Source organism: Melospiza georgiana, chromosome 5 (genome assembly GCF_028018845.1).
Source record: "Melospiza georgiana isolate bMelGeo1 chromosome 5, bMelGeo1.pri, whole genome shotgun sequence".
Lineage (NCBI taxonomy): Eukaryota > Metazoa > Chordata > Aves > Passeriformes > Passerellidae > Melospiza > Melospiza georgiana.
In genome coordinates, this window is record NC_080434.1 from 47,170,389 (window position 1) to 47,314,567 (window position 144,179).

General features: G+C 41.7%; 1 protein-coding gene across 1 annotated transcript; it reads right to left on the minus strand.

Annotated features, from left to right (window-relative positions):
* Positions 1–41,142: 41,142 nt before the first annotated feature.
* Positions 41,143–96,182, minus strand: KIT (KIT proto-oncogene, receptor tyrosine kinase). Its single transcript, XM_058024135.1, has 21 exons — positions 96,069–96,182; positions 77,784–78,023; positions 73,939–74,217; positions 71,372–71,508; positions 68,539–68,698; positions 65,527–65,716; positions 64,758–64,873; positions 59,437–59,551; positions 58,068–58,261; positions 56,876–56,982; positions 56,652–56,778; positions 56,289–56,393; positions 56,085–56,195; positions 54,280–54,430; positions 52,397–52,485; positions 51,918–52,045; positions 49,095–49,217; positions 45,443–45,554; positions 45,250–45,349; positions 44,510–44,615; positions 41,143–43,397 (listed from the first exon to the last, which is right to left on the minus strand). Exons 1-21 carry the CDS (start codon positions 96,142–96,144, stop codon positions 43,272–43,274), a joined length of 2,892 nt encoding a protein of 963 aa, XP_057880118.1. The 5' UTR covers positions 96,145–96,182; the 3' UTR covers positions 41,143–43,271.
* Positions 96,183–144,179: the final 47,997 nt, after the last annotated feature.

Here is a 144,179-nt window from a genome sequence, read left to right on the forward strand (position 1 = left end):
TGTATCAACTGGGCAGGGTAACATTGATAGGCTTTATGGTTCACAAATGTCACCCTTGTCCTAGGTGAAAAGCTGCTGCTGCTAGAAAGCTCGTGCACTGTGTGCATCCAGTGTACGTGGGATACATGTTCTGAGACTGAGAGCAGCCAGGATATCTACTGATCTGCAATGAGATTATCCATGTTATTATTTTTAGTTCTTATTGAATTGGAAGCAAAGTGAGCTCAAAAAGAAACCATCAAATGGCTCCAACTGAGATCAGTGATAAACAATGTTTTTTTCACACAGCAAAAAGCAGAGTAAACACAGCCAAGGTTTGCTCTGGTGGTGAATCTTGGAACAGCAAGAACATCCTTTTCAAATTCTTGTGCAGCAGCAGGCAGAGAGTCAGGTGTGTTGGAGAGACTTTTTTCTCTGTGGCATCTGCAGCACAGTCTGGAGGTGCCAGGGGAGCAAAGAGAAGTATGTATACACATAGCTGCATGTACAGCAGGTACTCACATGGATGGTCAGACAACATGTGGGAAAATCCAGTGATGGAGCAGATTGTCTATGCTGGATTGTGAATATCTATGAGAAAATCACATTTCTTGTTTTAATTTGACAAGAACTTCTGTAAAGCCAGTCAAGATGCTGGTGTCAGGATGCAGCTTGACAGTTCTCTGATTTTGCTTTGCAAGGTACCTTTTTCAGTGAGAGGATCCTACAACTTCCTGAAGGTTGTTAACTGCTTTTGCTGAAAAATGCCCAAACTTAGCTCAAACCACTTTTAAAAACAGGCATGTTTGGGTTTCTCCATGTGTTACACTACTCCAGTTCTTTACTGCAAATTCAGAAGCTGTAATGATGTCCAAATGGATGTTTGAGTTTACCTCTTCACTGAGGAATATGTCTGGTTTTTAGCTCTAGTCAGAATCCCCCAGTCTATAGAAAATTGTTCAAGTTTTGTCTTGTGACTAAACTGTTTGCTAATCTTATGCAATGTGTACTCAATATTGAAAAGCCTACAATTGTTATTTATGCACCCAGACTTAACCATAAAACTGATTTTCATACACTCATATGCTTCTCAGTGTCCACTTCAGAGTGATCTGTATTTGTGTTGCTCCATCCTCTTCTGTCTGACCCTTTCATTAGTTTTGAAGCAGAATTGTTGCCACTACAAACTGAGTTAAATTGTTTTCTGGTGCTTCATGCTTTGTCATGAGTCACAGCAGAACTGCTGACTTTCAGCAAGACACAGAGCTGGAGTCCTTAGGCTCATAATGACCTGCAGCCATCTTCCTTGCTAGCACCTGCTTCCTTTTCTGAGGCACTACAACAAAAAATCTAAGTAATATGGCAAATTCCAGAGCCATTCACAGTCATCTGGCATCCCTCCACTGACCTTGGTCCACAAACTGAAGACCAGCTGAAAGACCTGTGAGTTGGTTCATTGCCAGTTTATCCTGGAAATCCTTGGTAGCTTTCTTATCCGCTTTGAATACGTGACTTTGGTGGTCCTCCAGCAGCTCAGGTGGGGTCATCCAATTCCCTCCCGGCCCTAAGCCCCCATGCCTTTGTCTCCACTCAGCTGTTTCCCTGGGCTGTTCATGCTGCTGGCTGTCTCCAGGCCGTCGCTGATGGTCTGTCCACAATGCAATGCAGGTGGCTCAGACTGTTCTGTGACACAGTGAGGGAAGCATCATTCATGCAAGGGCATGGACAGGCACTCCTGCTTCTGCAAATCTCCCAGAAACAGAAATGAATAGAGAAGAGCAGGTTAACAACTTCAGTAATGACCTAGATCATGGACAGAGTGCACACTCAGAGAGTTTGAAGGCAGTACTCATCAGGAGAAGTGGTTGATACACCAGGTCATTGTGGGGCCATGCAGTGGGACCTGGACGGGCCAGAAGAATGGACTGGCAGGACCTTCATAAAGTTCAACAAGGGGAAATGCAGAGTCCTTCACTTTGGGAAGAGTAACCCCAGACACCAGTACAGGCTGGGGACTTAAGGTCTGGAAATCAGGCAGAGGTGGCCTTGAGGGTCCTGGTGGACACCAAGTTGAACATAAGATAGGCATAAGTTCCTGCAGTCTAAAAGTTCAACAGCCTCCTGGGCTGTACTAGGAAGACTATCTCCAGCAGCCTTAAGAGGGAATCTTACCTCTCTACTCATCGTTGGTGAGACAGATCTTGATGCTGGGTCCAGTTCTGGGCTCACCAGTTGAAAAAGCACATGGACATACTGAAGTGAGTCTGCCAAAGGGCTACAAAGACAATTAAGGATCTGGAGCATCTCTCAAGTGAGGAAAAGCTGAGAGAGCTGAGACTCTTCATTCAGCCCAGAGAAGAGAATTCTTGGTGGAGTCTTAGCTGTGTGTGTACATAGCTGAGGGGAGGGAGTAAACAAGAGGGAGTCAGGCATTTCTCAGTGGTACCCAGTGGGGAGAGAACACAAACTGAAATACTGGAAACACTTTTTATTGCAAGGGTGACTGCACACTTGCACAGGCTGCCCACAGAAGCTGTGGACTCTATCTTTGGAGATATTCAAAACCTGTGAACAAAATAGCCCGAGCAGAAGAGTTAGACTGGGTGATCTCCAGAGGCTCCTGCCAGCCTTGCCCATCCTGTGATTCTCTGATCTTTGCAGTATCTGGAGCTGCATGATTCAGCCTCTCCCCTTTCCATGGTTAGAAACAGATTAAAAACCAGTCATAATGATAAAAACCTGATCTGACCCTTTATTGTTGTGGATGACTTTTACAATATCCTGCAAAGTGTCTGGTGCATTTGGGAAATATCTGTGTTTGTTTTTTGAGTCCTTGTGGGAGCTCCTTTCTGCTAGCAAGAGCCAAATTGGGCTGAGGCTTCCTGGTGCCTCTAAATTTCTACTCCATGTCAGATGGGCTGCTGTTCTTGTTTTTCCAAGCTGTGAGTGATGCAAGGTTCCCATTTCTCTAGGAGTTGATTGATTTTATTCATACTTTTAAAAAAAAATGCATCTCAGGCAAAATACCTTTCATATGCTATTTTTGTGAAGCCTTAAAATTCTGTTTGAAACAGATTTTTTAAATTCATACATCATGGACCAACTTTAAGGTATGTGAGAACCTCTACTATCTGTTTATTCACATTTCAGGAGTTCTCTTTCCACATTAAACCAGTCACAGTCCTTGACACTAGCTCATGCTATTTGAAGATCAAGTCTTCCCAAGAAGATAAAATCAAGGGATAGAATTCGGAAGGGATATAATCTTGGATTCTCTCAGAGATGCACTGCCTCTTTTTCCTGGATTTTCCTGAATTCAAATAGAAAAGAGATCAGATTTTGTACCCAAAAGTCCTTCCACATGTATATCACTCTTCCAGTCAACTTAACTCCTCCTGAGGGCAGTGACACTTCACTGTCTACTGCCAATGTATCTTTATTAATTAGTCCTAATTAATAGTGTAGTGTATCAGTATTAATTAATAATCTTTTGCCTTTCTGTTCCTTTTCTCCCAGTGGCCCTTGACATTGCTAGGTCACTTCCTAGGACAAACATAGAACATAAGATGTGAGCCATACAAATACATGAATGCTTTGGTTAAAGCCTTCTGTGGAGTCCTGCTCTGCCAGCAGCTGCTTTGACCTGACTGACAAGAGGAGCTCAATGTATTCTTTATGTTTTTCTTCAGTAAAAATAGACCACATTTAGGGAGGTAATCCAACATATAATGGGTTTACTTCATTATCATGGACCTGGTTTTGGCACACTCTGGACTTGGTGATCCAAGAAAGATGCCAGAAGTGAAGCTCTATTCCTCAGACCTCACCTATTGGAATAATACCTGGCAATCTCTAGAGAGACTGCACCTTCAAAGAAAAATGATTGATGAGATACTAGAGATACTAAAATGGACTTTTTTTTTTTTTTTTTTTTACCACTCAGGGACTTACACTTACACTGGAGAAGTAACCCAAGGCTCTAGCAGATTTCAAACGGCTGACTCTCTAACTGCAAGCATGTAGGCACTTACCACAGCTGTTTAATACAAAATACTGCTCTGCACTGGCATTTGGAAACAAGTTTCTGTGGCTGACATTCTCTACTGTGTGTCTTAATTTCTTAATTTTAAATTCCTTCACTTTCATAACCTGCAAGTAGAGATTTTTCCATTATATTTGTAAAGATGCACCCAGCAAAAAAAAAAAAAAAAAAAAGAAACCCAAACAAAAAACAAACAAAAAAACCAACCAAACAAACAAACAAAAAAAAAAAAAACCACCAAAAAAAGCAGCATAAAATGACAAACGGCCACTGGGTAGGAAATGAATCACTCTGACTTGAGTGTGTTAACTACAGATACTGCAAATATACAGAACTACTTTGAAAACTTTCCAAGGACAATGCTCTGTTAAAACTATAACATGTTTTCTGAGGATATGAATGTATTATTACACAACTCTTTGAAAACAATAAACCAAATTAAGCACTCAGTAAAAAATCACAGAGATGTGTTTGGATGGGAACATTTGTTTCAAATGGCCTGACATCTACTACTCTCAAAATGTTCTCTATAGCCAGGTCTCTGTTCTCCTGTCTAGGAAGGATTCAGGAGACTACTGACTGAGTTACATTAATTTGTCTTTTTTTCCTGCACATCAGTATCAACGCCAAAGGATATTGCCGTAACCTGTTGACATGTTTTGTTACAGGATAGATGATTTATCTTTTTTTCAAAAGGAGAAGCAGGAGCTTTTTCTATGCCGTGATGTGACACTTGGAATTTTTCAGAAGATGACCTTGGCCATTTGCCCATATATTGACATTTTACATCATATTTCCAGTTTGATTTGCTTCATTGGATCCCATTTGCTCAAGAGAGCTGAAGATATACAGTTAAGATCTAAGGTTTCTCAGAAACTTTTCAATCTCCTCTACTCCCATGTTGTAATTAGAGGAGAAAATTTAAAGAAAAGCTGTAAGCTAAAGACAAAATTTAATCCTAACTCATCCTTGTTGATTCAATTTAAGTGATGGGAAACACCAGCAGTTTGAATAAGATTTATTGTTCCCAATATTTCACACCATGTCATTAGTAGAAATTATGTTTATTTCATTATGTTTTTAGGTATGTGCAGAGGATTATCTAAAAGTCAAATAAAGTATTGACTTTCTTTCTGAGGCTTCTTCGTTGAGACTCCTGTTTGAGCTGCCCAGATGTGGCCTGGATAATAGGTGACTCAACCAGGGATAAAAAAACTAGCAAAGTAAAACATCTGTGGTTCATTTTGGAAAACATCATAACAAATAGCATAAAGTGTGAAAGCTCATGCAGCTTTATTTGGACAGTCTGGCTTGGAACAAACCTGCTGCGTTTCTTTTCCCTCAGCTCTCAGCACAGAATGAGGTCTGTCCTGGCCAGTTCAGCTGGGCCTGCAGCTGGCTCAGCTCTCAAATGCAGAGTTGCTGGAGAGTTTTTATTCAAAAAAAAAGCCCAAGAAGAGAAAAAACCCGGTTAGTAACAGCTTCTACATACTCAGAAGAAAATTTTGAACTCCCTAGTGCAGGCTGTGGGAGAGGCTCCCTTTCCTGTTAGGCCGCAGGCTCCTTCAGCACACAGACCAAGTGTGCTGTGCTCTGTGCCAGCAGCGGGGAGAGGGCCAGCCCAGCACCACTGACACCAGCCCAGGCTCTGGTCACACATGGCACCTCCATCCAGCTGGCTCTCCTGCCTGCTCTGCGGGAGGCAGGGGCTGGGATGCCTCAAGGACCTTCCACACCTCCTCTGTAAACAGCCTGGCTTTCCTGTTCCTCCAGAGAGGGTCATTATTTCACTGCAATGGTTTGATACATGTATGAGAACCTCAGGTTTCACTGAGTGGTGTTTGGATGGAGTCAGGGGATGGTCAATGTGAGGACTTGTGCACCCATGGAGGTGGGATATGATGTGCCATCTGCCTCTGGGCACTGCTGGGGTTCTCCCTCTCACCCACAGCATCCCTTGGCACAGCCCACACAAACAAGGATCTGTCATGAAGCATGTTCACCTCCATTCTTTCTGCATCACCATTTATTCTCCTGACAGTGCTCCTGCCTCAGCAGTTTCTGGAAGAGGTCCAGCACTAATATGGAGTCAACAAGAGGCGGAGAATTCACCAGAGAATTGCCCTTGATCAAGCACTGACATCAGACACGTATGGCTTTGGCTTCCAGCTGCCAGCTCTTGCTCTTTCTGGACTTTAAATTTGTTTCATTGTCAAGGTAAATTCAGTGTAATCAAACCACCTTTCATTTTTCTATTCTCCCTCTTTTGCTGCTTCCCTCTTCTGCACTTTTCTCATGAATTACAATATAAAATAAAATAAACATAAAATGTGAACACAGACCTGTACATTGCCCTTATCTCTGCCTTGCACAGGAAGAAATGGTCTCTGCTGCTTCTCCCTCTCATATGACTTCAGACTTTGCACTGAACCTCTGGGGTTGCTACAGATCAGGATTATTTTTCATGCACAATAATTACTATGGTAGTCCAGGGTACTGAACCATCTGAGCTCAAGGCAGTAAAGCAGGGCCTTTCCTTCATCCTGTCTGTTGGGTTGTGTTCAGACCATGGAAGAAAAACCAAAACACTGGCCTTTGAGTCTGTACACTCAAATGTACATCTTCAGATGTGTGAAGGAACTCTGGAGAAGTCGTAACAGTCTCATACCAACACAAACACTCATCTCCTGCCTCACCTCCAGTGCCTTCTGCCCTCTCAGAAACACCTTCTTCACAGAGATTCCTCCTGGACTTTAATTCACATTTCTTCACTCTGATACACAGCATCAAAAGTCTTTTTAACTTGAGTCATTACTAACAAATATTTCAGAATGCAACAGGTAATAAGAGTAAAACTAAGATAAACTCCACTTGGATATGGTTATCATAGAGATTTCAAACCTCACAGTCTGAAGAAATGTCTCTCTCTCAACCAGATGCCAAAGGAGTGCAATGAAACAACTTTGTAAATCACAATATAAAAAACCCCCACGGTTAGGTGCCACTCATGCATGTAATTCACATTATTAGCAAATATTTTCATTAAGAGCTTTAATAAGTTTCTAAAAATAAGCCTTTTATGTAAGGTTATGTAATTTCTCTTCATAACTTGGATGCATAGAGAAAACAGTAGATAAGCCCCTAAAAATTAGAAAATGAAGATATATGTATGATGCACCAATTGACAGGAAGCCAGTGAGAGTTTCAGAGTGAAGTTATAAAGGGACAATAGAAGAAAAGGAAGGTGACCTTCCCCAGAAACAGTGGTTTAGATGGATTGATAAAGGTGTAGTTCCCTACTAGGAGACCAACAAAAATACAGAAAGATAATCTCAAAGTGACAAAATGCTAAGGAGTTTTTAGTAGCTTAATATAGCATGCTAAAATAAGGCCAGACTCTGTGCCAAGTGAAACCAAATCCTTATAAACTAAATTACCTTCCTGCCAATGCTTTTTGTGAGTACTGATGCTTTACAACATATTATAGAAAACTCTGATTTCAGTGGATCTTCTTCTACAGCTTTGATATAATAAAAAGATTACTAAGAAAAAGAATAAAAATATTTTGTAATTAACATATTTATTTTGTAATTGACATGTTTATTTTGCACTGTTTGTTGTTTAAAAATTTTGTATCAAAGACAGGTTTCTAACTTCCCTAAACCCAAACTGCTTTCAGATCTGATGGTCTTGTACTACTCACTGCTTGCTCACTGTCCTTCTGTAAATTTGGCCATACCTGATATTAAATTACTGATTCTTACTAAAATGTTTCAATGTGCCAGTACTATAATGAACCATGCTGTAAGACCCACATGGTCATAAAATCACAGAATCACAGAATGTAGTTAAACCAAGTAGTTAAACCCTATTTTCTCACATACTTGAAGTAATCCAGCTTTATGTTGCTTATGTAGCAATGCAATGTGTACTTTTACATACTGCATCCAAAAACATCAAATAAAGTATTTTAAAGGCTGTTATGAAGCACAAAGCATATACAATCAAAGAGTGGCATAACTGAACGCCTTAATCTAGAAAATCTGCCGTTGCTGTGTTGCTCCTTTTTACTGTAAAGACAAACTGGAAGCATTCTCACTACCATTGCTTCCCTTTGCTGCTTTTATTTCCCCGAGTTAAAGGAGTGATATCCAGCAAGGCAAGCGTTCCTCGGGGCTGCAGAGCCATCTAGTGTCGGATGAACAAGGTTCTCACATAAATAATTTCTTTCCATTTACTCTTTAATTCCTTGAATGTGTTGTCATTCAATATCTTAAAATATTTTATTGCTGTTTCTCAGGCCTCTTTTAGTTCTCTGCTATTTCTCAGGCCTCTTTCAGTTCTCTAGCTGGACAGGATACTCAAGTCCAGCTAGAGCAGATTTCAGTGATCTACTTTGGAAATGATGAAGAAATAAATGACTGATAAGCTGCTATCCAAGAACAGAGGCAAATGTAAATGACAGCCTGAAAGGGACTGATGATAGGAGGAATATTGCTATCTAAACATGTGAATATTCATGTTTGATAAAGAAAGGCATGCTTCTGTAAGGATCTGAAAATAACAAGGCCAACAGAATTTCAAAAACACTCAACAGGATGTGGGCAACCTTGGATTTCCATTTAAATGGTTTATTTTTAGGCTAAGATAGTGTGTGTGATCACACTGTCTCCCACTAGTAATTTCTGAACCTGCTAGGCAGGTTGGATAGAAGACCAACAGTCTCAAGGATATGAAATTCCTGGATGTCCCATGAAAATCAGTCATTGGGAGATGGAAAGAGTCATGAGTGAATATCTCTGTAGAGAGACAACTCATTTAATGAAGTCAGCTGTTCTTGGTACACTTTGGTCTACCAAAGTAGATACTGAGTAGACTGTAAATAAACACATGCACACACTGCAGAACCAGGCACAGCAGAGCACTGCCTGCTGTCTTTTGGGACTCTATTGTGTCCAGCTGGTAGGACATAATGGGGTGTCCCAGGGGAAAAGTGGAAATATGAAACAGATGGTGACACTGCAAAGGGGAGCTCTTACTCATAGAGTATGAGCTACACTTATTATTGATGGTGAATGGAAGATACTAGCTCCTCTCCAGTACATAAAACATCTGTTTCTTTCTCTGCTATTCTACAAAAAGATATAATTTGTTTAAATAAAACATTTGTCTAGCTTTTATTTGTGTTAGCTACCCAGCAATCAACAACTATATTAACTAGAGATTACTTTAAGAAGAAAAAACCTACTCATTTGCCTCACAACCAATGCGGATTTTTTCCTTCTTATTCTTTCCTATCCTTAGTGCTGTGACATACATGAGGGTAAAATACAATTTATCAATGTAAAACCTCCATTTCTGCACATTGTGTATAGAGTATTCTGCACATTGAGCAAACACACATTTAAACCCCGTGGGACTTCTTTGGTTCTCTGTATTTATGATGTGACCATGTAATGCCCTATGTGATCACCTGAGCATTCCCAGCTTTCAAAGAAGACAGTAGGTCCTTCTCCATCTTCCAAGACACAGCTGTTGGGCAAGCCAGGGGCTGGGAGATCTCTGCAGCCAGCAGCACTGTCAGCTCTAGGCTCACTGGTATCTTCCCATGCTGATGAAGCTGGAAGCTTTTGCGGTATCCAAAGTGGAAAAGGTGTTTGGATCAACACACACCATATCAGCAGTGGTCTGACAGCACAGTTATGTTCACTGAGTGCTCTGCCCAGCACAGGTGGTGCAGGAGCTGGTGGCACAGCAGATGCCTCTGTGGACACACTGTTGGTCAGTTCCAAATCCTTGCCTACCTCCCATCTTAACAAAGCTCAGTCTGGAGTTCTCGATGGCACTGGCAGTGGCCTTCCCACACCAGTGGAATGTGCAACCACTAATTAAAGACCAATCCTTGATGAGACTTTCTAGTGACTGCTCTGTGATCTTGTGCTTCCCCATCTCAGCAGCCTGTGTCTCATTGCCCTTTAGCTCTGGCAGGTCACAGCTCTGATACAGCTCCTCTCTTAATTGATGCTTCTTGTTTGGCACCATGGTAGATGATTTATTGAAACCATAACAGAGCAAATCTGCTGGGAATATCATCTGTCTTGTCAAAGGAAGACACTGGATGAGTGTGGCACTGTCTGTCTTTCAATGAACCCACACTGCCTTTTCCCTGTTTGTAGCTTACCTTCATGTCTTGAACTACAGCTTCCTCCTACCAAGTGGCAGATCTTAGCAGGGTAAAATGCCTGAACTCAGGCCAGTACCAGTCATCAGCCCTCTTATAAACAATAGTGGTTTTCATCTGGGATATTCCTCGGTAATTCCTGGCACCTTTGGTCACAAACAGGAACTGATTCATCCCAAGAAATCTCCACTAGTATCATAGCCTGACATGAGGACAGGATTGGATTTGCCAATAAAATAGAGGCAGGCAGCACTAAAGTAACACTCTTATTGCCATTGTTGGCTAGACTAACCCATCAATTCATGTGCAGCAAAGAGGTGTGTGGAACATTTTTCTTTTCAGCAACAGTGGTTAGATGAACAGATGAATGAAATTTATTCATGAATTAATAGGGAAGATACCTGTCAAAACAAAGGCAATATCTGGAAGACGCTGAGATTATAGTGGTAATATAACCACCATTCACTCTATCTGGGGCCAAGTTCCTACCTCTGCTAAAGGTCAGGCTGTGTTTGATCTGTGCTGTTCCCACCAGGCACTAAGAGCCTGGTCCCATCACAGTGGGTGCCAGAGTTTCCTGGGAATCACATTTGGTTTGCAAGCAAAAACTGTTTGTCCACTTGATGTCCTTAGCGAACCACCAGTGGCAGTGAGTGATCTCTCCATCGCTTCTCACTGAGACACATTTTCATTCCAGAGCTGTTAATCTCTGCAGAGACACCTGAGCTGGTGTAACCAGGATGGCAATTTGCTCCTCTGGATGTGTTCCCAAGGTACAGATTGCTCTCTTTTCTCTTTACCTGAAGGCTGGGTCACAACCACATGATGCAAGGAAATCTCAGTAGGTCGTGTGAGATGTTCAAATGCTGTTTAACTGATGGAAAAGTCCCGTTTCCCATGAAAAGGAAACAATGCACTATAGTTTTCTGCCCTTGTTCTCTGTGGGGTTCGGGGTTGTTAGGAAGAGAGAGGACATGGTGGCAGATCATTGCTCATTTTTGGTAAAAAGCCCAGCACATGGGAAACACCGTCTTTTGTCTTTCAAGCAATGCCAACAGCCCCACAGAGTGGGAGTTCCCTTCTTCCAAGACACTGAATTGATTGTTTCTGAATAAGCATGGGTAGCCAGAGCCCTGAGTCCCTCTGAACTAATAGAGAATTATTGGAAGTGTGTTTCACTGCCATTCTTCTGGAGCTTTTCAGCTGCCACTCTGCAGCAAGGTGATAAACACAAGCCCTAGGAGAGCTTCACAGCCTTCCTCCATGCTGTAGCATATTTTGGAGCTCTAAAATAGAGCTGTTGAAACTGGCAGTGAGGCATTCTGCTTCTACTCTGCACACCACTGCCTCTCCTGCATTGCCAGCTTGAGCTGTCTGGTGAATTTTGTGCTGTCCTTGAGCATTTTTTAAGCAAACAAACAATCCTCAAGCATTCAAATGAACTTCAGTAAATACAGCAGACCAGAGGCTCAGATTTTAAAATGCTTGGGTCAGCAATCAGGTGGTTGTTGTATACAAGGGTGTAACGAGAGAGAGATGACTCTTATCCTGACTTTATGTGCCTCTGAGGCACATCTACATTCCAGCTTGGCAGCTAAGCACCCTGTGGAGTCATCAGAGTTAATGACACGTAGAAAGCAATTACTCTTGCCTAAAGCAGTTGGCTAGATGTGCCCAGGTGGATTACAACGCCTCAGCTGACAAACTCTCTGGCAGGATGGGCACCTCGACATGAGGTGCAGATGCAGGCAGCTGCCTGCTGCTGTGGTGGTGGATGGCTAATGTTGGGCAAGAGGAATGTGGTCCAGATATCTAATTCAACTTCCTCAAGATGACCAGGTACAACTGCTGCAAGAGTAATTAAGAAGATGCTATTAGAAATAACCAAAACAGTGCCAAAACAAAAGATTTTCAGAAAGAGATTATTTCTCCACTGCTGACTGACAGGATTAGGAATCTTAGTTCCTTAGTGATTGAAGCTCACCCTTCTTTGCACCTTCCTTTTACAGGGTTTTTAGAGGTAAGCAGATATTTTTGCTGCCTTTTCTCAAGAGTCCTTTTTCTTTCTGCTGCTATTGATTGCAGGACCTGCACAAGACCTGAAGCAGAGATACTCCATGGTCACAGGCTAATAACAAAGCTTCTTTTTGGCATTTTTTCTTACATATAGGGATTTTCTGCCCGGCTTTAAAACAAACAAACATACAAAAAAAATCATACCATGAGAAGTATACCTAAACCAATATTCAGTTCTGGATGAATCCTGTTATAAAAATCAAGTGGAATTAGATAGACAACATTAACATATTTAGGCTGTTGTTCTAAAGGGTTGCAAGAGATTTAATTAAGGAAGATCACACCATATTGTGAGCAACATTGAGTGCCTGTAGCACGGACAAACCTAAGCAAGTCTTTGATGAATACTGCCTCGTAGGTTACTAATGTCAGATGTATAAATAATGCCATCCCATGCTCCTGAAGCCTTGTTTCTCAGCAAGGAGCCTCCCCAAGGGAAATGCTAAAGAGAGCAGTTCAAAGATTTACATAGGTCAGGATGTAAATCTTGAGGGAAGTAACAGATTTCCCCAAGCAAAGAAACAGGAAAAGGAAAAACAGCAGCTTTCCTTCTTCTGAAAGGGGAAAACAGATAAAGGGCTCTGGTGGCTCCTGCCAAGTCCTTGAGCCTGCTGTGCTGCAGATAGCCTGCTTTTTATGGGCCACAGAGCAGTGACCACTCATTATTAGAAGAGAATCAACTTAATTCCAATTTATTTTTTCCTTTTGAAATTAAAAAATCTGGCTTGTGGGAGAAGCTAACGCTTTGGGTTGCTGTATTGTGCCAATAATGGTCAACCAGCAGCATTAAAAAGCAGCAGCAGAAATACAATTTTCTTGTCTGAGTCTTCTCCCTCACCTACCCCACTCCCCAACCCAAGAGCTATCAGTGTCTATAACTATCAGCAGTTTGATAATTAGTGTTCTAGAGAGAAAGGGCATGGCCTGGCCAGGAGCCATGGGTCATGGTACCCTGCTCTCCCCAGAAGCCCCTGAGGCCAGTGGTCAAGAAGTGGTGTAGCACTGGGAGAGTTAGATGTCAGAACACGTGCCTTTTCTCAGAAGCCCTTTCATCTTGATGTCTGGGCACTTTCCCATGCAAGACCCTTCAGTGGAAAGTTGATTCATATCTGTTTATAGCCAAATTCAGTCCTGTAAGGCCAAATGTTAACTGTTTTTATGTTAAAAGCAAAAAATGGTTTGGTTCAAGGAGAGGTTTTTTATTGCAATAACAAAATGCCGACCCTTGGATTGTCTATTTCTTCTGAAATTTTCTGCTAGTGAAATGAACAGTGGTGGGTGAAGAAACCCACATCTGAAGAAACCCCATCCCTCCTCAGAGCACAAATGTGTTTTGTGATCTCAGGCTGCCGAAAAACCTTTTCACCAGTTTTATATTCCCTATGGTATGGGGGTTGGAACTAAGGGATCTTTAAGGTCCCTTGCAAGCCAATACTTTCTCTGATTTCTCTGATTTCTCTGATTTCTATGACACTGCAGGGCACTCCAGTTAATAACCAGGTAACCTGCAAGCCCTCAGCTCCTCAAAGCACAACGAGGAGTTTCCCAGGTGCTTTTCAGTGTTTTGCTGGGAGCTCATGAAAACTGTCCCAAGAGTGCACCGATGTTCTTGCACATTTCACAAGCTACAGCCAGGGGGATTGTGCAGAACCACCTTCCATGAAGGCTCTTGCCACAGAGAGGCAGCCTCCACCAGTAAGACAGAAAGAGGAAAAAAACCGCTAAAAAACAAAGCAGTGAATGTGAAAGAGGAGCCTCGCAGGAAGCATCAGTAAATGGAAAATGCGGGCTGTACAGGCGGGATGTGGGGCTGTGCCTGACCTCCCGAGGCACCCCTGCGCTTTATGCTGTGGATGGAGGCAGTGTCTGAGCGAGGTGTTTCACACACAGTAACAAGGCAAAAAGTTTGATCTGGTGTGAAATGACAGCGTTGTCTTTGCAGCTGCTGTCTCTCAGGACCGGGGCAGCAGTGATACCTGTGCTGATGGTTTCTGTGCCCTCTCTGGACAGCCCTGGGGATTCCCGAGCCCACCTTCTGCTACCAAGGGACCTTGCTGATGGAGACCACTCTATCAGAGTAGGAATAATTTACAGCAAATAGGGATTTACTAAAACCATGAAAACCATACAAAATTTTGTCCATTATGTTAAAAGATCAGATGAGGACTTCCTAGGTTTTTCTAACAGAATATATAGACCTTTGTATCTTTTTTTTTTTTTTTTTTTTTTACTGGGAACTCTGTGATATCAACATTTCTGAAGACAAAGTCCTTAGCTTTCCACCTGCATTTCAAGGATGTTTTTCTATTAAATTCCTAATTGTATCAATGAGGTTTGCTCATTGTTTCAAAGCTACTAGTAACAATTAGTGTGCTGATGATCACTGATTAAGAAAAGAAGGGGGGGAAAAGGCTAAGGTAAATAAATCAACTTAAAAATTATCCCTTTCTGCAAACAACAGCTGCACAGGAAAAGGAAGACTGTTAGCCATCTTTCACTGATGCACTAGGCTGATCCAGTAGATGCGTTTCAAGTACTCTGCGGCTGCAAGTTAATATATCCTACACTCCACAGGAAACAACCATGCAGGAAAACAAAAAAAAAAAGGCAGAACAATTGTGTGAACCAAGTGCCCCATCTTATTCTGAAAACATCTGTGCCTCTGAACCTTTCGTTCATTCATTTAGTTTATTTGATGCAAAAGCAAGGAGGCGAGCATTAGTAGCGTGTCTCAGATAATATAGAAAAAGTAAATATTGGTGTGGAGAGCCTTTGCCTTTTATTTGGTAGGAAATGGACTTGGAAAACCACTCAGTGGCTAAAGCTATATATGTATGATGAGGTTTGGTACAGGGGAGGAGGGCTGGGTGTGTAATGCTAGGACTGTGGAATAGATAAGGAATGCCAGGAGTTTCACAAATACTGATTTGTGGAGAGCCTCAGTTCAGTAAAAAGTACAGCAATGTTGGAGAAAAAGACTGGAGGGGTGGAAGAAATGAATAAAATGCAGACTCTCACAGTTTGGGATGATTATTGTACAAAGCTTCCAAAAAAATTGTGATTTTACCAGTCTACATACCACCGTTTCCAAATTCTGATATGCCCAGCACAGGACTCTGTTTTGGTGCAGGGGACTAATTCTGTAAAGAGTTAATGGTGAAAGAGCAACTGCTTCATTTTACGTAGATAACACAACAAAGCCTGGAAATGCAAATGCATTCAGAAGAAGTCTTTGAACAGGTCTTCTTTTTCCTCTGAAAGTTGTTATGTTATGGAGATTTACGAAAAGTCCTCACTGTTTATTGTCGAGTGTTTATTACAGAAGACGTCAGGAATGGCTGACGAGTTTATATAAAAAATTCCGGATCTTAACATTTTCCCAGTTGTTACTTTTCCTTTCCTACTGCTTCGTCTTAGAAGAAGAAAGGGATTAAAGTGATGTATTTTGTCGCACTTTTTCCTGCAGTGAATTAACCGTTGGTCAACAATGACAACGAAGACAGTTCAGCTCTATGGAAATTAACTTGACAGCCCATAAATATGAGAGGCTGTTGTTCACTGGATTTCATTTTAATAGGCATTAACAAGGCTTTTGGGTTAAGTAAGCAAATAGAACTAGCCCTGAAACTATAATTTCATTTCACAGCCCTTTTCACAGGGATTAGCTATCAGTCTGAAAGGCCTATGAGGCTTCATCTACCTTTTAAATTCAAATTGTACTGAATCCATCACAATTCCCTGTTGCTCCTAAAATGCTAAAAACAAGTAAACAATATCCATTGTGAATGCTTAAATTTCTTGGTATGTGTCCATTTTTTAATGAGAAATCTGATGTTGGAATAGTGCAGATTTGCACTGCTCTGCCAAGGGTAGATGCTGCCTTTTCACAGATCTTAAGTTATAGAGAGCCTATTCTGTGATGGAAATTTTACTTTAGAAACTGTCAAAGGTACACACACAAGTTTAAGGAACAGCTACACTTGTTTCCCCTTCTCTCAAATTTTAAGCATGGTTTGTGTCTGGGCTGAACTTACGTTGGTCACAAGCTCTTTGGGTCAGGACACCAAGCTTGTGTCACTCTGCAAGTTAATCAAAACCAAAGTGACACCTCACTGCTGACCTCGATGCTATCGTTCAGCTCATCCTCCTTCTGAGCTATCTTACCATCCCAGGAGTCACACAACAGCCAACAGCTGGGTATGAACACAGGCACACTGTGCATGCTTCATTTGAGGGTCAAAAAGTGCAAAGTAACCACAGTGACAAAGAATCGAGATGAGTGGTTTTAATAATCACTTCTGGCTGAGACCACTGTATGGGAATTTAAAATCATGGAGTTTACATGTGCTCAGACTGAACAAGGCTTCCAGTCTAGAGAAAACACAGAGCTTCCTAACAGGACAGTCAGGACCTCCCTGCAGGAGTTCACATTGGTCCCACAGCTGGTGGTACTGGCACCATGCTGAACGGATGGCTCCAGTTCTGCACAGAGGCATCAAACATTGAGCACTTGGGTGACCCTGAGCAGCTAAATGGAGCTGTACCTCAGGGAGTCTGGCATTCCAGAGAGAAGCCCCTATTTCAAACCAGCCCTGTAAAGCTGAGGAGCACACTGTAAGTGACATATTGAGTGCATCCTCCTGTGACCATGAAACAAACGAGCCTGGATGGTCCTGGACAGAGGACAGTTGGTGCTCATACCTGGGGTAGGATTGTACTGGAGCTTGCTCATAGCCTGCTGCATGGACACTGCTAAATGAGGCTAGGGAATGGTGGTCAGAGGGTGCTGATAGTGCAGCATGTGACAGGAGGGCAAGTTGTGTAGCACCACCATGTCCACTGATAAATGCTTTCAAAGTATTGAGTGCATAGAATTGGGTGATGGATGGAAAATTGTTTTCCCAGGGATTCACAATTCAGTCAACCATGCTTACATTCTTTTCATCTACTTTAATGCAATTGTTTGTATAGATATTTGTGAACAGTCCTTTACTTATGAATAGGTATTGTTAAGAGAGAAGTGAATGTATGGACGCCTGAACAAATGGGTTCTCAGAAACCCAAGCATGCTCCCCTTGGAAGTCACTGGATGTCGGATCTCAGCAGCTCAGGATGGAGGTGCAGAGTGGCCGAGAACACCCTTGGGGGGCTCGGGAGTCCTGGAATGTTGCCAGAAGTGTCTGGTGGCTGGACTTTGATCCTACACAGCCGACGACACCTGTATGAGGATGGGGGGATTTCACTGGGGTAAATGGTGAAGGGATAAGTTAATTAGAGTGTAAAACACAGGGTTTAGGATTTCTGTACAGGGGGGTCTAAAGAAGTAAGATGGAGGAATTGGGGCGTGTCCTGTCCTTCTTCTTCTTCTTCTTGGCCTCCATCTTCTGTGGTGATGGTGGCACTTTGGGATTGGTCTTTACTAGAAGTGCACCGGTTAATAACGGTAGAAGGTATTGGGGAAAAATTATAAATATTGTATACGTAACTTCGGGTATAAAGATAAGTGACCGCCCTGGGGCTCGCAGTGTGCTCATGGCTGGCTTGCTGTGCAGACCTCTGTCGGGCTGAAAGAAAATCTTTTAGATAAACAATTAATAAACACCGAGACCGAGAAAAGATCAGAAGTCTCTCCTCGTCCTTTGAAGCGCCGGGCTGCCCAAGGCCACTCTGGGCCTTTCCAGGCCACCTAAACAGCCGAGAAACCGACAACTGCCCTGCCACCCTGCACATCCACATCTACTTGATGATAATGTGACTAGAGAAACAAAATGTAAAGCATACAGCATTGCCAATAAATGTCATTTATGTGTCCTGGTCAGGAAGGAAACCAGCAATTTTTAAAACAGGGTTTTATAAAAATAGCCAAATGTAAAGCATGGTCTGAAGAGGAAAAGCAGGAATTAAAAATGATCAGTAGCTTTCCTGTAGTACATAGCTTATTCCCATCTCTGCTACAGGCCCAGACCCAAGTAGAAGAGAGTTTTTCTAACTCCTATTAATGTGCCTTCTCCTCTTTCAGCTAATAGCGTCAGCACATTAAAAAAATCTGTGAAAATATGCAGGACAGGGCTTAGGACTTCTGTGTGGCTTTGATTCAGATTTCTTACTCATGATCAGAAGGGTTGAGAGCAGAGTTTTCTGTGTTTCTACCTCATGGTGTCATTAATAGATCTTCACCCTGCCTGAAGGTGGTTCTTCAGACGATGGGCCAAGACGGCAACTCTTCACGTTTTCTTTCCTTTCTTTCAGGAATTCAGAAAAGACCCGAAGGAGTTAAATTGTCCTTGCAAAATCCCAGTGCAGGCACCTGTGCCTGATGGCTCATTCAGCATTCTCAAGTCTCCAGCAAAAACTCTCCTGGAAGACCCTGCCCTGCAGTCCCTGGTAAGAAGGACGTCCTCTGGAAAGGTACATGAACAGGATCCTCGGATGGGCATGCTGTCTGAGACTCAGGAAGCTGAGGAACTCAGTGCCTGGAAAGGTCTATGTCTCTGTGTTAAAGCACAGGAATGTAAATAGTGTATTACGATCTTGTATTTGGCATCTGTGATCTCAGCAGAGGGGAGGAGGAGGAGGAGGAGGAGGAGGAGGAGGTTGTCACGAAGAAAACATCAATGCATACAACCTGAAGGTTTCTGTTTCAAAGATTTTTCAAAAATGTTTTATGTGTTATTTGCAAAGTTGTATACTATGTAAACATGAACTGAAATATTTATGAAGACACTGCATATCCCTCTTGGCTCCCTCTCTCAAGCTTGGAACCATTATATCAGCTTTGGGAGGCTTGTGTACAACAAACAGCCCAGAGGCTTAATTTTGTGCAGCACTTCCCAAACAGCTACAACTGCAAGCTCTGCTTCAGCAGAGTGTGAGGCTGGAATATAACAAGATATTGCAGTTTTAATGCTCCTGTCACATGAGTATATGAGGATTGGGGGTAAACAGGAGATGGTTATTAAAAATCAATTTACTCCAGTGTGTAGTGGAATCTAGAGTGCAGATATCCACCATCATAAGTAATGTAAAAACCTACCAATTTTATTGTGAATCTCCTAGTACATGAGTTACTTTTCTATATCTTGGAGTTTTAGCTCCTAGGAAAAAGGAACTCATTAGTGAATTCACTTACTAGTGCATTTTTAGGTTTTCCTGTTCCACCTGCATTGACTTTATGCCATAATTACCAATTAACATGATACTCATGTTTCAAGGTGATTTCTTTTCCACTCTTCCAAAATTTGAAATTTTGATTTTAGTCTCTAAATTTATTCTAGCCCATAGCGTAAGTTATTACTGGGGCTATTCAAGAACTGTATTTTTAATGTCTGTTTTCAGTAGTTTTAAGGACTGTTGAATTTCAGTGAGCTTAGGGATGCTATTTTCCAATGTGGGAGTCACTTTCCCTGAACAGTCTGGCGGAAGAGAGGAATTGCTTGCTTGCCTTACTGCAGAAAGATGATGTCCCTCAATAAAACCTATTGCCCTCATGCTTTGAAATGACAGCTTACACATGCAACCCTGCCATATTTAAATGGCATTATGAAGATGGCAATCTCCTGCCTCATGCTACTCATGTGAAAGGCCAGAAATGCCAGAATTATATCAACATATATTCTGGGGAGGTTCTTTGCGTGTTATGATGTTGACCCTGTGTACAGGGTCATGTGCTATTTCTTTGTAGATGCTACATCTTGCCCAGCAAGTTGCTTTCACATGACTCAAACACATCTGATTTAGTGATAAATACTGAAATAGAGGAAGAGAAGCTTCTATCTTTTCTTCTGCAATGCACTGGACATCCCTTTTCATTATTCTTATGAATATCCAGTAGTATTAGACCTTCATGTGTCTCCATTTATTGTGAAATCACAAGATGTCCATTTAACAGTAAGGACTTTCAGTATTATAAAACCTGGATCATAGCAAAGTAAAATTTATTTCAAGTCATTCTAGATTCACACTGGTGATAGTCTGAGGAGAGTCAGGCCTTGGTTACAGGCTCCTTCAAGGCATCCTGAAAACCCACAGCTTCAGAGTCCTTTGGCTCCTGTGCTCTCCATAATTTTCTTCTTCAGACAAGGAGCAGGCACTGCACCCAGTGGTGAGACATTCTCCCCCTTCCTCTGCACTCCCAGCTCACCACCAGCCTGTCAGCTGGGCAGGAATTGCTGCTGCACAGGAGGGGGTCAGTGGTCACATGCCTGGTTTCTCCTCCAAAAGCAGTCTCAGACTGATCACCAGTCTGAATAGCAAACCCAAAGCAGACAAGTTAATGCAGAAATGGCAGGAACTTCCCTCTGAGACAGAGCTCAGATTCTGAAAAGCAGCAAGTCCCCTGCCTCCAGGACTGTACGGCTGCATGTGCACATTGGTTTTATCTGTACTCCTCCACAGAGGACTTTTTGCTGATCATAGTTAAATGGCAAACAAAAGCCAAATAAGTGATCATTTCAAAAGGTACCCAAAACCTACTATTTTCCAGATGCCTTGTGATTAGAACAAGAAGCGGTAGCAAAGGAAACGGGAAATTTTTTCTTCACTTTCTGCCCATGAGTCAAGTACTGTTGTATTAATGTGGGAGGCTGGGGAAATGCCATCCTGGAGCATTTAAGGACAGGTTAGAAAACATCTCCCAGAAACAGGTTAGGAATTGCAGATCCCACATGAGGGTAGAAGAGCCTTCCTGACCACCTGGGCAATGCTGGTTCATGTTCAGCCATTGTGGACCAGCACTCACAGGTACTTTTCTGACAGGCAGCTTTCCAGCCACTCTGCCCCGAGACTGACCCAACACTTGGCCTTGTTGAAACTCATAACATTAGCCTCAGTCCATCAATCCAGCCTGCCCAGATCCCTCTGCAAATCATTCCTGCCCTCCAGCAGAACAACACTCTCACCCAACACTTCTGCCTTTCCCTGATTAACTTCCTGCTTTGTAACCTGTGCAACTGTGGCTGCTATGTGGCACACCCAAAGCGTTTGGAGACAATTCCACCACACTCAGTTGTGTTCAAGGGCATTGGGCATCCACTGCTCCGCATGACATGACTGACTCATCACTGGAAAGGCACTTTGGAAGAGTGAGGTAAATCCATCTCACTTTGCCTGCAAACTGGACTGATTTTCTTCCCATAACAACAACCAAAACTTTCTTTCAGGAATTAAATTTCAGCACTTCTTCCATCACTCTCCATCATCCCCATAACCACTGAGATAGCTGGTAGTGTAAGGAAGCACAGAAACCTTAGTGTAACTACTGTGCCATGCTAGAAGTAGACACAAGTGAAAAAGAATAGCTAACAGATTTTTTAACTCTATTAAGATCTCATTTTAAGATTTCACATCTCAACAGAAAAAAACAGTGAGAGTGTGGCTCACACCGTCTTGAGGGGACAAATGAGCTCAGGCAACGCGGCAGCCAAGGAGCAGAATATGGGGAGCTACTGAGCAGGACAGCTCGATGCCAAGAGCAAGCAGGGAGCTGATGTGCCACCAGCTTCATCTGAATATTCAGGAAAGTAAGTTAAATGGTGACACCTTGTCCTGGCACGCATCCTATCCTCTCCTGTAAAACAAACCCTGGCACACAGCACATGTTGTGTCACTTTCTTTTTTCCTTTTGGAGGAAGAGTGAAAAAATTCTGCACATTTGTGAGACATCTGCACTTAAAGCCACAATAGCAGGGTATGTAGATGACTCTGCCCTTCAAAAAAAAAAAAATCCTAGGGCATATTTTCATGTAGTGCTTTGTGCCCTGCCCTTGCTAGATAATGAAGGCTTGAAACTTTGGTCACAAGGATTAAGGCAGAAGCATTGCACAGACTGAAGGTATCTACCACACTAGACAAAGATTTCTAAATTAAGATGAGTAAAACCAGTGGTACCTGAAATGTCAGAATGCTCCTAAAATTGGCTCTGTGAGTTTTCTGGCTGTTCATGGCATGGAGGAAATGCTTTTGAGGACCAGGGCGGTGTGTGTGAATCAGCAGTTCTTCCTGCCAGAGAATTTGGGGACAGGGGCTCTGTAAAAGTGGGATGCATTTGGCAATCTGTGGGGCAAGGTGGGAGGCAGCAAGAGCTGATGGAGGAATGGTTGGGCAGCACACGGGGAGGCTGGCAGGGGAGACAGGCTCCTCTTCAGAAATAGCTCTGAGTTGCAGGTCTTGGTGGGGCAAGGCAACCGCTTTGTTCATGCAAAGTGAGGGCTATAGGGAGGGTGGTAGCTTTGGGGAGCTCACCCAGACCTCAGTCCCCTTTTGCCTCATCCTCCCTTTTCTCTTGCAAATCTAGAAAGTGCTTGGCAGTGCCCTGTTGCCCCACCTCCAATTCCCCTGGAAGAAGCCCAGTCAGCAGAAATGCCTCCCATTCCGCCTCCCTGTCACTCTGAGTGCCCATGCATGTCCCCCAGTGCAGCTCAGCCTGCCCAGCTGCCTCTGTGGGGCTGCACCCTGTGCAGGATGCTCAGTCCTGGAGCCTGTCAGCCCCACAGCAGCAGCTGCCCAGTCAGTGTGGCACCACTAGCAAAGCAGACTGAGCTCAGGAACAAAGAGCCTGCTTTCCAAGGTTGTACTGGGCACTCAGTGGTTTGCCTCTCAGGTGACAATGTTGGTTAAGGTGTCAGGAACTGTGAATTAGCTAGCTTCAAACACAACATTCATCTTGCAAGTTAAAAATGAAACCAGAAAAGGTGATCAGAATGACTCCTCAAAACTTTAAGGTCATGTCTCTGTCTTGAAGGAGAAGTGGGTGTTTCTCTGGTTGTAGGAAATAATTCTTCTATAGAGTATATATTTTGTGAAACATCATGAAACACTTGGGTTCAAGCTTCCCCTAGAAATTTATACCTCTGGCTGTTTATCCAGGCCAAATCCAGGCTGAAGAAGTGCCCATGTCAATCCATTTAAGAGGAAGGATCACAGCAAACATCTCATGACAGCAGCTGACCTTAGAAGAATGCCCCTTCACTGTGGCAGAGACTTGATATACATCCTTGAACTTGCAAAACATTTGTCATTTTGAACGACTGCAGTGGGACACTGCATTCCCAAGCCTTGTTCTCTATTTGCTCTTCAACCTGAAATCCAGTCTGTTCAGAAGAATTCAAGTGCTTGTTTTGCACTATTTATTTTCAAATATTTGAGCTGGCTTGAGGGAAGCAGGATCTTTTCATCTTCACAGTAGCCATTTCTCAATGGAAATACAAGGGAGTTATTTTAAGGTGAAGGAATTGAATGTTTTCATCTGGTTAATAACGAAAAGAAATTACATCAAAGAGTTTGCATTATCAAATCCCTCTATTAAGCACAGAGGAAGAGTAACAGAGTACAACTCCAGGCTGAGATGGTAATACAGCATTATTCTTATTTCCCCCTCTTAAAATGATCTGCAGACTGCACCTCAGGAGAGCTTAAGACAAAGGGCCTCACAGAGCCAGAGACAAGCACCATGTTTGATCACTGCACACTCCTTTGGTCCCCTTGACTTAAATAGGTGTAATCTAGACTGGGAGCCTAATGTTCATGTGCCTTTTGGTATCTTTCTGACTGTATAAAGGGAAACCACAAATGCAGCATAATTTATATTATATAGCCTATATAGCCTCAATTTCATTGCCTCAGTGGAGACTTGCTAACCATGAGACTGAGGACCAGAAAGCTCACATTATTTCATGCATTTGCTGTTTCTTCAAAGTGTAAAATGGCAGTTGTGTAGCTGAAAATACCAGTGGCTGCACTGCAGCTTCATAATGGGAGACAAAGAAAGCATTCAGTGTTCAGAAAATATTACAAGGGCCTGTCTTGGTGAATCTGCTGATCACCACAGCATTCATCAAGCAAAGTCTTCTCAGATAAAAAGCATCTGTGTTTGAGACTTCTCATACATCTGACAGCTCAGGAGGTGACTCACACACCGTGGGATGGGGGGCTGGTGTAGAGTTAAGCTGGCCAGCTTTGGTCAAAATCATCTCTGAGAGCAGACACATGAGTGGGAAGAAAGAAGAATGGCCCCTTGTCAGAGTCGTGCCCATGCTGGGGCTAAGGCAGCAGGAAGGCTACAGCCACTGTTTTTGCCTCCCCCAAGGAACCCTGGGCTCCAAATGTTTTGGTTTCCTCCACTGAGGAGCAGTGAGGGCCGTTGGGCTGTGTGAGCCCCGAGTCTACACTTCCAGGGATCAATGGCTGGCAAAGGCAGGCACTGACTGCTGACACCTCACAAGGGCTCTGCGAGGTGGTGTGAGGGATTGTGGCTCTTGGTGATTTGGTGTCAGTAGAGTTACGATGTATTTGCAGTCACTGTGCCCAACCTGTGCTACCTGAGCAGGGACAAGGAGGTCCATGACAAAAGGAAACCCAAGTGACAGACTGAGGGAGCCTTCTGAGGTTTGATACTGCTCCCCTTAGAGCATCCATCTCACCCTCCATAGTCCTCTGTACCAGAAATGTTCTCAATTAGTGGTTCTTAAAGGCATGCAGGCTAACTCTGCTGTTTAACAATAGTTAGTTCTCTTTATCTTCTTAATCTCACATTAATCCAGGAACGTGTGTTTACATTTAGGATTTCTAAGTATCATGCTTCTCATGTGTGCCTCATTGTTAATGACCTTCTGAATAATTCATTCTAAAAGCCTCTTTTTTCTTTTTTTTTTTTTCTTTTTTCTTTCCAGTTTAATTAACCTCTTGGTGCAGTTAGTGGGATTTTGCCATAAAAGCATAATGCATTTTGCATTAGTGTGTAACTCATGCTGCAAGAATCTAAGTCTAACTAAAGAGTTAATTGCAGATTCTGACTTAATACCATTTTATTATGGATGATGAATAATAACAGATAATTTTCTTTATAAGCCTGAGCACTGCCTTAGGATAGCAAGGAAGGAATGGTCATCCTGCCCAGCACCCTGGCACACATCTGCCACCTTGCACTGAGGCAAAGGCAGTATCCTGCACACGTTTTTGATAGAGTCATCCCTGCCCTTGCCAAAAGGCTGAAGAAGGCTCCCAAACCTCTGCTTATCCTCTGCCAAAGCTTCAGGTGCTAAATGTTATGAGTAACACAATTACAAGATCAGGAGGCTCTTGACTGATACGTGAGTTCCCAGGTAGTGCCATTTCAGGCTCCTACCAACAGGCCTCATTGACCATCCCATCTTGGAATTCCAGACTTGGAATTCATTAGCAGAAAAGAGGATTTCTCCTTTCTGCTGTAACTTAGCAATGCTTATCAAGAACTGTGAGCTAAAGCTCCTTGTCCAAGGAGCTTGTAATTTCTTCAATGAGAAATCTTTTTTTAGTTTACAAATAAAAGTTGCTGTAATGTGGTAGTGGACAAGTCTTTGTGAATTCCCATATGAGGTATCTTATTTCCAGTTTGTTATCTATTCTAGGGTTTCTAACTCTTCTGTGACTGCCTGCACACTCACCTGCCTAATTTCACAAAGATTTGGGATATTATTCTCTCTTTTACAGAATTAGGATATGGTGATACAACAGTGAACAAAAAAAAAAAAAGAAATTGTCTCCAGTTCTGTCATCTGGGTGGGGACTCACAAGAGAATCTTTGCTTGCTCATTCCCCCATGGCCACTTTACCTGCAATGTAAGGATTTCTGCAAAATGTCCCCTGTGTTCATATGTGCTCTTAGCAGCTACAGGGGAGCTCTTGTCTGCAGCTGCTTCAGTGGGAGAAAACCCTCCTGATGCTATCTATCTCATCTCTGGGCAAGTTTCTGTACCTCTTTCTTTGTAGAAAGCTGTACTTGACCAAGTCATGGTTGGGTACCTTTAGTGCAATAATTCACAGTGACCAGCTAAGCATCACTTTGGTCCTGTGGCGAGGGATGGCAGTGGGGCACATCAGGCTAGAACCCAGAGGATGTGCAAGAGGTCACAAGAGCAAGGATCTGTGTTTTTCCTTGGGATTGTGAAAGATAACCAACATTAGATATATAGGCTAATGATTAAGCCCCAGCTGGTGTGGTGTGGACTAATTAAGGCTGGAAAAAGTGACACTGGATTTAAATCAGCCGTGCATCTTTCCAGGAAACAGATTCTCTCATGCTGCTTTATTTCGTCCCTAACTATTGTCCGGGTTCAGATTGTCAAAAACACGCAGTGGCAGTTATTCACTGTTAATTATTTGATCCTTTCTTAAGATCCTCTTGTGCAACCGCTTTGTTATGCAACAAACAGCAGCAGGTTGCCACAGAGCAGCCGGCGGGCTGCGAGGAAGCCGCCGTACCTTAGATAAGGGCGGGGGTTGGCGGCGGGCTCGGGGCGCGGGGCTCGGCCCGGGCAGCGCTTCCTATGCAGGGGCTGCACCAGGGCTGGGGCTTCCTGAGCATCTGCGGCTCACGGCACAGCCCGCCCGCCGCCGTCCCTGCCAGCGCCGTGCGCTTCCTTCCCACCCGGACCAAAATATCATCAACCACCCAATGTTGCAATGGGGCTAAACTGAAACCGCCTGCTTCGGGGGGTTCTCTTCTTCCTCTCTCCTTGTGCACACACGTGTGTGTGTGTATGTGTGTGCACACAAGTGCACCCCAAAGATCGCACTGTAGCGGTGATTTTCCCAGTGGTGGGATATAACTATCTCTCTATAAGAGATAGTCCGATTTCTACACTGTTTTTCTCTGTTTGAAATATCTTGTAATTCTCTTTACCAGACATTTCAGACCTTTATTCTTTCCTCACAACACAACTCAAACTTTAACCAAGGTGGCAACCACTGCCTCCACAAGAGAAGCAGTAACTCTTCGAATATTTTGCTCTCAAGGGTTTCTGAAGACGTTGAATGGTTTTTGAATGATTTTCATCCTGGCTTTTTCTGAGCATGGATGGAAGGCCAACATTTTTGGAGTCTTTGGTATTGCAGGCTGAAAAATGTCCCACATATGGACCACAGAGACTCAGAAAGGGACAGAAATGGCACTCTAGTGGCTCTATGATTTCAGGGAGCTTAGAGAGGGGATCACAGAAGCCAAAGCTGGGATACCTTGATGCTCAGGCTCTCAACACAGGGCTCTTTTACCTGGCCCCCAAAGCAGCTGGCAGTGACACCCCAGCTGGAGATGGGGAAAGCCTGACTGCTTTCTGTCAGGTGCTCATTCCTGGCACGTAAAGCCTCGCTTCCAGCTTGTTTAAGGAGAAGTTTATGGGATAGCTTTATCTCTGAAGCCTGATGTGGTCTCTGGGCACCAGTTCCTGCCTTGCCCCTCACAGGAGACCATGCCTGGGCACTCCTGCTGGCAACCATCAGTTTGATGGGGCCAGCAGGTGGCATCTTCAATGGTCCCTAGCACTTGTTCATCACCCCAGCCTGAACTGCCCCAGTCTGAACTTGAGCCCCTCAGCTTCCTGCCCTTCTGAGACAAGAGGAGAGCCTAGTGGTCAGGGGGGCACTGTCTAGGGACAGTGGTTTTAGACATGGGCATTTGTCCCAATGGTAAATGCCAGGGTTTAGGTTGTTAGGATACCTACTTGTTTAAAAATGCATTTTATTTTAATATATTTTAATATTTATCTAGATGCTCACACCTCCCAAGATTTCTCCACAGACTAACTTAAAACTTTTTTTGCATTGGACATGAAGGTGATCATATACTTCATAGAAGGAACATACTCATGAGAATGTTATGATGAGCTGCTCTTGTGGTGTCTCAAATAATTTTTGGTAAGACATTTTCTACTAAAGCACATTAGTTCAGAAAACTAGTGTCCTGTACCTGGAGTTTCAAAATTAAGAAAGCATTCAAATACATTTTCCTTTGAGAGCTTCATAATGGTCCTAAGCAACAGTTCTCTGAGAAAAGAAACCAGAAATTTGTATTTCTAACATTTTTTTTTATTTTTATAATTTAAGGAAGTGCAAAACCTAAGGGATAAACTCATTTACTCAACCACTAAAAGCTGAAATATACATAAGAAATATAGATGTTTTCAATTTTTTCCCTGTGTAATGAAATAAACATCATGCAGCCATAATTCAGCCTGATTGTGCTTTTGTCTTGTAATAAGATGCTTTTTTTTCCCCAACATCCTAGCATTAGAAGCATATGCCCAAAGTATTGTTTAAATTCCAGCCAATCTAGATTGCTTGTTGTTGTTTGTTCCAAAGCTTCATTCTCAATCAAGAAAGCTAGATTTCTGTGTCCTAGTAGATTTTGATTTTTATTATCAAAATTATTTGCACTGAATGAAAACATACGGGAAATGCAAATAGCTTGTGGGCTTTACAGATCAGCACGGAGGAAATTCAACATGCAATCTGTCTGTCCAGCTGTGACTTGCTATGTGTTGAAACCTTTATATGCTAAACATATGGTACATGGTTGAAGTCTCCTCATGCTAGGGATAGCACATTTTTGAAGGAGTGACTTTAAAATGTTCCTTTGCTTGGGAGGTTTACCAATGTGCAGCAGAGCTCTTTGAGGCGGCGGTCATCGAGCATTTACCAGCAAATAAACTGGGGAGGGGAACAGGCTCAAGCATGGCCTTAGGATGATTTACATGCTGCAGGGAAAGGCCTGTAGCCCAATCAGCGACTCTTTTATAGAAAACCTCAAAAGCTGAGCAGTGCTGTTGTTTACATACTGAAAGTGTGAATTTTCAAAGGAAAAAAGACACTCAGAAAGTTTCCATTGCTGAAAAGCAAGTTTTCCTTACTGACGCATGTGTGCCAGCATAAACACTGCTGTGTTGTGTATTTAGAGGTTTTCCAGATCACCCCAACATGAACTTGCTTGCTGAATTTTCTGGCTGTAGATCAGCTTCCAAAATCTCTGACTACCCCATGCACTTCTTTAAGGGGTAGTGTTGCAATGCTATAAGAAATGTAATCTAAAGAGCATAACGTAATCCTCTGCCATAAATTATCTTAGTCAGTCTTCTGGAAAGCTGAATTGCCAAGGGCAAAACATCACCTCCCTGCATGTGTCAAACTGGGGTAATAGTAATACTTACCTATATCACAAGGGTGCATTTAGGATTAATTACTCCTCTTCATGCCAAGGATAAATTTATCCCATGGCATTCAGTGCTGCCACCCATTAGTGGTAATTTGTATAACTAATTATTGTGATGCCTGCTTGCCTGCCAATGTTTTCACACACACACACACCCCCACACACCCCCCTCTATACCAACTTCCTTCTAGAAGACTGCTTGGCACTAGCACAAGTTCTGAGCAGATCTTTCCCAGCTAGGTCTCACTTATGTTTTCTTTATCTTTAAAACAGTCTTGACAGATGAGTTCCCAAGCAACCTGGGCTGTTTTTCCATAAGGCAAAAGTATTTCCTGGTGACATTTCAGGATACACCGTCAGCCATCTTTTAGAAAAGGAATCCAGAGAGAACCTGTCCAACACCAGGTTGTGAATCTTTCTGTTCTGGCTGGTGACATTAGGTTATGGTGCGCAGCTCAGTAAGAGCGTACGGCTCCGTCATGGCAGGGCTGAGGTAACACTCGGTTCCCCAGGTCAATTGGAAAACTAATTTCCATTTCCAACAGTCATTTACAAACTGACTGAAACTGTTAATGTTTAACGGATTCAACTCCCACAGCCTCAGCAGTATAAATGCCTTCTTTGTAAGCCTGAGTGATTCATCCTGTCACAGGGTAAGCATCCAAGACAGGTGAAGCAGCCTCTCTGCCGGCTGCAGAAATAAACCGGGGCAGGAGCTTGGCTAGGATGCCTAATGTTCAGACAGCCAAAATTAACTGAAATTAATCCCGCTTTAAGATGCTTTTTAAGAGGGAATTAGTTTGTAAAGTCATGGCAGCCTGGAACATCAAAGGTCAGTGACCACTTTTCCTGGGCTCTTCTCTCAGCTCTGAAAATGTTCTCTCTGTATCACATGAAACTCTGGTGCTCAGTGAAAAATGCCTTCCCGGCTGTATATCTGAACATGTAAATAAAAAGTCCTGTATATAGCACAGCACACTATACTGTTTGCACTTATTAAATCCTTTTCCACTGGAAAATTGGCTCTCTGGATTTGGATATGCATGACACATAGGAAGGATGTCTGTAATCACTTACACAAATGTCCATATCCTTCTGTTCTTCCTGCTCCCTCCTTACTGTCTCTCGTGTCCAACCAAACTGCACCTTAAACTGGGAAATGAAAAAGCCATGAGGTATTTTCAGTCAGCTAGAATTACATCTGGGTCTTGAGTATCATAAAAGCCAGAAAAACTGCATTTACTGAAACGTTTTTCTCTGAAAATGTATTAATAATGTATGATCATACTTTGTAGATAATGCAGTAATTGCTTGCTTGATTATGTAGCCAAAATAATCATTTTCAGAGATACTTGATTTTTGCCTGGTGACTGCATTTTGTAGCATTTTCAGGGTAACAGATGCTCAGCTATTTGTTCTGGTTCAAAAACAGCCCTAAATTGAAAGTGAATTACTGTAAATCTTCCACAGATATCTAATTTTACTTTAAAAATACATGCAGCCGAAATAGTCTTATACTCAGGAGGGGGAAATCCACACACAAAGCCCATGTTCAAAAGAACTCAGCACACTGCAATTAGCATCACACCCTTCCAATCCAGACAAAATGTGTACCCAGAGAGCACCCATTCACACATGCACACATGCAAAAACATGTGCAGTCTTTCAAACCTTGCTTTTAAATGTTGATTCTGCTTCTATGCCCCAAAATAACAGTTTTTTATGTAAATTTTTTAAGTATGTGTCTATTTCATTAAATAAATAAATGGATACACAAATAAAGGGAAACAAATACATCTAAGTAAATAAATAACTAAATAAAAGTTAACAAATAAAAGCTGTGACCTTGGCTAGGCTCAAATGCATTTGAAAACCTGTTTGGGTGGGTAATGCTTTAGAAAGTAACAGACTATGCAAAACCTGGCCTCCGAAATGGAACCAATCCAGCATACATCCAGGGATAAAAAAATACTAAAAGAGCAAAACTTACGAAGAAAATGAAACTTTGAACTGTTTCCACCAACTTCACTGACACAGAGTCATTTAGACTGGAAAAGACCTTCAAGACTATCTAGTCCAACCGTTAAGCCAGCACTGCCAAGATCACCACTAAATCACATCTCCACATAGTCTTCTTTGCCGTGATGGTAATTAGTAAATGATCATCATCCTTTATCTCAGTCTATTAGCTTTTCCACCTTGATTTGTTGCCCTCTGCCAGTACCACTATGACCAAGGCTTTGTGAAGGTCCCACATCACAGGTCTGTGCAGACCAGCTTTCCTGCTAAGTGCACAGGTACCCTTTTACTCTTCAAATCCAAGAGCAAAGCTCCCTGCAGAAGGAGCTTTCCCACCTCTGGTGTGGTGTCATGCAGCAAGAGTGTCAAGGACAGCATGCTGCTGGTGGGCAAAGCCTGAACAGAGAGGGTTCAGGTTCAGGTTCATCCACTCTCATGCCAAAGGACAGCATGGCCAGTGAGTCAGCTGATGAAGCTGAGCCTCCCACTTACAGGCATTGCCCCAAGGAGGAGGCCATTTGGAAATCAGATCTCACCATCGACTGCTGATTTTTTTTACTGAATTATGAAAACTCCTGTTCTTGGTTTTGTCAGCTACTTTTTATTAAACAACAAATTGCTTTATTTCACTCTCTACACCTTTCTGAAAGGTGGTTGTAGTCAGGTGGGGGTTGTTCTCTTTCTTCAGACGGCAGCTGACAGAACCAGAGGACACAGCCTTAAGCTGCACCAAGGGAAATATAGGTTGGATATAAGCAGAGAGTTTTTTATAGAAATAGTGACAAAATTTTGGAATGGCCTGCCTGGGGAGGTGGTGGAGTCACCATCCCTGGATGTGTTTAAACAGAGACTGGATGTGGCACTCAGTGCCATGGTTTAATTGAGGTGCTGGGGCATGGGTTGGACTTGATGATCTTGAAGGTCTCTTCCAGCCTTGTGATTCTGTGATTCTGCGCTTTTTCACACAGATGTGGGTACATTGTCTTCTCCCTTGTTCACATTTTCACTGTGGCCAGGCCTGAGGTAGGAGGCAATTAGGAAGTGAGCTGTGACCAGATGGAGCCAGTAGTGTAAATGGGCTCCTCACTACTCAATCCCACATATCAGAGCCTCATTCAGGGTGCTGCAATTAGATGAAGTAATGTCTGAAACTAAAAGAGGGAGAATGATCTTTTCTATGGTTAGTTTGCAAATAAGACATTGAAATAAAATGTCACACTGAAGAGGAAAATCGAAGAAAGAAGTGGCCAATCTGGTTAGTGATAGACTAACTAAGATCTGCTTCTAAACAGGAACTTGGGCTGGAAAAGCAGAAGAAAACATCCCATTAGGTACAGCTGGTCATGGCATGCAGACGAAAGATAAGGGCATCAAAAAGAGAATCTGTGCTAAGTGTGGAAGAGGTCAGTGCTCAGAAATGACTCCTTACATTTCCTGTGGCAAGCAATGGGTAGACACTCTCACCCCTTGTCCTGTGGGCATCTGTCCCAGCCTGGTGGCATTGCCTCCTCCTGGTGCTGCCCCTGCCCAGTCCACTGACTACAATTAAAATGCTAAATCTTGGAAGATAAGTTTAAATAAAATACAGACAATCTACATGGTTATTAACCACCTCATTTAAGAGGTAATATTGCAGTCATTATCTATCTGATTTTGAGTCTTAGAATACAATTAATATGGTTTAAAAATATTCCTTGAGTGATCTACCTCCAATCACAGCCACAGGTCACTGTTCCCTGAACAACAGGCAAATGTAGATTAGGGAGCAAACTGGGAGGCAAGAGCTATGATATTCTTCATTTCAGCTGGTTCTTCCTACCATGCAGCACAAAATCCTACCTGCTCAACCACCAGATTGTGGTTTGTGTGGTGCCTAAGCATGAACTGAAACTTTCTTTAAGCAAAACAACAGTGGGAACTACCTCTGTTTCAATAAAGCCCTTAATGGAATGGCACAAGCATCAGTATTAGACCTGGGCTTATTTAATATAGTTCATAATTCATGATGTAGGTTTTAACAAAGCAGTAAATTAATTACATCTGAGAAACAAACAAAACTGGAAGGTACATACTATGTTGCTGCCAGTAGTTAAACTATTTATCTGGCAGGAAGATTTTTTTCCTTCCAGCCAAAATTATTTGGGCAATTCCCCCAGACTGCTGTGTCTGCCTGTCCTGCGAGCAGCTCCCCCAGGCAGCAGAGCTGGGTGCCATCAGCCCTGTGGAGTGCCTCCCACGGGAGCCGTGCGTCTGACAGCGCTGCCTGTGCCAGACTGCCTCGGGAGCTTGTTCAGATTGCGTGGACAAAGTAGCACAGAATCCATGCCTTCCACACATTTAGCCTATCTACTTTTATCCTTTCTGTGTACTCCTTCCCACATACTTCTGTGGCAGGCACTGAGGAGAAGAGCAGCTGCGCAGCGGCTGCAGGTGGGAATTGGAATGCACTGGTAGGGATGTAATGAAGGAGATGCATTGGCAGGAGCTATCCTAGTAACAATCAGTATCCTCAGAAAAACACAGTTAGTTTAGCAAGTTGCATCTGTAGGCACTTGGTGAAATAGTTTACTTGACAGACTTGTCAAAAATAATCAGATTTTTTTTCACGACAAAAGGCCTCTGTACAGCAAGACTAAAAATGCTGCACCTGAAGGATAGGTGCAAGAATAATGCAAATTCCAAAGTATTTCTGCTTCTTGTAAAGTCTCCATGGTTAGTCTGCCATGCATAGTCATGTCATAATATGCATAATATGCATAATATGCATAAGTCATGATACATAGACGTGGAGCTGGCTGTCACAGCGGCCCTGTAGAGCCCGCTTTCTACACTTGGGATAAAATGCTAGCATCTATTTCGAAAGAATGATATTGAGTCTGTCTGCTTGGAAGTGATAGACTTTCTGAAGCCTTAAGGATGTTCAGGAATGGCCTTTTCAAGTTCAGCATATACTTAGTCAGGAGAGAGGTTTTGAACATTATTACACAAAATGAACCGTATTCATATGGTGTTTATAAAATACACTTGGTTGTTATTTCCCATTGCAGCAGATGGTACCCAAAATAAGAAATGACCTGGAACCTCATTACCAACTGCATCAAGTCTGCACAGCACTGCTCAGGGAAGTAGGGAAATATTTGACTTGTTTTAATTTGAAGAAGGCTTTTCTTACTTTCAGGCTCTTAAAAAAGAAATTTAGTGGAAGAGGTTCATTACAAACATTCCCCATGACAATGACGGAAAATTAGAAGAAATATCCAGCCTTGTTGAATATGGTGCAGAGTACCAAATAGTGGTCACTACTTTGGGTTAAGATACATGCCTGCCATAAGGCAGCTATTCCCAAGGTGTGGTGATGTCCCACTTGTTTTCAACCTCCCCTGAAGCAGCTGATGGAGCTGTTGTCCAAGAATGCAATGCCAAATACCAGAAATCATTTTTCAGGGGAACAGATGAAGTTTCTATAGATGATCAGCTTTGAGGCTGGATCTCCCCATGCTTGGGGTCTTTGTTGGGTGTCTGACACCACAATCTCAGTATGGCTCTTACAGCTCAGCCTTACTGCAAGGCTCCTTCACTCCTGCAAACTGCTGCTGTCTTGCCTTCCCCTTTCATGCCAGTTTGCAAAAAGTCTGTCCTGGCCTTCCCACTGAAGGAATGGCCTCCAGCTACACTGGATTTCACAGCAGGCACAAACGCCCCCTGAGAGGCTCAGCCCAGCCAGCCAGCTCTGACATCACAAAGCTTGGCTTTCCTGCCTCCTCTCCTTCCCACTTTTTGATGCATTGAGCAATTTCATATTTTTATATGAATTTGAACCTAGAAAAATGTGTGCTAGTGTGCAATATATGTTTAATCTGCCACCAGAAAAATAACTCTTTTTAATTTAAAATAATAATTTACTTGATGGTTGAGCTCTTCAGTTTTTACTGGAGGAAAGGATATCCCAGAAGATGATAAATAATGCTTCAGTGTAGGAAAGCTGGTTTTAGCCTGTTTTCTAAAACTTCCACTGAGCCCCAGAGGCTGTTTTTTTTTGTCATGGAGAAGAAACAAAATAGTTTTTGTTGAAGTTCCTTGTGCAAAGGAGCAGATATAAATTTTTTTCTCCAGCTGATATGCTGTAGATCAGCTTTAACCATATTTGCAGGTATTGCTGTGGTTAGGCTTGTATGAAACCACAGATTACAATTTGGGTGCCAGGCTATCTAGATAGCTCATCATATGCCTGTAAGGATCTCATAGCACAGCACAAGAGGGGTCTGTGGTTCTCTGTGCCATCTTTGCTTTAGAACTGACTGAACACATGTGTAAAACTACAACTTCTTCCCACCTGTTCTTGACTGGAAGGAGAAGGCTTGGGCAGGCAGGCAAGGTGTGCAGATACTTGTCCACAGTTTTAATTTGTGCGTATGCATGGGCTTGGGCATAAATCAGGCTCTCTTTCTGAGAGGCTTTTGATATCAGAAGAAAAAATCTTGAAAAGATGACAAATCTGCACGCATTCTCTGGGCTGGTGACACCAGCTGCGTGTGCTGCTCGACAAGATGTGTGGGCAGCAGGCCAGACAACATCCCTGGTGATTTTATTTCTGAAAATATTTCTCTTGTCACGTAAGTGGTTCCTTGGACTGTCCAGTTACTAGATGGTAAATGAAAGCATTGAAATTCTTACTTTCCAACTGGTTAATAGATATTTTCTTCATCATTTGTAACTACATTACTAACATGTAACTACATTACTAATGATCCTGTAATGTATAATGCAAAGTACTTTGCCTTTCTATCAAGAACCTCATTTTTCTCTCTCTAACTCTGAACTAAGGGCAAAGTGTAATGAAGCAGGTATGTCTTCAGTCTGAATTATTTTACTGCCATGAACAACATGACAAAACATGGTTCTTCTTCAGCCCTCCCTTCCCTCCCCTCCTTCCATGCAGGCGAAATGCTCTTTGCTTTGCACAAATGACAAGAGCATGTCCAAACCAGTGTCACATGGCTGCTCAGCAGGCATTGCTCAGGGCAGAGCTGACAGTGCTGCTCTGATCCCAAGGAAGTGGATCGATCTATCACTTGTGATTGGAAAAGTGCCGGGGTGGTGATCGGCACACATGACCATCACACGGCCTCAGCATCCTGCGTAATTTCAACAATAGCTTACAAAGATGGTTAAAAGTAGATTTGTTCCTAAAGCTGTGCAAAGCAGAGGCCAGAGGGGCTTGGGTCAAACAAGCTGCTTGCCCTGGCAGTGTGTTTGCCTGCAGGACAGTGCTTGCTGCAGCTACAGCCCTACACAGCACACACACCCCAAAGAGAGAGCTGAGCCTCCTCCTGCTGGAGAGAGTCCCTGAGCAGCTTGCCTAAAACCAGGATCTTCTCCAGGATTGTACTCCTTGACAGAAAAATCAAAAATATGGAACCCAGCAAGAGCTGAGGGTGGCAGGGCAACTTTATAAAGGAGCAATAAAAATTAAATCAAACCAAACCAACCAACCAAACAAAACCCAACAAAAAACCCAAACAAACAAACAAGCAAAACCAAAGAAAACCACCAAAACCAAAGAAGGATTAAAGACCCTAAAATAAATTTATTCATTCCAGCTCTTTGGGGCAGAGGCTGTAAGGAAGCAGATAATGTGCTTCCTGCTGGGATTAACTGGCAGAGTAACAGAGACTACCTGGGAAGCAAACCCTCTGGGTTAACTCCTCTCAGTGCCAGGGAAATTCCCGCACCCTGTCAAGTGCTGGTGGCACCTTTGCAAGGGGCCGATGAGATACAGTGCAGATGCTCCTCTTGACCCTAGAAGTGCCATATGTGCCTTCCCAGAGAAGCTGTCTGGTGAGCACTGGTGGGGATGCTCATCCCTGTGGTGGAATCCCACTGCTCTTGCTGCCTTGGTCCTGCCGGTGCCTCCCAGAAGGAGCCACACAGGCAGTGCAATGCTACTTGCAGTCAATGGAGGAATCTTGAAGGAATGTTTTTTTTTGATGAAAAAAAAGTTCTGTTTTTTTCTTCCACTCAAATGACCAAAATCAAATCAGCTTGGTTCTTTTTCCTGCCACCTTACATGTGAAACTCCAAACAAGTGCTGCCATTCAAAGGGGTCTGAGAAATGCTAGGAAATCTCTCAGGAGCTGACAGTCGATGGCCAGGTGGGATGCAGCAAGGAAGGCACTGGTCAGCCACGTCCTCTGGCTCCTGAAGGAGCTCCCTCCCTGTAACCCAGTGCTCCACTTCTGAATGGCAACTCCCCACTACCAGGCTCAGGTATTCCCTGCTATTGCCTCAGGCCTCTGAATCTCCAGGAGTTCAACTTTGGTCTGTTGTTTCTAGTCCCAGTCCTTCCCTGGGTCCTTTGCTCAGAGACATCCTATCGACCAGTGACTTAAAATATGTTACACAACAATATGGGAAATTTCAAATAGTGCTAATTTCTGGAAGTAACTAGCTAGTGTTTAATCCCAGCTAAAGAAGAAAAATGCAAACAGCTTTTGAATGGCTGAAGGGGAAAATACAAATATGCTTTAATCTCATAAATAAGTTTGAATCGGCTTTGCTATTTTAACTCAAAAGAGAAAATGTCAAAACCAGCATCTGTGAGGTTCTAATTGCCCTTTTTTATTGCACTGCTGTGATGAACTGATTTAATTTTAAAATATTAATGCTTCAACATTGTTTAGTTTCATTTCTAGAACTGTGGGTTATGAATCTGCTATTTGATTATCAAATGGAAAAGCACCAGAAGGACACACGCCTTGGCAGTGACAGCACACGCAGCACATGCACAGCGAGGCTCTGTTGCTGGGTAACCCCCTGGAGGGAGGAGAGGAGCTCTCCCTCTAAGCGGGCACCCTTCAGGCCATAGAGAGGGTTCTGGTGGCCAAAGCAGCTCCACCCACAGACCCACATTAAGAGCAAGGCCCCTGCCCAGCAATGGTACTGGAATCAGTTACAAATGCATGCAGTATAATTCACAGAAGAGCAGCCAGCCACTGGCACGCCTTCATCTCAAAATGAACAAATTTGGCACTTTCTACAGCTGGAGAAAGTCCTGGGGGTAACTTGTGCTACACACTGATGTTTTCTGGTCTATAAGGGAAGCTACATGCTGTGCCTTCCGTGTGGGGACCTGGTGGTTGGGTAGTGCTAAATGTGCCATGCAAAGCCCTTATCTGATGTTGCTGACAGTGCTTGGGGGGAGCACACACAAAGCCAAGCAGGCCCTTTGGGCTATACTGGTTTCTGCTGCCTGTCACAACTTAGCTAAAACGATTTCTGGGGCACAGACAGAAAAATCAAGTGACTGGAGCTAGTAAATAATCTCTGCTGCCTGGCTGGCAACTGACAGATAAGGATCCTCACCAAGAAGAATGAATGATAATCAATTTTAAAAATATGGACAATCTTTCAGGAAACATAGCTTCAGAGCAATTTCTGGACAGAAAATGACTACTTACAGCATAATCTTCTGAGAAATTAGTGCACAGGAAACATAGCAATTGAAGGTCATCTTTAACCATTACTCATAGTTAAAGAAGTTTCTGTAAGCCACAACTGAACTGCAGAGTAGATTATCACATTTTTGTTACAACTTAGGTTCTGAACCAGAAGCTAAAAAGTCTGTGCAACTGTTCCTTCTCCTCTATTGAGACTCAGACCTCCCTACAGGACAAGTAGAAAGCTCCCTAATCCATATGCAGGAAGATGGAAACATTTCTCTCTCTGGGTTTCAGCCTCCAACACACTAGAATTAAGGATGCTGTTGTCCAACTTCTCCAGTGATCAGTGTGAATATTTTGGTCCAGGGTGTGAATGTTCATATGCTGGTGACTTAGCCCAGCAACATGTCTCCATTTGCCTTCCCAAAGACCTATGTAGAGATCTAAAGAAGAACCAGAAACAGAAAAATGTGGTGGTGATGCATGTGATACTGATCACTAACTCCATGTATACCCTAGTGCTTCCATGATCTTTCCTCTTCTCTCCCACAGAGCCCACAAATATTTTCTTTTCTAGCTAGTAAAGTGAACAGAGGACAAGTCACTCTCTAATGTTCACTGTAAAGGAGGGATTTTCTTTCCTACTTCTGGCTGAGTACATGTTACAGTTGAGATTCTCCAAAGTGCCCTTGGCTGACTGCAATATCACAGAAGGGTTGAGGTTTTAAGGCAGATATCTGGCCCAACTCCCCTGCTTAAGGAGGCACATATAAAGCCCCTTGCCTGGGACCATGTCTACATGGTTTTTGATTATCTCCCAGCACAGAAAATTCATAATCTCTGGGACAATAAAAAAAAAAAAAAGGTGTTTCCTGATGTTGAGGGAGACTTACACATTTCCATTTGTGCCCAGTGCCTCTGGTCCTGTAACTGGGCACCCCTGGCCTGAACCAGGTTTCTGCACCCTCCCTTCAGATACTTGGTCCACGACAGTCCATGGCCCTGATGGTCCATGATGATAATATGGTGCTGGTTGCTCTTTATAGCTGGGTAAAACAATGCTTTGAAGGGAAGATAAAAGACATATGAAATGTCAATATGGGCCTTTCGATGAAAGCTATTGCTTAGAACTGGCACAATAAAATAATTCAGAAGGAAATGGGCTGTTTGACCCATGAGCAGGAATGAAAGTGGTAATCACTGCGAGCCTTGTAATCAGAAAATAGGAGCAAGATTTTTTTCAGAAAACAGAGATGCAATATCCTAGGGTGTTTCAGAATGGGAAACATTCCAGGAAAATAAAATTAATGATGTGATAACCAAATAAATGCATAAAATAGCTCCTTTGGCTATGCTAAATGAGAACTCCCAAATTATTTGTACAATTCAGCTGCAGGAATCCTTCAGAATGAACTCTACTCTGCTTGAATGTGGGGGCGGTGGACAAGATAGGAAAAAAATGGTTCCATATCAGACACCATCTTGGTATCTTCTGAAGCATTATGAGAAACAATGACAATGCCAGTTTTAACAAAGCTTGTATCTCATGGCTCCTGACAAAACCAGGTTATAATTTCCTTAATTATTTTTAACAAGCAAAGTGAAGACCTGTGTGGAAGAAGAAAAAGCAAAAAAGGAAGCTGATTTACAAAGGAAGCTGAAGAAGGGGAGGTTTTCAAGGTGGTCTGCTGACAGAACAGGAATGTTTAAGGACCAAAATGGTTGAGGTTTGTCTCCCATATAAGTTAGTAGGGGTTTTAGCAGGGTAATTTTAGAGATTTATACGCTCCATAACTACAATTAAATCATGTAACAAGCAGGCAAACCCTTAGGCAGCACAGGAACAAGTGTGAGATGGGGAGTCACAGATTTCACACCTGGAGTAACTACGTCAGAGGGACGCCCACTAAGACACAGAGTACCTGCTCAAGCGAGGGCAGCTTTCCCTTCATGACCCCTCCCAGTGCAGCAGCCCCAGGTATCTCCTGCTGCCTCCCAGCACTCGGCCAGTCCAGCACGAGCTCTCATGCCAGCCTGAAAGAGGGGCCAAGAGCACGTACTTGGCTTTAAGCAAGGGGGAATATTCAGCATCACTGCAGCCTTTGAGTGGCTCCAATTCCCTCTGCAACCACTTCTTTAGCAATAGTGAGAGATCTTAATTTTAAACACTATTTATGACATATCAACTGCACCAACAGACTACAAGATCAATCTTCTAAATGCAATTTTCTCCCAGAACAAAGCTCCACTGGAATTTTCAAGTATTTGTCCCATATATTCACAGGTAAAAAACTTGCATAGCAAATAAAATTTTTTGGCAGGTATTTGCAAAAGTGTTTCTGAATGCCAGACTTGAACCTGTGTGTGGCCAGACACTGAGGTTTTGCTTCAACCCAGGAATTTATTAAGACTTACATGAAAATATTCAGTTTTAACATAATACACATTGTTAGCATTTGAATACATATTTACAGATTTATTTGAACTTTTCTTAACTGCAATTCTACAACTGAGCAACATATCCATAAGTGTTTCATAAACTTTCAAACACTTACATATTTATACATATAGTTTTTGCATATATATATATAAAAAAATATTTTTGAGACTCAAGGACTGAGAATCGTCAAAAGGACATTATTGCTACATTTCCATATTTACAAAAACAATGCATAAACCCAGTCAAAACACCAAGCCATTGCAAAATAAGTTTCAAACCCCCCCAAATTATAAAAATATAAATTTCAAGAACGAAAAAACCCAAACCTCTTTCAGCTAAGTGTCTGTAAAGTACCGAGACATCTATAACAACTAGTTTGTCTACAGTTGCTCCAAAAGCCAACACGTTACAAAAGAGCTTTTATAGCATTAAACTCAAAATGCTCAACAACTAGTATGCATAAGAGTGCATCCAAACAAATGGCTAACTTTGGAAAGGTGCAACAGCCTAAGTAAGTTCAGTGCAAATGGCTAATTTTTTTTATTTAACTCTGAAAGACGGATTCCTGTAACAACAAACCAAATGCACAGTCATAGAAGGAGCGCGGTATTCAATGTAACCCAAAATATACTACCAGCGTGTGTATTTACAATTACCTTGTATTTGGGCAGCTAGTTACACATTTGAATTGCATGTAAACTCAACCAAAATCCTGGTAAAGTAAGTAACAGAGTGCTTAAGTGCATTGTAAATAAATAGATACTCAAGTAGTACTCTGCCTCTGAGAAATACTTCTCTCAATGCCTTTACTTTACGGGTCAGAAACAAAGGAAGACAAGAACCAGCAGTGTTCCTGGTGGGAAGAAAAGGGGTTAGAAAACACTTTTAAGCACAGCCCTGGGCTCAACAGATTCTGACCCCAAAGCTTCATGTCTTTCAAAGATGAATGAAAAGATTCTTTGTTTTATGCCATTTATACATTTGGCACTTCTCAGTTAGACTCTTCTTCATTATCATCTCTGGACTGCCAAAGAAACAACTTGGGGTGGAGGAGAATAGCCCTTTCTAGTTAACACTATCCATGACTGCCTGTGGGAAAGATTCACCTGGGTAGGACAAGATAAGGAAAGGGCCCCCAGGAGAGCATTATTTTTCTCTGGTCTCCATTAGATAAGATGACTCGTTAAACGGCCTCCTCTCCGTACACACAGTTTACTGGAAGCAGCCTTCCTCCTCTTTTCTGACCAATTTGGCAGGGCCCACCTATCTTTGGGGAACACTTTTAGATGCCACTATTAGCAAAACAAATGTTAAAGTCTTTGGGCACCCCAGGCAGAGGGCCACAGAAGCAGTTCAGGTTCCATGGTGGAGTGAGACCCAGCAATGGGCAGCTTCATCCTGGCAGGGAATGCACTTCCTGGTGGGAAGTAGTGCATATATCCATGGAAACAGTGCAACTGGTCTGCAAGGCTGACAGCACAGCTGGGAAATAAAAATGAAAATCCATACTCTTCCTCCCTTCTCCTTTGGTTTAAACCCCAGAGCTCCCAGGAGGGTTTCCAGCTGTGCAAATCACCTTTGGAAGGGTCTTGGTTCCTTCACCTCTTTTTCCCAGACAAATACAGCACCCTCATTGGCCTCCAATACCTGCCTGAGAAAGCCTTTCAGGCTTGGCTGGATGTGGAAAAGGGTTTACAAAACCATTAACTTAATACTTGTTTATTTCAGAAATTCAGAGAAACAAGATTAACTAGAAAATGACTGTATGCATTCCAGGCACAGATCCAGAGACTAATCACTGCAGATTTGGTTTGATCTACAGTCATCTAATTCCACAGCCTGGTTTATGATTTCTTTAGTCAGATGTTTTTTTCACATCTGGCTCTCTACTGCAAATACACACAATATAGCAAAATATATACAGCTTCAATTAACACTGCAATGACGCCTGTAACCGTGCTCAGCAGATTAAGTTTAGGTATAACAGTGCATGGTAAAGGACAGTATTACAACAACATTTCAGCTACACAGTGGTAGTAGTGAGTAAAAGAAAGAGAAATTACTGAAGTTGTCCCTCTCTCAGCCCCTGCACAATACAAACAGCTAACACATCTGATCTCCTCTTCGTCACATGCCACTCAAACATCTTCGCGTACCAGGAGAGGCTGAGTCGAGGAAGCACTGCTGCCCACCGAGTTAATCCTCACAGAGTGATCTGGAGCATTTCCTTGGCTGGAAGGTGGGGTTGAGAAGTTGGCATAAACCTGAAGAAGCCAAACACTGGTGTCAATACTCTGCAGACTGCTCCCTTCACACATTCTTGGAGAGCATTCCTTTCCCAAGCCTTTTCCCACCCTGTACTATATACTGCTGTAGAAAGGCTCCAGCTCAGGAACTTCTTTGCAAATCAAAACAGTGTCAAAAGGTCTTGGGCTTAACTGCTACTTTAAAGAATCACGAAGCTCAATCTCAGTTACTACAACCACTGCAGCTTCCAACTGCATGCCAAATCTCAACTGAGCTCAAAAAAAAGAAATAGCTCAGGTTATACTAAGCTCCCCCAGAAATCTCACTAATAATTCCTTCAGATTCTTGCTTTTGTTTTAGTAATGCCTGCACCTGCCAAAAATACACTACAGGATGCAATCGAACACCAGCAGCTTTCAGTTTCCTCTTTTCTCAAATTGTCAGGAAGCCATGTACTCTCTTCCCAAACGAGGCATCCAGAAAGTAAAAGGAAGCTATATTTTTAAGTCAGGTCTAAACGTACTTTTGTAAACCCTAGTAACACACAAAGGTATGGAGAGAGATGATCCAGGTTTAGGATGTGCCTCCAGTTTTTCTTTGGACAGTTTTTTCCAGTTGCCTGCTCAGAATAAGCTTTTGCCATGGAATGGTTGAAAGAGCAGCACACACAATTTGTCACAACATACCTCCAAGGTTATGTAAATGTATTAGGGGAGGGAAGTGAGAAGATACAAAAGAGTGCCAAAGGCTCCACCCCTTCATCCAATGGCTTTCCTAATAAAAACTAATTGTATTTATTTCTGGGATGTTTCCCAGCTTAACAGAATTTTTCATAGTTTAGGATAAGGTGAATTTATGCAGTACTGTTGCATTTTGTAATGTCAAAATTGTTGTGACAGGTCTATTGTAAGTGAGAAACATCAGTAATGCAAAAAATGTTCTGCAGCTAATAAATGTTGGGTATGGGCTTAAATAGATACTGCCTAATGGAATAGCCCAAACATCATTCTTACTACCCAGAGTGATGCTGCAAAGCTACATAAGTAATACCAGAAAAGCAGTGCCTGGACTCTCCTTCTCACAGCTCTAGTGTAACATCTTGCTTGAAACTGCTTAATCCATAACTTACCCGGGGGGCATTATCTGAAAGCTGCTGCTCTATCATCTGTACAATTTGTTTAAATGTGGGTCTCCGTAAGGGATCAGCATCCCAGCAACTCTTCATTATGTCATACCTGTAAAGACACCAAAATTAAATACTGCTCATGAAGAAATCCTTAGTTCTTATCTCTCCTGCATTATTATTTGAAACAAAAGCATTGCATCTTCTTTAAATGACTTTAAGAACAGGAATGTTGCTGCTAAGACCTGTGTTTGTGACAACAGAGAACACACCACTAATGGGAGGCTCTGGACATAGTTTCTTTGACGGCTTGTAAATGCCAATCCATTTACAAAATAGTGAATTAGGAATGTCTCATAAAGAAGATCAGTAGCCAGCCCTCTTGCTGTCAGAAAGTAAAGCACAAATGCAGATGCTGTACAGTCTGGTGATACATCTCATTGACTTCTTTATCTGAAGTAAAAATGTTTAATTATGTTTTGTGATCTGTCAATAATTTATTGACAGAGAGCAGGTGCCATGACAAAGTGATTAGATGGCACAAGGCATGAATGCATTTCATTCCTTGTAACAACAAAGGCGTGAATTCTGCTACTTAAGAGTACATGAATTATTTAAAACATGAAAATAACTTTAAAAAATTACAATGGGGCAGTGCAATGAGCCTTAGTGCAAGAACAGAAGCTTCCCTTTCTTCACATCTTTACTGTTGTTTGGACGATTGGAGGTGCTGGTTGCTCACTTACATTTCAGGTGGCGCACACTCAGGGCTGAACATCCGGTATCCTTCTTTGATCATTTTATAGAACTTGGAGTCCACAGGTATCCCTGGATAGGGGCTGCTTCCTGTTGAGAGAGCAGGTGAGCAATATGATTTCTGCACCTTCAGTAAACCCCCAAATGAAACAGATATGAAGTACACATCTTGAAGGAGCTTACCTAAAGAAAAGAGCTCCCAAAGCAATATCCCGTAAGACCAGACGTCACTCTCAAAGGTGTAGACGCAATTGAAAATACTTTCAGGTGCCATCCACTTCACGGGAAGACGAGCCTTTCCAGGGAAGAGGGAATAAATTTAGACAATAGATATAAGGAATAAAGAATTGACAAGGTAAAATCAACCTGTTCTGTTTTTTAATGTGCATTAAGTATTTTTAAAATCAAGAAGCATCCAACCAAAAAGAAACTTTTAGCATTTTAGAGTCTCCAAGTGCTGCATTGCTAGTGATCCATCTTTCTGTGGGTCCACCAAGCAAATAAATACTGTTCCTTGCACTCTGATTTTCTGAATACTGTTTGACTCCTTCTGTCTAATTAATAAAGGATATCAGGAAGTCAGAGGAAAATAATGTAAGTGATCATGACATGGTTACTTAAGCATGTAAGCAAGTCTACTTTGATGGACTGGCTGGCACAGGCAGCCAAATAAGATTGACATAGTCAAGATGCTTCAAGGCTTTAGTCAATGCATTAGCTCCTTAGTCTATCAGTAGAAAAATTTAAATTCAGATAAAGTAATATATATTAATATATATATTTTTGGGCAGAAGTGTTGATCTGCTGGAGGGCAGGAAGGCTCTTCAGATGTATCTGGACAAACTGGATTATGAGCCAAGCCAGTTGTATGAGGTTCAATAAGGCCAAGTGGTGGACCCTGCCCAGCAGAAAAGGACCTGGGGGTGCTGGTCAGCAGCAGCTGAACATGAGCCAGATGTGCCCAGGTGGCCAAGTAGGCCAATGACACCCTGGCCTGTGTCAGCAATAGTGTGGCCAGCAGGACCAGGGCAGTGACTGTCCCCTGTACTCAGCACTGGCGAGGACACACCTTGAGTGCTGTGCCCAGTTCTGAGCCCCTCACTACAACACTGACATTTAGGTACTGGAGTGTTTCCAAAGAAAAACAAAGAAGGTAATGAAGAGTCTGGAACATTAAGCCCTACAGGGATCAGCTGAGGGAACTGGAGTCATTTATCCCAAAGAAAAGGAGGCTGGGGGAGACCTTAGTGCTCTCTACAGCTACCCAACAGGACGCTGTAGCAAGGTGGGGATCTGTCTCTTCTACACAACAAGTGACAGGATCACAGAAAATGGCCTTGAATTGTGCCAGGGGAAGTTTGAATTGGATATCAGGAAAAATTCTTCACCAAAAGGGCTGTCAAGCATTGGAATAGGCTGCCTGGGGAAGTGATGGAGTCACCATCCCTGGACATATTTAAAAAACATGTTAGATGTGGGACTTGGAGAAATGGTTTAGGGGACTTGGTAGTCCTGGGTTAGCAGTTGGAGTGAATGATCTAAAAGGTCTTTTACCACCTGAACAATTCTATGATTCTGTGAATTTTTTTTAAGTGTGTGTGGAAATGGAAAGATCCCTTATGAATGCTAACTGGAGCAGAAGAAAGGACACAGGAAGCCTTTGCATTTGCTTCCACCTTCCTCTCCCTGGTTTGCCCTTTCCTTGTCTGACTGTAGGAGCTGGTCAGACCTCTGTCCTAAACATTCTTCCTGCTTTGGAAAAAACAGACTTCTTTCTCCCAATGATCAGAAGGCTTGAACACATCTCATGTGAAGAAAGTTTGAGAGAGCTGGGGTTATTCAGTCTGGAGAAGAGAAGGGAGACCTCATTGTGGCCTATATAAAGAGGACTTACAGCAAAGATGGAAAGAGACTTTTTACTGGGGCTTGTGATGACTGAACAAGGAAAAATGGTTTTAAACTGAAAGGGCATGGATTTAGATTGGAAACAAGGAAAAAAATTATGATGAGGATAGTGAGAGACTGGAACAGGTAGTCCAGAGAGGTTGTGGATACTTCATCTGGGCAACATTTCCAACACTGGAGATGTTCAAGGTCAGATTGCATGGCTCTCTAAGCAACCTGATCTAGTGAAAAGATGTCCTTGCCCATGGCAGTGGGGTTGGACTAGATGATCTTAGAAGGTCCTTCCAACCCAAACCATTCTATGATTCTGTGATTCTATGAACTCAGAAAACTTAATGGATAACCTAGACAAATAAAACTCAGTTGCACACTTCCCTCCTAAGCTGCTGTTTAAACTTCCTACTCCCAGGACCCTTTATGATCAGGCAGCTCTTGACCTGACCTTGAGCCAGAAAGTAGCTTGGTTACACTAAACACTACTCAATATTTTGTCACAGCAGGCACTCATGAATCATTTCAGCTCCTACTGCTCCCTAACCTGAACCAGTGGCTGGTACTGACATTGTTTTGAAGAAAACCAATAAACCTGTCTCACAGCCTAAAATAAGGATGCTGTAGGTACCTGAGACATCAAGGCCTGCTGGGTAACAGCACAGCACCAGAGTTATGTCATACCTGAGGTACCATGGATTGACTGAAGTTATCTGAGTGGCAAACCCCTTTGGTGAGAGATGCTCAGGTGTGCCATTTTCTCTCTTTATCAGCTTGCCAAAGGCAGGACAGGTAAGCTTTAGTTCATGTGCTGTCAAGCCCCTAAGTAATGACCAGCCCTCATCATTAAGATCATGGAGCCCTCAGCTGAACTGGGGACAAGGGCTGCCTTGCTGAACAGGGATCTTCTCCTTTGAAAAACTGTGCAAGGGAAAGCATACGTACTCTGAAGGCAGCAGCTGGCTGCACCTATCTGACACAGACTTAGAACACTAAGCCAGGCAGCATAAATCAGTTTGAGAAGCAAAATACCTATACTTCATAAACACTTCCCCAGCTTAACCACAGAGAAGCTCGATTTTCTTTTGTAGTAGGGCTCTTTTTACTGCTCTGGCACTTTAAAGGGGACTGCAAGAGCTGCCAAGGTAATCTGCATCACTTCAAAGTGCCTTTGTACCCCTCCAGAGGTTTAATAGGTACTTGTGAGGTCGGTACTCTTCTACATGGGAGGTTTTAAACTTTCCTCATCAAAATATAGTGTCTTGTTCCAACCCTGTTACAGGGTTTGAACTACAGCTGCAAGCTAAAGCTGTGTTTGTTACACATACGAGGGAGGTTAGGATGTCTCTATTGAATCAGAGAAAACCAAGATGTTTTTGCCTCCCATTGATGCTCTAATCAGTAAATTCACACTGCAGTTTTCATTGTCTGAGTGCTCCCTTACAGAAAAAGAGAAGCTGCAAAACCCTGATTATTTAGATATTTTTAAAATAAACTATTTCAAAAACTGACAAATAGTGCAATGCACAGGGATAATGTTTCCAAATAATTCCAAAATTAAAATTAAATCCAAAAACTGGGATACTAGAATATTTCCATGTCAAAACTAGCAATTACAGAGCAGTACTTTTGAGTACATTCATGTATAATAAGAAGACTGGACATTATATTGGTGCAGCAAAAACATTTATTTCACTACAACATGCATTCAGCTATGAGCACATATTTTCCAGAATAACAAGTATAAACTAAGAATTTTGTCAGCACACACATCTATGTCAGAAACTTCCCCTCCTAGCCAACACAGAGATATGTATATACACACCAGAACTGGAAAATCCAGATTTCCATCTAACTAAAAAAGACTTTTATTTGCACATCAAGACAACAGGAACTTACTTAACTTAAAACAAGTGTATTAAGTACCATGTATACTTACATTTCCTTTGACCACGTAATTTGAGTCATTCCTTATATCTCTTGCCAGGCCAAAGTCACAGATTTTTGTAATTCGACCATGAGTTAGAAGAATATTTCTTGCGGCCAGATCCCTATGAATGCACTAAATAATAGACAAACAAACAAAACTAGTTGATAATATCCCTAACAGGCTTGGTTACATGTTTACTTAGCTATGTAACTTACTGTATTATGCATTTTAAGGCAAGCTGTAAATCAAAATGAAGCCATGTGCTAATAAGCTTACTCAGGTGAGTAAACATTCTGATCTCGTATCTTTACAATAATTACATCAATCCACAGTAATAAGGTTGTCTATGCATTTAGTTTAGAAAATATCAGTCACAGTCATTGAATTTTGCAGTGTTTCACATTCTAAGCTAAAATTTAAGGTACTTTGTTCTGATTTATCAAAATCCTCACTGAATTGTTTCCTAATACAGGAAAAAATAGAGGGGAAAGTGTGATTTGTTTCCAAAATATTCCCAATATTCTGTCATTGATATAGAAGAGCTGAAAATGTGAAAATAGGAGAAATTATGGTAACAACTTCAAAGCACACAAACACAGAAACTGCATCCTGTAACAGAAATACTCATCTGGAAAAGCTGAATTATTATGTGCCTACAACAGGTTAAGCAGACTTAAGTATTTTAAAATATGGAAATTCTCACATGCCAGTATCTTTCAACGGATGGTTATGCATTCAGTGACCTAAGCACCTTGTATTCCAGTTTTTACTTTAGAAGTGGGCATGTGTTGGTAACTGCAGTTCCAGAAGGGTGTCTGAGTTTCCCAGCACCTGTGTTTCTTTGTATAAAACTGTGGAGCCCATGTGTGTTTGCTAGAGAATGGAAGTGATTCTCTAACTAAATGATTTCTTTCATCTGGAAAGAGGAGTATTAACCTTCAGCTTTACTGATGGTATGTACCATGCAGGCCACAGCTGTCTAAAATATAACTGAAGAGAGTTCAATTTTCCTTTTTTCTTTGAAATTCAGAACTTTTGGAATTTCTAGCCAAAAAAAATGACCTAAAATATCAAAGGTTATGAAAATCAAGCTGAGAACGTAACTGCACCTTGCACAAGTAACAATCTCTGTCCCTTTAGCATGCTTACATAAGGAATCATTTTTACTAGTTCCACTGTTTTGGTAGACTCCCGTTCACCTCTGTATACAATGCATTCTGCACTTTGCATATGTGAAGCTGTCACACAGCACTGAAGCATCAAGGCAAAGGAACTGCCAAGAGTCAGTATGGCTCTGCCTTGTTCCTCCAGAATCAGTGCAGTTTGCATTAAATATAGACACTTTGTCTAAGGGAGGAAGCTCTGATGAAGGCACCGAGTGCTTAAGGCAGCTGCCCTCCCAGAACAAGCTCCTATCCCAACTCCTGCACAGCCTTGACAAGCTGTGGAACAGCAGCTGAGCACTCTGTGTGCTGGTCTTCATGGACCCTCCTGCCTGTGAGGCAATCTGAGGCACCTTATCTACCAGCCCACAGCAGTCTGCATTAACTAATTCAACTGCTGGAGCCCAAAGAGTGCAAGCATACACAACTGAAGAGGACCAGTAACACATTAGTGCACTGCAGTTTAATTCTGTGATATAGGTGTTAACTCAGCACTGCCAAAGCGATACTGCACATTACTTCCCATCCTCAAGGTGAGGTGATGTTACATTCTTTACTGCCTTTGCTGCCATTTAATGCCACTGTGTCTGTAAAAATGGAAGGACTATAAAGAAAAAGTCACCACAAATGATACATAATGGATCCAGGGGCTACTCTTTAGGAAAACAGAAGAAATACAGAATGAGTGTGCTAAGCACAGCATGTCCTCAACAGTGAAGGATGCAGGAGCGTGGTGAATCTGTGTTTCATCTGTAATATGATATGTTTGCATGTTAGGCCTGTTTTGAATGTGTTGATAGATGAAAAATAAACTAAAGGGAACTTATGCTTTGGTTTGGAAGAAGGAGCAGTGGGAGAAAAAAAAAAAACAAGTGCAAAAGCAAGTTTTAATGTGCACTTTCCTCAGAGCAGAATTCAAAATACATTTCCCAATAGCAACACAGGACTCCAGGATTGTCTTCCTTTCCTTGAATTGCCTAAGTTTGGTTTTGTACTTTATTTAAGGTGCACCTGTAGTAGCTACATTAGTTATAATGTTTACATGTTAAATGGCACTTTTGCAATAAAATGCAAGAATAGCCACAGGGAGATACTAATTATGCTGCACTTAAGACTTCTTTATAAACCCCTTTCTGTTATGCAATACCTCTCCTATGAAACCCAGAGGAATGTCTATTATGTTCAGTGTAGTCAATGAAGATTTTTTGTGGGTCTCTAAGCTGATCTTATCTTTCCAGAAAACTAAAAATCAAGACATCTCCTGTGTATTAAGCCATGGTTACAAAAAGAGCACACAATGTGATACCTCCCCTCTTTAAGGCAGTATTCTGCATGAGAGAAGTAGCAAGTGCAGTGCTGTTTAAAACTCATGCAAATAGATACCATGGCACTGATTCTACTACCCACAGCAGTGGATATACAACAACACTGCTTCACATTGACCTCTGTTTTAGGTGGTATAAAACATCATTTTTGGCCAATAAGCACTGTACATAACTCCAACACCATGTAAAGCTTCAGGTATGAGAGGGAGCCTATCAGTTTGCAGTGCTTGTTGAAAAGAACATAGAAGTATTCGCCATTTAAACACACAGATCCCATTAAAAGACTGAAAGTGACAAAAAAAAATCTACTGAATCTGTCCATCACTGAAAAATTCTGAACTTACGTTTTTGGAGGCAAGGAAGCTCATGCCCTTTGCCACCTGGTAAGAAAAACTTAGCAGATCTTCTACATCTAAAGCAAGTTCATCATCTTCCGGCATAGAAAGGGTAACATCCTGATCAGTGTAGGATCCTACACAATGTAAACAACAACAGCTTTTGAGTTAAGCGAGTGTAATCATGTAGAAATCACGCAGAGTTGTTTTGACATTAAACAAAACAGTAATTTTAGTAAGTACCAGTCTAGAATCACATAAATAGCCCATCACCAAAAAGGAAAAATAATCCTGATATTCCATTTAAGTGTGAAGAAATACAGGACACTGTAATTCAGCATATTGTTCTTTTTCAAGCCTTCTCACACCAATTACTGAGTTTTAAGTGTCCCCATTCACAAAAGACAAATATGCTAAAACTGAACAGGCATGAAGCCTGTCTTCCTGCACTCCTATCAGCAAACAGAATTCCTTGTCACTGAACTCACCAGACTTCACAGGTCGTTTTTTGTCAGCCTTTGGTGGGACTGCATATGACACTCCTGGTTTCATGTCCATGTACTCATTGGCAACATCACTGTAGAGGTAGCAGAACAAAAGAAACATAGTTTAGTGAAAAAGATCTCAAAAGCTATTTAAACAAAAAGCCAGCATCAAGCCAACCTTCTGAATAATTGATTTACAGATGATCAGTTAGCTGGAAATTCATGAGTGTGTGAAAAAAAATGAGGAAACGCCTGTACAGAAAGAGAGGTTTGTTGGTACAGTTAATGGTACACCTCAAAGTTTGGAGTTTGGCTCAGGTGAGTAAACAAAACCATTCATATAAATACTGTTTATACAGACTTCATTCTCTTTATATTAACATCCAGATGTTTTACAGGATCTGCTAGTGCTTCCTTTTTCTGCTTAGGCCAACTTCTACCAGACTATTTCAGCAGTTCAACTGGCAATTGAAATGCAGAAGACAAATGGTAAAAAATGTTAAATTCAGAAATTCCCAAGTTCCGTAGGGCATTCACATCTATTTCAAAAGATCAGCCAAGTCTTCGGACAGCCATCTGCTAGATTCTTTTAAGTTTAAATTTTCTTATTGCTATATATAATTCAAATGTACAGATTTTCATTACTATATGGTTTATAAATACAGTTTAGGCACCTTTGGAAATGACGGATGTACTTTGGCATTTTTCACTTCATTACCATTAGAATTCATATACTTCCTTAGCCTGAAACATCTGCTTAGTTTAAGGACAATAAATGCAGCCACAGACCTAACATGGGAAGGAGCAATGAGATCACCAATAGCTTTAGTTACCACCAGAAACACATCTGACACATTCAGCAGCAGTAAGTACTAACACGAGAATCTTGTAAATACTCTGCTGTTAATAGCTCAGTTTACAATGTGCCGTTTGTAAACTCATTTTACAATAACTCAATATGCTTAAACAGCACAATCCCTTCACTGTACAGAGAGCACCCCTCCAATGGCAAATCACAGCCTTATGTTCATCACCCCAGTGGTCTCAACCTCTCTGGGGCATCCCCAGCTACCCATTTATTGCCATGGCACAAACAGCTTCACCAGTACTATGCCTTGTTGGGATAAAGAACTTTTCCAGCTCCTTGGGTCGGCCTGCTTCTTTTTCGACTGCCAACACAAAGTAACAGGCCCACTGGGGCAATAAAAAGACTAAAATTTAGAATGGGCAGGTATTTTAATGGCCCGAGGGTTTTGGTAAGCTCTCACTTTGCAAATGGAAGGAAATCTGCTTGGAAGCGCCCTTGGAAAGAACTCTGGGATAGTATATAAAACACAGCAGTTAAAAATATACAGGAAAATTAAGTGCAAGAGCAATCTCAGAGCCATGAGACAGGTTGTTTCACCACAAAACACAGTGAGCTGTCAGTGGCAGCCTGCTACTGACATTTTAAGACACTGGTTTGATATTTTTAAAAAATCATTTCTGAAGGTAGGAATTTGGGAGAACTCAGGGTACTAATGGCCTGACACTGGGGAAATTGTCATTTGAAGTGCCAAATAAGCACTACCAAAGTTTAATAGCAATAAACATAAATATGTACAAAAAATTGGAGCCAAGGAGGTGCATGAAATAACTGCAGAAAATTTGATAAAGAAGAAAAACAAAGAGCACATACAATCCACTCTGTATATAATGACACTGTTGGAATAAACCACCCCCTGAACAAATAGCCTCTTAATTAAATTTTTTTCTTGTGCAGCAGAGAGTCTTCAAAGCCTGCTGCATTAAATGTTTCTCCACACCTCTTATCCCTAATAAACTTTGATTTCTCCTCCTTCCCTATCTTCTAAAAACACAAGTACGTTTCAGCAGGTCATACTTACGCTGCAGGCTCTGACTGATGCAAAAGGTTCTCATAAACAGCTGCATCTGCATGTTCTTCATGTTTTGGACAAATAAATGAATCTCGTTTCCGTCTCAGAAAATTCAAAAGATCACCATAACAGCAATATTCTGTAATGACCAGAGTGGGCCCTGTAGATGCATGTAAGGTTTAGAAAGCTGGTGAGTATTGTTTTCAAAGCAGAAAACCTTACATAAAGCTAGCATTCAGTGAAGCACACAGGCTGGACTATTAAAAAATCACACTGTCTAGCACTGTCTAGACTTGAAAAGTTATAGATAAGTAACCCAGCATCCTCCCTTTCACAGATGAACAACTATGGTCCAGCTAAAGCTGTGTCCCAATTAATGTTCTGCCCCTCAATAGCACAGCATTGTATAAAAATTAAACAAATAAGTCTTTTTCTCTTTTTTCATGTGATAATGTTTCTGGCCAGACACATCTGTTTGATTTTGCTCACTTCCTGAAGGAAGTTATTTGTTCCAAACGTTAAGAGTAACTCAAGCTTCAAACATTAATCCTTTTGATTCACTTCTGTTTACAGTAGAGCTTCACACTCCTTCAGTAATGTTTTGGAAATGATGTAGAGTGTTATATTCTGCAGTATAATAGGAAAAATCATTCTAACAGAACAGCCTGCTGCCACAGAAAACTACATTGCACAAGGTCTTAGAATATTAAAATGAAATCAGAAAAGGGAATCAAGTCATCTTCAGCATCAATGTTTATAGATCAAATATATGTCTTTTGAGTGAATGACTCCAGCTATGGACCTTGAATAAGTAATTACACCGCGTGCTATTTCATCTCTAAGTTTACTCTGTGCCATCATTTCCTAACTTCACTGGTTTATTTCCATTTTTCTGCAGTTAAAAATTATAGCTTTCACAATAGCAAAAGAAGTGTCTGTGGTGTGATTTTCTTACAGACAAGACTTTTTTTCTACTAAGAGAGATATGCAATCGGGCCCGTGAGTCGGCTTAGTTGGATGCTTGAACAAAACTGTTTCATCCTATTTTTAAATCATTAATTGTGAGAAATATTTTGCCTTTGCCTAAAACTATGAATTTTTACAAGATTCTTTTCTTTGAAAAATGTGTAAGAATCAATACCATCTTTCATATTAAAATGCATACAAATTAAAAATACAGGTATCTATCACTCTATTGACACTTCAGGAGATTTTCTAGCTGTAAGTTTTGTAGTTTTATTGTGTAAGAAAACAAACTTATGAAGTTAATACTAAATATAAAACATTATGGTTGTGCAATGCTTTTTTTGGAAAATTACTTTTCTCAACTTTCTGTTGCTTAGAATTTGTACTTTTATTGGTGCCTTGACAGATACATTTGCAGTTTAAACAGAAGGCTGGAAGACTAGAGAAGACAAGCCTGTTGACTTCACCTTGGATACCAACAAGGAAAGAGTTCTCATTAATGAGGAACAGTGTGGTGGAGGTGAAAATTTACACCGTACGTTTTGTTATCTCTCAAGAAGAAAGCACCCAATGGTTCACATGAAAGAGAATAAAAGCAACCTTCCTGTCTAGCTGCAGCTACTTTGGTCTTACTATTGGTTTTATGATGAGTCTAAAATCTAGATTCAGTAAACCACAGATGATAATCATGATGATCTGCAACCTGTCTAGGCATGAAATGTAAGATTGTAAGATGAAATTTATCATTTCTACACTTAGAACTGCACCTTGGATTCTTCCTCAAAAAGTCCATCCTCCTGGCAATTAGAAAAGAACAGAAATAATCAACAATCTGCAGATAACCCCACCTCCAATAGTGCAAGCTCCAAGCAGATTCACAATATTAATGTGGTTTCCAAGGTAACTCAGCACTTTGAGCTCTGACATCAAGGCTTCTCTCTCTGTTAAATGGGCACTGGCTGAAAGGCAAAGCACAGCACTCAGTATGTAACACACCAGCCAGATGGAAGAGAGAAAACACTGTATATCTGTAATATACTACAGCAACTTACTTTTCAACATCTTTACTGCCACCGTCATAGCAGCATCAGACTTAAATAAACCATAAGCAGTGGCTTCAACAACTTTCCCAAAAGCTCCAGCGCCAAGGGTTTTACCTAATAAAGCAAACAAAATACTTTGTAACAACTTTGAGTACTTCCTCCTGTAGGGCTCAACATTTTATTTTATTATATCAAGGAAGCTATTGCAGATATGCCTGCTTGCCTTTTGTCCCAAGGCAAGAATGAGCAATTATCACTATCTGCATAATTGTGCAACAATTTTGTGACAAAACCCTGCTGTGTTTGACCAGAGTCTCATATGAGACCTGAAGGTTCCACCTTGCAGATGAAGTTCAATAAATCTAAACTAACCAAAACTTAAACGGTTTCTAGGAAATTCCCATTTGTGATCATAAGGAAGCTGTGTTGGATCTATGTAAACATAGTTGTTTCCATTTATTTCTTCAACAACTTTCCACTGAACTTCATACTTGGGTTTCTGGAAAAGAAAGAGAACTGATGTTACTACTGAAGACTCAACAAGTAGCTCACACACGTGTTTAGTTTGGCAAGGGCAAAGGGGCTTCTGATTTTACCTGCAAATATACGTACACCAGGATCATAACTATGATACACATCAGTCCTGCAGCAACTCCAAATGCAGTTAGTAAAGGGGTGAAAAGGGTATGTGTACGGATTTGCTCTGAAAAGAAACAGAAAATTCTCCTAAAAATACTGGACAAGAAAAACTAAATTAAAAAGATGCAGGTGAAAACCTTTCCTTGTCTCTTCTTTTTGAAATACAGTTTGGGGATTTGACTTTCCCAGGTGTGCTCCAGGTTTATCAGCATGTCTTTCCTGAATGAGCTGTGGGAGACGGAGCTGGCACAGAAACCATGCAGTTCGATGCCTTTGGAGTCTCAGCTTCATTAATTCAGGGGGTTTGGCACTAAGATCAGTTAATGCAAGGGGTTTGCATGATCTCAATCAAGTTAGGTTAAAGAAAGAAGCTTTTATCTGAAGTCCCAATTTCTTCTCCTCCCCTTTGCCCCCCACCTAATCATGATCACTACAGCACAGTCTTTACAAGGAGAGGTTGTGCCAAGTTGTGAAGAAATACAATTCTACTACAACCCATCTGCCCCAAATCTGGTGTATTTATTTGTATGTTATATCTGGGTGTAACAGAAAAAAAAAGAAGCAGAACATTTGGTTTTGCAAAGAAGAGTACAGCTTTACAAACACATTTAAAATCATCTATGTTCTAGTGGGTTTTTCTTCTCCCCCACAAACCTACAAATACCACTACAAAACTCATAAGCCCTTTTGCAGCATGTTGTTGTTACTTCTTTTATAGCAGCAGGACACTAAGGCTCCAGGCAAGTTGGGGACTGCATTTTTCCTGAGACATTGTAAAAACCTGAAATAAAATGCAATCTTTCTTTGAAAAAAGAAGTGATGGCCTAAATAGTCAAAACAGGAAAACAGGAAAACAAAAGGGACAGAGAGGAGGAAAGTCAGGGTAATGCTGTAGGGGGTTTTCCTCTGTGCTGCATAGACAGAAAAAAACACCTACCTACTGCACTGCAGAACAGGTGCCATAAAAAGACAGTACCACAATAGTCATTGAGAAATTAAAGCAAGACTTTGACAGGCGGAACATGCAACGAAGTATGTTATCATGTGCTCAGCCACAGTACTGTAACCTTCTCACAGCTAAACCACTTAAAATCCTTTTCCAGAAAGAGCCACACACCACCCATGTTCTGTGTGTTCTGTGGCTGTTACCTTTAATAGCAAAGTTGAAGAAAGCAGAGCTCCTGTCCCCGTTGCTGGAGGCCTCACAGCACACGGTGCCGGTGCTCCTGAACATGCTGGCGTTAATGGTGCTTTCAACCAGGATCCGCTCAAATGACGGGGCTGATGAATTTGTGTAACCAACTTTGACATCCATGGGGGATATTGTTGGTGAATCAAAACACCTGGACAAAAAATACTGACAGTTACCTGCAGTGGATTGCTACCTGGAGTGCCAGACCAACAGAGAACTGAACAATTCTGGTCCACAAAGGGTTTCAGCTGAAGATCTAAACCCTGAAACAGCCTATTCACAGTGACTCCTATCTTGTATGAAGTGGGAAAAATGGATACATACACCTAGCCTGGCCCAACTGGAGACCACGATGTCTTTGCATTTGCTTTTGGTTACACATACCTACAGGTCTGTAACTTCTCTATGGGTTTTATACCATTCAACATACATTTTCAATTTCATTATCAAGCAGTTGTGGTATGTTACCCACTTCTGAAAATGTTTCCCAAGCATCATCTAATTACAGCACAAAAGAAGTCCATGATATACATGAACACCATGAAGCTTATATGCAGTCAGAAAACAGACAGTTCTTTTCTCTCAAGATGTTGCTTCTCCTTCATATGTCACATATTTACTACATAAGCACACATTTAAGATTTTAAAACAGGTATTATTTGAAATCATTAAGGAAATAATTATTTCAGACATTTAAAACATTACTCCAGTGGGAAGGAGACCCATTACTTGCTAGTATTATATAACCATGGGGGAAGTCAAGCAAAATCTGAAAACTTGCTTCACAAATGCTCACTCACTTCACAGGGAAACTCTACAATCTTCTTATAAACACCTGGTTTTAAAAACACCCAATTTCATTCATAGCAACACTGGACTTGTTTACTTGTCATATGTTTCATGTGAACAGAAATCTAATTACATTATGTCTGGAAAAATTACTTCATTACACAGTAAAACAAATTATAACAGCCATATTCACAAGTGATTCTGTGATTGCCATTCTGTGAAATTGCATATAGAACATGTGTCATCTGGGGCCAAGCTGATAAAAGCCATAACTAGCTTGCAGCAGAAACTTTATCTTTTACTTTTACACAGCAAGTGTTGGTTATTCCCCTTTCAAGGACAGAATACAAAGGAGAAAAATGAAATGTATCCCTGCATTCTCACAAAATACTGCAAATAATGCCATGCCAAAAAGCATGAAAACCACGATGCAACATTTGAATGTAACCAAGTCATTTCATTTTCTTAATTTGTAGTTAGCAATTGGATGTGTTGCACCTAAAACAACCTTTGGAGACTGTTGTTTACTTAACTTACCTCTGCTCAGTTCCTGGGCAAAAGTACCAGTATATGGTAGGGGCTGGGAATCCAGCAGCTACACACTGGAGAACACCATTGCTAAGTATATCCAGAGTGAGAATCTCAGGCTTTGCTGCAATAAAGAAAAGCAATAGTCACCCACTAGGGGAACACAGAATGTACACTACTATTTGCTCTTCACATCAGCAACCTGTGTGCCTCATAATCCATGCAATCACTCAGGTGAGCAAGACTTTCTTATGCTCAAGGATGTCTGGGTCTGAACCAGTATCCTGCAAAAATCTAACATCTGTGAAAATATTAGCTCTTATACTGAATGCTTGGGCTGGACATTACAAGAATACCTCATCTCCCCTGAGTATTTGGTTTGATGAAGGATCCTAAACCACCAAAGCTAAGAGCTTAAACAACCCAAAGAAGTGTGTGCTTAGAACAATGGTAAAGTTCCCATTCCTACATAGTGTGACTTTACCCATCTGTAAAAAGGACAGTTTCTTCCCAGTTAAGAGTGTACTAAATCTGTCAAACCACATCCCTCTTACATCTGCCCTGTGTATTCAATATTACCACTGCAGCCAGGAAAGGAAACACAATGCAAGGCAACCAGTGCAAGCCTCCCAACAGAGGACACACACCTCTATAAGATAATGAACTGCCCAACTGCCTGATTCTCTGAAACATTGCAGGCAGAGGAAGCCAAATCTGGGCTGAAGGTATTAGCTTTCCAAATGAGAATTTGTGATTGCTCTGGTAGTTTAGAAAGCAATTAATCCAGCCAATGCCTTCTGTCACATCCTGCACAGGAGTTAGTCCTGCAGTTGGTTTAGAAGTCCCTGTTTCAAGGAAACACGTGCAGTCAGGTGGACTTCAGAGTCATTAGTCCAGTGTCATAGGCTTCAGCCAAGAGTACCACCAACACAGCAAGATTTTTTTTTTTTTCTGATGGAACTGAAACCTTACTTCCCTTAACAACCTTAGCTTCCTTGCAAAATCACCCAAACAGAAGTTAATGAAAGAAACTATGAAAGATTACATTGCAATGATTCTGCTCACCTGACAGATACAAGTTAAGAGCCCATTATCAGTTAATATGGCTTTACAGAAATGTAAGATGAACTCCTAATTCTAGAAAGAAGTGAAGCTGTATAGGCTGCAATGGGAAAACAGATTTATTTCAGATGAAACCCATGTACGAAGACTGCACAGCGTTAGTTTTTAATGAATATTCTACTCTCTGATTAAATTGGAGTCAACAAAGCACACGTATATTCTCAATCACACACCACCTCCTCGTGACTCATGTAGCAGGAACTGAATGTTCTTTCATTTCTAAATCTGCATGTTGTGTTTTATACAAAACACCAAGAACCAAACATTGTTGCAAAATGTTGAGACTGATTTTCAGCATTACTCATTTGGTGAAGAACTTTCTGAGAGCACACAGCATCTCACCCAGCCTCAGTGCTCACAGAACACATGTAATTCACATTTCTGAAATTCCAATCAAAATGGCTGGATTGTGAAATTGAAGTTAGCTAAACTACAACCCATGTGCTCTTTGTTTAGTTATATGCTGTGTTTTAGGCAACATCACAGCACAATGTAACCCAAGAAATGAGAGCACTGAGAAGTCAAATATAAGAGGCATCTGTGCATTAAGCCATGGAAAAAGTACAGTGCCAGAGCTGGTCTCCAATCTGAAGCTGAATGAGGGAAACAAAAATGCCCATAGTAGTTAGGCTCTTTCCACTGTAAAAACCTAGCACAATAAAAGCCTGTCTACGTGGCCATGAGCCCCATGGACTCACCCTGCAAGAGTGAGGAGATGAGAGGCAGTGCAGCCCAGGCAGAGCGGTCCAGCCTTGCTGCCACGGGAAGCTGAGCTGCAGCAGCCTCTGAGAAGTGCTGACCTAGGAGCAGCTCTGCCTGTCATGCGCCCAGTGGAGCACTTTGATGTGGCAATTAGCACGATCAGCCTCTCCCACCAGCACTGAGGGCTCCCAAGCCCCTCTGGCTCAGAGATATTAAGGGATGCATTTCACTTGAGGCAGCAAAGAGCCCCCCACACCAGTACCCAAGGGGGCTGAGACAGCTGCTACAGCAATCACCACTGGCTGCTCCTTTGCCAGCTCAGGCCATGCATCTCAGCACCTGCAGCCCCTTCTGGCAGCCAGAGCACCTTCCTCAACCACGCCTGTAGGTACTTCAGGGGATGCTGGAGCAAAGAGGGCCTGGCTTTTGCAAACAGATGCATGCCACGCTGTCACCACATATCTTCTTTTTAAAAGGGATTTTACTGTGCTAGATTTTATGACTTGCACTGCCTAATTACCCCTCCTGCTATCAGACTCCTAATGACTAGATGTTGCTAACTGTTCTGACTTTAACCCCCTAAATATTTAACATTTTATTATATTGCTCAGCATATATACATACAGCCTTCTGTAATCAGGCATTAAATGTCTTAAACTTCTAATTTCACTAAGTTTATTAATTGCTTTTCAACTTCTATTAATGCTGACTCTGAATATATCAAAGACGACTTATAAGAGGTCACTTCTATTTTAATTCAATGTTCTGTATAATGGAATTCTGTACTTAATTGCTTTCTATTGCCAGTTTCCCTTCCTTCATTGTTAATGAAGTAAATGTCTAAAAAGTAACACTTAATAGGTATTGTCAGTCATCCCAGACAAAAAGAGAGCTTCTTCCTGCTGGAGCTACATTTTCTGGATTGTAACAAATCTTTTTATAATATCATGGTGATTCCTCATGGTTCACTGCATAGTCCAATGACAGGAAAACAACTGAGCTTGGCTTCATGGGATCCATGACCAGTTTTCTCTTTGCAGCAGGAGCTCTAACTGCATAGATAATGTTTTGTTGACTATAATTAAGCTGTGATATTATTTTGCACTAAATTCAGTTACTAGTTGGAAGATCCCTCTGCTAATTACTAGATACACAATACCTTGCCACTCTGGAGATTTCCACACTTTCTTAATTGTAATTGAGTACAGTATGCTGCTTGTCAAGCTGTAATTTTCTTTTTGGCTCCTAATTTTAGAGCTGCTTACCTCTATACATTTATTATTAATTACTACACAATTTAAAAAGCAATTTAGTATTGTTTCAGATTGGCATATGCAATTGGTAAATATGTTTAAATCCAAGCCAAGTACTTCTGCACTTGGTTTGTCATGTCTTTTAGCAAATGCTTCAGCATCGGTATTTGTTTACGTGAAGGCATTCTCCTGATTATGAATCCTGTTTTACCTGTTTGGTTATTTTCTGCTGATTACATGCCCAAGCCAGACATGTAAACATCACGAGCTACAGCTAAGCAATTTATGCAAAATCCCTGACAACAATGTCAGGTGAGGACACACCATTAGATCAGATCTGACCCATCCACATATGACTCACCTTTGGCAGTTACTCTGATATGTCAAATAATATGGTACATTGCCATGCAGTTTGTGTTTCACAGCTAAATGCTGAGCATTTTACAAGCCAGCAAAAACCCCTTTTCTAGGGATTGCTGTTGTTAAAAACAACCCCTAGACAGACCAATCTATTAATCTGTCTTTTTCAAAATGAAAAAATGTTTACAGGAGCTTAGTCAAAATGCCAAAAGAAACTTTCTGAGTCAAGTGCATCAAATCCAATTGCTTCAGTCATGGCTGCAATCCACCCAGGGCCACAGTGCACATCAGCGTGGACTCTATGAGACTGCTTGCATGTCCCCACAGCATCCCAAGACTGATCTTGCTACTGACAAGACCAGTAGTTGAAGAAAGAAAAAGACTAGAAGGCTGCCAGTTGTATGGACAAACCATTTAGAAGAACAAAAGTGTCTGCGCTCCTTCTCGCCTTGTCCATTCCACTTCTCTATTCTCTCTTCCTGGTCTGGTTTCCTAACCATAATTCACAGGGATTTTCAGCTTTTATTAAGCAGCACGTGCCTCAAAAGCAGCAACATGGAGATCTGCATTGAGAACTGACACCTGATGATGCCAAAACTGTGAAATAGTTTTTTTAGTTCTTGTGCCCAGATTATAGGCAACCTGCAATTTCTCCCACTCCTTCAGAGAAATTAAAACTTCTGGCTCAACATTTTGCTCCATTAATCTTTGACACACTAGAGGTATCCCTCATGACTGTGACCCACGCTCACTCATGAGACAAAGGAGATCTGAGATCACCAGTGGCCTTATCTCAGAAATCAGAGCTAGGAAATAGAAGGCACAATGTAAGTGTCAACATTCATAGATGAAGGAAGAAATACCATGTTCTGAAAGGAGCCCAAGTGACATTTCTAAATCCAAACTATGTCACTGCAAATAGAGATGCTACAAATGTTGATCTTCAATGATAAATGAGAAGAATTCAGAAATTAACAGCAAGGACTTGATGCATTTGTGGAAGGCTTGACAATCCTCTACATAAAACTGTGCTTGGAAAAGGACACATTGCTGCCTAAGCATAGCAGCAACACAAAACTGCATTTGCAGCACATCCACTTACTTTCGATACGGTTCCTCCTGCTGGGCTCAAAGTCCCTCTTGGTTTAATTTTCCTTAAGCCTGGCCTTTAGCAGCAGCCAATATTTGTCAGCTGAGCGCATGAAATGTTCTATGAGGAGGGCTCTGCTAAACACAGGGTTTTCTGAAGGTTTCATTGAATTAATTTTGATGTTTATCTTTTGTCTTGAAGAATGCTATTTGGAACTGAGGTCAGTGCTCTGTCTTAACAAGCATGTCCCAAAGACGACAACAAACACATTTGTAAAGCTATGCAGATTTCTCTAAAACAATGGTGATTTATACTATTATACAGAAGTACTTAGATGCCAAAAGGCATCTAAATGTGAGTAATTCTCCTGACAAGCTTTCAAACTCTGCATCCAACTCAAACAAATTAAGAACAATTAAAAGCTTAGCTTGGTTGCCAAAAATGCAAATTATAATCCCTGTGTATCCTGCTCCACCTCAAATTATAAAAGGTCTATGATACATACTTATTTTTGAGATCACGTTTCCAGGTGCTACAGGTTTTTCTTCTGTATAAACAACCTAGCTGCTCTCTGGTAATCTCTGGAATACATTCGCTAGAATATAAGGTCATGCTGGATAGTAGGTGGATTTGTGTGAGTACTCTGCACTTTTATATCTTGACATTTAGTTTTCCAGCATGTGCTTCACTTCAGAAAGCCTCTCATATGCTGAACCACACTGTGACATCTTGTGCATACATTATGTTGTATAAAATACAATGACTATGATAATGAAATATTTCAGACTGTTCACTTTACTTACTTTTCACATAGACATTAAATGTTACAGAGGAGCTGGCATCAGAGTTGGACACAAAAAATGTGTAAATGCCTCCTTCTGTTCCTTTTAAGCGTGTAAGGTGAAGTTCACTTGTGTAACTGCAAAGAAAAAACTTAAGCATTACTAACACACACAACTTGCTCTGAACAGGCAACTGCTGCATGGAAAATAGGGAGGGAATTTTCTGCAGACATCCATGCAAACACTCTTATCTTACATTATGATTGCCATTGAACTTCCAACATCCAGATTTTTTGGCACTTCTAACACCCAGATGTGTGCCTGCGTGGCAGCTGAGCCTCAGGCTCAGACCATGCATGCATCATCACCTGCTCCTCTTCTCACTGAGGAAGGAACTCAGATTCACAACCCAGGCCACATGTTCTAGGTGCTTCACTGGATTTTTTAAGACAAGGGATCAGAAGAGAACAGTGCACAGCAGAAATAAAAACATAAGCTTTTTTCCAGAGTACTGCTGGGTTCTGCTGTGGCAGTGAAGACATTTCTGCACACAATCAACCTTAATTCTCTTTTTTGCTTATTGGACAGGAATGCAGGTGAGCTGTGAGTAAACAGCATGCTGGTCCTCAGATGGTGCAGTTAGCTCGGTGCTGCTCCAAATGCAGGTCGGCAGACTGCACCAGTTACCGTGGCAAGTCACACGTACTACATCTTTTATTGTCACAATTTTCTCACCATCCCCACTTTCCTCTTTCCAGAGTGAAATCGACACTACAGCCAAGCATATTACCTGTTATTGCCCACAGTCTTGAACTTGACATCATGGTCTGAGGAATTCTGTAATGTTTCGTTCATGTACATCCAGACTTCTTCCTTTGGTTTTGGATATGCCTCATATTCAACTGTTAAGTTTCCATTTTGTCCTGCATTTATATCTATTGTGGTATTCATTGTCGCAAACAAGCGGACAAATCCTTTAGCTGATTGTCATAAGAGGAGAAGAAAAACAACTTCAGGGCCATGTAGAAGTTTGTGAGTACTTTAACCACACTCAGATGACTTCAAGACTGGTGACCAAACATCCAAGTGTGAAACAGGAGACCTTATCTGCAAATCAGTACTTAAACCCTCACCTGCCAAAACCAACATTACTAGCTATATATAGCATTAGGCACAGAACTTAAAGCAGCCTTGAGTGCCTTAGTACCAATAATTCCATCTTCTGGTGACAAATACCTTCTATATGCATTCGGAAAAATGCAAGCATGTGTTTGATTCTACTCAGGTATTTCTATTTTTCCAAAAATTTGACTTGCTAACTGTCTGGTATAAAAGAAACATTATGAAAAAGGCAAGCTAAAATCATTTATTACAGCATACTAGAGTATTAGAGGTTTCTTTGTCAAGTGCAATTAAGAACAACATTACAAATGAAGCTATTAAAAGCTGTAATTAGAGAAAAATGTGCTAAGTCCATAGGCCTGGATACTAATCATCTTAAACTAAGGCATTTCTGTACATCTGCTGCTGGGTCTTAATCTTTCATTTGGCAGATACCATTTATCACTGCGCAGTTCCGTTCCAAAATATCATGTCCAACAACATCCTTGCTGTAGTGGTTTTAATTTCATTAATAAACTCATCAGATTGAGGATTCACTTTAAAAAGACAAGTTTTTAGTCCTATTACAGAAATTCATAAGGGAATCATCAGTTTGACAGGCAGATTGCAATTACAAGGAAACACATTTACTGAGAGCTTGAATTTAGACCTAAAGTCAATCTCAGAGCTCTGCTTCTTCCCACTTTCTAGTAATCAAACTGCTGTGGCCAGCTGGGCACCCGAGCTTGGGAAAGCCAGAGCCAGTGGGGCTTGGTGAAAGCATATGGATCTGCCAGAGCGCTTGACAGATGCTTTGAAGAGGAAAGGATGAAGTAAATTCACAGCAGGCAGGGATGCTCTAAAAAGGTCTCCATCATTAGGAAAGAGAAAAATATTTCAAATCTGGAAACTGAAGGGTTGCAGTTTCTTTGCAGTGCTTTTTTCAGTTTTCTGTATAAACACAGGATTCCCTATGCAAGCTATATTCAAAATCAGACCCAACTCCCATCAAATAAAATTTTATTATAATGTTATCAGTCCCTGTAATGCAGTTCTAGTACCTTATACAGTTAGATAAATTACTCAACAGAAAAAGCAATTAGAAATTTTACAAAAAGTACATATTATTTCTTGTAAAATTTTTGGCTAATGTTAATGTCACAATGATTTAGCAAATACTGCAATCCCAGATCTCTCTCACACTATACACCACTTCCCAGGACCCTGGGAGCTGGCACAGTTCAGGTAAATATAGTCAGTTTGACAATAAATGGTGAAAGGTATCCAAAAGTTGGAGCTTATTTAAGTCAAATTTGAGAAGGTGGAAAGAGAAAACTATCTCAAAAAGGAAAGATTCCACCTTTTCTCTGGCATTTTTTATTAAATACAAACTTTGTATTTTACTAAACAAAAATTTTATTTCCTATTTTTTATAATGCCATGCTTTATTTTAAACCCCAGACTTTCCTAAGTCAATCCTTTTTAAAGCTACATTTGCATATGTAGTAGTACTAAGAATTTCTGTGGTGAAGAACTTCCCTCCTCTTATAATAAAAGCTTTCACATTGATCCCCTTGGGGAGATTTTCTTTCAACTTCACACTGTTTCACTCTTTTACATATGAATGTAGTCTCTCCTGTAAAAAAATGAGGAAAACATCCCTTTCATTGTGAGCCCTACCCCCTCGACCGGCACAGCAAGGTTAAGGGCACTCAAACCTCTGCCTGTTTGCTGAAGATCTGACCCACACAGGTCAAACACTTCTGTTTTCTTTACGTTACCAGGGAAAGCAAAACAAGCAGTGTGGCTGGAGTGCGTGTCTGTGCAAAGGAAAAACGGATTTGAAAAGGAAAAAAAGAATCCAGAGCTACATTTCCCTTAGTTACTACACCCTTGAATGGAACTGAAACAGTTGTAGCAACTACACAGACCAGAATGATCTTATTAACTATACCAATATGTCCTTAATTGTACTGAATTTATCAAATGAGCAGGTTTCAGCAGCTTTAAAATTCAAAAGGCACTGTGTGCCGCCCAAGTTAATATATAGCAGACTCTACACACATCTGTTATTAAACAAGAGGAGGAAAGGAAGTTTGCTCACTGTTTAGGGACATGATCCAAAAAATGTAGAAGTGATGGATAGTGGGTTTACCATGGGGATGACCTCCCGAACAATTTCATGCTGTCTTTGTGCACCACGATGCTGCTCACAGCATTATTTTAAATAGAGGTAGAACTACAGTTTCTACATAAAACACACTGACACTCTGTCAGTGAGATTCCCCATGCTTGGAAGGCAGGTATTGAAGATGTGCTTCACACTTGTACTGCCAAATTACTTGGGCACAGGGACAGTACCAGGAGCAGGTAAATTAGTTGCTTTGTTAAAATTGGTTGAAATTTTAGATTAAACCAGGAAGGATGAGACAAACCAGAGGGACAGAAACACTGTTGGGTGGTTGTTCTAGTATCACTTTCCAAAAACTAGCAAAGGGTTATGGAAATTAAAGCAGTTATACACACCACAACTTCCTGAGCTATCCCGTATTTTACCAGTCAGCAATAACCTTTACAGAAAACCTACTTAACTTGCTGAGGTTTGGGGAAAAGGAGAGAGAAGGAAGGAAAGACTCCCCAGTGTTCTCACTTTTTATCTCCTGCTCTTAGAAATGTTAAGATTTTTACAAGAAGTATTTACCTAGAGCCTTCAAGGTTACTGTGGCATTGGTTTTTCCAAAAGTGTTTTGTGCTTGGCATGTGAATTCTCCAGAATCATTAACTCCCACTGAACGGATGTTCAATGTTAATTTCCTTTCGTATCCATAATCACCCAAATTTCTGCTTTTGCCTGTAACAGACTGTCGGTAAAAAACAATTAACATCTAAAACACTGTGTATGCATCATCTTTCCTAGATAAATTAAAAATAGAAGTAATTATAACTTTGCCATATTAATATTCATAACTTTAAACTGGAATAGTAAGCCAGCACGACAAACCTGTCACTAGAATCTCTCCATGCAAAACAAGTGTGTGATCAGCTGCCTTTAGGAGATAATGTCCTCTCCTAAGCCCTATCCCCTCCCCTCTTTCTTTTTTTTTTTTTTTCTTTTCTTCTCAAGCTCTCTTCTAAGGCAAGAATGCAGAGGGACATGGAGTGGGGGTGGGGTGAATTTGGGACTATGCTCACCTGCCCCAAGAGAGCCAAATAGAGGAGACCAACCCAAGACAAAAAGAACTAGACCTCTAGCTTCTTCAAACATTCCCATTACCTGATGACAAGGCTGGTGGGCCCCAGGTCAGATCCAGCTCATTCTGGCCACATTTCCAATACTAAGGTGAGTATTGGTAGGAGGGCGAGTAACCAACTAGAAGTTTTATTTGCACAAAGAGTACTTCTAACTGTAGGGCTTGATGCAAAATGACCACTGGGTCCTGACTTTCCTAATGCTCAGAAGCTGAAGCTCTTGTATGAAGTCATTGCATCTCAGAAGTGTGGTTCACCCTTCAAATGGTGCCTGAAGTTCAGCAACTCTCTAATGGTTGCAATGCTTCCTAGCGAATGACAAGAGAGAATTTAACATCCTGGGGCTCATTTTAACCATGTTGCTCTATGTTCCAAGGCCACAGCGTCTCCTGATTGCAGGCATGCTGCAGAGAGTCCTGCTGGCAGCAGGTTATACACAGCATCCTCCCACTGGTACCCACTCTGATTCTTGGTCCACAGCAATATAAATTTATTAATCTTAAAGGAAACTGGAAACTTCATTCTCTTAATCTATACATGTGCACAGAAAAAATAAATGCTTTGAGATGCTGACTTTAGTCTCTGTGAGAACTTTTGGTATGGTTGGAAAGACTGATAAAATTTACACTGATTAAACCAAATGCAGACCTGGACTTGTTATGATTTTCTAATTGAATTATTGCAATTCTTGGATGTTCCAAGAGCTTCTAGACAAATTAAAGCTTCTCAATGCAATTTTGATTCCTCCTGACTTATAAAAATCACAAGAAAAGTGTATTCAGTATGGAAGTGCTTGCTAATAGCCAGTCTCCTAATTTTCCAAAGTGGTGATAACTTCAGTCATACATGTAAAAACATTTTGGTTTTTTTTTCTCTCATCCATTCAGGACAAAATGTAATTCTGAATCTACTTAAAGATGAGATTTTTGCATTCTCTTTCAATACAAAATTTAATTTGATAGTCAGTATTTCAAAGACAGCAGCTCCACTATATACTAGAAAGGACAGAAAAGTCAAACTTATTGAGAAAATACTTTCCTTTTGGCTTTTACACATTAAATAAAAAGTTATAGAGTACAAAAAATGAAGGGAAGGCCTCAATTTCATCAATCTGTAACACAGGAAAGGGAGGGGAATGAGAGAAGAAATGAATTCTCAGATGAAGTTCCTGCACAGGAACAAAAGCAGATCTGCATCCGCATCAAGCCACCTTCATGTCACTCAGACCTTCTCAACATTCAGAGATGTGGGGTGGGATTCTGGAGCAGCGAGCACTTAGCAGGAACAGCTTTGCCAGAGCTGGTGGATTTGCCAAGCACAGCATGCCCAGCCCCAGGGAACAGGACTCCTGTTTGTTATGTGCCCAAGGAGATGTGATTTATCCAAATACCACAGGACTCCTCCATATACATGGGCTGAGAATTATGTATTCTGGGCACTAACATTAGCAGTAAAAGATCAGTCAATTAGCATGGGAAAGTATATGGTAGGAGTTACTAAAAGTCTTCACAAGGGCTTTTAATTAATTTAAATTTCAAGGTATACCCAGAAGATCAAGAAGCATTCTCAAGAACAACCCAATGCCTGCTGCTCATTTCAAAGGCACAGCTGGCAGCACACTGGCTTACCAGGGAAGGGGATCACTCTGCCCCTTTTCTGCAGAATAGTTGCACTGCCAGTATCAAACTCCTGGAGCACTGAGCCTCTCAATAATTTAACTTGGTGATGCCAGTCAGTAACTTCATCTATCACTGGCAGACAGAAGCCAGTTCACTGGTTCATTTTTCAGAGCTTTTCCAGTTAGTGAGGCACACCATGTAATTTAAATGAATTAATCATTCCTATGAATGCCTACTACTATTCCTGTCACGCACAACCCCATGCTAATTAGCAGGTATTTCACTGTTAATGATAACAACTAGAATATGTAATTTGCAGTCCATGTGTTGATATTTGCAGCTCCCATTGATTGCAATGTGATGTGTAGGCACTCCACGCTTCCGTATTTAGGAAGCCCAACAGAGGTCACCTGAACTTCACATTGAAATGCCTAACTTTAATTTCTTTTTGGGAAGAGAAACCCATGCAGATGCTTTTCCTCCCAGCCATCCTCAAGGGCACAGGAGTTGCTACCCTCTCACCAGTCTGTGGGATACTGAATCTTTGTAAATGCAACAAATCCAAATCAACACAGCATCAGGTACCCAAGACAAGCATGTGAATGCCTACAGAGAGTCTGTGTACTGAGCTCAGGCACACATGATACATGAGTTAAAGGAACTTACCCCACTTCTGTGAGGAATCCAACTAGATTTTACACTGCTATCCACATCCGTGATTACACATGTAACTTCAAATTCTTCCCCTTCTTTGAGAAGCTCGTAGCTTTTTGATAAGGTGACGACAGGAAGAGTTTTGTGAACTGGAAAACAATTTAGAAGTTTATTACTTTTCATTAGTCTCAGCTTTTCCAGGGGGGATAAAAATCAACAGTCATTAATTAACTTTCCAATAAAATCAAGGCCCTGAGATGTATTCAAAATTTTTAACATATTACACAGTTGTTCCTTTACAACAAGCAAATTTCTGCTTCAACTTTGCTTCAAATTACACTTAAAAGTTAGATAATACTTGTTAGAGCATAGCAACTCGCATTAAGAAACCTGAATGATGTTGAACCATCAATGAGATGATTAATTTTGTGACAATGATTAAAAAGTAGCACTCCGGAACTGAAAACAGTGAGGATCAGTTACTGAAGAACAGCAGCCCAGCATTAACTACAGATTTTAATTACAAAACATTACAGAAAGTACTGTCTGACAGGTCCCTGATGGAGAGCCTAAGAACGACAGGCACAGCTTAAGGAATTCTGCACATTTTTGCCTGAAAGCACCACAGGGGTGGCTCCCAGTCACCCAAGAAGCAGGTGGTGACATGCAGATGTGGGGTAGCTGTACCCTGCTCTGTTTCAGGAAGTCTTTTGTCAACAGTCAGGTGAATCTAAGGACTATGTGTGTCCTGTTTCTGCACAGCTCTTCAACTCTTCCTGTGTTCCTTTCATGGCTTGTTTTTCGATTTTCTTTATCCTTTCTTCAAATCTTTCTCTTTTATTATACTCCAGTTAACTTTGCTCTAGGGCTTTTACACAGGAAGACAGACTGTGAATGTATCAGACTGTAGCATGTATTAAACAAGGTCTTCCAGACTCTCTTTCTGCCTCTGACATAACTTTTGTAGTTACCTTAGGTAAACTGTACAAAACTTAGGAAAACCCCACACATCTCAGCCATTTGTACTTTAACAATAATGTTTTCCTCATGTTGCTGTAAGAAGCTACAGAAGAGAACAAAGAAACATGTTTGCCCTCTTTAGATATAAAGGCTCACACAAAAACCCCCCTCAGCACTCGGCAGTACCCAAGTGACAGAAGGATGCCAGTGCAGAAGGCATTCTGTGTTCTCATCTGCCAGAAACATCTCTGGACATCCAAAAAAAAGCCCTAAGTCTATAAAGCCCCTCATTGTTTTGAGAAGGGCTGTACATAAACAGTCCCTGTGCTATCATAGCTGCTGTGTGTCTGAGTACTCCTGCAGAGCTCCCTGTTTCCCAGATACCTCTTCAGTTCTTTCTGTAAGCTCACATCTGAGGGTCTGAGTGCCAGGTTATACCTACAAAAACATTACCCATCAAAGCATCTCCAATGCATTTAAAAGTTGAGCCAAGGAGAAAGTGGGAGTTTTACTTGGTGAACTCAGTAAGGACCAAACTCTACAGCACAGTAACTACAACACTGAGACAGACAATGCTGAATTTCCAAATCATCAGAAAAAAAGGACTTAAACTTGCCGCTGCAAACTCCACGCTTGAGATGGCCCTCACTCCTCAAACTCTTGCCCCACCTCCAAACAGAATGGGCAGGTCACACAGGCCCTGCCATGGAGCAAACACCACAGCAGCCTGCTGGCCCGAGCCGTGCTCCCCCTCTTTCGGCAGCAGCCTCAGCTGCAGCAGCAGTGGCTTCATTCCAAGTGTCCAGAGCTACACGGAGAACAAACTCATTTACTGGCCCCTGAGGAAATGCCAAATGCCTGGCTGGCTGAACTGCTCCCGCCCCTTCTCTCCTGGGTATCTCCCCAGCCCAGCAATGACACACAGGGTAAGTGTGGGCTCCAAACTGCCCAGACAACACCGGCCTGTGAAGTCTGGTGGACAGACATCAGGCTTGTCCTGCTTTCCAAACCCACCAAAGCACCCAACCCTAGGGCTCTCCAGGCTGTGGGAAGGTCAAGTGTAGGGTACCACCAACAGGTTTGCCAAACTAGTGCTGCATGTAGCAGCTCAGCCACAATGCATTCCCCATCATCACCTGTGCACTCGGCTGCTGTTGTCACCATCTTCACTCAATATCATGAAGACAAAGACCTTCTCCTTCTATAAGCTCTGCCTATCCACCAAATCCTTCTTCTTCAATGCCATCAATCAGTTCCTGCTACTGTCACTTGTGGGCAACAGACACAGGAGTCACGCACACACCGAAATAATTTTGCCTGTGCAAACCTGTACAAACCTCAGGGTGCTGGTTTGCCCTCAGAATTTAATAGCACCATCTAAGTTTCTTATAATGATTAAAAAAATGCCTGGAAATCACCAGGAACAGAAAATAAAGCTCATCATGGCCAAACCTTCCAGGCACAGCTGTCATGAGATCAATCTGTGCCCTGACACAATTTGCCCAAAACAAGTTTTCTGAGCTCACCACTTCGCTTTGGACAGCCATGGGGCTTCACAGCCCTTATCTATACCTCCTAGGAATCAGGTTCTCTACAAGAAGACAAAAATCCTGTGTTACCTGGTCTGACATTCAAAAAAATCTTCTCTGATATCTTCTCAACTCCATTGTGCTTGGCCAAGCACTGGTAGCAGCCCTTGAACGACCTCTGCACATTTTTTATAACGATGCCTTTCTGGGGATTGGGAATGAACGTCATATTTTTGGGGAGACGTTTGCCATCACACCTTTTCAGTGTAAAATTTGTAACATCTGGATCTGTTAGTGGGCACACTAGCAGGATGTCACTGTCTTCTTTTCCATAGACCAGAGAATCAACAAGGAAGAGCACATTTGGATCTGTGAAGAAACACAAAGATCTGTCAGAAAAGCTGCCATGGGAACTTCTGATTACCCTAACTCTACAATTGGGCACTTGTCAAAGAAAGTTTTACTTTCAGCCAGTAAAACTGAGTATTGCCTAATGCATGTTTACCAAGAGACATAAAATTTTCTCCTAAAAGAGCAGCATGACAGGAGACGTGCAGTAGCATTCCATACCAGATACACTAAAGAATCATGTGCACTAAAAATAATCTTATTGCTTTTTTATTTGGAGATGAAGGGCATTTTTTGCCTTGTTTAGGTCCAAAATATTCCCACAACAGTAAACAGATTTTCACAGACCACTGGAAGTAATTTGCTTTTAGCTAGTGGCAGGGCTGTAAGGTTTCATGCCCACAGGAGGATTTGAAAGAAATTTATGAGCAAATGGAAGTTGAAAAGCACCTAAATTATGGTTTTCACTTCTGTAAAATACATAATCTAAATTAACACACATTGCTACCAGAGGAAGCAGCAAACAACTTCTCTCTTTCTCTCCGCTCCCTGAAAGCAGAGATTATTTTTAGCCTCCTTAGAAGAAAAACTGGGCATACAAACAGCACATCTGATTGGAAAATAATAATGCAATCTTTCACAAGGTAATTTTCCCATAGCATTTCATCTCAGCCAACCACAACACACAAACATATAGTACTTTAAACACTTCTACAACCAAAGTTGAAGCCCATGACATGTCATGACCTTGAAATGCTAAGAAGCTGGCAACCACACAAATAAAGGAATGTGTAATGGCAAACACTCAGTAAAAGTTTATTTGAGATTCCATCTGCCCTCTCTACAGAGTAGAATGAATTTGAAAACCAAAAACAGAGAGAAAAGTTTTCTTTCTTTTTTGCAAACATACTTACAACTTGAATGATTATATATCAACAAACCATGGCTTACCAAGGAAGACTGAGAGAATATGTTTAAGATGATGGACAATGTGCATTTGGTTTAAGACAAGAAGTACCAGACTGAAAATGAAGCCTGGGAGTTTATGGAAGCAATTCACTACATCAGGCGTTATTCATCATCAAACAGAGAAGTTACTGGCTGGTTTCTAGCCTAGCTTGAGGGTGTAGCTTTAGCTGAATTTGACGTTACCACCCAAGAAGCCCCCACAAACTACGTGTTTTGAAGCATCAGTCTAGAATTAGAGGATGGAGACTACTAAGAAATGAAAAAAAAAAACTAAATAATTTCTGAGCAGAACCAAAATGTGACATTTGCACACAGAGATCTTAAAAGAAATGCTATGACTAGCTGTCACTTCTGAGCAGCAAGAAGATGGATTAAAAGTGCTCACCTAAATGTCCCTGCTAACAGACATAATTGCTAACAGACTGATTGCTTTCTACTCAGTCCCCCTTTCTCCAATATGGACACAACCAAGATATCTTTATTAGGCAGAAAGTGTGGCTCCCAGCAACTACCAAAAAATGAAAGAAATTTTTGAAAACAGTGGGAACAAAGACCTGTTTCACTAACAACTGAAATTGCAGGCAAGGCCTTCACTGGAGCAGGCAGAATTGCTAGGGTGCTCCCCTTGCATCTTCAATCCCCATCTGGAAGGGGATATCAGATTGAAAAGACATGAAAGGACTTCCTACAGAGTACTCAGACACAAACAAGGCTGCTCATGGTCATGTTCTTCCTTTCATGGCCTTCTACCCCATGGACATCTTGGGTTGCACTTGCCTTCTGGGCATACTGCAGAACAGTTTCCAACACAAGATATGACAGCGTTTATCAGTGCTTCCATTTGAAAAAACTTGAGATCAAAACCAAGAAATTTTTATCTCTTATGCAGGAGTTTGAACTAGGCTTGCTTGGATCAGGAAAAAATATGCTTTTTAGAAACCACACAGGTACTTTCTGCCAAAAGAGAAAGGTGATGCAGGTACACATCCACAGTCTGTCAATGCTGTGTCAGTCTTGGTCACAGAAACAGAAGAAATTTGGATTTAGTATGTTCAGAAGAACACAAGATATCAACAGATGCCACCATTTTAGGTGTCACTATGTAGGATCGAGGTTCTTGGTCTTGTTCTCTCTTCACTCCACTTTACAAGCAGAAAAGTATAATGGGGTGTTTGTGGCAACCCCACAAGCAGCAGAGCATATGGCAGCATCTTAGAGGCGAGGTAAGTCATTAAACCATGCCTGATGCAAAATGATGGTCAACCTCACAAACATACTTATTTTACTGCAAGGAACTTGTCAAAGTTAAGGTTGCACATTTTGCACACAACTGAGAAAAAAGATAATAACGTGTTGCATTAGGGCCAACAACTTCACTGATGCTGTGGCCAGCATGCTCAGGAGAGCTGCCTGCAATCCTGAGGTGAAGGAGTCATGAAGGAGTCACTCATGCAATGGAAGGCAAAAACATCCTTATGATCATAGCTGTCTGAGATAATTACCATAACCTTCAGGAAAAAAATCAGGGTAGGTAAAGTGAAGATTGTTTATCACATGTCAGATTTCCTTTAGTCACAGTCTCAGAGAAAAACAGAAAGTTAAGAAAACTTATCCATGGCAGCTGCATGGCTATTTGGAGAACTCAGGAGCAGTTAAAGGAGCACTCTAAATTGTGTGGCTGCTATGCCAGACATCTTCCATCATAAATAACCTTTGCTGTGCTGTGCTTTCTTATGCTGGTATCTCCCTGTCTTGGAGAACAACCTTGCAGTAATTCTCAAAGGACTAGCAGGGTTCAGAGGGGGCCCTTTGAGACAACCCCTGCTGGTCAAGGAACACTGTCTTCAAGAATGATGCCGTAGGACTCTTTCCCATCAACAGGTTAGGAAGACCACCAGAGCTATGTGAAGGAGAAGCAAAATAACCATTTTTCTGGGAAAGTGCCAGGCATGGTAAACTGTGAGCTCGGGGGCAGCTGATGTAGACATATATCAGCAGAGAAGAAATCTGAAGAAAACGCTGCACAAAGAAGAGCAATAAAGGATTGAGAAATGTGTCAGAGCAGAAGCACTTTTTTCTCTGTCTGAGACATTTCTGATCAGTCACAAGGTACATCAGAAGCTGAATGCAGAGGAATCATCAGTGTCTGCTGGCTTAGGCCTGGGAGCACAGTCTCAAAAGAACAAATCCTTTAGGCTGACTGCCTCAGTAAATTAAAAGCCTGGGACCAAATTTTACATGACTCCATACTGATGGATGGCATAGAATTAAAAAGACATTTTTATGTATTTCTTGCTTCTTCATGATAAAATTGACTCATGCAACAGAATCAGGTTGCTTATCTAGAAAGGGAGCTTGGATAAACTTTACCACAAATGGGGATGTAAAGAGGAACTCATCTAGAACTTTGTGCTGCTGACAAAGGCCATTGCAAGCAAAGCAGAGAATGAGGTTTCTTCCTACTGGACAGGGAGGAAGATTTATTCTACTAAATTGTGTTCTCCCACTGTACTTCAAATTCAGTCCATCCTCCAAGATTTATTGTGGAAGGGAGGCGGGAGGGGGAAGGGAGGAGGGGAGAGGTGGGAAGCAAAAATAATGTCTTCATTGATATTTACCTTTAACAAAAACATAGTAAGAGGAGACAATGCTCCCTTTGCTTCTACATGTGTATGTGCCTATGTCTCTGACTGTTGCATTTTTGGTGTACCACTCCTTCTCATTAGAACTCCTTGCTTTTGCTGATGGGTCCGAGTTCTGGAAATTCCAAGTCACAGGTCCCTCCTCGTTGCACGTCAGCCTTAATTCCTCCCCTTTATTCACTACCCGTAAGGACTCCATATCTGACAGTGCATCACCTGGAAAAAAAAAAAAAAAAAACACAAAATAGAATGTCTGTCAATACAACACTCTCTTTTTTTTCTGCAGCAAAATTATTAATTATAGCTGTATATGTGAAACTAATATTTTTGGGATTTATTTCTTAAAAATATTAAGCTGAAGTCTGCAATTCTACAGACACCTTTTGGCTAGTAAGGCCTTTGGCACACAGAGAAAATAACCAGTGCAGGTGGAAACTGGCCTCTAAAAAACCTTTGGAAACTAAAGTTTCAGATGCACCACTTTCTGCAATGTTTTGGCTTTTGAATGGGAACAGACCCAAGCTCTTTAAAAATTAAATTCAAGAACATATGAGTCTGATCCTACATGGCAGCACTTTTAATCATTCTTTGTCATTTACTCAGTATGTTGCCAAGAACTAAAGTTTCCTTGCTCAACAGTTATCTTTTTATAACTGCTCTCTCATATATTCAGATGCTCCACTCATACTCTTGAATTAGAAGTGTCCAGTTTAATGAAGGCATCAGAATGTTTTCCATACTTGCTTGTTTCTTTACCTGAAGTGCCAATTCAACATTTCTTACATAAAAAACCCCACGCAAATTATTCTTCAAGTTTCCATCCCAATGCTACCAAATTAGTTTCACTGAGGCACCAATCTCCCAGTCACCAAAGCTGCTCTAATTGACTATTTAGCTTCTTTTTCACTGAACACGCCCTAACACAATGTTATAAATGCTCTCACAAAATAAACCTCTGTAAAATTAGCAGCCCCAGTTCACTGTTCCCAACCACTCCCCAACTGTCTACACAAAGAAAGATGCACATTTAAGCTTCCTTAGCTCTACTGTTGGGGCAAGCCAATCAGGGGGTTGCTGAGATAGCATACCCATGATTTGAAAGTCTTAGTGAGCCTACAAAAATGGAGTTCTTAGTCAAAAATCCAGATAAATTCTCACTGTTTTGGACCTACTTGAATATCAGAAGAACATAGGCAAGTATTGAGGTGATCTTGCAGTAACAATCCCTTCCCCTTTTGGAGAAGCTCTTCATTGCTATGAGTAATCCTTAGCTTACAATAACTGTGCTGTTTGCTCACGCCACACAGTTGTACAAGACTGCACAACATCCGTGTGTAGTAGCAGAGTCATGCCAGTGAAAATGCTACTTGCACGCAAAAACACGCTCTGCAGCTCCATTCAGAGGCTGAATTTCCCTACCCACACAGATAACAACAGACGTTCAGGAAAAACAATCGGATAATTACTTGGGATGAGGTTATACACTCCAGACTTAATTCACTCATCTCACAGCTTTAGTCGCTCTTAAGGTATATGCTGGATTAAGACCAGGTCAGGTAACCGCTCCTCTTCCTGACAAATCCACCACAGAGTAGGAAGCAAAGGCTGGCCAGACCACCTGCAGAGACTAATTACTTTGTTTGTTTCCAGTCTGAAAGGAGCCCTCCTTGGAATTAGAATTTATCAGTGTCAAACTCTACTGGCACTCATTCTTCCAGTGTCACCAAGCAATTTTCCACATGAGGTCTACTAATCCTGCATATATGCTTCCATGACTGAATGCATAAACAACCATCCTAGAATAAAAATTGCCAGAAAAGGGAGAAAAATCAACTTTTAATTTCAGATCTGCTACCTCAAAATGCAGGTGTGTGTCTGAGCTGTGGTACAGTAGCTCAAACAAGAAGAGTGTAAGTCCAAGATCTCAAAAGAATAAGTCCCAGCCAGCAGTGGAAAGGTAAACAGGAAAGCTGGAAAAATCCTTTACTCTGGGCAAAGAGATGCCTAACAGCAGGGTTAAGGCAAGAAGACCTCTGATTTTCAAACTCCTCAGTTCAGAGCTGGGTAACTTGTGGCATGTGAGAAGACAGAGGGCAAAGACCTCTGAGAAGGGCTCCTGAACAACCATACAGGCCCTTCATGGGCACCTCTTTGAAGACTACTCTGTTCGGTCCCCACAGACCACAGGGCAGTTCAAGTGACAAATCACATGAGCTGCATAAAACAGCAGAAGTGTGGTGTGGTGTGCTGTAGCTATCCCAGCACTAGCTTAACAGACCAGTCAGAGAGCACTGAGAAAGCAGAAGATATGGACAACCTTCACTGTCATCACTCCATGCCTGCAGCCAGCAAGGTCGCAGCTGGGGGCCTGCCAGGGAGGTGCTGGCCTGGGATGGGCCCCAGTGCCGAGTCTCGAGGAGCACAGTCCTGGGCAGGTCACACAGGCCCTGCCATGGAGCAAACACCAGCGTGTGTGTGCCCTCATCCCAACACAGGGCAGCCTCTCTCACCAGCCCAAGGGGACGTGCTGCTGGGCCTGGCCTCAGCTCCCAGCCCTGGCAGGCACAGGCAGTGGGATGAGCACAGCAGCCTGCTGGCCCGAGCCGTGCTCCCCCTCTTTCGGCAGCAGCCTCAGCTGCAGCAGCAGTGGCTTCATTCCAAGTGTCCAGAGCTACACGGAGAACACTCATTTACTGGCCCCTGAGGAAATGCCAAATGCCTGGCTGGCTGAACTGCTCCCTCCCCTTCCCTCCTGGGTATCTCCCCAGCCCAGCAATGACACACAGGGTAAGTGTGGGCTCCAAACTGCCCAGACAACACCGGCCTGTGAAGTCTGGTGGACAGACATCAGGCTTGTCCTGCTTCCCAAACCTACCTAAGCACCCAACCCTAGGGCACAGGCTGTGGGAAGGTCAAGTGTAGGGTATCACCATCAGGTTTGCAGAGGAAAAAAGGACCCAGTAGAGGTAGCAGTATAAATATTAATGTCATAATTGATCTGCGACCTGAGGATGGATTTGTCAAACCACGCACATCACTGTGTTGTGTGTAAATGCTGACAGGTTCTGCAGTAACAAACCCTTCCCCTCATGAAGGCAGGCTCAATAGTCCTACAAATACTCATGGCCATGTCCCTCTGATGCACAGCACAGCTTTGCACAGCTGGACTAGACATGTAACAGCCATGTCCGAGCCAGGGGGACATTTCTAAAAACCCAACTCCACTTGCATGCAAAAACACACTCTGCAGCTCCATTCAGAGGCTGAATTTCCCTACCCACACAGATAACAACAGACGTTCAGGAAAAACAATCGGATAATTACTTGGGATGAGGTTATACACTCCAGACTTAATTCACTCATCTCACAGTTTTAGTCGCTCTTAAGGTATATGCTGGATTAAGACCAGGTCAGGTAACTGCTCCTCTTCCTGACAAATCCACCACAGAGTAGGAAGCAAAGGCTGGCCAGACCACCTGCAGAGACTAATTACTTTTCGGTCTGGGTTTTGGAGGAAGCCCTTGTTCTCTCTCCATCTCCCTCCAATGAAGATTTATGAATGCTAAATCCAATAGGCAAGTGCACCAGTGCCTGTTTTTCCAGCACCACCAGAAATTTTCCACAAATTCTACTAATCCCCTATATAAACTCACATGACTGAACAGATAAAAAGGTATCCCACAAAAAAGAATTGCCAAAAAGATTAGAAAAACATCATTCCATATTCTTAAGGAACATTTATGACTCTTGTCTACTCTTTCCCCTAGCCCTCATCCTATGCATTCTGGTTAGGAGTTCAAATCTTTGCAACACTTACTAGCAGGACTATCTAGCAAGTTATAGGTAAGTTTTTAAACGTAGTAAACAACACAGCAGAGCCTGACCTATCCAGAGGCACAAGAAATATGTTATGTAGCAGAGCTGGAGAAAAAAAATGAGGGAACTAGCACAATATGGTGAAGTATCACTCATATTTCAATATTATTTTGCTATGGTTCCTTTTGTGCAGTCTGTGAATTCTCAGCAAAACTTAGAAATTCAATGATACCTTGTGCAAAGGATTCCCCGAGTGTAAAGGGTTTTTTCTCTTGCTTTCTGAAAATAATGTCTCTTCAAAAAAACTATGACAGTGTAGGGACAGCCGGTTGTAAACAGAATGACTATTAGATTTGCTTCGTATTATGCACCAAAATATCATCTGTCTTTAAAAAGAGAATTTAAATGGCGTTTAGAAAGATGATAATGACTTTGTGTCTTCTTTTTGGAGGAATAATTAAGTGACAGAAATCTGAGAGTTTAACTAACAACTTGTAATCCGGTGCACTAATCCCCACAGCATGTGTCCATCTGCTCTCTGCTCATCTTTTCTCAGACTCATGTCTGCAGTTGCTCCATTTGTATGGCACCCGAGTGATGGGGCTCATTCCAGGCCCCCTGTTGCTCCTGGGGACTCCAGCAACATCAACCATGTAATCACAGCCACGACACTAAGACCCATAATTCAGGAATCAGTCCTGTTGGCAGTATAATGCTAGAGATAGTAGGGATCTCCAAGTGCCAAACCCCATGGGATACAGTGTCTGCTGTCTCCTCTCAGAGCTCTGTGTTCATGATCCCATGTGGGATCCTGGCTTTACCAGTCACTAGCAGGACTGTAAACTTTCTAGGCAATGGGATGCAGGAAGTTTTCCAGGTGTGGGTATGCATCCTTACTTTGTTACCTGCCCCACACCTAGGCATGCCCCCACCCTCTCTCCATCTCTTCACACCTTTGAAAAGGAGGTGGAGTACTACGTCAATATTCAGCTGAGTGTCCCCATCCCGGCGAGGCCCACCTGACCACAGGAACAACTCAGCACAAGAAGAGAGGAAACCTGTCTTCTGCCCACATGGGTCCTGTGGTCTCAAGTGGTGCAGATGATCCCACTGTTGATCACAGACTGTGGATCCCCCTGTGACACATTCAACATTCCCCACATGCTGCATAGCCAGAGTACCACACTGGCATTCTGGATGACCCTCTAGAGTTGTCCTCAAGGGCAACCAGAGGATATAGTTACTATATGCTAAGTAAAACACACTAATAATGGCAAATAAGTCACAGTTTAAAAAAAACTAAAATAAACAATAAGCTCAGAGTTGGACAACCCAAGTTCCATTTTGGATGTACTAAATTTGAGTCCTACAGCTGAAGAGCTTCACTTCAACAACCCTAACTTCTCTTTGTAATATAAAAAACTTGGGTTAAAAACTACAATGCTGGAAACAATCACTTGAGAACAAGGCTGTGTAACTGAAAAAAAGGAATATATAAATATATTAAAATGAAGGGAGAGGGAGGAAAGAGGAGGAGTACAGCAGTTGTGAATTCTGCATGCAGAAGGAACATCTGGAAAACCAAGCTGGAGGAATTAGAAAATTAAACAGCTCTAGATAATACTGATAGGAAATGCAGGTCAAATTGCAGGGATATGATTAAGGACAGCAGAATGTTCCTGTAACAATTAAGGGATGTGCAAACAACAAAAGCTCTGGCTAAGGAGTGAACCATCCTGGGAAAAAACTACAGTTTATGTTGGAGCTTTTCACCCTCAGCACAACACTGGTGTAGCATGGAAGAGCACATCAGGTGCAAGTCCACATCAAGCTCACAAGCAACTGGAAACCATCTCCAGCTGCCAAGCAAACAAAGGATGTGGGACTGCCATGGACTAAGACAAAGAGTCAAACACTGCGGATTTTATTCCCAGCTCTGCCACACATTTCCTGCACAACCTTAGGGCAACAGGTTAGTCTCTCTGTGGCCACTTCCTCTTTCAACTCTTATCTAAACATTAAAAGGAACAAGAAGTTTGTGGCAGCTCTACAGCACAACAGATTGCTTCCAAAGAAAAATAAAACAAAAAATCCTGTGCCTCATCCCACGTCCTTCCATTTTCAAGTTGTGTGGAACATCTCCCTGGGCAGAGGCACAGTGCAGCTTCCCAGTGCAGTCACAACCTGCTCACACCCAGTACCAGCCTCTCTGCCCAGCCCACGGCACTGGCAGTGCCCTGCCAACAGGTTCATTGCTGCCCAGCAAGGGCAAATGCCTCACCCTGCACCCCCAAGGGCTGGGACACACTGAAAGGGCATGGCAGGCTCTTCTGAACTTCTGCCTTTTCCCCCTGCAGTTGTCCATAACCTTCACAGTCATCATCATTTGAGCTGTACAAACACTGTACAACGAAAACAGTGACCTGACCGTGACCTGATCCTGACCATGATTTCTAAAGCAGTTAACGTTTTCTATCACAAATGCACAGAGGAGCTAAACTTCAAGAGACAAAATGTCCACAACTTTTGTGTAAGATTGTGAGGATTGGATACAATTGGAGAGGCTATTTTTTTTCAGTGCCTCTACATTCTGGGCACTGGCTTCATTTCAAGGGCTATCACACAGACCTCACTCACCGTGGTTTTTCATCTACAACAACATAAGAGAGCAGAAAAAAGAGATATGCTTTATCAGTTAAAGCAGTGGCACTGCTGTAGATGCAGTGGTCCAGGGATATCAGCAACACATGGCTTGCAGGGAAGTAATATCCTCTTTCAGCATACCCAGCACTGCTGGAAAAATGAATGTGTTTTCAGACACACAAGTTCCTGTAGGTCTGAAAGAAGAGCAGAAACAAAACCAACTATTTTACACAAGTGCAGAGGTCCTAGCCAGAAGCCTGCTCAATCCTCTCTAGAGTATTTACACACAGGTCTAATTCAGGAAAATCACCTTTCCAACTCTGTTCCGTATTTGTTAAAGCCACTATGACAGTTGACATATGCTGTGATGGACATGAATGTAAGATGCTTTCAATTACATTTTCTTTGTCTTGCCATTTCATGCCCCAAGAAAAAAATATAAAGTGTCAAACTTTCATGTTAATTGCACTGAAACAACTTGAATTTACTCTGATGTATAAAATCTCCCAGATTTTTCAAAGGAGAGATGGTATCATATGCTTACTTGTTTTGTTCCACTTCACTAAACAGACACTCTCCCTTATGCTAGATGAAAAGTTTAGCAATGGCAAATGTCAGTTTTAAATTATTTGATCTGAAAGCTACATCAGATCCCGTTCCAGCCAGGCTCTGGGGATAAAGGTGGCTAGCAAAAGAAACCATCCATACCAACACCCACACTAGAATCCTCCTCAAAGACATAGACCAAAAAATACCCAACACATGATTGATTGTCCCTGCAAGTGTTACGGACTCTCAGCATATCTGAACAACACAAATCCTTGCTGACTGTCTCCTCTGCCCCAACTGCTTTTCAGAGACTGAAAAATTATCTGTCACTGGACACATACTCAAGTCTAGGCTGATTAGGCTTGCCTGCAGAACTAAGCAGTTTGTTCCTAACCCATCTCCAGGGTCGGTGCTATCTGCTGACCAACAGACTCTTCAATGTCGTGTTTTCCAAGCAGAAACAAAGAGCTCACGAGCTTGTGCCCACTCTGAAGTTTGGGATTCTAGGAAGCTATATATTACTGAGCAGTAGACCAGTGTAGGGGATTAATGAGGGCTTTGACTTTTACCCAGCTGCATGAGGGCAACCCCTGTATTCCCAGCCAGCCCTGCTTGCCCCCTCACCCCCAAAGGGAAGGGGGCAGAGGAAGGGCACTGTGGAGAGCGGGAGGCGGGAGCTCACCAGCACAGCATTCAAAGGCACAGCCAAGCTGACTCCATCTGCAAACAGCATCAAGGAGAAATGAACATCTCCCACACAAAGGGCAAGTGTGGAACCAGCCAGCTGATTCCTACCCATGGCAAACCCAAGAGAGGAAGTGGCAGGAGGTCAGAACAAAGGTTGTCTTTATCATCTGTGGAGGCATGAGCATGAGGAACTACAGAGGCTGTGAGGCACCCCCCTTTGCACTGAGGCCCCATGGCAACCTTTCAGCTCATAGTCTGGGCTTGCACCTACATGGACCTGCCCCACAACACACCTCATGCCCTGGCATGAGAACAGAACAAGTAAGAGGCACTTGGTGCTTAGCACTTGCAGAGAAAAGAGCTCAGGAGACTGCAGGGACACCCAGCTACACCTGGAGAGAGGTTATGCACTCCCCAGAACAAGATGTGGTGAATCAGGAAGAGCCAGTATCAGAAACAGGTAGCAAGAAGCCAAACCCAGCCAGCTCTACAGACCCTGTACATCACAGTCTCTGGGAGAAACGTTCATAGAATCTTCAGGCAGGCTAAACATGAGCACCTGGGACAATCCCTGGCTTGTGGGTGGAAGCCGCAGGTCCTCCTGCAGGGGGTCTTGTCACACCAATTAGTGATGCAGCTAACAGCACTTTGCTTCAGAAGCAGGCTTAGCAGAGCAGATCCCTCACATGACCTCCACAACCATGTGAGAGCTGCCCTATGCATGCAAGCACAGCACTCGCTCAAGGCCAGGGGCTGGGGGAAGCCACTGGACCTTCCAGAGACAGACACATCTTCCTCCTCCCTGCTGGCTTTACTTCCCTTGCTGGGGTGAGGAAAATGCAGCCATGCAAACAGGCTATTGTTCCTGCCTGCTGAGCAGCTTGCCCTTTCTGACAGGCATCCCTCACTCTGCAAAAAGAGCCATTTGTCAAAGGCAGACATGTAGCTGAATATAATTCTAGTTTAGCACACATACTAAATGGCTACAGCAGGATCAAACACTATGTTTCTTTCTAAGGCTGAGTACAGAACCCCCCTGAATCCTCCTTTTTTGAGAAGACATGGCTTTGGGACTTTTCCTGTTGTTTTGAGATTTGTTTTTTGAAGGAGTACCACGTGCACTACATTAGCCCAGTCACTTATCTTGAAGCACTGTGTGTGACAACCTACTCTAGGTGATTAATTCATTTCATTATATTACATTGGCACACTGTGGTCTCTTATACCTAAACTTCCCACCACGGAAGGAATCTACAGGCAATGTGTTAATGAATAAATCCAAACCCAATGCATGTCTGACCTGCCAGTTTTTGGTGGTTTTTTTTTAAACTAGAATGGTCTGTGCTTACAACAACTATCTGATAATTCTTATTCAGAGAGAAACACAGAGTACAGCTAAATATGTATGTATGTACACACACAAGTAGACTTGCAAAAGAAAAAGAGCAACTGTATGCCACAGTGATTGTCAGCATTGAGATTTATACATTTAGACTGATTCTTACTCCTACTGAATTATTGCCTTCTTTCCTCTAATTTCCAAAATTACTTATTAACCAGCTGTCCTCATGGTTAGTTTTGTCAGCTGTTAGACACATAAATAAACAAATTATGAAGTAAGTATGGAGAATGATTAGAAGGAATGAAAAAGCACACTAATGCATAGTGTATTCATATTCAGCTGTCATGCGCCCCATCTATTCCTTTAATGGCTCTTTCTTCTCACTTCTCTTTGCTGACATTTACATTAAAAGGTGCAGTGTCTTTCAACTTCCATTTTGAACGAATGTTCCTTGTAATGAGCAACATAGGCTTGAAAGCATGTTTTCTGAAATGCAGTGAAAAGGTAATTTTAATGAAGGGAAACGAGAAAACTGGAGAACAGTAAATCGCTTTGCAATCTGAATTAATGCCTATTTGGAAAAGGCTCAACTGAGGAAGGAGATGTAAGACTTTTGGCAATGCGAATTCTAATTATTTCAAGTCTTGGCAGTAATTTTATCAAATAGTAGCAATTTCATTAAAAGGTGCACTGGTAATCATCTACATAAGGCCTCCAGAGGGGAAAATATACCAATAATTGCATAATTATGTTATCACTGCTCTTATGATGGACCACATTAAATACCACAAAGAGGAACGCTGCTTTTTACTTTCTCTAGATATTTAGTTCAGTACATTTTCCTAGAAGATTACAGCAATAAACAAGACTTTCAGATTAACATGTTCACCAAATTTTGCAGAAAAGACACAGCTATCTTTCATGTCCATAATACTTTGTATTCTCTTTTCCTTCATTGAAAAAACTGACAGATTAATGAGAAAAATTCTGGGTGTAGTAATAAGATAGAGTATTTATATAGTTGTGTTACCAAAATACAAGTCATTAAATCATGTCAGACAGGCACATGGTACAGGATCCAGGATTTAAGAGGCAGGTTTTAAGATGTTTCCACATTTGTCCATATAAATTAAGTGTATCTATTCAGAGACTTTTGATAAGCGTGCAAGAACTTAGATTTCCCTTATCTAAATAACACTTAAACTTTTCTATTAAGATGTTTTTTAAAAATTATTGTAAAAGTATTGTTTTACAGACAATACCAAATCGACTAAGTAATTTTTTAGTGAGGTACCCAGTACATTAGATATGTATCTTTGCATATGGCTTCTCAAACTGTGACTGGGACAGTTTCTGGGGGAGTCATTGGCATAATTCTCTGAACACCCTCAGGTGAAAAATTTCACCTCAGACAATCACACCAACACCCAGGAACATCTGTCACTGATGTTGTCTTAGACAGAAGTGCTTTGAACATCGAGACTTGGATGTATTTCTGACAATTCAGCTTCATTTCCTCAGTCTTTTGGCAATGAGATAAGTAACTCTGTTATCACAGAAGTCCAACTTGTAGTTTTTGCTTTTAATTTGTACTTTATTCTCTAGTTTACTTATAAGCCTTATCAGAAATTGCACATACATGACATATATACAGGTAACTGCTTACTGAAAAGCAGTCCTCCTTCCTGCTCCAGGAAAGATACACTGAGGACTACTTAATGTGAGTGCAGCCCAAGTGCCTGCTTAAACAGGGAATCCCATTCCATCATCTCTTCTTAATAGATCTAGATTATAGGAGGAGACCAGAAATACAGGGCTTGCTTCTGCTCCTTCCATGTGACCTCTTTTATTGTGCTGCATACCTCAAATCCTAGGTATGATAACATTAATACTCCTGCAAAGTCAGCAATTTTATGTATAATACCTGGAAGTCAGACATGCTATGGAATAGGAAACTTTAACAGCTTGTGTTAAAATGAACACTAATGGGAGGAAGCTTTTATTTTGTGGAAGGTAACATAATTGCTTTTCAAAATATAAAAGTTATGCTCACCCAGGCATAGAAAGCACTTCCATAGCATAGACAATAGCAAACAAGCATCAAAAGTGAAGAAGAGAATCAGCCAGCCACTGCACAGCAAAAAAAATGAATGCTTCAGGATCAGGTCCTAGCACAGAATTGTATATAAGGCATACAAACAGAACCATTTCAGGTAAAAATACCCCATATTAAGCTGCATATTTAATTTAATATGACATGAAAAAGTAAAACCATGGCATTTTTATAATGTATATTTTCCTTTTAAAAGGTAAAAATACTCAACAGTGATTTTGAAAATACAACAATGTCAACTTAAACTTACAGCTCCTCTAATAATTATAAAAATAAAAGCAAAAATTTATTCAAGCTGTAAATTTGCTGTCAACATTTTAAAGATAATATAACTACTGGATTCATCAAAGTCAGCCCCTGAGCACCTTCAGGCAGGTTGTGCTGCAGCAATAAACCAGTCTTTGAAAAGTGGAGTTTCCTAGCAGGTGCAGAGAAAATATTTTCTTTATTTCAGTTCATTCAGTACAACTCAATTAACCATCTAGTCCATTCAAAGAGGAGCTACTGATCTGGAGCTGAAAAAAACCCCATGAATGTTTCCTTCCATTGCTATTCTAAGAATAAGGAGAGAATGACATGGACTAGTTCTAAAATTTTTGTAGCATAGTGATTAGAAGCCATCAGTTTTGACTACAGATAGGCCTTTCAGGCATTAATTCTTTTTTTCAAAACATTTCTCAATGAGTTTTTTCTTCTGAATTGGCTGGCTTCTATGTGGTGCAATTTTTTATCTAACGGAAGAACATTTCAGAATTCTTGTTTCCGTCATTGTAATCGATGCAAATCATCAGCAAAAATCAATTATCTAATACAAGAAATGTCAACATTTTCTATTTTCATACTAAAACATACACATGAAGAATCAGGATCAGTGTATATATAACAAGCTACATAATTGCTTAAATACAGGCACAGTGATTAATCAAAGTAAGTATAACATTAACTGCAAAGGCTATATTTAATTAAAACTCTATCTCAATGGTAATAAAGGAGGTTAAACCTTTCTTTGCAAAATGATTAAGTACAAATGCAAAACCGTTAAAATGAGGCTTACTGTTGGCTGATTTAAATCATGATTAAAATCAGATTTACAATGCTTTGAATCAAATTGAAGCACATACTACAGGGGGAGGTGACCATTTTATTGAACCTGGAAACACTGCATTTCTATCTGCAGTCAGATGTCAGTTTTAAGATCATATCTGGAAGAAATGCAAACAAGTCTGAGAGGGCTGAGAAGAGCAGGAGGAGTTACAAAAGACACTCCAAAAGAAAATATCTGAAAAGGTTTATCATAGAAAAGAGAAGCCGAAGGGTTTATATCATCGATGTGTAAAATATTATTATAAAAAGGATGGTGATTAGTAGTTCACATATCCAAAAGACCGCAAGAATAAAAGGATGGAATTAGGTAACCAGCAAGGGAGATTAGGTATCAGAAGCTTTTGACCTTTAATACCTATTTACTAGAAAAAACAGGTGGTAAGAGTCTGCAGCACAAATCTGCCTTAGAGCAGGTTAGAACAAAAGTCTGTGTGGGGAGATCTGCTCCATCTGACTACAGGGAAGAGCTGGGGACAGAGCAGATCTCTGCAGGTCTCCTCCAGCCTTACTCATAGAGTTCTATGGGAGCTTCCTGAGACTTGCTGTGTCTATGAAAAACCCAGCTGCAGGAAAAAGATGAATGCATGAGAAAATCAGATTTCATACAGCAAAGAATGAAGTTTCCACTCCTGAGGCCTGCAGACAAAACCTTCAACATGTGACATCCAGTGCAGCCATTAACTCCTGAACAAAAAACAGATTAAGTAAGAGAGCCAAGAGCAAGTTTTAAATCTCATGATACCTGTCAGCAGGAATCTGGTTAGTTCTGAATGGCCTAGGTATGTGAACACCCAAAACATTTCTATTACACAGCTCACTGGGATTTTCCACCCCTTCAAAGCATGCAGGCTCTCAATGACAGGTTATAATCAACCAAGCTTGATTTCTTTTTCCTGTGTGGCTTTTGCACCATGCCTTTCTGTAAAACAAATCCACCCCAGCCTTCTCTTCTCCAGACTGGACAGCCCCAGCTCTCTCAGCCTGTCTTCACAGGAGACTTGCTGCAGCCCTCTGGTCCCTCACGAGGAGCACGGTCACCCAACAGGAGCAGGGGACAACTGCTCAGGACTGACAGGAAAAGACAGGAGATGTAGGACTAACCTGGCATTTGCCATGCTTCCAAAGAACCTGTAAGAGATGCATCTCTCTGATTTTCACATTTGCCTGCCACAGTGTTCATCTCTTCTTAACTTAAATCAGCCCATGCATCCTCTTTATCACTTAGGTTTACAACTGCCAGTGCCTAGTTGACCGGAGAATTCCTCTCCATATCAGATATTCGATTGTGTTACGTGATTATAGATTCAACTGCCAAGATGACATTTAAAATTATAGACATTGAATGCAGTCAGCTCCCCCAGTGACAAAAAACCGTGTAGCTCTTAATGGTACCCAGTGATGCTTCATTTTAGTTCCATTTCCAGAAATGATCCCCATGGAGCAGCCCAAAAGTTGCATAGCATGGTAGCAACATTAGAAATTTTTTCTGTTATTTACATGTCTCTTTGCTGGTAAAGTCAAGAGCCTGACATGCTGTAAAAAAATCTTTTGCAACGTGAAAAATATCATTAAAAATCCATTAAATCTGAAAACCGGTGTTTTCAGAATAAATCAATATAATCCCCAAGAGGAAATCCACTGAGAAAATAACATTTACTGAGCTTTCTAATTGGTATCCCCTAGAAAACAGGAGTCACGTTCTCCCCTCAAACACAGATGTTTACACTCTCCTTATGCTTTTATCACTAACGGCAGCAATCTTGGCCAGTGGACAAACAATACACTTCAGTTGTCATTAGGTTTGGCAGCCAGCCAAGGAGACTGCTCACACGCGTAAAATTACGTTCATTTATGACTGTTTGCAAGATTCATTGTCAAACAGGGTCCTACTGGAAAAAAAAAACCTTCTAGTTTCCTAAAAGTCACTGAAAAAGACAACCACAGTACTATAGAATACAGTAATATAGAAGGATAGTAGTAATTTTAAAATTCCTTTTATGCCAAGTTCTCATAATTCCTGTGTGCATTCTCTTCAGATTGTTTTAAATAAATGACCAAAAGATGTAACACACTTTCCTTAGGCGCCGCAGCGTCAGCTCTTCTCTCCCACCCAAAGTTACAATGAAGACCTTAAGCTCAGTTACAGCTGAGAAGCCCCAACTGGGGAAGCTGAGTTTCCAAGGGACAGAGACATCTGCAACTCGTTTCTTGTGCATGGGAACAGTCAGAAAGACATTCCAAAATTTTAGAAAGGTAAAGTTATGTACCTCAAGTGAGAGGGTACTTAGAGTGAATGCAATACATTAGGATATCAGACCTCATTTCCTCTAGCCATTCTCTGAACAGCTGAAAGAGACTTAAGGAAATGAGTCAAAATCCTGGAAGATGTTTGTACTAGATGAAAAAGAAAACAACATCTGTAAAATCATGTGTCACATCCATAGAGCAAGAAAGACAATGTGTAACACTCGATCTCTGCAATGGCATTCATCTTCATGGAGAGAGAAAAAAAAAAGCTGAAAAGTGGCTTAACCTTGAGCAATTACTGCCTCTCTTCTACAAGACTGATATGAGATTGTATCATTAATTGTGTTTGGTAGATAAACATATATGTTGTTGAAACTCTTGGATGCTGCGTGGTTCTTGTTTTATCCAGAATTTGTTGTTCCTTACCTTCAGATTCCATCAGACTGTTTAGTATTTAGACTAGAAAGCAGCTTTCCTTCAAACTACTAGTATTTGGCATTTAGTTTGGCAGTTCCAGATAGTCCTTAAAAATCTTTCTAATAGCTTGTAGTAACAACAAATTATAGTTCAGACAGAAATCTAAATACTACATAGATACCATTAGTCTCTCAGAACAGACCAGAGAGCAAAAAGGACAAGCTTCACAAGGAGAACCTCCTACTGACTGGAATATGACTCAAATGTTTCTCCCAAGACCTGTCCTAGCTCATGTTTACATGTGCTAAAGATGTATCCCTTCCAATTCCACCTGTATCCTGGTGCAGCATGTCCTTTCTGGAGGTGACTCAGGATCCTTTGCTGAATTCAGGCACCTGCAAAGAAGCGTTACTGTTTGGACAATCACTGGGAGAGCTGGAAAACCCACAGAGAGCCAATACAACCCAACAGTACTACAGCTGCAGTCATCTGTTGACAAGAGGCTCTCTCTGGCAAAATAAGCACATGGAAATGCCTTCAGTCTCTATGAATGGTATTTAAACAGGATGTAATCGGGAGTCTCACTTCTTGCCAAATTTGTCACATTCTTTATTACAAAGCCTGAACAAAAATCACTCACACACTTGCAGGGAAAAGGTTCCCAGTGGCAGCGCAGGGAAAAAGAGTTGAATATTGAGCAATCTTTGACATTTCCATTCTGCTCCTGGCAGTGCCCTTAGGCTACATTTCTGCACAGGAGACTCTGCACTGCCACAGGGGAGGGAGGTAAAGGAGGAGAGAGCAGAGATGGAAATGTGAGTAGGGAGGGCAGGATACTCAGTTGGCTTGAGGGGGGTCAAGGCAGTGACTGAATGACAGCAATCAGAATCCTCATCAAATTCAATCTTCCTTCTTCAAGCTTCCTCCCTCATGGCTGATAGGTAGCAGGGAGCATCATGAAAACAGACATTCTTCCCTCTGGGCACAGGGAGAGTCTCCTATTACTCTGCAGTTGATTGGGGGGTAAAAAAAAAAAGGTTGCATTGATGGATGGATGCTGAAGGGAACCATGTCCAGTCTTTCATGACCACAGGACGGAAACACAAGGGACTCTGGCAGAGTACTGGATGGTGGGGGACAAAGCAAACCTTGAGGCAGGACAGGAGAAGAAAAGAGAAAAGATCATTCCAGAATATTGCATCAAAATGAGGACGAGGCAAGTCCCAAATGGAAGGAAGTATGGAAGCATGTTAGCTTGCAAGTAAAACAAAAAGTAGGAAGGGACTATGGACAGAAAAGATGAATGGTTTACCCTTTGAGAAGCTACATTGAGCTGTTTTCTACATCCTCCTTCCCAGCTTGGAGCCAAAGGAAGACGCTCTTGACCAACAGCCAAAAAAATATACTTATTATAAACCTGTACACTGATAAACAGGATAGGTCTCAACAGGGAGATCATCCCAGCCAAGTGTCTACACTGAGACAAAACCAGAAATAGCACAGGGCCAAACTAGCTCTGGAGCAATCCAGAACAGCACACCAGCTCTGTCCTGCCTGTCACTTCTGAGGTTCCTATGCTGCTGCCAGGACTCAGACCATCACAGTGACACCTCGCCCAGTACCACAAAACCAGCCCAGAATACTCCTACACCTGTGTGATACACAGATGATGCACATTCATACCCAAGGACAGCTGTCTTTTGCAGTAGCAAGTTATTTCTCACAACATGGTGTGGTTTTGCTCACACAAGTTTTTGTCTGATGTGTCCCTGAAGTCTCCCACAAGTAAGCGTACAAACCCAGAACGAGAAGAACAATCATGAGGAAGGTTCTCATTGATTCTCCTTGGTTCTCCAGTACTCTGGAAATTGCACCTCTGTCTTCCAGGACACGCTGTCAGTAGGACCTGTTTTCCAAGCTTTCCTTAAGGGCAGCCTAACTATATGATGAAGGGTAGCCTAAAGTACAGGCAAGAAATTAATGAAGTAAAGAAAGCTGGCAGGTATTAATCATTTCAACATTTTTAAAATTTCTTTCTAGGTAGGAATAACTCATGGGTAGGAGACTTTTCCATTCCTGTGGCCACAGCATTTTGCAGCCTTATGTAAGTACTTCTAAATAGGAAAGCCCAAATACCAGATACCACACTTACTCAGATTACCAATAAACAAAAGGCAGCAAACACTAAAAGTTACCTAAACAAAGCCATTAAGGTGTGTTTAACACATCCTAAAGTGTTTTACAACGAAGAAGCGACAATTGTCACTGCTGCTGGTTTCTGGTGTTTTGGCGGTATGCCCTGGGCAGCGGCTGGCAGAACCCTCCCCGCCTGTGTCACACAGGGTGCTCTGCGAGGCTCCTCTCTGGTGGTGGCAGCACACGTTAAACACCTATCGCTGTGCATCGCTTCCCTGGATCCTAACCTCGTTCTTGGATAAACAGCGAAAGAACCTTTCATGTTATCTCCTTTCAGACTTTAGTGCCCAGGGCCAAATTCCTCCCCAGGTCTAGCAGCGACCTCCTTCCAGCACCATCGCGGGACCCAGCCAAACGCCTCCTAAGCCCACAGACCACGAAAGGAGATGCAGGGCGGCTCTGAAAGCCGTGTGCGAAGTTGCCCAGCTCTGCAGCCACATACAGTATTTAAACCATTAGACCTGTGCTCCAGGGCAGAGGTCAACAAATAAACTCCCTTTTTAGAAACGAGTGGAAGGGAACCTACAACACATCAAAGTTTTAGCACCAACTGATCCCCCGAAGGCCTGAGAGGTTCCTATCGCCCTCCTTTTCACCGCGAAGGTCCGCCAGTGCCGCAAGAGACAAGCCCCGATGCCCTGTCCCGCCGGGGCTGCACCGGCGGGCGCAGAAGGCACCGAGCCCACCTGCTCCCCCGGGAGCTGCACAGCCTGGACACAGCCCACCTGCTCCCCCGGGAGCTGCACCCCGCTGCACAGCGCTGGACACCTGACGCCGGCTGCTCGTCCCTGCCCATTGTTCAACGAGCACTTAACCGCGGGGACATTTTGTACTGATCCCCGGACAGTTTATTGTCAAAACAGCCCGGCCGGGGAGGTGGAGGGGGTGGAGGGGTTCCCCGCCGGCCCCTCTCCCAGCCCCGGATAGCCGCGCACGGCAAACAAAGGACTTTATTTCCCCGGCGGGGCGTCCCACCAGGGCAGCGCGGGGCGATGCCGGGCACAGCGCGGGCTGCCGACCGACCCCGGCCGCGGCGCTGCCCCGAGGAAGGGGCCGCCAGCGCCGAAGTTTTCCCCGCCGCCGCCGCCCATGCTGATCCCGGCCCCGCGGGGCTCCGCGCCCGCCCGCCCGCGCCCGCGGCTCCCACCTGCGGGGAAGAGGCTCAGCAGCAGCAGCAGCAGCACAGTGAGCGCCGGCTCCCGGGCGAGGATCGCGCCCTCCATCCCGGCGCGGCTGCCGCTCGCAGCGCCCGGCGCGGAGATGCCCGAGCCCCGCGGGAGGGAGCGGAGTAGAGGCGGCCCCGCCCCGCCCCGGCCCCCGCCCCGGCGCCGCCGCGGGGATGGGCGCAGGTGAGCGACGCGCCCCCGCCCCCGGGAAGGGCAGCGCGCCGGGAGCCCCCGCGGGCTCGCCCTGAAGCCCCTCAACAGAATGGTTTAGGAAAAAAGCACAGAGCGCCGTGGCTGAACGTGCGCACGGTGCTGTCGTGGGGGAGAGCTCGCCCTCCTCACGGGCAGCATTCTGCCGTGCCGAGCACCCCAGGGATCGGGGCCGCGTACACCCAAGTGGAGCGTGGACCGGAGAAAGGCGGGGGGGGAGCGGCCGGGCTGGGCACGGGAGCTGGAAACGGAGAGAGCATCCCTTAAAGGGCAGGTACAAAGGCGTATTTGCCTAGCTTTGAAATCCTCACTGATCGCTCCTGGAGGTGTCACAGTAGGTTCTGGAGGCACCAAAGGTATTGCCTCCGCCCTGCCTCGCACTGCTGGGATCGACTCAGCCCGCTGTGGGCCACCACCTATTAAGGGCCAGAGCACCTAGAGTGAGACTTAAAAGTGTGTGCCGTGGCACAAAGCGAAGACTTGAAAGTGGCTGGTTTGGTATGGAAAAGAGAAAACTGACAGGGAGCTTAAACGTGAAAAGGGTCCTTAAGAAAAGGATTGTGAGCGATTGTTTTTCATGTTCCTCAAGGGCAAGATAAAAAGTTATCCTCTTAGTTCTCAGGAAAAAAAAATCGCTTATATGTAAGGAAGGCAATTGCAAAGAGAAAGGAGGATTTAGAATACAAATGCATTGCAAGAAGGGGTTGTGGAATCCCACAGAGGGAGTTTTTTAAGCACCGATGAGACCACTGACGAAGATCTGGGAGCACTCACTTCTGTAGCTGCAGAACAGGAGTGGAGCTGCTCTTCAGGCATAAATAACACAAACTACACAAATGTCTAGCTTTAACACTGCTTTGGCAGTCAGTGCCACACACTGTTGAGGTGGAAGGAAGGTAGACAAGTGACCCAGGCAAAGGAGTCATGCATGCATTCCCCAGCCATGCTCTGCCCACGTTAGCAGCACCTGAACAGGCAGGTGGGCAAAGGACACACAGACTGTCAGAAAACCCATAACAACACTTCTGGATGTACAGAAAGATGCAGAGGACATATGGCAAAACTTTCACCCCTGGAAAAGCATAAATGTAGACTTCTTGAAATGTGTCGGTATAGATCTGAAAAATTATTGAAGGTAAAATATTCCTTTTTTTTTCTTCATCTTCCTTTCTTTTTCACTCCTGTCAGATTTTTTCCCAAGGTTAATAGCGCTGTCCCACATGGTCCAGCATGAGATGAAAGTCTTGTCTTACATGTTTAAAATGGCTCTCTCCATTTCTTTACTCTCTTTCATCTCTGACAGCCAGTTTCTTTTGATAGGTGAATCCTTCCTCTGCTGCAAAATGGAATACTTTTTGTTAGCACACCAACAATTTCAAAATCAAATAGCGTTTTAGAATCACGTTTCTTACTAGGTGCTAGCCTCATCGAATTAATCTTAGGGAGGAAAAATTTACCGAAATACTTAATTTATTAGTGCCCCCCTCATTTTCCAGGTGTTTCTGTAGGAGAAAAAAGGTGAACTGGAATTTTTTAATGTAAACAGTCAGAGCGTTTAATTTCTTAAAGATGCAAAGGCAGGGCACTGTACACTGTAAGAGGTTGTCACTAAAGCATTATCAAGGAACATGTGATGTTGTTACAGTGGCAGGTTTTTCCCTGTTCTCCTTGATTAGTGCTCCTTCGGTTAGTGGCCTGCCTTTAGGTCCTGCACATCCCTGATCACATGAATCCGAGCTCCGCGTGGCTCTGCATCATATGCCTCATTTTCAAAAACATTAGCTCAATGTTGGATCTCAAAATCAAAGTGGTAACAGCATTCTCCACGTGCTTTGACTGACTATAAATAGCAACAGTAAGTGGGAAACAAAGGTGAATTGCTTTTAACCTTTCCCCTTCATTTATTTTTAATAATTATAATGATAAATGCAGTTGCCCTTTTCAGTGGATTGCACTAAATGCTGTGAATTCTGTTGTCTATATCATGTTTGCATAATAGAAGCAAAAGAAAGTTTCTTAAGCAGTGGAGGTTTCTCTTAGGTCTTTTTCCTACCTTTGTCCGAAATATGTGAGCATAAACCAGAAAGGTTCTTCTTTGGCTTTGCAGTCAGCCTCACATGTTCCTCTCTTCAGTTTGACAACTGATGGTTGACATTTGGGAGAGTGTAGAATGAAGAGAGAGACAAGAGAGATCTACAGCCTTTGGACACGAAACAGATTTGGAGATAAGAGTGATAAGCTTGGAGAAATATGTGAAATTATATTTGAAAAGTTCACTTCAGCTTGAAAGCCTGAAAGTGATTTAAAATTTGTGGATGAGCTCCTTTGAAAAGTCAATTCAAAATATTGCTTTTAGATATCCATGGGAATGCTTGCTGAAGTAAACATTCAATAGGTCAATAATATTGGTAAGATTAAGCTAATGCCATCAAAAAACTGCTGCTTTAATGAAGGGCTTGTCATTTCTGTATCTGAATGGAAATGCATTTGGAAATGAGTGAGTTTGATGGTTTAAAACAATTTATTTGTCAGAGCTATGAAAACCTTTTTTACAGCATAAATAATCTTAGAATCTTTTTATCTATGACAAAATGTATCTATTGAGAAGAGAGGAAATACTCTTCTGATACAGCCAATCAATGCTGGCTAGAATCCTTCCCGATAGCCCACGATAACAACTTCTTCTATAAGGCTTTATTTTCTTTTTTCTAAATTGCAGATTGACAGACTTTAGGCTGGAACATGGCTCTCTCATATAAACTGGCAGCCCCAGCAAACCAGACAGCTCCAGAATTAACTCCTCTGTGATTCCTGAAGGCTTTGAGAAATTACGAGAGTTTGAAACACATATTGATTTACCAATGTTGCCGTAAAACCTATCTAATCACAGGGATAAAAGTTTGTTAAGCTTTTAAAAAGTAAAAAGTGGTTAAATTTCTGCCTTATGCACTCTTCTAAAATCATTTCTGAAGGGTTACTGTTAGGAATGTCATATGACCATCGTGCAAAAATATATACTCAGCACTCTGCTGTATCTTGATCCTAATCAGCAAAACTGTAGCTGTGAATTTTCTCAGCCTCTTGCTTTATTAATTAAAATAAAAGTGCATTAAGTCTGCTAGCCTAAACTGTTGGTACAGGAAGGTGTAATCCAGCTGGACCTGTTTTCTAGAAACCTTGAGATTTTGGGACATCCCATTGCATTGTTTTTATTAATCTCTAGTCTTCTGCTCTTCACACTGACATGTTAGGGTGGGTAAGTGGAGTAAACTGGTAGCATTTGATAGGCATATGTCTTAGGACTTCATCTGTAGATGGCAGGATTATAATGTCTTCATGCAGTTTAACTGATGAAACATCTGATATTTTAGAGGGATGACACTAAAATAAATTCAGATAAAGTGGACACCTTTATCTCATTCCCCCTGGAATATGAATCTTCAAATTGAATCCATTCAGTATTACTAAAGTGAGAGGTGTATCTTATCCCCTTTTAATCCAATTGTGGAGAATACTCACTAAATCCCATTGTGCCTGTGATCTTAAACTAGCATTGCCATCCTAGTTAATTAAAGATTTTTCCAGCATTGAATGTCAATGAGAGCCCAGATAGAGTCGTCATTGAAGCTTGAAATATATGCTGGTTTTGAAGACATCTTGTGTTATCACATGCATGGCACACTATTGTTAACACTGTTTTATCAGTCTAAGCTTAAGTGAAATATAAAGGCTCTAATCTTCTTGATAGTATTTTTTTGTTAGCTTATAGCTTGCAATCTTACTAAGAAAAGAGATTTGTCTTTATGAACTGCCAAGTGTAGCTCTTGCCTTTATCACTTGCAGCTTTATTTGCACAGGCCACTGTTGAGAATTGACTCTGTGCAGCAACCTAGGTCTTTTCAAGTGTAGTTTTGTCTTACTTAATTTTATTGCTGGGTTTTGTCTTACTTAATTTTATTGCTGGGTTGTTGTTAAGTTGTTTTTTTTTCATGAGTTGAGCGTATCAAAATAATTGTGGAGAAACAGATGATATGACTTCCTCAAATGTATTCTCCTTTCCCAGCTTACTGCCCTCCCCATTCTTCCCTGGCCTGCTCATATACAGCAGCTTTGGGCTGCAGACCCAGAGAGCCTTGTCCTTGCCCTCTCTGCCTGCTCCCCACAGGATCTTAATGCCTTGGCTGCTGAAACCATATCCAGGCTCTGAATCTCGTGACAAGAACTAACTTTGCTTTTCACTTTATAAAGACTCCTTCTGTGTTTTCTTACAGTGCTTTGCCATATCTGCAGTCTAAATAAATGGCTAGAGGGAGGCTTGTCAGGCATTTTTCTCTGAGGTGATTAAAGCCACATGAGATCCAGTTGACTGCTTTGACATATTTGCTAAATTGCACAGTTTTGCTTATAAATCTGGGGGTCAAATAAGAAGATCACTAAAATAAAAGCAAAGGAACTGCCTTGATTGAGATAATATATGTCAAAAGCATGATGTGGAGAAGAGGGTGTTTCTCTTGCCTGGGTTCCCTGAGTAGATGAACTAAAAAGCTTGGATTTTTATCATGTCTTGTTTGTCATCTTGCCTCTCAAAGTATCTTTCTATAACATATTTTAATTTAGCATTCTTTAGGTGTATCATAAATTGCTTGGCTCCTTTTTAGGTTTGCAAAGTATCTTCAAAGCTCTTTTGGTACCATTTTGTTTATAGCTTTGTGTAGTTTGAAGAAATGTCTCAGTTCCCCATATTCAGCTTTAAAATGTGTTACTAACTTGGGTTGTACTTTATAGGCAAGCAGCCTGTTTTGACTCCCCTTGTTAGTGCAGCTCTCACATGTCTGTTATGGAGCCTTCAGCCTTTGTCAGAAGAACATCATATGAGCCTCCTGCTCTGTGCTCGCCCCATCTGCAGGGCCTGCTCTGCCTGCTTGTACAAAGCAAGGTAGATTTGTCACAATGCTACCACCTTGTCTGGAACAAGGATATCAGCGTTTGGTCTTAAAAACACCTGGTATTTCTTTCAGAGAGGACAGTTCTTAGAGTAGCAAACAGACTCTACATGTGACCCATTTACTGTTTCTCATAGAAAGACCCAGAAGCCTGGTCTTCTTGGCTGCCTCTTCACAAAGCTTGTGTCAGTTTCTGCTCAGTTTTGTTCCATTCCCAGGATGACTATGGGCAGCTGAACTAATTAGAGAGCAAGATACTTATTAGTTGGCATCTCCATCTCTGGGAGGGTAACTCCCATCATTGAGAAAGCTGGCCCTGTGTGGGGGTCAGGTATATATTGGAAAACATATGTCTGCTACATCAGCTTGCTACAGATGTATCCACAGAGCTAACTTTGCCTCTCACTTCTGTGCCTGCAACCTTTTTAAGTAATCCCTGTTAAATTAAAACTCTGTAAATGCTGTTGCCCCTCTCTCTGGAGTAGCTGACCCTCACCAAGGCAGTGCTGTGGTGTCTTAGGGGACCACACAGCAGGTATGTATGTATTTAGGCTTTCATTACTATCTGCCTTCACAGTTCTTGGTAACCAAATGTCTCTAAGAGATTATTTTCTTATCAGTCTTATTCCATTTTCCTACAGCTATCTTGTACTGCCAGGGGCTTTGAGGTCTTTTTATTTTTTTTTTTTCATCTCTATGTATTTGTGAATGCAGTATATGTTATAAACCCCATGCCCACAGTGTTGGTAGACGTACACAACACTGGAAGAGTTAAGGGTTGTCAAAAATGCCTCCTCATTAAGAAAGTCATACTCATCATATTTATCATCCAGTCCTCTCTTTTTTCACCTGTAGAAGGTTTTTCAGTCTTTCTGATAAGAGTTTTCAAAATGGGATGGTGCAATGAGATGGATATTTCAGTCAGCAGCCTGTTATGTAGCCTAAGTGAGCTTTTGCAGACACTTTGCTCCACAGTGAATGCTTGCTGCCCGACACCTGGGAAGACCTGAACCAAGGGATTGCACCTTGATAAATTTGCATTTTGATGACTTAGTTTGTGTGGATAACCAGAAGGAAAAAAAGAGTTAGTGAAGATGCTCAGCAGTAAAAATGGTATTTGTCCGTGTGAGACAGGTGATACTAAAGCCTGCTGATACTAATGAAATCATCTAGATTTAGAAGGCTTGTGAATTTGGATATTCTGTTAAATAGGATGGCTACTCATCATTTTTTCTCCTCTGCTTCTGAGTTTAAGGGTATTTACTAGGGTCATATCAATTCAGTATGCTCAAATTCAGACAAATGAGTTTCAGGATATGTTTTCTGTGAACCTTTTCCTATTTTATTTCAGTTTTTTTTGGGAGTGAGTTGACATTAAAATGATGGTTACTTAGGTATTCAATTTATCTAGATGTTTCTAAACATTTCCCCCTACAAATCTGTCTGATATGCAATATAAATGCCTGCATTACTGTAAAAAAATTCTGAAGACCATATCTATTTTTGTCATGGTATGTTAAGTTAGTTCCCTCTTGTGTGCTGTTTCTGCTTTTGAATTTGAGAGCGTTGCTGGAAAGCCCCTGATCCCAGCTGTGGACACCATGCCAGGCTACAAATTGTGTGTAGGTTCCCACACTCACCTATTAGGAGGTGATCTCCAGCATCTGTACCAAGCTGTGTTTTCAGAGCTCACTTTTGTACCTGCAGTGGAAAAGCTGTGATTTTGCTTTTGCCTGATATAAATCTTACAGACATTTATATCTGAAAGTCAGGGTCCCTAATTAACTGCCTGTACAGCCATCCCCTGCTGAAAGGCAGCTGCCTTTGAGGAAGGAGCACTTGTCACCTGGCAGCACACAGCACTGATTTAGGACTCAAAACTGCCCGACTAAAATGGAGATTATGGATTCTTTAGGGTTCAGATGGAAATTACAGAGCATCCCTTTGCCATCTGCTCCTTGTTGGAAATAATGCAAATGTAAATGTCAGCTTTTGCATCCTATGAGCCCATTACCCCTGCAGGCCTTTCTTGCTGAGGGGAGATGCATCTGCTGGGACTGGGTTTCCACAGCTGATGGGATGGTTTCTGTGTTTGTGTCCATCCCAAACCACTCCTGTGTCATTCAGGCCTGTTTGTTACATTGGTTTGTGAGACACTGGCCATTAAATAGGATTGGGAAGTTCCTGACCTTTCTTGCCCTATTTCTGTCCCCTTTTGAGGCACCTTAACTTGCTAGCTCTTTGTTTTGCTGTCTCAGATATTCTGAGGAAGCACAGAAAAGGCTACTTTCCACCCTAATCTAGTTTGTGATCTGGTTTACTGTGTGGCTTTGTGAACAAGTCTACTGCCAAACTGAGGGAGGAAAAGCAATGAGAGCAAGCAGTGAGAAGGAAATTACACTGGCTTGCTGCTAAAGGTTGCATCTCATACAAGCAAACACTTTTTTTCTACTGGAGCCAAAGTACCAAAGTAAATGCCATAATTCCTCTATCTGAAGCCGTGTGAAAGCTCTTGCAGGTGATTTTCCCCATTGTAGGTGCACACCTAAATAGCCAGGGTGGCTGAAACAATGGAAGGCAGCAGTCAGCTCCTCCTAGTAATGGTTATTTTGGTTTTCCTGGTGCTGTTTCCCTTGCCTCAGGTTGGCTGGCTCATTGTTTTGTGCCCAGTCCAAGTGGCTGCTGCCTCTATTTATCCTTACATTGAATGTTATACAGGATGTCAGTAATAGGTACAATCTGTGAAATGCATGATCCTGAGTGTGTTACCAGCTCTCCCTGTACAGCCTGCATATGGCCCATTGTTAACACAGATGTCAGCCCAGGAGCAGCTTGCCTTTCTTGCTACACCTCAGGGAGCAGGCAGCAATTCCCTCCCAGATTTTGCTCAAGTTCCTGTGTCAGAAGTGGATCATTTGGGTTGGGGCTTTAGAGATGAAATTAGTATAGCAATTAGGATGTGGCTGTGGCAAATGCCCACTCAATAGTCTATGACAACATGCACTGGATTTATGACAGTGACAAGAAATCAAAATAACACGGTAGGGTAACTCCTTTCAAAGGCGTATTTAAGAGGGGCTGTTAGCTGAATCTGAGTCAGAGTCTCAACCTGTGGTCAAGTCTTGGGACATTTTTATCTGTAGAACTTTGATGCCATGTTAATAATCCTCACTGCACAGCCACTGTTCAGCTGATAAGCAGAAGCATGCACAAAATGTAAACAATATTTAGAAGTTTTCTTTCATCTTCTTTAACAGATGATTTCTTGGTTTCTCTAACATAATCATATGATCAAGGATGTGTCATTTTGACCCTTAAAAGCCTGGAAGAACATGAACATGTCAACTTGCTTTCCAGTCACTTCAAGAATCCTGCAAATTAACACTGGGTATATCCAGAACTAGCAATATACGCAGTCCTTGGGTTAGTTTGGCTAACTAACCAAAGTTATATTATCAGTTGCTGATACAGGAGAAAACTGCAGCCTGTGTTCAAAGCAATAACAGGGTCTTGGATAAGCAAATCAGCTGCCCATTTGATGCCTTTTTTCTGGTCCTAAAATCATGAGCCAGACACAGTTAGGTGATAAAAAGGGCTTACCTTTATAGGGATCCTTTATAAGGATCCTTAGGTGCACAATTCACCAGGTGGAAAACACTGAAGATGCACCCATAGCATAACACATACACAAATTTTCTATGTTTAGCACATTAGCATTTCTTACAAAAATCCCCAACTGGAGGCATAAGTGGTGAGGTAATTCCCCCCAGTTCATCCCTCTTTGAATTCCCCCTCTTTTAGATAGGAACTTATCTTTGTTTATAAAAATGTGTCTCAGAGAGCTAGTTTCAACCTTCCCTGAGAATCTAACCTTGGAGCCATTGGGGAATTTATCTTGTCTTTCTGTCTAATAGAATAGGTAAAATGCTAGCTACTGATAGTATGATAGGCTACAGAGCTACAAATTTATGTGTAAAGAATATAGAAAATATATAAAAGAAAAAAGGCAAAAATCAATTCGGTGTCACATTCATTTTGTATTCATGTCATATTGCTCTGTGCTACAGTGGATAAAATGTCATTGATTCAAAGCTCATTGAGTTTTGCTTCTCTTAGTTACTTGATGAAGACAGGACCTCTACTGAAATGAGCCAGCTGAGGCTAAGATTCACCTGTGTCTAAGCTAGACAACTTGTTGCTGTCTGTATTTCGTGCAGAAATGCAGGCACCTATGGAGTGACAGTCACCCGACCTGTTGCAGGTGGGATGAACTGTCCTCTGGAGATGTCTTTCTCCTCCTCAAAGGGAATGTAGACAACTGGTTTAGAATGATATCTCACTTTCAGGTGTCTGACATTATGTGAAAGTTGTATATGCTGTTTAGTCTTAAAGGTTAACAGGCATTTCCTTTAAGTGTCTTAAAACCAATTAGGTGGACAAAAAAAGCAATGAATTTTCCCTGTAAATAAATCTAAATCAAAACTAACCAAATATTTGGACATGGAGACTCAGTTACAAGCACAGATCTGTCCAGATCTTTATCACTACATTTCATTCCCCTTTGCTGTTTTCAGCTGTGACCAGCACAGTCTTAAACAGGTCTGCAAGTCTCCTTTCTCAGTGGGAAAAAAAAGGAACCTGCAACTGCCATATGGCAGGGGGTTTTGGACCCCACTTGCCCTGCCCCACTGGAGAAATTTGGTGAAGTTTCTCTGTGCCACGCTGTGTCCAACTATAAAGTGTACTGACCTTCTCTGTGTTTTGTGGCTGGTAGGGCAATGTAGAGCTAGGTGTTGGCCTCCCAGAACAGTTTTGGAGCATCTCCAGTGTGCTACATTCGTTTCCAGCATGCCTGATGGCATTTCCAGAGGGCCTCCTCAGCTGGGTGGTACATACTCCTCTCTGAAGCTGCTCTGCCTTCTATGCATCTAAACCTATACAGCACAAAGACTGAGGGTTGTAGATGCCCTCTTCCACTGAAACATCCCCCTGTGCTTCCCAAAGTACCTTACCTGAGCAGTCATCCTTCCATTAACAGTGATGTGGGTTGACTAGAATGTCCCAATGGAGGCAGCAAGCTTAGCAACTCTATTTGTAGGTAAATTCCTCTGCTGGTGCCCACTGTCACAGTTGTCTAGGAGTGCTTGTAACCCAGTGAGACAGGGCATAGCTGGGTGTCAGTAAGCTGCTGCTACCTTGTCTGTGACTTGGCTATCTCCCCTCCCTTGTGCTAGGCAGAGCTCTGGGGGGCCACATTGCGGATCTAGGCAGGGAACTGGCTGAGCTGAAGTATTGCTGTGATACAAAAAGGGACTTAGAGAAAAGGGTTGATTAAATTTACATCATTGTCAATGAGGAGCGCTGTGGACTGCAGCCCCAGCAGTTGTATTCTAGGTCTTTGTTGTTTCCCTGCGCTGGCAAATTCTGACCACTGCCTCTGTTTTCAGCTTCTTTAGCTAGGCTGTGGTTTCATATAGATCTAATTTCCTTCTGCAGAAGATGTTTGAGATAAATTGCATCTACTTTTTCATGGACAAACTAAAGGGCAGACAGGGAATGCTCTTCTGAGTTCATTGCACAGAATCTACTGTACAGTGGTGGAGCATCATCAAGCAGTATGCACTTTGAGGCAGGAGAATGGAGGGGGTGGAGAGGGCTCCCCAGGTAGTCAGAGATAGTATGGGATCACCTTTCCTACAGTGGCAGCAAGGGTCTGAACTCAGGAAGCTCTGCACTATTATGTTTCAAAAAGGGATTTCCTCCTGGCACTATCTCTCAGTGCTCTCCAGCTCACGCCCAGAGCTCTCTCACCTGTGTCAGCTCACTGGCAGGCTGGGAGCAGAGGATTTGGGCTGCCTGTGCCTTGTCCACGTGGTCCCCTTTGCAAGGGGTACTACCAGAAAGCTGATAGCCCCAGTTTGTGACATAAATGTTACATCCCTGATATCACTACATTAAAATATGCCAGTGTTGAAAGGACCATGGAAACAAACTCTTAGTGCACAAGTTGCTGGTAGACCTGGATACATTCTCTGGAACTAAATGCTCAATTTACATGTTGTATTTCCCACAAACAACTTTAATTCATATTCATTCATGGCCTGCTTGCACTGTTTGATTGACTGCAGCTGGATAAAAAGGAAAATGTTTGCTAACTCCTTTTTAAACAAGAATGCAACAGTATCTCAGTTTTAACGGCAAGCCTATCTTTAGAGGGCATCTTTTTGTTACGCAAATTATAGATTTTCCCAATCTATAAAAGAGCACTTTCAGTTTTCTTCTGATTCTCTTTTACTTTTATGATAATCTGAACATTTATAAGACCAGACATCTTTTAGATGTTCAAAATAGAATAGTATTTTTGGACCGTGACATCAGTTTTTATGCCATTTCACTCTATTTTGAGCTACAATTAAAAGTTCTTTTTTAAACAAACTGTATCTAATTTCTGTGCTAAATCAAACCACGCAACAAGAAATGTTTTTACTTTTAACTAGAATGTCATTAGAGTCAAGACATGCAAATACAACGTGGAATTGTAAGACATCTCTGCCAAAAAAGAAAAAAAAATCAACTGCAAAGTCTTTGTCTACGCTAGAAGAGAGCTTGTATTTCTAAAGAAATCCTGGCAAACCCTCATGAAGAATCACTGCTTGCACCAAAATAAAGTGATTTCCCACTAGAGCTTGTTCCAGTTTTCTGAAGAGAAGCAGCAATACCAAAAACAATTTTGTCATCCCAGCAGCATTTGCAAGCCCAACTGTGTTTTTGAGAGCTGTGTATTACTGACTCCTCCTTGACATCATTATTTCATCAAAAATTTTGGGCCCAGCTAAAGCTGTGATTAGGAGCGTAAACCAAGAGAACTAGCACAGAAGCAACATTCCATTTTACACATGGAAGCAGTATGCAGAAAATATGCAACAAGTATATTTTCCTTATAGAATATTAAGTTTGTAAATAGACAAATGTTCCAACTACATGCTGGGCCTAAATTCCATTGCAGTATACCTTTAAGGAGACACACACAGCATATATATACACACCTTTGTCATTTCTTCAAACATATCTTTGTTCTCTGAGAATAAAGCCCATGGCAAAATATGAAGTTTTTAAAAGCAACTTTAAAAATAAATTTTCTAGACATAGAGATGGTGTATGACCAGTGGCTCTTGCTGCAACCAGCACTGCAGTTTTTTACACCCAGCTAGCACACAAAGGTTAAACTTCATTTAACTTCAGTTCTCAAGAAATTGTGAAGATGTTTTAGCTACTGATGGCTCAGTACAGAATCGCAGCCCCTGGAAATGCATTATCTTCAGAACGATGCTCAGCATGCAAGAAGACCAAGTGTAAAATTCCTCTCCCAGACAATTGTAAAGAGCTGGAGCATTACCTGTGGCCCAGGGGAAGGCTGTAGTATCTGGAACTTTGATGTCAGTGTTGATTAAAGTCTGGCTTTGAGCTAAATGAGAGGCATATGAGTGTGCTTGGTTAGCTGTAGAAAGAGTCAAATATTCAAAGCCTAAACTTTAGTCTTAGATCTCTACCATTAATACTCTCTATGGCTCATGAGGAGACTCACAAGGTCATTCAGCTCCCTCTTGCATTGCACTGGGTCTCCACAGCTCCTGCTGCAGGAAGATGTCTTTTCCCACATCTGTCATGGAGAGCCATGCTCCATGGTGGGGCAGGACCTGAGCTCAGACTTTGATGTCTGATGATTATGAGCTATGAATTCCTCACCTCCACCAACTGCCTCATGTTACTGTGACTTCTTTTTTGTTTCCAGCCTATCCTTTCTCATTCCCATCCTCCCATCCACCACTCCAGCCCCTTCTGCCTCACTGACAATAATGATTTCTGAAAGCTAAAATAGTGAGTTGTTCTTTCCACTTTTGATAATCAGGAACATCTCTGCAGGTGTTCAGGATGGGATGCTACACTGAGCTGAAGGTGACATACTGCTCCCCACCCAGACTGTGAGCATCCAAGTAGGAGAAAGCAAATCCCACTTTTCCTAATATGCCAAGGAAATTGCATCTCAGCTAACCCTAGGAAGTCTCACCCAGACACACACAAATTACCTTCTTTGTTTGACCTCTTTCCTATCTATTAAGCAGACTTACTGGGACTTTCCCCAGTTTCCTTTTGGTCTCTTTCATCTTTTCTTTTCTTTTTTTTTTTTCCCTTTGGCTTCTATACTCCATTATAAATAAAAATTTCCTAATTATTTCTGATCTAACCCTTTAAGACTTTCACATGATGATGACACAGTAAGGAAATGAAAGAAGAAAGATGTATTTGTGAATTGATCTGGTCACCCTCAGGCTTTGAAGTGGGAAAAATTTAGGTCCAAGCAATCCATTTCTGATGTAAATGTTTCAGTCATATATCTGGAGCCCCCATTAGCAAAGGGGCAATCTGTCATAGGCTGTCCCTATATGAGATGCTTTGTGCCCTTGTTCTGTGAAGAAAGAAAGAGTTGTCAACGCAGGAGGTGACTATTAAATTGGGAAACTGAAAACACCACTAATAACCTTCATTAACAGGAAGAGAATTACTTTTTTTTTATTAACCTAGAAGAGAAACAGAGAGATTTGATTTTATTGATATCTGTAAGAGGAAAAGAAACAAAAAACTCAGTCTCCAGATAAGCATATTTTTGTGCAACATGAAATGTGTAATTCCTTGGAAACAAATACACAGATAAAAACTAAAAATGCTTGAGGGCATCTTTAACTTATCAGCATAGGAAAAAGGGAAAGCAAATATAAATGTCACAGAAGATATAACCAAACTTAAGAGAGCATGCATTGTGTTTAAATCTGATGGATAATGTGCTAAAGATTAAGTTGCCTACTAATAACACACATTTTAAAGCAGTAACACACAAATTGGATGAAAAGAACCAAAACAAATTTATTAACAAAATAAAATTGCAATCATACTAATACAGACCTGTATCTGGTGCAATTTCTGCTCACATGTTTAGGAGGCAGTTAGTCAGAAAAATATTACCTTAGTCTTACTTTTTTTAATTGCAAGCAAAGCCCAAGGCTGCAGTTTTTTGTGGGAAGGGTTTGACCTCTGTAAAATCCCACTGGGCACATTAGACAGCCAGAGTTTACTAAAACTGATGTCAGATTATAGAAATCACTATTCTAGCAGCTGCTGTTCTTGCTGATGCACTACAGCAGCTTTTGTTTCATTGTTACTATCATATGACAGAGCTGAGGGAGCTTCCCCTTGAGAATCCTGCTGCAATCCCAAACATTAGCATAAACAGCTGAGTTTCTGCCAGGTTTGGTGACCCTGCAAAGAGCTGCTGCAAGCTCGCTCCAGCTCGGAAAGCAGCGCTGTCCTGTGGATGCCTTGCTGATCTTTTGTCCTGGCCTTTGATACCCCTGGTGAAAGGTTGGAATAAAGGAAGCTAATAATTGCATCTTTTTCTCCAGATGTGATAGTGGAGCCTGTGGGCAGGCACACTGCTGTTATGTCCATTGCTCAAATTGATTTAAATTTTACAGCGTCTCTTTAACCAGGTGGGCCAGTGGTTGCTGCCTGTGATAGAGATGCATGCATGGGAAGGTGGCAATACTTTGCACATGGGAACCATGTAGGGTCTTCCCTCATTTTTCTAGCAACTCCTGCAGCGAAAAAGGCCTTGTTTTGAAAGACTTTTCATAATTCCTGGAGAGAAAAAAGTGAGGAGGGACTCTTCCCAAAAGCTTCTTGGAGCTTCAGCTCTGGTAGATGCATGTGATGCTATTCAAGGCTGACCTCTGGCTCCTTGGGTCTTGTCAGCAAAGTAGCAAGCCCCAAGTCCAGCACAACATAGGACTGGAGAAAAGCTTGGTTAGCTTCCAAATTCCTTTATTTTCCTGCCAATTGAGAGGTCATATGACTGGGGCTGCTTGATTCTGCAGCATCTAATTCCTCCAGAAATATTCCTAAAGTAACTTAGTTATCTTTCTCTCCACTTGTCTGGAAAAGGCACTGAACTTCTGATTCAAACATGTCCAGCATCATAATGTGCTGGGGAAGATCTCACTGGCATTCACAGCTTCTGCAGGCACTACCTGTTGTATTTGGATTCAGACTGTAATTTAACTTTTCCTCAGCGTATGTTGTATGTTTCCAGCAAACCTAGTTTGGTAGGAAAATTTCTTAAGATGGTTTTGCAGAATGCAAAAATATTAAGTCACAAATATTAAGAGTTTCAATCAAAGAGAAGGGAAAGTGAAAAGGGGGGGGGGGCGGGGGGGGAAGTGAAATTACCAAAAAGTTCAAAGTGTTTCCTGCAATTACCAGCAGTTTTCAATGTACCTAAGGGTTGCAATATGAACTATGTCTTGAAACAGTTCTTGAACCTTCACAATACAGATTTTCAGATATATTTGTTTACAACTGAGGCTTACTGCATAATGCAAATAATGTAGCAATACAGCAGCCGTGAAGCATGACACGAGAAATACGATTAATGTCAAGCTCCCAGATCTAGTCTCTCTGTGATACATCCTCAAAGCGCCTTTCGCCTCTGAGTTACACATTTGAAATCAGGAAGACATAGCCTAATTTTCATTATCTTTGGATGCTCACAAGTGTTTAATAAGAATGAAACTTATGCAGGCATTTTCTCATAAAGATCAAATCTCGCTTGAGAAACCTGATAGCTTTTCTTTGTTGGCTCTTAATTCTTTTGATAAATTAGCAACTGAAAAAAAACATGGTAGGGGTAATTTAAATTAAAAACAGCAACAACATTTGATACAGTGCCTTGAAAAGCCTTGCTCTTAAAATTAATTTATAATAGCATAAAAATTGCTATGCAATTTGAAAAATATGAGCCTTAAGCATAACCGAACTGGACATCTATAAAGTTTTCACAACCAGAAAGCCTTTCATCCTCCATGGGAAAAACTTTCCAAAACACAGTAAATCTTTGTTCATAGAGCTGTGGTCCAGACATGAGAACTCAAGTCTTCTTAGAAAATGTTATCGGCTCTGTAGCTGTTCAGGACATGCAGCCCAGTAAGTTTTCCTATATGATGAAATTCGGCCAGATCAATATTGCCTGACCCCTTGGGAGTTCTAGGCTTGCCAGGATTCTGTTATTTGGAGTGTCTTCAGCTCCCTGACAGACATGAAGCTTTTTTTCATTAATTTTCCTTGCTTCTTCAAAATCCACTACACTAGATTCCTTTGCTTGATCCTGTTTTAATTGCATAAAATTATTTTTTATACCATTTATGATTACTATAATTAAGTAAGTTTTAGGCATAGGATGCCAAGTATTTAGACATGCTCCTCTCTATTCCAGTCTGCATGATGGAAGAGGAGCCCTAATTTTCAAAGAAAGAACCTTTGCAGCAACCCCTTTTGAAGTATGCTAAAGGTACTTTAGAAGTGCAGGTATTATTAATCAATATTAAGTCACTGGACTGTTGAGCATTTTCTGCATTTCTAGAGCCTGTGGCAATAAGGGTTAGATGTTCTTTCAATAGCAAGTATACCTTCAGACACATATATCTTTGTAGTTAAGTACACTTTATTATGAACATATATCGAATTACATATATATTTTCAGTGTCTCTGTTTTGGACAGTGATACATTGCAGCAGAGTAGTCACAACTTCAGCAAATAAAAGGGATATTCCTCATCTTTGAAATGTTTTCAGAATTATTCAGTCCCTTCTGTAATGTAAATAAGTAAAGCAAGAGGTTATATGGATTGTGAGCACTCCATTCTGGTACAGGCTGTAACAGGACAGAATTCCCAGTGCCAGGTAAAGGCAAGGTGGCTTCTCTCAGTGTTACAATGATTGACATTAACTGCTTCCAATTAAAGAGGCGCTACCTAGAGAAGGCTAATTGCCTTGTCTTGGGAGGTGAGAACACAAACTGTGTTCTTAAACAAGCATCCTCTTGGGAAATAAAAGGGGAAAAGAAGCTGTCAGGAGGACAATACTTTTGCCCTTGTATTGTACGGCCCAGAGACCAAAAGGGTCAACTCTTCCTGAGTCTGGGGACTGACTTTTTGACCTCCAGAAGCAGCTCAGTCTTTTAAGCTTGTCTGGGAGCCCATCATTAAGATATAGGAGAAGTTTGGTGGGGCTGGACATGAAGCTGCATTCACCCCCTCTGCCCACCTGGAAACGTCACTGTGAGCCCACTCAGGCTGCTTAGATTAGGGATGTTGCTCAGGAACATCTCAGGGAATAGACAAGTCTCAGGAAATGAGAGTTTGCTGTGACCAATGGATTTTCAAATGTGGACAGACACTTATTAGTACCCATTTGAAGTTTGTTCAGCAGTGAGATCTCATGTGAATAAAAGCCAGCCGTGAGAAAAGTTACCAATATGCTTTATGACTGTTTTATGAAGTCTAAGGCTTGTTCTAACCGAGATTCCACAAATGTGCACCCTTGGGTGCTTCCTATTTTGATTCTCATTGATACAAGGCTTGGAGGAGAGCTTTGCAGATGGACTTTTCTGTGACTCTGGCATTTATCAGAAGGATCTCATTGTACAGATGCCTGTGGGCATGCCAGCTTGCTGAGGGCAGTCACACACTAGCTGCATCTGCACCCAGGGCTGGCAGGACAGAACCAAACTCAACTACAGAGGTCATTCAGCTGTCTGCTAGACTTTCATATAGTCTCATTGGCTCTGGTGCAGTCCTGGCTGTGCCTCTGAGGCTGAGCCACCTCTGTGGCTACAAGTAAACAGCTCATGGGCTGAGCCAGCGTGTATGACCCAGCCTGGCTGGAGGAGAAACTTGTTTTGATGAGCAAGACAAAATCCAAAGACCCTTCTTCCCACCTTGCTTTCCATAACACCTTTGGTGCTCTTGATTTGTAGGTCTTTCCATGAACACCTTAATCATGCTCCACTGATTCTGGTTGATGGTCTCCAGTTCCATAATATGCAGCCTTTTTGATATGATGTGTGATTGCATGACTTGCAAACAAGGAATGCATTGCTGCTTTGTTGCAGGTGACAAACATTCCCTGACACGGCAAATTTCTCTGGACAGAATGGGGACAACAACTTACCCATGGGAAATGCTCAATAATACCCTCACTAGACATCAGCTGTGAGACCCACAAATTTACCCACTGCTGATCAGCAACATCTAAAGCCAATTCTGTGCTGAAAAACTTTCCATCTGACACTTTACCAGCCATTTTCAAGCACTGAATGAGCACTTGACTGCTCTGACTCTGCCTGAGCATATATACTGCCTGAGATACACTTGAGAATACTACCTGAAAGACACTCATCCTTCCCATCCCAGCCAACACTTCAACCATTGTGGGAGTCTCCCTGTACCCCAGAATGTATCATCACTCTAAGCTATCTTCTTGCCTATTGTGTTTCCATGAAAATTTTCCATGTTTATGAACCCACATTTTCTCATGAGAAACTGTTTCATCAAAGCATTCCCTGTCAGCTGCAGTTTTCTCTCACTTCAAAGGCAAGCACTGTGCCAAAGACCTGCATGCTGGGAAATTTCTAAGTCAGATGTCTTGTCTCAAATGTTAAAAGGAGTCATTCTAGGGGGGGTGGGTTGTACACAGCACATAATGCCCAGCATTAAGTATGGGTAAACCACATTAAACTAGAAAAACATCAACAGTATGTAAGATTTAGCACTGCCTGAACTGTGACCCAGAGCCATCTTTTTTTTTTATCATAAACTGTGGTGTCATCAAAGTGTTGACTGTCTAGAGTAGTGTTTAAATCCATATACTTACTAAACTCCCTGTATTTGCTTACAAATAAAAAAAGAGTGTGTGTGTGTGGTGTTGACATGCTGGATTGTTAGTGTGTTTATCTCAGTCTGGAAACCTGGAAACATCTTGTTCTGGACATGTGCTGACTCCCATGTTGTGTTGGAAGTAGAGGTCTGTCCCCTGGCAAGGCAAAGACAGACATGTGCAATTTTCTGCATTCTCTTGCAGGAAAATACACCTGCATCCTGATTTAGGAATGACACTCCCCAGTTTAGTGTTCCCACTGACACACCCCAAACCATGCACTACTCACTCGCTCCCTCCTCTCCACCTCCTATGGTGGGATGAAAAGGCAAATTGGAGGCACAAAAGGTAGAGATTTTGGGTTGAGAAAAGAAAAATTTACTGGAAACAGCAATGAGATAAGAAAATAAAGTTTCAGCAACAATGCTAATAAAAGCATGTGCAAGAAATTAACGGTTTGCACGTGAGGTCTCACCAACAACTGACTGCTCCTTCCACCAGGCTACCCTGTCCCCTGTCCCCAGCAAATGAGTGAGGTGGTACAGAATAACCAGATTCTACCTATGCCCCCTCCTGCCTACTGCAAAATTTAGCCACTGTCCTGTCCTAGGACAACCTGCCAAGAGGAGCAGAAAGAGAAGGTGAGAACACACCACCATCAAAAATAGTTTGTGAAAATGAGATACCCCCTCCAAATCACAGCACTTGAAATTGCTCAGCTATGTCTGTTCAAAGTCACTGCTTTTCTGGTAGGCAGCTGGAGAATGTGCCAGGGGAGACAGGGCTTTGTGTCAAGTACATTGGGGACATAACTCATACATGGCTTATCTTCATAGAAAGTACTGCCAAGAGAGTTCTCAATAATACTCTGACAGAAGTCAAGTAGGCTTTCCTCTTCCAGAGCAAGTTCATTATGCATGCTGAGATAAGGATTAGCGCTCCTCATCATCATAGGTCATATTTTATGACAGAAAAATACCTCTGGCTTCTCCAAGAAGTTGTCCAAGGCTTCCTTTAGCTTCAGGGATTCAACCATTTCGTGTTCACAAGATTTTTTTTTTCAGCTCTTACAGCAAAAGCCTTACTTATTGATAAAAATGAAAGACCAGCTAGATTTGGAGATGTATAAATATACATACATACATGTACATATATATATATATGTGTGTGTGTGTGTGTGTGTATATATATATATATATATATATATATATTCTGTAGGTCAGTGTACCAGCCTAGTCTAACCTCCCAGAAACACCACTAAGCCTTTTCTCTTGAAGCCACACTGCCTCTGGTAAAGCCTTTTGGACCAGTGTGTGTTCAAATTTGTGCTACTTAAAATCTGATTACATCACAACTCCTCTACTACATCTGTAGACTGTCATTCCAAGCATGGATCTATATGATGTTGAACAGCATCTACAAATATTAAACATTTTAAATCAGCAGGTCTGGAAAACCTGCACCTGTGATTTTTAAGACAGCTAACCAAGGAGCAAAGATGGTGATTTTCTGCATACTGGAAAACTTCCAACAGTGTCCAGAAGACTGGAAGAAAGTCAATGGCATGTCAGTATTTTACAAACCCATAGCAGGAAGCTTGGATGTTACAAGCATATCAGAACTATTTGGAAGCAAAACAAAATGTTGAATTGTGAGTTTAGGGCTTGATTTTATGGATAGAAAGAAAGCTGTTTCAAATCAAAATTGGTTTATGGAAAACAAGCCTTGTCAAACTAAAATATATTTTTGTAATGAGACTGACCATTGCTGGAGACAAGTTATTAAAGTAAAGGGAGACGACATGGTACTACTACTTTTGCAGAAACACTACATCATCAGAAATTTCATGTTTAGATTGAGGGTGTAAAATTTAAAAAAATATTCAAATTGCTTAGCCAAAACCTATAGAAAGGGTTCCAAAAAGACTGAACACTTCTGACAAAACCTTCTCTCCTCTGCTAATAATTTTGAAACACACAAAAAGGTAATACCCATATTGGTCACCCATGCAAATGGATAAATGACACAAAAACTAGTGATAGCAGGATAGTGATGGCTTTGCTTGCTGCTGAGCAGCTCAAGTTATGCAAATATGCAAATATTGTTCCAACAAATGAGTAAAGGGCAGTGGCAGGTAAGTTGACCAATAGGCCTTTCTTTGGGATGTTCTTTCTCATATATTATCTCTTAAATTGTCCATGGCATAATGCTCAAAAATAAATACAAGTTAGTTGTCTGCTGCACACCAGCAGTATGCACCAGATGTTTGAGAGCTGTGAACACATTTAAAATGCCATTTTACAGTGTCTGATTATTAAACAGGATGAAAATGTTGGGCTCTATGCAGGAAGCTGCAATGACTATCTTATCTGTGAAGGATTCATTTAATTTGTGGCAGAATGGCTGCATTTCCCCACTGCCAGAGAAAGCAGAGGAAATTTGCATGAGCACAGCCTCACTGAAGAGGATGGGAGAAAGAGAAAGCTTGTGTTCATGCCTTCATAGAGATGTTGGGTTTACATTGGTGCAAACTCACCAGACCTGTAAATTGAGAAAAGTAGATGAATTCTACTTCATCCTGTGTGGACTTTCCCATGTGGAATGAAAGTGGTCTTATTGCATTTGCATTTAATTCACATATGGGTGTAGCAATCACCCCCTCAGAGTCAGCTTGTCAGAGACAGTTTTCACTAGCTGATACCTTTGTTTCCTGTTGTGGATGACTCCATGAAATACAACCACAGTCAAATGCACACAAAGGATCAAAGGTGCCTCTGCTCCTTGACTGAGAGTTGCCGCCATGAAGGTGGGAGATGTGGAGTTTATTTTACTTTTCATGGGCTTGAAAAGCCCAGGTTTAGGGTTGGTTACATCTCTAGTTTTCTAACCACTGCCTGCCAGTACCTAACACCAGCCAAAGGGTGCATGTCTGAGATCTACAAAGGTACTTGGGCACCTTATATCAGCTTCCCGTGGGTAGCTGGAGAGTGGAGATGGAGACAAACCACTGATTGCTGAGCATCTTTCCTTACATAAGAAAGTGGCCACTAACAGAGCTACACATGTGTATGAATGAACTCTAGGAAGAGGCACAGTTTAATTTGGAAGAGAGAGTGCTTTTTTTTATTCACTGAAATTAATAAAATTATCTGTTCTAGCCACCAGACTCCTCTGGTGGTCCCAGTAGTTCTGCATTGAAGTATAACCCAGGGCAGCTCAGGATGGATCTTCACTGGTGTTTCTGTTTGGATCAGGAGTTATTTTCAACTGCATGTCCCAGTTTAGCATGCTTTGGGAAGCACTGTTGGAAAACACAAGCTAGATTCTGCTGGGATTAACCTAAACCAGACACTGCAGATCAGGTCTTCCTGATCTTCCATACACAAAAAGGGATGGTACTACAACAGCTAGTCTGAAGTGAAACCTTCAAAAACTTGCATATCACAAACATCAGGTCCTCTACCCAAACTGATTTGCTTTGCAGTTCATTCTTGCTGTGCTGCATGGCGGCTGCTGCAGAAATACTCCCTGGCCAACACCAGCTTAGGGTGTTCATCATGTCTGAATGTCTCTGTGTTAAACAAAATGGCATTTCCTGTCTTCCAGCTGGAACTGAAAGAGAAGAAAGAGAAGTATGCCCACACTACCAAAATAAAAAAACAGCCCCCCCAACCCCCCAACCAAAACTGAAAAATATCCCAAACCAATCAATTTGGGACTAAAACGTCCACTTCTAATAAATCTTGAAATAAAATGCGGGAGATAGAGAGTAGAGATAGAGAAGACAGCAACATAACACCACAAAGCGTTCCTTAGAGAAAAATCTTGAGCCCCAGCACATTGAGTGTGTTCTGCAATGGGATTGCTTATTCCTGTCCCAAACCCTCAGTATTTCTCTCTAAAGGGAATAATTTTCTAATGTGCTTGAGGAGCTGGATAAGCATGTGAAAGCATAACTTCCAAGTCTTTTCCATCAGGAAAATGGAGTTTTATGTATTTTTTTTCTCAAAAGTGGCTGCTTAAAAAAAAAGCCAACATTTTTTGGAAGGCTGTAAATTGGATAAAACTCATGAGATTTTCATTTTTCAGAAGTTTCCAGGCTATGAACACTTTAGTGCTTAAAATCAGAGGGAAATTTTAACCAAAAAAAAAAAAAAAGCGTGATTTTCTTTTAGCCTCTGCATAAATCTTACTGGGAACAGGATCCATGTTAAAAGAAAACACAGAAGGTCTTTTCTAAAGTGCTACAGTTTACTACAACTGCCACAAAATAAATTTATGGATTTTTTTTAACAGCAAAAGAGGAATGTGTGAATTTAAATCCAGGGGTGAAACATAAATGGAGAAGAATTTTTATTTCACTTGTAAAAAAGGAGTGATTTTTAATGTACCTAGTTTTTAAAAATATATCTGTTGAAAAACAGAAAAAAGCTATGATGTACTTTGAATGGGATAGAGGTAACTAAACCCAGATGCATAAATAGAAGTAAAAATATTATATTGTTTAGGAAGAACAAACCAGTGGAAACCTATAAAAATATTCACATTACATTTTCAGTCAACTACATGCTATTAGTTAATAGATGTGCAATAAAATTCAGGTAAGAAGATGGCACTAAAAATCCAAAGCTATCATTTACTGACACTGCTCTCTACCTTTCCAGCAGCCAGGATTTTTGTGCATGGACTGTTCCCTTGGCAGACAGAGAAATTCTTTCTGTTGTATTTTCTTTCTCGCCTGCTTGCTGCTTCCTGTCTGCATGTGATGATGAGATGTCACTTCAGCGCACAGCGTGGAGACATCTGACAACAGCCACTGCACCAGCCCAGGCCAAGCTGCTCCCACTGCCAGAACCAGGACACCTTGAAGATGAACACATCCGACCTGCAGTCTAACATGGAAAAATATTAGCATTGATGCTGCAGGTGTGGGAAAGCACTGCACTCAGGAAAGGAGAGGGTGCCTGGCTGCCAGCTGATGTTGTCCATGGGGCTGTGCCAATGCTATCAGCCTCAGAAGTGCTGAGGTCTCCCCAGCTGTAAAGCAGAGTGGAAAATTCAGAGTGAGTTCTGATGCTGCCTCAGAGGGCTGAGATGGTCCACTGCAGAAAGCAACCTTTCCCTGTCTTTCAGACCACAGATATAATGAATTCCACTAGATTCCTTGTCCAGTGTCTGTGGAAGTCAGTAACAATCAATATGGGAAGCAGAGTGGCTGCATTGAAGGTCTGGAGCGAGGGCAGTGGTCATGATCCTGCGCTTGGGTGGGACACAGAGTGCAGAGGTGCTGTGGAAGGAGCAGATTGTCTGTCCACAGGAAAGGAGAAGCTGCGGGGCCTGTAAACATTCTTGCAGCCACCTTCTTGCCCTCCTGCCATGCCCTCTGACTGCCACCAATACTGCTGAATGCTGCAGCCATCAGTAGTGGCACTTCAGCAAAATTAATTTAATCTCAGGTGATGAAAGTGAGTCATGTCCATTTTGACATCAACTTGTAGTGGAACCTCAGGAGAGTCTAAGAATAAAGTCTGTCTTCCACTGGGCACCAGTGCTTGGAAAAAAGCTGAAAGGTCATTTATAGCATTCTTCTGTGCTAAGACACGTACAGCTTTCCCTAAACAATTGACCAGTGGATTTTGTCCAAGGGCATTTTTAGGGATCCCTTGCCTCCTTCAGCAATGTATTCTAATGCTTCAACACTGAGAACAGTTTTCCTATTGCCTAACATAAATCACTTTTGTTTCTATGTAAGCCCTAAACTCTTGCTCTGCCCACCTGGGAGGAGAGGAAGAGTTTGCTCTGTCCTCTTCCCACCTACTTCTCACACACCTGAAGACTGTTATTACATCTCCCTTACATCTTCCCTTGTTGAGGCATCTATGACAACAGCAATGTTCTTGAAGGTTTGTCATCAGTAGACACTGAAAGGAAAATCAATCAGATTGACAACTTGAGGGAAGTGAGTTCTTTGGCCTACTTGTAGCAATGAGATTTCCTGGCTGACCAGAGTATTGCTGTGTGTACAGGGGACAGGGAGGAGGGAATAGCTATGGGCTGAACAAATTGGGAGGGCAAGTGAACACTGGTATGAACTTATCTTTACCTGTGGGACATCTTTTATGTGACTTTTCTATGGCAACTGAGGAGACAATTTTCAGAAGTGCTTATCCAGGAAATGTAAAAAGAAAGACAAAGCCAGCTTCAGTAAGGACTTAAAAGTGCTCCATCATTTTTGAAAGTCTTTCTCTACATTCTTTTATCAGAGACTCTAGAGTGGAGCCATGAGTCCTGCTCATGCAGGATAGTACATGAAGGGAAGATATGGCAATGGACTGTTTCAAAATATCAAATTCCCCTGAATGAAGACATCAAAGCAGACTTAGTGTCACCCAGGCTAAGCTTCTGGTGGAGTGGAGATTCCCTAAGATTCTGGTGGAGTGGAGATTCCCTGCATTTCATACACCACAGCACAGGCTCTGACACCGTCACCCCTAAGAGTCATTCACTGAGAGGCAATTGTTCAATGTGAATAAGGTAAACAGCACAAAGCAATTATTACATAGTTCTAGTTCACACACTCATCATTTGATGTTTAAAATAAAAGCTTAAGTGTAAGGGGGTCAGAATGCAACAAAATCCAGGATTACAAGTGTCATGAAGGGCTACAGTAGAATTAGTGTTACGTTGTATTTGATTCAATAGTTTTATTGCAATATCGTTGTTCAATAAAATGCTCAGACATTTTTGCTGAATTAAAACTTCAAAGTCTCACTTCAGTATTGGTTTTGTTTTTTAAGTCAATAATTTATGAATAAGGCATATGCTGGTGTGTTAATCAATTCATTATTTCATGCAAATACCAGCAAATAGATTTAAATATGATTAATTGAATTATGTTAATACTAGCACAGATGCATATGCTTCCATTAACTTGAAGCAAGGTATGAGCTAGTATTTATGAAATAGCCTCTGGGTACTGGGAAAGTTTTAAAGAACACAAAGACAGTAAAATTCTGGGAACTGAGTGACAACTATACAGTGCACAAGTGCAGCAGATCCAATAACAAAACAACCAGCTTTTCAACTTATTTCTGGCTAAAACCAGTGTGTTTCTCAACTGTAATGTAAGATAAGAAGATGGCAGTTATTAATTTCAATGACTCATTAAATATTACAGAACAAGGGAATATAGCTTCAGCTCATCTCATAACCACCATAATCAATGTGCCCACAACTTGAAGGAACACTCTGTTGGCACTGACTGTCAAAATAAGCTACAGCTGAGAACTGGCTAGGTTTCTGATTAAAATAATCTGTCAAACAGAAGCAAATTAACCTTGTAGTAAAACTGATGCAGTCACTTTGATGGGTAAAATTTGTTCAGTATATGAAATTCTGTGGTCAGTGCTGCGATAATATTCTGCAGAGCAATGCAAGGAGAGGTGTCACAGTCTGTCACTTTCCTCATGCTTTGAATCGCAGAAATTGCAGGGGGTGAGATTTTGTTTGCTTTTGCACACATACATACACTTGCACAAATAATCCGAGACATCCTCACTGAATATATTTCAAAGTTGCTTTTTATGGGTGCCATAACATTGTTTTCATTCATTTCATTGAAAAATACAAACATGCCAGAGCACAGCAAATTCTATTTGCAAAGCTTATGGCCTGCTGAAGCAATATGTTAGTATGATTTGTCACAACAATAGCCTAATTTGCCTGTTTTAGGAAGGAAAACATAATCCTCTAGCAACATGCAAAATATTTTATTTTCCTCATGAAAATTAAGGCTGTATATTGAAGAAGAAATGTATCCCTATTACCAGGGCTCTAAAAACAGACATGTAAGATTTTTCCTTGGTTTCTCCTTTGACAAATTTTTCCTTAATCTTGCTGTATGTGTAAAATTGTGGTAGTGCTACTTTCTATTACTCTTTGTCTTGTATTTAGACTGTAGCTCTGTAAGACAAGAGCTGTTTCTTTTTATGTGCAGTACTGCCAACTTAAGATGTTTTTCACATGTCTCATGATATTTGATGCCTTCCACAGCTCTTGTCATTATGTTAGAATCTCAGCATTCATTAAAAAAGGAAAGTTCCAGTCCTAATGGCTGTAGATAAAAGCTCAGATACAGGCTGTGCATATACAGTAATCCTCAAAGAGTAGAAAAGAAGAGGATAACAAACAGGAGCCCTAATTTTATAGCTCCTGGTAGATCAGTGATTGCTTCTCATTTTTTAGCTGATTATTTGCAATCCCTCAGTTTGGGGGTTGCTTCCTTAGCACATACAGCACAGAAAATGAGGCCATTCTCACCTTCAGGGGTTGATGGGACAACTGGAGAGGTACCCCTGGTGGGGCTTCAGTCCTGCCTATGGATATGTGAGTGAACCCCAACTTCTGGGCAAAGGCTGCTGGAGTCAGTTTGGTCCCCATGTTTCTGTAGCACTTGGGAACAGGTAATGTTTGTTCTGTGTAAGCTAGCACACCATTGGTCAAAAACATGTCACTGCTTTGCGGGTATTGGGAACTCAAACATAGCATCCTCTCAACATCACTTATTTTTCTTTATAGCAACTGTTTTTCTCTCGGTATGTGGATTTTTATAATTTTTTGTTGATTTTTTTTGTGGTAAGATTTGGCACCATACTCACTGTTTGCAAGCACCTGCTTCTGCTGCTGGTCCATTCCTGACAAGTAAGTGAGTGTGTTCAGCTGATAGGAGACCTGTTTGTTCACCATCTGAAGCGAGTTTTGCCAAGACTCCCTCGCAATGTTGTTCTTGCAAGGGCAGCATCTCTTTTCTAGCTGGTGATCTGACTTCGAGGTGGTGCCATTCCAGATGTAAAAAAAAAAATCCCACTTCTCTCTCTATGCTTAAAGTTTCAAGGGACACTTCTCCAATATGGCTGTGTTTTGAGGAAATATACCCTGAAATGTGGTGGAAATCCAGGGAAAAAGGAACGTGAGGCAAGGAAAGTAAACAACATGCTGAGAAGCAAGTATCTCTCATTACCTGCTGCATCTGTAACAAATGAGAAAAAAACAGACCTGTTTTGTTTTCTCTTAGGTTTATTCACAGTGTAGTAGCTTCCCCTGTACCCAAATCATGTATGTGTAGGTACCATTTGGAATCTTGTTCAGCCGTAGTCAGTATTTTTCAGTATGGATTTCTCTTGTGGTGAGTTGCTTTTCCCATTAGCACTTAATGACATTGCTTTTGGTAGGACATGTGGGTTCTTTTTCTTCTGCTACTTTATGGAGACAGGCACTACAAATCCCAAGCAGTTGCAATACCTGTGATACCTGTGTTTTTGGACTTCAGTGTACTGTGGCCTGCTGAAGAGTGTAACTATTTCTGTGATTTCTGCTGCAGGAGAGTAACTTGGTCTTTCCTTGCAAGTTTTATGGTGGATTTGCACTGACAGCATCACCCAAGAACATGCCTTTGTGATCCCAGTGCAGCACTTCCTCTCCATGCAGTACTCAACCTGATATACTGTAGAATCACATCTTTAACCTCAGTTTCCTTAAATTAAATTACACTTAATATGCTGTTTTAAAAAAGCATAACATCCTTTGAAAAAATGCGCATCTTAAATGCATAATACTGTTGATCTGGTTTGATTACAAGCTGCATAAACTCCTTTTTTGCCTTTCCCATATTGTCTGTTCCTTTTGCCCCAGTGCAAAATTTACATTACTGTCTTAGTGGGTGGTGAGAAAGTGTGTTTGATACAGTGCACTAATAAATGAGGTCATGGTATCTGATGACTTGTAGCTCATCAGTCCTTTTGCAGGAGAAGCAGCAACAGTGGAAGGAGCTTGCACACGTCCCATGGTCATACTGTTCACCAAGCAGACACTGCAGATTTTTTTTTGTTGTTGTTGTTGATTGTTTTTTTGTGGTAAGATTTGGCACCATATTCACTGTTTGCAAGCACCTGCTTCTGCTGCTGGTCCGTTCCTGATAAGTAAGTGAGTGTGTTCAGCTGATAGGAGACCTGTTTGTTCACCATCTGAAGCGAGTTTTGCCAAGACTCCCTCACGATGTTGTTCTTGCAATAATACCTGTAGAATGGCAATAATTATTTTAGGCTATTGAGCTGCGGGCACCAGAGTGACCTGATGCATCTCATGTATCTTTATATCTCCAGGACAGATAAGTTTGTTCCGTCTGGCCACCAGTTTAGGAACCCCTAAGAGTTGACCAGGAAAACCAGGGATTTTTAAGAGCAATTGATCAGAAACATTGTTTACATCTGCCTAAATATGGAAAAAGCTCATATACCCAAAGTGATTCTTTTCTTCCACCAACCATCTCAGCCATAGGTGTTTTCATTGTAGCTATTTACATCTGATCATGAAAAATCCACACCAGTGGACTCATTTTGGATCTGGAAGGTTCTCTAGACCCCATCTTTCCCTATGGATGGAAAGGCTCCAGGATGGGCCTGTCCATCCATTAGCTCCTTTCGAAATGGCCTTCCCATCAAATTCATTATCATTAACTCATGCTTGGCATTGCTGCAGGTGGAAGGCATTATCATTTCTGTTTTGTCATTACTGTCCATATAATGGCTGGATAAATAGAAGATATTATAAAAAACAGAAGCTATTCCTTTGAGATTTGTGCTTTGGGCTGTGGCTCCTTAGGTTGTCATTTACTGAGATTCATGCTAAAGAAACTCAAGCTTATCTTTGTCATCGATGTTTTGCGACCTTCACCATGTGTGCCGTTAACTACAAGTTACTGTTTTGTTTTTGCATGGGTACATCAGCTAGATCTGACTTTCCCTTGACTTACACTAGGATTGGAATGGATTCCTAAAGCTTGCTCTAAATAGCATTCATTGAAGTGATGCTGGACATTTTCCAAAGTTTAATAACGGTTTCCTTAATTTTTTAAAAACTGAAACCTCCTGTGTCTTAAGAACATGGTAGCAAAACAGCAGGAGCAAGGGAGGATGATAACAGGAAATCTTCTCAAACGTATTTGAGCAACCAAGTATCTTGCAGCCCCAGGGGCACTGCCATGGGATTTTAACAGGCACAGCATGCAGGCAGTACATGTATGTGGTTTTAAACAATGTGAACACTCCCAAAGTAAGTGAGGCACTTGGTCAACCTCTGTGAACAGACAGCAGGAGAGACATCCATACAAACAGCACCCTCATTGCTAGTGTCTTACAGTCAAGAACCTCCTCCTATTTCTTAGTCTAAGGGCAGAATTCATCTCCAAAGTCCCCCACAGGCTTCCACAATGGCAGGTTGAGTGTCGGCACAACTTCTAAAATATCCAGCAGACCCTGATAGTACATCCTGTTCAGTTCTTCATGGTCTTGTGCTGAAACCTGTCTAGGTACATGTGGTTTGGTAGAGCATTCTGAGTGAAGGGATTCTGGTGCTTCCCATGAGTTTGCAATTCCCCTCGAGAAAGGTAAGTAAAACCTGGCTGACTTCTACAGTTTCCCATAACAAGTATTTTTCAGTCATAAAATCAAACTCCTCTTGGAGTTACATTAGGACCCAAAGCCACAAAAACAGATGAGGGACAAGACTACTCAAAGATGGACAGGAGGTTTTCACTGGGTAAGGATGATTGCAAGTGCAGGAGATGGATGTTTATCTGGTGAAGCTACATGGCTAGCAGAGTAGGAGCCAAAATAATCAAGGAACACTTGCAAAGGAGCCCCCCCAGACACTTGCTGTGCAGTCAAAAAGAAAAGCATCAGGAGGCACCACTGCACTGGCTGGAAGAAGAACTGGAGTAGCCAGCATAGAAACTTTTTTCTGTTGTGTGATTCCTCCATGTAGAGCTGCAGGAAACACCATATTCCATGGTGATGAGCTTCTTCTGAGGCTGGGTTCAGCTTTTAAGACTCAGATTACTGGGGAGTGATGAGCATGAAAGGATCTAACTCTCTGATTGCACACTGTGTGCTTGCACTGTATGTCATTCCAGATTAAATAGCTGGGCATGGAAAAACACAAAACTTTTAGGGTAAAGAGACTGAGAAAAAAGATCCTGGGTATTTAGGCAATCACAGGATGAAATCAATGAATCAATCAATGTAATGCAGTCAGGAAAATAAAGACATAACTGTGAGGTACATCAGCTCAGTGTTTCTTGTAGTTGGGAGGTGTGTGCATGCCATTGTAAAGGGACTGTTAGAATCCCATCTGTACAAACTCTTACTCAAAAATGTGAATTCCAGGTGGAAGAAGGGCAAAAAAGGGTCATGAAAAAGAAAAGAGAAGTGGAGCTCTCATTTCCCAAGAACAGAAAAAAAGAGCGTGGGAGGTTTAGACTAGAACACAGAGTTACAATCGCTATGTATATATCTATTAAATGGTTAATCACCAGGTAATCATTAAAGAATTAAAAGTTATTTAAGTAAGATGACAACACTGGCACAAGGACAAATGAGAGGAAAGTGACAATGAATAATTTGGAATGGGAATTAAAAGTAAGTTCTCATCCTCCAATGCCTTATCTGATTGGAGTAAGGAAGCAAATTGTCTAAGGTTTTTAAAATGAGCTTGTTGTGACTAAATGACAGTAGTCAGCTTCCCAGTGTATCCTGCATTTGCTTTTAAAATAATACAGGCAAAAAGCAAATCTAAACATTTTGTTGACAAGAAGGTCTTTGTCAATGATGGAATAACTAACCCAAAGATCAGGCTTGCTTATTTCAAGCATCAAGACAGAGACACCTTTCTTAACCTAAACCCCAAATTCTGGAGGGTTTTTTGGCTAAAAGACCATTGAAGGAAAACTTGAAGCCAGACAATTCTTTTCTCATGGCTCATATTCGTCATTTGTAAAATTTGCAGAAATCAATACAAAGAAACTAGTTAATGGCAGAAACACCCAGGTTACGTGAAGGATTGTGCTGAGTTCAACAGTCTTACTCTCTGGATGAAATCTTAGCTTCAGTGAAGTTGAGTATCATCCTTGATTTCAAAGGTTTTTTTCAGTGTTCTGAGGTTTATGCATTCATTCTTGTTGTTAATCCACACATCTCAGAGAAAGAGGCAGAACTTGGAAAGATGGTCAAGGCATATTTAAGCTCAAAAAAAATGTAAAACATTCCAAAGCAAAAATGATGGCATTAGAATGGAGTTCAAGGATTGTATTTTTAGCATCTAAAAATAATTCTCTATCTATCTGTGACACTGTAAATGTAATTTCCTGAGACAGACTAAAACACTCACTGAGAAATGCTTTTTCTCATAGGTGCTTTTTTACTCTGTAGTTCTTCAATCTTCATTTATGCCACTTCTCCTTCAAATGTTCTGGGTTTTGTTTATGTCTTTTACCTTCCCCTCTCCTCCATTTCTTTCATGCAGCTGGATTGAGATACCCCTGAAAAGATAAAATATAAAGAAAACCACCTAGAAATTCAGATGAGTTTGAATAGTTTAATGTCCTTTCTAGTTTTAAAGTCTTTAGGGCTGAGCCTCCTTTTTAAAAGACATTTTTGATTCACTTACCTGAGATAACGCAAATCTCTGCTGAACTCAGAGCAGCAAGGGTTATTTCCCTGAATAAAATTAGCAGACACTTAATAAGACACATCTACATTTGTACAGCACATTTTATCTCACTGGATCCCAAAGCACTGCTAAAATGTAGTAGGATGTTGAAACTGAAAAACATTTTTGAGGTGTTAATTCTCCCTTTCTCACTAATGTATCCCACTGACAATTGTGCAGTAATTCTTACTTTGTAGCAGTGGAAATCAGAGATGAGCCAATCTGTAACTCCTTCCAATCATTTACAAGAATTAATTCATCCTGGACCATTTATTATCTGATCATGAAAGCTTCATGCATGTTTTCTCCAAATGCCTTTTTCAATAGACTCAGAAAAATTTAGGATTAAAAAAATACCTGAAACAAGCTTTTTTTTCAAAGCTACATTCATTTTGCATAGAGCTGGCAGGACATAACTGCCCACTCTGGACTTCATTTGCCACTCTCCTAAAGTGTGTCCTTCTAAAGTCTTTATTTCCTACTGCCTCTTAAGATTTTGAATGTGTCTGCCTAGTAGTTTTTATCTTTCCTCTTTATCTTTTAACAATAGATGGAAGGAACCCTTATTATCTAGCCAATTGTTTGGTGGCTATGCTTTTAGTGGTCTTCATGTGTTTAAAATTATTAACAAGTACTACTTTTCTGCTTTTTGAGTTCAGCCTCTCTTGGACCGCTCTGTTTGTTCTCCCCTTTCATGAGCACAGGCTCATCTGAAACTGCCCTCGTCCTATCCTGATAGTTGATATCCCTGTGGGTTTTTTTCATATTTCAAAAAGAGCTGTAGAGAGATTTGTGTCCAACACACAACAGCACACCCACCCTTACACACACACCCTCTACATCTGCTAGTTTCATGTCTGATCCCATCTTATGGGTACTTTATGTATATATGTGCATGATTATGATACTTAAACTTCATAAATTAAGGCAACAGAAATGCCAGAAGCTGTTGGGTACTTCCCAGTGGAGATAAATACTTCCACCAAACTGAGAAGAAAACACTGCATCCTGAATAGTTATCACCATTTATTGGCAAGATCTTGCTTTTGTTTTCTGATGCCTCACTTCAGACCCAGTGACAATACACAAATTGTTTAAGAATTTGTCTTTTCTTAACTGTGACAGCATTAGTCTCTGGCCTGAAAATAAATGATAATTTTGTCATGATATCTAGAAAATCGGCCAAATTTTAAATCTGTTTTTCAGATAGGTCAAGGAAAAGGCAAAAATCTGTTGTGTCAGATATTCAGGTAAAAAGACTGAGGCTGGGTTATGGATGTACCTGTCTGGTTTCACTAGCATGGTTCTCACAGCTGTCCCTGCTTTTGGCTGTATTTGTGCATTAGGCTCAAAAATGCTGGCAGACAACAAAGCCTTCTGATAAAGATGTAGGTTTTGAGCCCCAGCCAAATGTCAGCAGGGGCCTTTTTATGGACGCCAGTAGGAATTGGCTTATGCCTGAAAACCTAAAATATATTACGCAGTAAACATGGAGCTTGGCTATTAGGAGCCCTGACAGAAGAACTACCAAATGGACTTTGTTCTGTGCATCAAATAATAGTTCTGGATGCGTGGCCTTTGTTGTTAGTGTGTTCGCAGGAGACACCTAATTAGATTAGGAGGGCTTTGAATAAGACAGCGGTAAGCAGCCGGGAGAGCCCGGTGCAGACCAGTGAGGAAAGGCAATGTCCCCTGCAGTTACCAAGACTACAAGGAGCTTTAGCAGCTGGAAAGACATGAAACTGTTCAGTGCAAAGTTCAGCACTGAGGGGAGTGCCTTGGGCAAAGGAGGCTGTATTCAGGCATCTGGAGATGCTCCCCTTTGGTACACTCTGTGAGGCTGTCAGTGCCACTGGGGCCACATGAGCAGGCAGTGGGCATGGGGCAGAAGAAGCCTGTGTACCTGGGTCCACTGGATGGAAAATAAGAAGAAAGGAGAGCATGTCAGAAAAGTTTAAAGCACTGTTCATCATAAACAGCCTTCATGTTCAGTCATGAAATTAGGCAGCAGCTCTGAGATGAGAAACTAAAAATGCGGATGCCATTTATACACCATGAGAAAAATAAATACGCTGCTATTTGACTGAACCTAACATCAGCTCACACACATCCAATTAATTAACATGGCAGCTAATTAACAGGACAGTTTTGATCTGCCATAGCAAAGCTTTGATATATAGTAGCTCGCTAAGTCATTTATTTCAGTAAAAGTTAAAACAAAATACATTATATTGGTCCATTTGCAGATCTCCATATTACCCTAATGGCATCAGCATGACATCTGAATCTGGACAGAGTTAATCTGAGATGACAAAAGGTAAATAAAGGTTAATGTAACCAAGGACCAAAAAAATGGCCATTAAACACTACCAGGTAACCTGGGTCCCTGGTAAAGTGCAACTGGCCTCTCACGCATTCCTGTTTGCTGGTTTTGGTTATTTCCCTCTCAGAAATTAGAGCAAGACTGAACAAATTAACATCTAGGCCAAGAAGAGATTTGGGGCTGTTCTTCCCTAAGCATATAACTTGGGATCCTGTATTTTGAAGGAAACACTACTAGTGTAGCCACAACACTTTGCTAGCCCAAGTTCCCACAACCCTGCATGCCAGAGTGGCTAGACAAGGATGGGAAGGACTCCTGCTGATTGCACCCCCAGGACAAGATTTTACTGCAGCTGTTAAAGTACCCATTCAGCAGTGAAGACCTGGTCTCCTTCTCTGACACCCACTGGCACCTGGAAGAGAGAAGGAAATGTATATCTCCGTGGGATCTGTGAGCCATCAGGATTTAGAGACAGTTCCAGGGTAGGGCACAAAAAGAAAAAAAGGTTTAAGAATACTTCTGCCCTTTCAAGGGTTTCATGTTGCACCCGCCAGAAGCAGAGAACGGAAGCTCACCTTACATTTTAATCAGTCTTTCTCTCACTTAATTTTAATCTGACCCTGAGTAATACCCCCTAAGAAGATTCATTTAGAAGCAGATTACAGCATCTAATTTGCTAATGATGAGACATCATCCTCAGAATCACAATCTTCCGTTGGGACTTAGTAAATGCATCAGGAAATAAGATAAAAATGTCCTGAGCCCTCAGCATTGTCTTACAGCTGGAGTGCTTGTCCTCAATTCTTCCCAGCCCTGGCTCCAGCCCTGCCTCAGAGCTGGACTGGACTGGACCATAGAAAACAAGCAGGAAAAGCCAGGGTAAGGGTGTGTTTGGGTTGGAGACCTGCAGGGAGGAGCAAGGCAGCTCCTGCAGCTCAGTGCTCCAAGACCAAGGGGCTCAGGTCTGCAGGCAAGTGTGGATTGCAGCTGGTGCCTGCAGCTGGGAAATGTGCTATGGAGAGGCATCATACAGATGAGAGATCTCACTGCTTACAGCCAGGGAAGGGACAGCTGGTTTTTTGTCGGGATTTTTGATGGGCAGGATTTTCTGTGAAAAGCAAAGAATCATGGGACACTCTTGAGGAGTGAAACACAGGAGAGCCTGGACCACTTGCAATGGAAGAAGGAAGGGAGGAAAGGGACTCTGGAGTATTTTGCTCAGAAAAGGGGCCTATATAATACAGAAATTCTCATTAAAAAGAAGTAACCTCTATATTCTCTGGTTATGAAATTGTTTGTTTTTACAACTTGATTCTGCTTAAACTCACTGGAAGACTTTAAAGTTTTTCATTTTCTAAAGGGTAATTTTATGTCATGAAATGAATTCTAACAGCTGAAGAAATAGAAAACATGAATGGAAAGAAATGCATTAAAGCCAAAAGTGCCATAGTATCTTCAGCTTATATCCCAAGCAAAACCAGAAAATCTGTCAGAAAGGTCTCCAGACTAAGCAAGCTGAGTCAGCATCTCAGAAGTCACATGAAGAGTAGCAGAGAGCTCAGAAGTATTGCAAAAGCATTTGATCAGCAAAGAAATCTGCGTTCAATAAAAGGAGTATTGCCGAAAGTCAAGCTGAGTCAGACTTGTGAAGGATATTAAAAAACACAGTAAAAGATTTCCCAGATGCATGAAAGAAAGAGGAACATGTATGGAAGAAAACTGTTACAGTAAAAATCAGGGACTAGCTTCCCAAAATTGGCTTGAACACAGTCTGTGCACCCATCCCACATATGAAAACAAGAGACCATTGAGAAGTGAGAGTGGCCTTCTCATCCAATTTTCATTACATCCATGAATGCTTAAATGGAAAAACTCAATATCCTGGGCACCACTGTAGTCCATAGCTCCTAAGGTCAGGGAGACAATTTTAGAAGGCAACATGGGTTATAAACTGAGAAACAGGGGAAGAGCTGCTCCCCACACCTCCTCTCCAGGCTTTTGCTGGTCTGTCAGCAGGCAGGCAGGAGGAGATGTCAGCCCTACAGAAACAGGATCCTTTTCTGCCTCAGTTTCCCTAGCCTCTCTCTTCCAGCTTCTTCTGCTCTAAAATACCTCTCACTCCAGCAGTGCTCCCTCCAGGATGGACTTCTAGATGTACTTGTGTCATGCCTACTGCAGTATGGGGGGTAGAGGGGCATAAGAGATTTTGCAGCCTGCTCAGAGGGGTGAAAGAGTTTCTGCAGCCTGCCTTTCTTCAAAGAGGACAGACAGACAAACTCTGCCTGCCTGCCCCTGTATGATGCCTTGCCACCCCCAGTGTACCTCTAGGTGGTCAAGGACAGAGTTTTCTGTAGGATTAGTGGGAAAACATCTTTTTTGTCAAGAGTCGGGGGGAAAGTTCAGCTGTGAAGAGAGAAACTCTCTAGGATGTGGTATAACCTTTCTGTACCAAGATGACAAAACTGTCTCTTCTGCTTGGCAGGGAACCCAGGGTGCGATGTGGAAGGAATGGTTGTTCAGGGCTGTCCAAAGAAGGAAGGAAGGAAAGGGGAGATCTGAGGCTGCATGGGGAGGATGGAGAGATGCCTCCTTGGCACATTGCTCCTTTTCTTTAGCACTTATGAAGAAGTCAAGAACCTCCTGTTGCTCCTCACGCTGCAGAGGTGTGGATGGAGCACAACCCGAGCACTGCAGGGACGCCCTGCTCTATCTGCTGTGCATCTCACCACGCTGTGCTGCTGGTCTGGGGGCTGGGAATGGTGACAGAATCTCACTATAGGCAACAGCCTGCCCCATTACTGGACAGCCAACTGGAGTTTCTTGATTTAAACTCTGCCTTCATGCCATTTTACCCCACATATCAATATGGCATGGTGCAGAATCGGTGTTCTCTTAGGTGCTTTGTTTGTTTGCAGTGTGAAAGAGAGTGCCCAGTTACAGAAAAGAGCTGATGTCTGGCAGTCAGCAGAGTGAAAACTGCCTGTGGCTCTTGGGTCCTTGTGGTGTCAGCTTGCAAAAACTGCAAAGGCTTGACTCCTAGAGGATGCCATGATGCTGTATATTCATATTTGCACCTTGGACCAACAATGCATAAGTGTTACAGTACATTTGTAACAGAATTTGTCCTTTAAGTTCCTTCTGACACATCACTTCCTCCTCATGCTTTTGGCTCCTTTGAGGAACTAAAGTGACACAAAATAAATGGGAACAATCAGAGTATTCACGTTGAATTTTACTAGGCAAACATGGCCAGTGGAGATGCTAAAAGAAGTAAGAAAAGCTGATCATTGGCAGAGACAGGTTCTCCAGCAGCCTCTACCTGCAACTGAGTTGATGTGAAAGAGGAAAGGGGTTTTAAGATGGAACTTTGTACCTTTCTGAATGTAATTTCAAGATTGCAAGAAAACTAATCAAATGGTTTAGATATTTCTTTCTATGTGTGTCCTGTATTGGGGTGTACACCAGCACCAAACAGAACCAGCATGATCAGCTGATTGTGCTACTACTGCCTGATGGGAATTTGCACTTTCTTCGATAAGCCATGATGGGCACTTATTAGCCAGGGGGTCAGTGGATATTTTCTATTTCCTTAACTGTGCTTTATCATGAGCTACAATTTGTTTTTAAAGCATTTGGTTCAAGTAAATAGCTGTCCTATGAAAAAAAAGATGTTGCATAGACCTCTATGGAAATTATCACATGGCCTGGAACTGTACTAGATGCAGATAAGAAAACCTGGCTGACTGAAAATAAGTAGCACAGTTTCTAATGTGAGAGAAGGTGTGGTCTGTGGAATTAAACACATTAACAGGTATGGTGCAGCTGTTCATTTTTTTGCTGTAATTTTATAGATGTAACTACCAATATTATAGAGTACAATTTTGCTAAGTAACAAAGATTGTGCGTGTGCAGTAACCCATTACTTGAACTGAAGGAGAAAGGGGAAAGGAAAATAAAAATTTATCTGTTCAGTTGCAAATAAAAATGACATTTCATATAATAAACTTCAGAACTGGAAAAAAATAAGAGGTATCTAAATATATCACACTTATATTTCACCAAAATAATAAATGTGGGTTGATATGGTATCTTTCATACTCAGGAAATTCCTCATGGGTTCACATGATGACACATGGATGTCTGATCAGTTGATCTATAACAAATTTAGCTATTACATGATCATCTTTGCTCACAGAGATATTTCAGTTTTGCAAGCTAAGGAAGAATTACAAAGTTGGGGAACATATCAGATTTAGAAATCTGTCTGCTCATTTTTTTACCTAAAGCCATGAGCTCTCCAGTATTAGTTTCTGTGACGTCCTTTTAGAGGAAGAAGTTCTCATCTATTGTCATTAATTAAGATGGACTTTGACTATCAAGAACTGAGTGGAATTTACATGTAGTAGGTGGGAGCTGATAGCCTTTTGTCTTAAGGGAAGGACGTTCAAAGGGAAATGCTAAAGAATTTCCAGGAAAATACAAGCACAATTTTGCATACTTATATTCAAATTACTCTCTGAGTTCACATAGCAACATTTAAGGTGCAAAGAGCAGCTAGTCTGTAACACAGCAGAGATATTAAAGTATGCAGTGTGCATTTCTGAAATAATCATAGGGTAAAAAGGATCAGTTCTGATCACCTGACTTGAAACTACCAGATGTTTTCAAGTAATTTTTAGTTTGAACTAGGGAATCCCTTTCAGAAAACAGGTAGTCTTGACTAAAAATGAAATTAAAAATCTTATGCTTGGTTTCACCAATCTTCTGACAAGGTTTTCTAGGGATTAATCACTTACGCCTTTAAAAATTTCCACATTTCAAGATTTACCAAGTAGACCACCAATTTCCTTCGACTGGATTTTTATTACCTATTTATCTACAAGTTTATATGTCAAAAGCCACATTCAGCTTTTGCCAGTGCCAGTTTTCTCAGTGGTCATGTATAAATTGCCAGAAGTTGCCTATAACCCTAGTTCACAGGAAAAGCCCAAGAAGAGTTTCTACAGAGCCTCTCCTTACCTTGTCTTTTAGATTTCATTGATCCATAACTGACAGCAGCAAGGGATGGAACTTCATTTGCACCCCTGGGTCAGTGAATCTCTATCTTCAACCCCCCACCCTGTTTTGGGTGGGAAATGCACATCCAGCTCTCCACAGTAGCCGTGAGCAGAGGTGACTGGAGCAGGCTTTGCTCAGCCTCCCCCAGCAGAAGGGCTGCAGTGTGATCCAGAGGGATGTGCAGCCCCGTGGTGAGGCTGCAGCCTCTGGTGAGGAAGCTGGCTCAGGTCCTGGCATCAAGGGTTCCCACAACTGCTCAGGGATGTGTGTGCCAAGCCTTGCAGCTGCAGCTATCATTTCATATCTGTTGTGATGCTGAGGCAAGCACTGCGAGGTGGTTTAGCTCCTAGGTCCTCTTGGCAGGAGCCCTGGAGGTCCTCAGCAATCACTGAAGCACGTGGCCAAGTGAAAAATTGCTAAGGCAGGTATCAGACACTGTGCACAGTAGCTTTAAAGAACTCGTTTGCTCTTTAAGCTCGTGAAGAGGAGTCTGATAAAAGCCATCAGGAAGTACATCTCCAGCACTGTTCTTTTTTAAAAGCAGGAAGCAGCATGAACATTTCCAGGACCAATCTGTGATGTCTCTCTCTGTCTGCACAGTTACAGGTGGTGAAAATGGCCCTGGCACCTTGCAAAGCCTCCAGCCCTCCTGCCTCTGAGGTGTGTAGATGGCAGACAAAACACTTCACTTTAATGTAAAAACAGAAGAGGACTTGCTATGGACCTAAAAAGGTCCCAGTCACACTGGTAAGTCACATCATGGATTTTTTTTTTTTCTGTGGTTTGGATTTGGTTTTGAGTGACAGTAGGAGATGGATTTTTTTTTTTTTTCAAATACCACATTAGGAAAAAAGTGAAGAAATTAAGAAATGAGAAAATTAAGACTTCCTGTGCAGCCTTCATTTGACTTTCTTTACACACATACTTGGTCACTTCAACATCACACATATTGCTTGGTCACTTCAACATCTTCTTTTAATCCCTCGGGGCCCATTTCATTCTCTAAAGATACTGTAAAGACATATCATGAAGGAGACAGTGATTTACAGGCAAATAGGACAGGCTTATATTGAATGTGGCCCCAGAGGACTGGGACTGAGTCTACAAAGGATTTAAGACTTGTGTGTACTAAGCTTGTCTGCCATCCTTGGACCCTTTTTTTGAGGCATCTCGGGGTTCACTCAGGGCCTTGCAGAGCATTTCCAGGCCTCATGCTGGTGGCAGCAAGGACAACACAGGAACATCCATCCTAGGCAGGATTTCCTGTTTTGCCAGGAGTGGGCACTTGAGGTTCCCTCTCTGCTGATTCACTGCTGCTGCTGTGAGATTGCACCTCAACATCTCCAGTTTCCCTGAGGCTCATCCTGCCTATTAAGTATAGGACACATTTTGGACCTAAGGCTAGGCTTTTAGGACTAATCATTTTAATATTGGAAACAGAGATTCCAATCAGAGGTTAAACAGAGCGCTGTTCAATGCTTAAGAACATTCTCTCTGTACCATTTCAGTGTGTGTCACCACAAAGTCCTCCAGTGTGTCCAGGCTTTGGAGATGGGCAGTAAGCATTCCCACAGCAATTCATCCACTGTCCTCCCCTTTCTCTACCTACCTCCTCTCATCTGAATCACTTATCCCCCTCCTTACTCTTACATCACACTATTTTTTCTTGTCACTCCTAATTTGCTCACACTGCAAGTGTACATGTAACGACTTGAACTTTATCATCCCCTTTCACCAGTACCCCTCTCTAGGATAAGGTGACATAAAACACATTTTGAAACCACCATTAAGTTGTAATAGCATGTGGCATATAACTGTGAATCATAGTAACTGGACAGCCTTATATTAATCTATGAACCCCAGAGTATTCTGAGAGAGACCCGTGCGGACACAACCCAGGTGGAGCATGAAGGCATTTTGCCCACACTGCCTGTCCATCCTTTCTCACTTTAAGATTTTGACATCATATCTACCACAGTAAACTGGGAATTGAGGCATTTTTTTTTCTTCAGGGAAAGGCACTGTAAAGTTGCATTCATTAGTATTCATTAATAGTTTGCCATGAGGAAATTAATAATTTCATATTCACTTCAGAGTCTGAAAGGTACACAGTAATTAAAAGGTGGAAAGTTTTGCATAAGTATTGACCTTCCAAAAACTGAATGCATTGTGGGTTTTACAGAACAAAATATCCAATATCCTACAGACTGTGTCAAGATGCGTACTTGCAAGAAGACATGTTGAGACTGCCTGAGGCCCCTTCTTTTAGTAATTTTCTGTTCTGTATTTGATTACACAACTGTACCATTCCTGTAATTTAGAGGTAGCATTGAATGGATGCTAAAACACTTACTTCCAAGAAAGGAACATTTAAAGAGATTCAGGTGCCTAAATATAAGAAGAGCTGTCTAATGTCATTTTAGATGCTCCAAGAAGCCCGTCTGGCTTGCAGCTGCTGCTCCAGCAGGGCACAAATCCTGCCATAAATCCTGTGTCAAAGCTGCCAACACGTTAGATGACTCCAGCAACTGCCGCCATCTCCAAAAGCATTATGTTTAGCTACCTGCATTTCCCCATTTAAATTACATTTGAACACTGAAAACAGAGAGTCATCAGATAAACTCAGATCTAACTTCAGCCAGGATTTCCTAGCCACAGTGCATGATTACCCTCATTTCTCTGCTTCAGTCCTTCCTGCTTAGTTTAGAGTTTATTGTCTCTCGAGGTGTGCAGGCAGTTTTGGTGACATGGCTGACAAAGCAGATGTGGCTGCAGGAGCCATTCTGGGGAAATGCTTGTCTGCATTCACAAATCAGCAGATGAGGCATTTCCACTCAGCCCACCAATCCTCACCTAGCTGGACTTAAGGTTACAAGCCGACAAGCGCTGCCTCTTCTTACCTGGTTTGGGGGTGGGGTTTTTGCCTGAAATTCATGCCTGAAGGAAGCAGGACTTGCAGTTACACAGAAGGGTTCTGCAGTCTTAGGGCAGAAACAGGCAGAGGAAACACCAGGACTATGGTAAGGTTACACAGATACCCACAATATTATCCCCATCAGGCAGATGCAGTTTGTGATGCTTTAACAGGGTGCAAAGAAACATACATGGATCCTGCAAGGACATTGCAAGTTCAAAAAATAGATGGTGTTAGAAGATTTAAGGTCTCCTAATGAATGTCCTTAAACTTCTATGTGTGCTGCAATCTTTATTTTAACAGTATTTTCTGGTTGGAGAAATAACCTTTGGCATGCCTTCTTTGGCTTCTTTGCAGATAGAAACTTGGCTAAACAATTCTCCCACCTAATTTCGGTGGAGTTGAGTACCTGGACATCTTTATACATTTGACCTCCAAACTCTGTTTATGTTAGAAAATGTTTAATTTTGTTTTATAAGAGCAGTACATCTTGCTTGTTGTGAGTCAGCTTATGTTCAAACAAAAGTCTTTCTATCAGTCCAGGTCATACCATTTTGCCAATTAAAATAAACTGCACTAGCAAAAGAACTGTTTTATGTGGATTTATATGTACTGTAGAGTTTTCAGCAGCATGCCTAAGTTAGGATATGATTGTTTTTCACATTACTGACAGCAGCTTGCAAGTGCAGTTTAGACCAAACAAGCTGAACTTTGCCCAGCCTAGTAAAATATTAGTACTGTAAAGTACTACTGTAAGACATGAGAGAAATACATTCAGAGCTGGTAGACATCAAAACTCTGGTGGGACAAGCTGAGCTATTTCGGATGCTCACCTGGAGATTTATTTAAGCTACTCTGAGCATTGCCACCTTGTGAAAACCAGTTTTATCTAATGTGTCACTCCATTGATACTCCACAGGATCAACAGAGAACCACTTTGCAAACTATGGGTCAAATATATCTTAGAATAAGAAAATGTTCTGCCATTTCACTGATTTAAAAATGTATTCTTCAGAAATTGCTGTGAGTAACAAGTATGCTTTCTTCCTCCCAAGTCCACTTGTCTTGTGCATTTAAACCACAGGATTCTCAGATAGGGTTGACATCTTAGGTTAGAATTTTTTATGTTGTATTGCCTTTTTTTTTTTTTTTTTGTGCAGAGTGACCTTTAAGTTTAACTGTTGCTATTGCACCCTAGTGTAAAGCAAACTGCAGACAAGAATATCAGTGTAAACGTGGCAGAGAATCCTACCATATAGGAATTGTGATCTCCTCTTCCCTGTCTGAAAAACTCAATGCATATCCCAGCACACATAGGTACTAAAGCTCAAAAAGAAAATGGTCCTCAGTTCCAGATTACATGCATCAAAACCTTTTATTTGTGGTCACAGTACTAATTATACACTTAACAGGGTAAGTTATAGTCTGGAAAGTTATGCTGGGAATGAAAAAAGCAGCAGCCCAAGGTCACAGAATATTGTGTTCAAAGAGACAGGTGTGAAGCTTTAATTTCTTTTTATTCCTTTGCCCTGTGATATGTTTTTGCACTGGCTATAAAAGCTCTCTGTTAAGACTATCAAACCATGTTATGGCCCTTTCCTTTGCCTCTCATTGTACTGTTGCTGCTGAGCTGAGAAATTAGGGGAAGGACTTGGGAGCTCAAAGATCCTCTTTCCTACTCTGGTGGCAAGAGGACAAGAGGAGAAGTAGCTCTGCTCCTCTGGCTGCCTTCAAAGCACCTCCTGGGACCTCTAAGAAACGTCACTCTGCTGTATGAAGCTTAGGTTATTCTGAGAAATGATAAAAAAGATAATTTTTTCATGTCTGTGCATCAGATAGCGTTATTTGTATATCCCTTATCTGGCATGGGTCTTTCACAGAACAGAAAAAGCAGCTGAAAAGAGACTTTAAAGAATGGAAAATGCAGAGCCTCATAACACAACAGAGGGGTTCAAAAGGAGGTGAGCCACTAACAAGCTTAAAATCTGTTTGTTTTAATCTCCCTACTGCTTTCATGACACAGAACTTTAAATAACAGTAGAATTGAGGACATTTTTTTCCAAGATAAGAGCCACAATTTGGTGACTCGCTGTAAACAGGGCAGAAACCATTACACCAAGTTCTGGTGTAATCATCCTTCTTCTTGTGTGATCTTGAACCTTATGTGTCCTAATCCAAACATTTACAGTATTTCACCAGAATTTCCTTATTTCACCCGTATCTCCGTTCTTTCAGGTCCTAAATTTCAGAGATCAGAGTTGAATTTCATAAGAAACGCTTTCAACCTGAAGCCTCCAGAACATACCCAACAACATGACAAAATAGAGCCCTGTAAACATTGAGTGACCTCTTTTCTGAGAAAAGAGATGGCAAAAAAAGGGACAGATGTGTTTTAGGGGCCAAATCTCTCCACATAGTCTTCTTTTTACTTCATTCATGCCTCACTGAACGAGGACTTGAAGTTTGATTTTTATAACTGCTCTCAAAATGTATTTTTTGTACCATAATTCCACTTTACCTACAGTGTAAGCTCTTGGGAACAAGAATCCTCTTAGATCATATGCTAGTACTGCATCCAGCTGAGGGCTAGCACAGTATTGCTATGGAAAAAAATGTTGTGAAGTTAGAGGAAAAGATCACTGAGAGAGATATGGCTGGGGAGAAGCTCAGAAGAGCTTCTTTTTATACTAAGGACAAAGGGAAGCAAAGCTTACAGAATATATGTTTGACCTTTATGAATAAGAAAACAAATCTGAGCTTGTTTGCATGAAGAATCAATGCTGATCAAGAGTAAACTCTGTTAGAAAGCAAGGATTTGACCTCGATCTGACATGCCATGCAGAAATTTGCAACACTTAGAGTCATTTGACTCTTATAACACACCATGCTGTGTTCACACAATCAGCCAGATAGGAGCAGTCTCTCCCATCTTGTTTCTTCCTTTTAATCATTCCTTTCATCTTGTTTTTTGCAAACCTCTCTTGCATGATCCACACTAAATAAGCTTCGAGCTTTAGTGAAATGGGAAAGAAAGCTGCAAGAAACTGGGACTGGCCTGAAGATGCTGTTCAATTACACTCTTTTAGTCTTTCTAGGACTGAATGGAATATTCCTATGGCAATGTACTCTTTAATCTGCATTAATTTCTTCAGTTACGTGGTAACGGCTGATGCATTGTAGTAATCACTGACAAATAGACTTGGTTGGAGTGGGAAAATTGGATCTGTGGCAGGAGGAGAATAGAAATCTCAAATCCCAGGAATATAAAAGCCTAATTTCTGTCTATGCACTGACAGGATGAACCTGAGCTCAGATCAAAGGTATTTCTCTGAATAAGCCACTTTTGCAAGTGCACAGAGCTTGAGACAGAATAGAAGGAACCAGCTAAGGCTTCCAGAATCAAAAATTCCAAAATACCAAGGGTATTTTAAATGAAAAATAAATTTCTCTCCCCAACAGGTCTTATATCACTTGCTCAAGTACAGAACTGTGCTTCTTGAGCTGCTGCTTTCTGAAAATCTTGTGTCCTTTTCTTCTGATAGTTACCATACAAAGAGGAGGAAAATTGAGAGCTAACTGAAAGGGACTGTATGAAAATGTGAAACAAACACCATCTCCATTGTACTTGTCATTGCAAATGTTTATTTCATTTGGCTATTGCAACTGATTTTGAAAAAAATATAATTGTATCATTGGCATATTATTTTTCGTAGAAGTAAAGCACAGAATTTCCTTAAACCCTCAGGAATCAGGCCTCCCAGGTCCCACCAGATTAACATAACATCATAAAGCATGCTTAAAGTAACACATTTGGGATTCTTTCTATTTGCCTTTTAGATCCAATCTCCTAGGTAAAATCTCTTCAAGTTTTACATTTTAAAAAAGCTGGAAATGTTATAGAATCTTTATTCCAAGAATGTTAAGTTTTAAGAAATGCATCAAAAATCATGAAACTTGAAATTAAAACATGAGACTTGGCAGCAGCGGTGAGCAGTAATTCACTCTTCCAAGCACTTCCTCACCCTTTCAAATAGAAATTGCTAATCATGAGAAAAAATTCATAAACGCACATTTGTAAAGCACAGATCAAGCCAGCAACATATAATTACATTTAAACCAAATATAACCTTAATTTCGCTCATCTATTTCCAGTTCCCCAGCACTGATCTGAAAACACATGCAGAGAACCAGCCCAGCTTAGCACTGCAGCTCCCTCATCTTGACCAATCCTGTGTGAGTTCAGCAGCAGCAGCCGCAGATCTCAGCAGAGATGTTTGCATGCAAAGTGATCCAAGGCTATTGACTCCCTTTTCTGTCGTTCTCTCCCATGCACTATGCAAAATTCAGCAGGCAGATATTATAATCAGCACATTAGTCATGGAGCAGACACCTCCAATTTCCTTGTAGCTTCTCAAAGTCATATTCTGCTGCTGCTCTGAATGTTCTCAAGTGTTTCATTTGGCATCTCACATGGGGTACGAGGGTATGGGGAATGAGGACAAAATGAACATGATGCAACACCGTGGATAACTTCTGTTGGTCCTTAAGGGCTCAGGGGGTTATTTTGACCCTCTGCCATGTGTATAAGAGGAGGAATTACAGGAGCCCTGAAAAGGTTGAAATTATTGTTTACAGAAAAACATCCTCTCACGGCCAGTGCAATTCAGCCAGTCCAATGGAAATCAGTCTTGCATTGGAAAGTCTGCCAAGTATCTCCTAGACCTGCTGGCAATGGGAAAACTCAGAGACCACCCACAATTTCCACTGAAGGTTTTTGTTCTGACAGAGCTTAGGAGTGGTAGTAGCTAAAACTGCAGTGCTTTTGCTAATGCATGAAGCCAGCAGAGCATTCACTGGTGACTTCCACATCACATACTGCTTCAGTAATTTCCTGGAGTAGCCAGGAGAACAGCATGCTGGGAGAAGGAGACTAAAACAAGGTCTGGGCTGAGCCATCTGGGAATGTGGTAACCTCTCTTCCTGCCTTTTGGCATCAGCTGCTGATCCTTCTCACTGACATGCCAGAAAACTTCGCACCATCAAGTGTTTTTAGTGCCCACCCAGGGGATATCAGACCTGCAGCCAGAGTTTTTAGGTGTCAGAAGGGAAATGTCGTTCAGTGGTTACCCCTACTTGAATGATTTCAATTGCTCTTTCCTTTATAGGCATACTCTCCAGATGTTGCTGCAATGCTGTTTCCCATGGTTTGGAGATGCTTTTCCCCATCTCTGGCTATGACCAATCCTGTCAAGGAGAAAAGAAGAACAGAACCCTCCCCTCCTCTCTGCTTAAAGAAATATCCTGGGAAATGGTGCCATATGCCGGAATTGGAAGGATTT

Bases quoted from the DNA above. Each gene is read 5' to 3' on its own strand.
- KIT (XM_058024135.1), bottom strand. From the start codon at position 96,144: ATGGAGGGCGCGATCCTCGCCCGGGAGCCGGCGCTCACTGTGCTGCTG. The intron at 78,024-96,068 runs GTGGGAGCCGCG...TTTTTTTTCCAG, and splicing joins GCTGAGCCTCTTCCCCGCAG to GTGATGCACTGTCAGATATG. The intron at 64,874-65,526 runs GTAATATGCTTG...TTTTCTTTGCAG, and splicing joins AAGACTGTGGGCAATAACAG to TTACACAAGTGAACTTCACC.